This window comes from Meriones unguiculatus, chromosome 6 (genome assembly GCF_030254825.1).
Source record: "Meriones unguiculatus strain TT.TT164.6M chromosome 6, Bangor_MerUng_6.1, whole genome shotgun sequence".
Lineage (NCBI taxonomy): Eukaryota > Metazoa > Chordata > Mammalia > Rodentia > Muridae > Meriones > Meriones unguiculatus.
In genome coordinates this window covers 30436254-30571414 of record NC_083354.1, presented here as the reverse complement: position 1 = coordinate 30571414, position 135161 = coordinate 30436254, and the positions used below count along the sequence as shown (strand labels likewise).

The following is a 135161-nucleotide window of genomic DNA, read 5'->3' as shown; positions in this document are numbered from 1 at the left end:
ACAAGCTGTGAGCATCTGAAGTAACTATTTTGGTAACCATAATGGCAACATATAATTGTTTTAGTAACCATAAGGACACAGGTCATTTTGACCTGTTTTCTGATTGGCTGGTTTGTGAGGCCCTGAAAATTTAAAGTTTTAAATTCCCAGGGCAATATAACTAGGGTCCTGGTAGCAGGTTCATAGGCAAAGAAATAGGCAAAACAAAGCAGACCCACCCAGCCAGCGGCACTTAGTGACCAGACCAGATGGTCAGCATTCCCCTGCCAGGATAACCTCAGGGTGTGACTGGAGTCAGGTAGCCCTGCTCCTAAAAAAAAAAAAAAAAACAGAGGATATGCTAAATCATTCTTCCTCCCTCGATACAGCCTAATCTGCAAGTAACAGGACATTACTCATTATCAGATGCCTCCCAGGTGGCCAGGCCTGACCACTTGCTGTCTTGGCTCCTAAAACAGACTAACCATTTTAAAGGTCAGTTTCCCTAGAGACCCTCTTACCCAATCCTGTAACACCAAGGCTTGTACTTCCCTGCTTGCAGTTTTCCCCTTAAAAACCCTGCTCTCTCAGAGCAAGGGGTTGCTTGCCTCTTTGTTCCAGAAGGTGGCTTGCAGCCCAGGCTCAAGCTTGTAATAAAACCCTCTTGTGTTTTGCAACAGACTTGATTCCTGGTGGTCTTTTGGGGGTCTCGAGAATAGGCCCTTCCCTTAAGAACAAACGCCAAAGACAAGACAAACATTCAAACAGACACTGGCCGAGAAACAGGCTCAATGATTCAGGGGTGCTGGGGCCAAGAATCCCAGGCACGCAGTCACAACGCATTCTGGCGCCAGGGTATGCAATCAGCTTTGACCACCTGGGAAGATTGCTTCCTGAGACCGAGAACCACCCCCCACCTGACCGGTATTAACAGTTAATGTTAAAACCTTGGAATGCCTCAACGACTCACGACTCACGAGATAGCCTCCTGCCCCTCTCCCTCCTATTTTACTTCCTTATTCTTTGAGCATAAAAGTAAAGCTTTGCCCTACAATAAACGGACTTTGACAAGGATACTGCTTGGTCCTTTTCTCTCTCTCGCCCGTTTTTCTTTCAGGCTTGGTTCTCTTCAAGACCCACGAATTACCAGTCCCGCAGGTGGGGCACAGGGGTCCTGGTGGGGGTCTTGGGGATCTCAGATGAGCCCCCAAGATGTTATGCCCAGTCTACAGGGCCCCAAAAGACCACCACCAACACCCGGAGTCAGAAATCGTATGCAAAAGCAAAGAGCATCTATTCGAGGTTAAGCTGGGATTCCCAGAATCAATCAGAGGCTAGGAACCCCAAGCCTGGGGGGAAAAAAACAACTAAGTTTTATAGGGTTTTTACAAGCAGGAGACATTTCCAGACTTGGCAGTTACAGGACTGAGTGACATTCAGCAAGAGCAAGCTTGTTACATAGTGATTGGTTAGAGGCAAGCTGTGACCATCTGGAGTAACTATTTTTGTAACCATAATGATAACATGTAATTGTTTTAGTAACCACAAGGACACCCGTTGTTTTTTGACCTGTTTTCTGATTGGCTGGTTTCAGGGTTGTCACATTATGTGGTCATTCTCAGAATGTGGTTTTCTGCAAGTATAAACATGTTTTTCTGAAGCTGGGGCAAGTTTTAGGTCATGTATAAGATGATGGCCAGTGACAAAATGGAGTCTGTTATGTTCAGGCTCTCCAACAGCTGAGCTCATTGGTCTGGCTATGCAATGTGGCTACATGCTGTGTGTTGGCCTGCATTCCGTGTCCTGCCCTCTGTGTCTGGAGACCAGAAGAACATTATCTGAAAGAGCATTATCTGCCGTTGAGAAGGAAGCTCTTTTCTCCCTGTGTGTGAGTAAAGAGTGAACTGTCTGGCAGCCCTTGTGCAGAAACTGAAGGGCACTAACAGGCCCAAGCATGGCAAACATGACACTGGCCAGTCCTGTCCTCCCTCTTCTCTCTTTCTAGCTAAACTATTAGATTTCCTTTTTCAGGAACTTTCCACATTCCGAAAGCTAGCCGCAAGGCCCCTTATTTGGCCACTTTCTTAAGCCTCATCTTGAGGCTGATCACCAAAGTCATCAATCAAAAATCATGCAGAACACACCACGTTTCCTTAACCAGAGCAACTTTATTGATTTGAACAGAAAACTGACTGGCTAGGGAAGGAGCACAGACTTGGGAGCTGATACCTCCAAGTGTTGCAGTTCTGCTCCAAGGAGAGTGTTACAGCTCCATGAAATCACACCAGATAGGAAACCGCACAGAGGAGAGTGATTAGGAGAGAAGAGACCAGGAGTGGCTGCCTCTGAGAAGAGGCAGCAAATTGAAAAGTAGGCAGGGCATATGAAGGATTTCTTCTGAGCTTGGGAAGCTCAAGGATTGGTGGGTTTTCCTGCTCAGGGATTGGTGTGAGATTTTTTTTCACCCCCTTTTCCCTGGGTCAGGACAGGAAGAGCTTTGCCTGAGGCACCATGAAGCCCCTGGGTAGGATGGAGAGGATGTGCTACCACCTTGACAGCATCTCCCTCAAGGGGCAGAGGTGGAGCCTCTGTTTATTATAATATTTGTTTATTATAATATTATAATAATTGTTTATTATTAGTAAACAACTGGGGGTTAGAAAACAAGGGGTGAAAGGAGGCAGTAAATCATTAGACTGCTTCCTGCTGAATGGAAGAGATAAGGTCCTTGGGGCAAGTTTGATCATCATTGTCAGGGTATAACTGAATACCGCAGGTGTCCAGTTCCATAGCTAGGGGCTATTAATCCTGTAATAGCAATTGATTAAAAGTCTGGTTTGAGGGCTGGGAAGATGGCTCAGTTGTTTGGAGCACTGAGTACACTTCCAGAAGACTGGGGTTCAATTCCCAGAACTTACATGGCAGCAAACAACTGTCTGTAACTCTAAGATCTGACACCCTTACAGACACACATGCAAGAAAAACATCAATGCAGTAGATAAACTTTTAAAAAATTAAAGTCTAGTTAAAAATTTTGTATTTGTTGTTGAAGAAATCTAAGCAAGAAATTTATGAGACAGGGTATGATTAGGAGGATTAAGAAAAGAAGGAGAAGGGTGTTAGGGAGGGTAATATGAGTTCCATCCTGGACTACCAATGACCCATTCGACAGAGGCATCAAGCTGCTTCTTATGTCTTTGGAGATCTGTCTGGAGTTGTCTATTTTGTTTGATACCTATTGGTTAACATAAAGGCACTATTCAACCCCAAGGAAGAGACAAAAACACCTCTCTTGCTGTTAGTAAATCGAATCCTCACCAATTTTGTCGAACTACTGCAGCCAGTCTTTCTGGCCTTGGAGGGTAAGGATGGTCTGAGCTGCCAGATGGAGATCCTGGGTGAAGTGAGAGGAAAACCGATGCTAAGCATCTAGGGAAATAGTCCTGCCACTCCAGTGATGGTGCCAGAGGTTCTTCCCAGGACCGCTAGAAAAGGCACAGCCTGAGTAGCACATTCATAATTCTGTGCCAGACAATTAAGGCATGTGTAAGGCTGGACACAGGGGCTGGGTGGTAGTACGAATGATTAGGGTATTATTACATTCTGTAAACTCCCGTGTGCACAAAGTGTGTTCTGGATGAATTAAAGCAGGCTGTCGGGGGGAGGGTGATAAGAGGTGGTAGAGATATCTGGCCTTGAGCATATAGGGCCAGAAGGACAAATAGAAAAATTAAAGCCAGTTGTGGCTAATATAGCCATGATTTTATGGGGATGCAATTTGTTACAGCAATGGAAAACATATTAACATTTCTCCAATCTCAGAAACAAACTAAAAAAGTACAGACTGTTTCTGAGAAAAATATTAAAAGATATTATCTAGAATAGTCGCAGATTGTATTGTATCCATATAATTCTTAAAAATGCAATGTGAAGTTCTAGTCCTTTTGAAAGCTACTATCATAAACTGTTTAGGATAATTTAGAAATGCCAATAATTAGTCAATCAGATTTGTGGTTTTGTTAGGTACAAGCTTAGTTAAACAGATTTTTTTCTAAGTTAATCAGTCATTCTATAGCTAGAAATAAGTAATTCAGATATACTAGAAATAGATAATGGTCTTCAAAAACCAGATCTATAGAATATGGCATTTAAAGATGTTTTATTAATGTAAGACTTTTTGACAGAGACATATCAGCTTTTGGCAGCACCCCATTCCACTTCAAAGATCAAAGAACCTCCATGTGGGGGTTGCTTCATATGTGGTAAGCTAGTCACTGGACAAGGAATGCCCTTGCTTCAACTGCAGACAGAATAATGGACAAACTGGATGCAGGAAAGTCGACTGCTTAGCATTGCAAGGACAAGGTGGGCAAATCCTTTCATAATACCTGCTTCACAGAAAAGTCAGATATTCTGAGCCAGAAGGCTGAAGACGATGCTCCAACATTATAAAGAAATCTTGTTTGACTGTCCAGGTAGCTAGCTGTCTCTGTCATTTCTATAGCTTTGGAAGCTGCTTGCTCTGTACTTCCTGTTTATTCAGATAATATTAATCCTTCTCAGGTCTCTGATGGGGTTGAAGACTAAATAATTATAATATTACAGTTACAGCTAAGTTCTTTAGGATTTAAGAGTTTCTTTTAGGTTTAAAAAGATGGTTTTTGATTGGGACTGTAAGTTTTGATACGAAGTGATTTAACTGCAGAACCTTGGACTTACCAAGATAGGATAGATAGTAGAATACTTTCTTCAAGGTTGCTAATTACATATGGACTAGACATTGTGAATGTGATTTTTACCAGATAGTATATAGTCTATTGATGTCAGAGAAAAAGTCTTTTATTTATACAAAATGGAGGAAATGTTGCAGGATATTTAACCCATTATGAACCCCCAAATTGTGAACTGTTGTTGTGCCCAATTTTCAAGACCCCAGAAGACCACCACCAGGAGTCCATTGCAAAACACATGAGGATCTTTTTATTACAAGCTACAACTTGGGTTCACATACCCTCACCACTGAAGCGGTGAGAGCCGAGAGAGTGTTCAGGTTAGTTGGCTGATTTAGAGTCCGGTCCCTCCCAGCATGCCCAAAGCAGAGTTCCAGTCTGGCAAGCATCTATTGGTCAAAACACAAAAGGGGATGCTGCATTTTGAACTGATTGGCTACAGGAAGGCCTCCAAACCATTAGTTGTCTAGCTTCCCTTGTTTGGCTGAACTAGGGGGGAGGGGCCAGTTTCCTAGCAACTGTACCTCTAGTGGGCAGGAAAGAATGCAGTAAGGCCAGTTCTTCCCCTCAGGGCTTTAAGGCTGGTTCCTTCCTGCATGTGGCTGGATTTGTCTCCACCTGGCTGGCCTTTGTTCAGGCTTGTGCTTTAAACTTTAAAACAATACCCACTGATTTTTAGTTCTTTGGTCTGTCACTGTAAAACCCTGTTTCTTGTTTGACGTGGTTGATCCCGATCACACACCTCTTTTTTATTATTTATTTGCTATGTATACAATGTATGTTTGCATGTACACCTGCACACCAGAAGAAGGCACCAGATTTCATTTTAGATGGTTGTGAACCACCACATGGTTGCTGGGAATGGAACTCATGACCTGTGGAAGAGCAGCCAGTGCTCTTAACCTCTGAGCCATCTCTCCAGCCCCCCTACCCTGATCACACACTGTCAGGGACCACCTGAGGGAACTCGCCAACTTCAGAGACCACCTGTAGGAGCTCACCAACTTGCCTGTTCCCTTACCTGCAGTAAACATACTGCTTGGAGATGTCAGAGACCACCTGTGGAAACCCATCAACCTGCCTCAACTTGCCCGTTTCCTTACCTGCGGTAAACATACTGCTTGGTAACAGCAGAGATGTGCTCATAGAACCGTGGCTTATCACAAGATGTTTCAGGCCAAGAAGAATTTGTAATTTTTCACCCACCCTACTTCCTCATCCTGAACCCTATATAAAAGCTGATTCTGCTCAGTAAAGTTAGTCCTTGACAAGCACCTGTTTGCTTGGGCTCATTCTTTTCTCTCAGCTCATCTTTTCACAGGTTCGGATTCTCTTCTATCCCCGGCTAATAACAGGTTCCGCTGGCCGGAGCAACATACCTTTAATACAAGAACTTTTTATTCTAAACAGGTGATTATCTTGTCGTTCACCCAGCCCTAGCACACACCTTTAAACCAAGAGCTTTTTGTATACTGGATCTAATAAGGTTAACCCAAGGTCAAGAGGCAGAGCAATAAAACAGCTGACAGGGATTAAAGAGTAGGAGAGACCTTGAGTTTAGGGGCATTTAAGATAGCGTGGAGAAGAAGGAGCTTTAGCTTTAAGCTCTAGCATTAGCTTAGGCTTCAGCTCCTCAGCTCTCTGGCTTTTGGAGCTTTGAACTAGCAAGCCTTCGGCCTTGGGATTTTTTGGCTTTTTCCTCCTGGGATGTCAGTTGTACTGGTGAGCCTTTTGGGGTTTTTTTCTATCCAGATCTGAGCTGAGAAGGAAGGTTAGCTGGCTACCCTTCTCCACCTCTCTGAGATAGCAGGTTTTCACCACAGCATCTGGCTCCTGAGTCTTTATTGATAAAATAGAACAGTTGGGATTTTCATCATTGTTAATAATAACAGTTTGTGGTAACAGAGTGGAGCTTTAATAAAATCTGAGTCTGTGGAGGCAGAGAAAAAGAACCCCACAATGAACTCTGCTGGGGCACGTTTCTACAAGTTCCAAGTGGGAGCTGAGAGACCAAGAAGCCCAGGAGGGCGTGGAGAGGCTGTGGCGTGGAGAAGCTGTGGCAGGGAGAAGCTGTGAGACTTCTTGTACAGAGCTGAGAGATGGGGAGACAAGGCTGCAAAGGCCTGGAGGGGTTTAAGGAAGTTATGTGCCTTAGCAGGTAGCTCCTAGGGGAGGACGAAAAGATGCAGGAGGGTTCCAATGGAGGGAGAGGAGCAAGTATTTCAATAACCAGAAAGATGCCCACGTGGTGGGGCTCTGGAAAGCCTACCCTGAGAATGGCTTGGGGTTGTAGTTGGCTCACAAATCCCTGATCAATCAGCTTTTGAAAGTAAGCATTCATCTTACCTAAGATCAGGGTCCTAGAGTGCCTATTCTTGGATCTCAACAGGTAGAGACCCAAAGATAATTCAGTACATTCAGAGTTTGAATTGAGTCTGTATTAAACCAGTGACTGCCTGGGGGGAAACACCTTCCGTAGAGAAGCCCGGAATGCATTTCACAAGAAAAATGTAAAGGCAAAGAACACAGAAAAACCACATCCTGGTGGCAGTGGCAGGGAAAGTGAAGCAAGCAGTTGTAATGCCAGGTTCACAGGACCCTCAGAGACCAGGAGACAACTCAATGCAATAGCAAGAGAGCTTTATTACGAGAGCGATCAAACTCGGGACACAAGTCTCACTGACACAGCAGTAGAGAAGTGGGACCCCGAGCTCTGAGTGAACAGGAATTTTAAAGGGAAAGTCTGTGATCAAGGGGTTTCCATGGGAGCAAGCAGGGGGGCACAAGTTTCCATAACAGCAAGTGGGGGGGGACTAGGTAAAAGTTAGAGGAGCGGGGTGACCTTCTCTGAATCACAGTTACCTAAGGCATACAATCACAATTGCTATTTTTCTGAACTATATCTGAAACACTGGAGAGAATTTTCCCAACCTGATTCCCAACTGATTCTCATTGATTATTGCCAGTGAGATTGTCTCTATTTTCTATGAAGCATTTATTCTGTATTATTTTCTGGAGGCTGTTGCTAGGAGAGTTAACTTTGTTTTCTGCCAGGTGTACATTCTGTGATATTTCCTGGTACCTGAGTTCAGCTCCCAGTCAAGATGGCTCCTCATTTCAAAATGGAGGTATACCCAGGCTAACTTAAACTCTTCACAGTTTTATTATGGGAGCCCACCAGAGATGACCACTCAGACAGAACTTTTAGCCATTTGAAAGCCTTTATTCTAGCTGTCTGGGACCACACCCAGGTATTAGGGGACCTAGGTGTGACCCAGAGTGTCCAAAGCACTAAAACCACACCCTGGAATCAATGAGCAGCTGCAGGGGGCCTCCGGGGAGCATGCAGTTTAACAGAAGCCAGAAAGAGCAGTTAGCTGTGGGGGTGGGGTTCTGAATAAGTGGGCAGTTTAACAGAAGCTAGGACTGGTTGGATGTGGGGTTCCAAATAAACAAGCCAGGACATTTTGACCTCAGGTTGCTAGACTAGAATTGGGTAATTTTCCACAGGATTCTCAAGGAGACCAAATTCTAGTTAAACCTGAAATGGCCTCAGCAAGACTACAAGATGGAGGAAAATTTGACTGTCTTGCCCTGTCACAGTTTTAGAGAAGCTAAAAACATGCAGTTAGCTGGGGCATTTCTAGCCCAAATTTCTAAGACAGCATTGAATACTTTCCCACAGAACTTTTCATGGCAATGGTAGAAAAGGGGGGGTAAGATCTAGTCCCTGTTGGGTTTTGAGTACCACCACTACCAAGGTGTCAATTTGTCCTTGAATGAGGATGGTTTGAGCCATCTTTTGAAGGTCTTGGGTGAAGTGGGAAGAAAACTGGTGATACATGCCTATCTAACAAATTACAGCAGACCTGGCTTTCAGGATCTCCCAGCATCTCTTAGTCCCTACCTGTTACAGCATATGTGTGGGGATCAGGAACTGCCCCAACCCGCGGGACCTAGTTATTCGTGGGGGTGAGGGGGGTCTCAGCCTGTAAAAGATGAGCAGGAGAAAGAAAGGACTCAAGCAAATGTGCACTTGTCAAGAGTCAAATTTTATTGAACTGAAGTAGGCTTTTAAGGCCAACCTTAGATAGGGGCGGGGTGAGGGAGGAGTGAAGGTAGAAAAGCACAGAACAGAACCTTTTTACTCAGGGAAGGGCAGGGCAGAAAAGCACAGTGTAGAACCTTTTTACTCAGGGAGGGGCAGGGTGGAAGTTACAAAATCTTCTTGGCCCGGGGCCTGGAACACTTTGCGGTTATTTTGAGAAGTCATGGTACAGTTACCACATTTCTGCAACTGTCAAGCAGGATCTTGGTCAACCAGGTGCAGCAGGGTGGGGGGAATGAGAAAAGGTCAGAAGTTTCTCAGGGCTTGTCTCCAACAAAGAAAAGGGGCGCGGAGCAGCGGGGTGAGTGGAAATGAAGCCCTCACAGAATCCCAGGATCAGACTCTGAAGACCAGACTCAAGACGCAGATCTTTATAAGTCAGTGTAAAAGCCTTTAAGTGATTGAAAGGCCAGTCAGCCCATCCCATTCTAATGCCTCAAGCAGCAAAAATAATCAAGCTGGTGCAACTATAAGGAAATGTGGGTGGAGACTTCCACAGAGAAGGGGGAGGCAGTCACAGTCCTCTCCTCAGATCCATTTTGAGACTTCACTAGTGTGCAAGGGGTCCCTAGTGGATCAACGCTGTGTGCAGCGGGTCAGGACCTTTCGAGGATGCTTCACTCTAGCCATTCCCTATGGACCTCCAAAAGGCTGACCTCGACACTCCCCACAGCTTCACCCTGTTTAAATTCCAAGCTTAAAAATCTTTAGTAGGAGCACTTTGGTGCACTGGTATATAATTTTTAAGCTGTGCTAGGGAAAATATGAATAAAACTACAATTTCCATGGCATAAACATATTAACTACTGGTGAGAATGTAGTGGTGGGTTTGGAAGCCACGTCCTGGAAGAAATATCCCATATCAGAGAGGGGACCACAGCTGCTTGGGTGGCACTTAGAGCCCTTGTCTCTTGAAGGTCCGGCATCTGGAGCCCTGGGCTGATGGTCACCATCCTCCCATTCACTCAGGGATAAGTCAAGCAGAGCCATCTGGAGCAGCTCCGTTGTTTCCCTCAGTGAGGGTGTACAGCTTTATGGCTCAACAGGAACCCAAACTATATTCTCTGTTCCTTCTGGAAAAACACATGCAAACCCTTGTCCTGTGTTTGGGGGGGGCAAGACCCTTCCATGTATTGTCCATAGAATCCCACCGGTAGACTAATCCCAGGGGTGATCCTGGGAAATATTAAACCCCAATATTTATGGGGGGGAACATGACACAGACTGTTTTTGTCAAATTTTTTTTAAAAATTAATGCTAAAAAGAGCCTCAGTCAGTTTGTTCTGTAGTTGTATCGCTGATGTCCCCCACCTCTTTTTAGAGAGCTGGGGGCTCTTTTCACTATGGCTTGACCTTGAGAATTGTAAGGAATCCCAAAGGTATGTTATCTTTCATTCAGAGCAAAATATAGCTCTGCTCTATTCCATATAGAAGAGCTAGTATATGCTGGCCTGTTGTCAGTCTTAATTGAATATGGCACACCCATATTAACAGTAGCAATAAACCATCTTGGCATTTTTCTTTAGGCTGAGCCATGGTAAAGAAGAATGAGGAAAAGGTGTCAATAATGACATGTGAGACAGCCTGGCTAAATAAGATGACCAGCTCCATGACAGGCTTCATTTTCTTGCTAGACAGAACAGGCATAAGAGCTACAGGAAAACCACAGAGGTTTGATTGCAAACTTGTAATAGAGAAGCGGGGGGAAGCATATTTGGTCCTAGTAAGCAATGTCCCAAGCCTGATACCATGGTAAGAGTGAGGCCTCCTGATGTATCAGCAGCCCATGAAAGGGAATCAGCGTCATTAGTGGGGATGGGGTTTGCAAAGGAAGCAATACCCTCATAAAAGGGAGGTGTGGGGGAAAAGCAAATCCAGCACTCTTGATATTCGGGTAGGCTGGTATTATGAATAGCTTCAAGGGAAGCATTAATCAAGGAGATAAGATCAGCGGATGAGGGAGGGCCATCAGGGATGGTAGGTTGAAATGGAGCAATTAATGAAGGCATGGTAATAGTGGGCAGAATGATGGGCTTATTCTTTTGGGCAGGCTTAGCAGGCTGGTGTAATATTTTATTAGGCCCGATGGCTGCAGAGCCTCTATTTGGAATATTTTTAGTTAAGCTTATCTTAAACGTCAGACCAATATCTTTTCCATACATGTATACTCTAAGTCCCCATTGATATCCTCGGCCTGTCCAATCTTTTTGTTTTCCTGGATTAGTAAATTGGATCAGGAGGGGATTATTACACCATCCTTTTGTAGCTGCATTAGCAGCATTACATTGTTGTTTTAGTTGGTTTGGGATATGATTAGGGGTCGCACCGGGGTAGCTAGCGACTTTTTCTTTTAACAGTAATGTAATCCCAGGATGAGGAGAGTTTTAAATAATCATCTCCTGTAGTCTCACAACCCCAGGATGCACAAAAATAGGCATCCTCAGCCCAGCCGCTTTTATGATTGAGTCTCTTGTCTCTATGGTTTCCTGGGCAGACATAGATTGCCAACTGGCCATGTAGGTCGGCTCTTTCAACATCATTGTGGCAGCCGGGAACTGTAGGACGGCGTGCCTGTAACTGAGGAGCGGATAATCCTGGACGGTAAAGGACTTCTGCCGTTCCCCAATTGGGGTGTGCTCCAAGGGTAAGGGCCTGATAGATTTTGTTATTAATATTAAAGGCTACAATCCCAGAAGAGGAGCCATCAGTAAAGGCCAATACAGTCCCAGCAATGGGGGATGTCTTGGTCCGCTTGGGGAAAACAATGGGCTGTTTATACAAAAATTGGACCAGACCAGCTTATCAGCAGGGTAGTGATTGTCTATTTTTCCTTGAAAGGAAATACAATTAACGGTCCACTCATCGGAAAGCTATAAAAGCCACTGAACTTCAGAGGCAGTATAAGGAACACAAATAGTGTTAGGATCTTTCCCAAATAATTTAAAAGAATATTCTCGACCCAATTTTAAAATCTGTGCCACTAAAGACGGGTATGTAGGCAAAACTTTAGAAGGGGAGGCAGGTAAATGAACTCAAAATAATGGTCCCTTCTGCCCCAGGAGGCCGGTAGGGGAAAAGGTTGTAGGGAAAATAAGTAGCCACAAGGGGGAAGCAGGAGAGTAATATTTAATATTTTGATCTTGAATTGCTCTTTCAACAATTTGTAAAGAAAGCTTAGCCTCTGGGGTAAGATCCCTTGGAGAGGAGGGGTCGGTGTCCCCCTTTAATATATCAAATAGAGGTTTTAATTCTCCAGTGGTTAGCTTTAAATATGGTCGCAGGCAATTAATGTCTCCCAAAAGTCGTTGAAAGTCATTAAGCGTTTTTAGGGAATCTTTTCTCAGCTGAATTTTTTTGTGTTAGGACTTTGTTAGGAAATAATTCAAAACCCAAAAATAAATGAGGGGGCTGGATCTGTATCTTTTTGGGGGCTATTTGAAGTCCATAATCTTGGAGTCCACTAATGAAACTTTGGCTAACATTTAGTAATTGTTCCATATTGGGCCCTGCAAGCAAAATATCATCCATGTAATGAATGATATAAAGATCTGAGTGAAGGAGTCGAAACGGATCTATAGCTTGTGCTATGTATTTTTGACACAAGGTGGGGCTATTAGCCATTCCCTATGGTAGAACCTTCCATTGGAAAGTTGCCTGCTCTCTAGCATACCTTCCAGGATCTTAAACCAATTCTCTTTACATTGAGTCTGAGAGTGGTCCACCCACCCACATTGATTAAGCGGATCCCTGATGTTCCTATTCAGGTGCGAGTTGTAGGGTTCAGGAACTGGAAAAGGGGGGGTGGTGAACAGTGACAGAGCCACACGGAAGCCCAGGATCAGACTCTGGAGCCCGGACTCAAGGTGCAGATCTAACTTTATTGTCCAGTGGACAGCCTTTACTTGATTTAAAGGCCAATCAGACCATCATGGTAGTGCCAAGCACCAGTAACAGTCATTCAGGCTGGTGCAACCATAGAACATGTGGGTGGGGCAAGGTCACCGTAGGAGGCTTCCATAAAGGAGGAGGAAGCAGTCACTGCCCTAGCCTTGCGTCACTTTGAGACTTCTAGTGGGTCAACGGATTGGGATCTTTCCAGGAGTCATAGGAGGCACTGACTCTTCATCGACATTCCCTACGGACTTCCAAATAGCTTATCTTGACACTCTCCACAGGTACGGCTGGCACACCTCGCACTGTGTGCTGAGCCTTCCAGTCCAGGGACTGGGCTGCCTTCCCTCAGAGGCTCTTCCCTATATAATGCAAACGTTTTTGTTTCCTGGTCCTTGTTTTCCTTTGCATCTTTGGCCTCCTGGCTGCTATACTTGGCGCCTCTCTCTCCCTTCCCTTCCTCTTTTCCATGTGCAGTCCAGGGTCATGATATGTCTGCCTCTGGTTATCCTCTCCCACATAGCTGCAATAAGCTTTCTTCTCCACTCTATCTAGGAGCAGTCATCTTCTTTCTTTTTTACTCCTGTTTTCACTCAATACGTAGAGAGGTGGTCAGTCCCCAGGCCCTGGAGGTGGCACCTGCAATCATTCCTGTGAGGGCCAGAGGGGCAGGACTTGAACTGCCCTTTTTTATGCCCGGCAGATGCTGAGTCTGCAGCTCAAATTGGTTGGACTCCTTTCTGTGTACGACCCCAGCTTGGGGACAAGAAATGCTAGTGAGCAAACTACTGGCCATTTGGCAGGTAGGCAATGGTAGGCTTGAGTATCGAATGGGCACTGGAGGCGTTAGGGCATTGAGTCTGAAAAGAGGTGTCAAGGGTTAGCATTTGGTTGCAATCTAAGCAATTTAATGCCGCCTAGAAAATGTGTATCCTAGATGCCTTAAAGCATATCACCGCACCAATGACTGCAATATGAACTAGGTAGGGGGCGGTGGCCACACTGGACTTGGGGCAGTTGGTGGATGGTAAGGGGCAGCTGTTCGGGAAGGTTATAGGAGGGCTGTAAGCGGCAGCTGTGAGCTAGCCCCAGAGGGGGAGGTCAGGGTATGACACATAGCCAGCAATCCAAAAGTGGCCAGTTTGGGCAACATTAAGAAGCTGGTAGGCCAACATCAAAGTCTAAAACAGGAGACAGAAGATCTGTATTATTTAGAAAAGGGAAAGTTAAAGAGGCTACAGCCTTGGGAGAATGCTAAATCACTTCCTCTGTCTCTTCTATCTCCAGGGGTTGTGTAATCAAGATATATATTTTCTTTGATGCCTGGAGCTAAAGAAAAGGTGGATCTTACCAATAACACCTTTTCCCTACCTGGGACCCTGGGATTTGGGGCCTCATCTTTTTGGTAGAGGAGAGAATCAGAGTAAGGATACCCATATAACTCATGGTGTTGGCAAGATCAGTATGGAAAGCCTCCTTACATGTGTGGCCATTCTTTACAATCGCCTCTGTCTGGTCACAGAGGAAGTCGGCAAAACTCATGGAACCCAGAAGACAGTATGAATACAGGGTGGTGGGAGTTCTGATGAGCTCCTGACAGCCCGCTATGGCACAGATCCAAAACCTCTTTGGAAGGACTGTTACAATGGCACATTCTAGACCTGCTGACTGAAGAATGAAGACTCAGAGACTTAGTATTTATAAAAGCTTAGGCACCGTACCTGGCCAGATTCTCAGCTGTTCTAACACAACAAATCCTGGCCTACATCCCTCCACGCCCTTACCTCTGTCTCATTCAGTCCCAGCACCTGTTTTTCTCCATGTCAAGCTGTGAATCCTACCACCTCTGATTCTTCTCCCAGAGCCCCTCTCTCTGCCTGGAAGTCCCACCTTTCCTCTCCTGCCTAGCTATTTGCTACCAACAGTGAGAACCAATAAACAAATGAGAGAGGGAAAGAGTTTGAAAGATATGAGGCAGGAGATGATCCAGAAGCATGACAGTACCAAAGTCTGGGCAATACCAGCTCTCTGGTGGTTTAGTAATCAAGATTGAATAGACAGAGATATGCTTCACACAGTACACAAAAAGGTCACCCCAACATACTGTTTGCTAGAAGTGGGAGTTTCTTGAACCTTGAATCTCCACTCTAAGAGTTTCCCTGGACAGAAGTGGACAAAAGAAAAAAGGAGAAAAATCTATCCAATCCAGTAGAGTGGAGCACAGCAGCAACTTAAGGGAGCAGGGTCCTGTCGATATGTATGAAGGGAAGTTATCTTGAGTTGGGGGAGTAAAGGCCCGAGGTGGAATAGGAGAACCCAGTATGGGAGGCCCTCAAGCCTAGCAGCTGTGTAAGTAAGAATTACCTTGATGGGGCCCTTGCATTTAGGGATGTTGGTCCAAGGGAAGAGAAAGATCAGATGCCCAGTGTTGATTGAGGGTAGGCAGCGTTGGTGTATGGCCAGGGGAAGTGGCAGTCAGTAACCTCCCATAGGAGGGAGCAGAGATGAGAGAGTAAAGGGGTGAGAAGGTGGCCAGGGAGAGAAAAGGGTTTGGGTGAAAGACTAGGGGTCAGAACAGCCATCGGTACCTAAGCTCAAACAGTGAGATGGAAAGAGGTTCCTGGAGGAGAGCCTGTGGCCTAAGAAAAGCCAGAAGTAGGTGCTTTACCCCGTCGAGGTGAAGTTCCTGTGACAGTGTGACAAGAGTGTTTTTAAGGAGTTTGTTCTATCTTTCCCAAGGACTGGGGAGAGTATGAAATATGGAAATGCAAAAGAATGCTGAAGGCTTTGGATACGGTTTGGGATATCTGAGACATAAATTCAGGGCCATTGTCCTACTGGAGGGAGGCAATTTCCAAAATGGGAAATGATCTGAGGTCTGAGAGTTTTGAACCTTTTTGTTGTTGGTTGGGAATGCTTCCACCAACCCAGAAAAGGTATCCACCAAGACCATGAGGTATTTAATACACTTAGGCACATGGATAAAGTAAGGTTGCTAGTGGGTTCTGGGGAGAGAGCCTCTGGCCTGTTGTGTAGAAAAAGATGGATGCAGTAACTGGAGTTGGGGTCTGACATTTGACAGATTTTACCAGAGGCAACAATAGACCTTAAGAAACACAAATTCTCAGGAGTGGACTACAGGTGGGTTTTAACAAAGTGGGGCAAGGTTTGGCTATTAGGATAAAGAGCTGGTGTGGATAGAGCAGAATTTGTCCAGTGTTGGGGATGGGTGGAGGTGATGGTGAAGATGTGGGTTGTAATTCGAGGACATTCTGCAGGGGGTGAGATGGACCCAGGCCTCCGAGGGCTGCAGCTCTAGCCACCTCATCTGTTCAGTGCCTGGCATGAAATGCCTGGTGTTTGCTGGGACCCACAACAGAAATCCCTACAGCTACAGTGAGAGGGGAGCCGTGGTTTGGTCTCAGTTGTTTTTTGATCCTCCTTTTGTTGTAAGTAGTCCCTGCTCTTTCTGGATGGCAAGTTGGGAAAGAAAGATGTGGGAAAACATTTGGAGTCTGTGTAGACATCTAGAGATTGTCCTTCTTCCCTGCCAATTGAAAGTCACAGCCTGCTGATGAATGGTGTAGGTAGGGAGAGTCTATGCCTCAACCACCTCAGTGTCTGAGACTATGGCATAGTCCACTTTTTGGGCCTCCCAAGAAGCTGCCATCTGTGTTCCAGATATAGGAGACCTAAGGCAATGTACCCTCCTTTATGTTCAAGGGATGGGGCAGTAGTTCCTCTAAGGTTTCAATGCAAGTATAAGATGAGGAATGGTCTGTAACCATATCTTCTCTGAGATATATATACAGGCAGATGTAAAAAAGGCATGGACACTTCTTATATTTATTATAAGCTTTTGGCACAGACTCTCAGCTATTCTAACTTGACTGTACTGGCCTGGCCCATGTGCCACCACATAGGCCATTATCTGTCATTTCAGTCTCTTTCTGGTATCTGCTTCTTCATCCATGGCCCAATGCCAACTCTCTCTCTGGTTCTTATTTCAGACTCCCTCTCTGGGCCTGGAAGTCCTGCCTTAACTTTCCAGCCCAGCCTTTGGCCATTCAGCTCTTTATTTGACCAATTAGGTGATAGAAAACAATGTTTACAAAATGCTAAGGCAGGAGATACTATCTGATAATTACAATACCAAAGTCTGGTCAGTAATCAGAACTCTGCTAGAACAGATATCAGTTATTGAACAATACAAGGACAGTCTTCATACAGTGCACAAAAAGATTGTCCCTACACTGGTTTGAAGAAGATTTGAGATGTTGGTGGTGGGCATGGTTGGAAAGTAAGCATGGCATTTTCTATTAGTGCTATCTAGAGAGAGAGAATCCAGAAGGGAAGTGGAGTTTGTAGGTCTTTATATGTTAGGAGGTGAGACAGGTGGTAGGAGAAGATAGTAGTAGATGACCTGAAAGGTTTTGGGGGAGTTCACGAAACAAGCTTGGCAGCAGCTAAAACACATATACAGGGTACTCATCCCTGGGTGGTAAGTGTAGGTGCCCGCTGGAAAAATCAAACAGTACCTGAATGGGGAGTGAGGATTGGAAGAAATAAAGCAAGACAGAAAAGGGATCAGCTCAAGAGGGCTGTCAGTAAGACTGTTGATGAGAGTTTATTCTACAATTCCTTTTCATAAGCAAAGCAAAACAAGTCACATCAGTACAAGAAAGAGGTTCATGGAACTGCCAAACTTGTTTTCTTAAACCAATTGCCTGTAGCAAAGATGGTCCAAGGTCACACAAACAAGTTTAAGGAAATTGGCAAAACATCCTGCTTATCTCTGTCTCAAGATGAAGGCCAGGGTGAAAACATTTTGTTTGTTTTTTTGTTTTTGTTTTTTGTTTTTGTTTTTGTTTTTATTTTGCTGAATACTCAATAACAAGCAGCTCTCCAAAGGTAAGGCACAATTTTTTGGACAGGTATGCCACAGGTGCAAAGGAAGGTCCCAGTTGGTGGTCTAGGAACCTAAGGGCATAACTTCTTCTGTTATTTAAAGGGAGAAGGGACAGGTTAGGTATAACCTAGGTATAGGTCCAGGGCCTGAAGGATGGCCTATTGAAGCTTCTGAAAGAGCTTGGTAATGGGTTTGAGGATGGGGTTCATGCGAGGGGCCAAGGGCTAGCTCGTATAGAGGGCAAGCAAGGATGGAGAAGGGGGGATCCGGGAGCATAAGAAGCCAGCTATTCCTAGGAATGATAACATCTCTTTGGTAGAAGGGACCACACAGGATTGAACTAGGTGTTTCCTATCCAAGGTAATGGCTTTCTGGGTTGGGGTAATGGCTAATCCCAGGTAGTGGCCTGAGAGGCAGACAGCTGAACATTAGGCAATGAGAATCTATAGCTCTGTCTGGACAAGAAATTTAAAAGAGCAAAGGTGCCAGTTGGGCTACTTTGTAAAGACAACTACAATGGGGAAGGTTATCTACATATTAGTTAAGATTTGAAGAGAGACAACGAGAATAGAATAGAGGCTAGGGCCTGGACAATAAGTATGGGCTGTCCCAGAACCCTTGGGGTAGGAGTTGTGTAGAGAGGATCAGTCTAGGAAAAAGGAAAAAATATTTGTGACTGGGTATTGAGGGAGATAGAGAAGGAATCCTTGAGACCAGAGTTGAATCCAGGATTGAGACCTGGGAGATCCCTGGGAGACAGTAGAAAGGAGTGTGAAAGGGTTAGCTTTGACAAGTAGAGGGGGACCATTGCAGAACTGAGGAGCTGGAGATCTTGGACCAGGCAGTAGGTCCCATTGGGCTTCTTAACTGCAATATTCAGGTGTCAAATGGGGAAGTGTGGGACAAAGTAGTGTTTTGTTTTTTTTATGAGGTCAGAGATGACAAGTTTAAGTCCCCTTTGCTCTGGAGAGAGAGTGGGTCCTGGACTTGGTTGATGTATCAAGTTGGGTCCTATAATTGGATGATGAGGGGGCAATGATGTTTGGCAACAGAGGGGTTTGGGGAATCCCAGACTTGGGGTTCCACCTGGGAGACTGACAAAGGAAATGGCATATTGGAAACAGTGAATTAGGTGGCTAGGAGGAGGAGGGGGGCTGCTGACTGCTGACGAGATTGGGGTCAGGCATACGGGAGGAGTGAAAGTCATAGAGGCTCCCACTTTGGCTAGAAGATCCTTCCCAATAAGGGGACAGGACAGGTTGGCACCACCAGAAAGGAATTAATGAGAGGAACACCCCTGAAAATGTGACTGAGTGGTAGGGTCTGTCCCTGTACCCTGACCATAGAGAAATGAGAAGAGGTGGGTCCCTAGAACTCTGTCAGGACCGAGTAAGTGGTCCCAGTGTCCTGATCCTGTAATGACTACCCAGGACTCTCTGTCAGAGATGACAGTCAGGTCAAGGGAGCTTGAGCCCCTTAAGCTGTCCATAGCCAGGCAGAGAGGTTGGCTGGTGGGCAATCTGGGTCGGATATCCCCATGCCTTAAGGGGCACAGGGGTAATCAACAGCCCAATTGTCTCTCAATGGCTTTTTGGACATGGCCAGGGGGTTAGGGCAAGCCCAGTGACCCTTCTGACTACATTTAAAGCAGAGACCTGGTGGTCCTTGGGCCTTAGGAGCCAAAGAAGCCTAGGCAGTCACCTCAGCTGGCTGGATGGCCTTGGACAACGTTTGGTATTTTTGTTTATGGGTGTTTCCATCTCTCCCATGGTACACCTTAAAGGCCAGTCTTTTCACAGCCAGCAGTGGTGATACCCACCATTAATCCCAGTACTCAGGAGGCAGAGGCAGGAGGATCTCTGATCTTTCAGTCAGCCAGAGCTACACAGAGAAACCCTGTCTCAAAAAAAAAAAAAAAAAAAAAAAGAGGGAAGGTGGAGAGAGAGAAAGACAGTCAGAGACAAAAGGCTGGGGGGGGGGGAGAGGCATTCACTTACTAAGAAGACATGAACCCCTGACCAGGCCATTTACTCCAGAGACCTCCCACAAAGAAAAACCTGGGGCTGGGTTAGGTCTGGTAGGGAGAGGGGGGTCCCATGGTATAGCAAGAATGAGTAGTGGAGCGGGAGCTGAAGGTCAATATTTTTAGAGCCCTTCAGTTAGGGTTTCAGGTGTAGAGGCTGGAGGTTTTCTAAGGGGCACCCCAAGGGGGGCTGAGAGGGTACGAAAGAAAGATGCTTTTCCCGCGGATGAGAGAGAAGGAAAATGTCACCACAGCCTGTATTCACGGGCATCCCCAGGACTCAGGGAAGAGAATAAGGACAAAGTCATTCAGTGGGTTGTCACCGTCCTCAAGGGGGAGGGCCATGTCAGGGGAGACATGCACCTGGTACCAGCACTTTCACAGAGGCCAGAAGGTGAGCTCTAGTGGTAGGGTCATCCACAGGAAATGGCTGGAGAATGGAGTTGCAAAGGCCATTAGGGCCTAAAAGAGCTGTGAGGTTTACAGGCAACTCCAAAGGGAAGGTAGGAGAAGAGGGCAGGAAGAGGCACAAAAGCCCAGTAGGGCCTAAGGAAACTGCAGGGTTGCAGCACTGAGGGTGGTGGGGTGGAGACACGGCGGCCAACTTTAGCCTTAAAGACCGTGGCTGGGACTACCTCTGCCTCCAGGAGTACCAGAGGAGTGTTGTGCGTTGTGTCCTGTGGTATTTCTTGGCTCCTGAATGGCAGAATACCTTTTCCAGCAGAGCTTTAACATTGCATTGGGGAAACCGTCCCCGTGTTGGAGCATAGCTGTAACAATAATTAGGAACTGGGTTCTAACTGCGTAGCACGAGATCAGGTCCGGCTCCTGGCTGTCAAGTCTGATTGTTGAAAAGTATGGCTTTTGGTTTGGGCCCTTCAGTGTCAATAGTGAGCTGACTGGAATCTGAATGGCTTTAAGTTCAGCAGGACACCCACTTGTACCCGAGATGCGCCCTGGAGAAGACCCTGGCTTCCAAGCTTCTTGCTCACCTCGGTAACCAAGACGTCCGGAATCCCTGAGATACAGGAAGTGACGCTCTCGCGCTTCCGGTCCCGCCATCGTTATTCCTTGTTCGCGGGACGCGGAGCCGTCACGCGTGCTGGTGCGGCAGGGAGGGAGGCGCGGCCGGCACTCGGGGCGCGGCGCCAGCAGGTGCCGGGGTGGCTGGCCGGGCAGAGGCGCCTCGTCCCGTGCCGGGGCCGCTTGGCTCGGGTTGGCGCCCGTGTGCCTGCGCTGCACCCGGCGGACGCGGCCAGGTGAGCGGCGCCCACGCGAGCTCGCACAGCGCGGTGCAGCGACGTCGCTGCTGAGCGTTCGGGACCGTAAGGACGGCAGGAAAGCGCCCTGGGCTTCACGCGTGTGCTCTTAGCTCACAGATGGGTCCGTTTGTCTTTTAAGATAACCAGGCTCAGAGGAAAGCGTCTGACCCTCAGGGCTCCAGGGCTCCTCAGGCCCGATACCAGGAACCACATACACATCCTAGTTGCTCTGAGAAGCTGTTTTCAGATGGCCTGCATAAGCCGGAAAACTTCTTTTTTCTCAACTTCGTCAGCTAAGTTAGCTGCATCTCTGCCCCTGTGTAACACATACGCATGCGTGCATGAGCCCGGTCCTGCCTTTTTAGTCTGTCCAGAAAAATGGAGCCACATCTTGTAAACTGCAAACAATTGCACTAAGAAAAATGATACTTGAGATCTCTGAAGCAATAACGGCTGGTGAGCAGGAGCGATCAGAAGGGCTCTGAGCTAAGTAGAAAGCCTCCAGAGTTTGTTCTAACTAGTACCTCGCTGTGGCCCTCCAGCAGCTTGGAGGCCTGTTGGATGCATAAAGCAGTTAACGCACACTTACAGTAAGAAGTACAGCAAGGGAAGCCGGCTGCCTTACCCCTGCGACAACAGAGAAAAACCTCTTTCAAGAGAAATGGTTTTTATTCTGGGTCTCGAGTAAGAGTTTGTCGGAAATAAAATGGGATAAAGTGCGGGTTTTCCCTGTATTTGTAGAGTGTTAGTCCCAAATGTGTATACATATTTACCAGCTGAAGAGATTAGAGCCTCCACTTTCAGCATAAGTTTATTCCAGAAGTAAAGCTATATACTGTTTGAATTTTAGGGCTTACTATAGGACATGTTAACAGTTAAATAATCTAGAAATTTCTTTAGCAACCTGTTTTGTTGAATACCCTACATTGGAGGCCATTGCTATCCTTTTAATTTGGGTTCTTCGGGAGAATGGTTGGAGAGGTGTGAAAGGCTATGAATGCTAAGCGCGACATTCAGTTAGGTTTTATCCTGTCAGTGACTAGAGCCATTACAAGTTTGAGAAGGGAAGTCACTTGGAGTGATTGCCCTATCTGTACTCTTCTTTTCCCCCTGAAGCTTTGCTTTTAGCTCCAGAATCTCACCAAGGAAGAACTGAGTACCCCGGGACTCTGATTGTTCTCTGTTTCTGTAGGTGTCACTTTCCTCCCTTTCTTGACTCTGCAGTTTGAAGCAGAGACTCGTTTTCAGTGTGCCTGCTGCAGCTGGAACCAGCTTCCCTTTGGGATCCCAGTGACCATGGAAGGCAGGGGACTGTTAGGTTTCACCCCGAGAACTGTGTGTCAGAGGCACCGGGAGAGCTTGGTGGTGAAGCCAGAGCCAGGAAGCCAGAGCTGGGAACAGGGCTGCAGCTTCCAGAAGACCTGCCCTTCTGTCTGTGAAATCTTCCGGCTGTACTTCAGGCAGCTGTGTTACCATGAAATGTCTGGGCCTCGGGAGGCTCTGAGCCGGCTCAGGGAGCTGTGCCACTGGTGGCTGATGCCGGATGTTCACACCAAAGAGCAGATCCTGGAGCTGCTGGTGCTGGAGCAGTTCCTGAGCATCCTGCCCGGGGAGCTGCAGAGCTGGGTGCAGCTCCACCACCCTGAGACTGGTGAAGAGGCCGTGGCTGTGGTGGAGGATTTCCAAAGACACCTTAGTGAGTCGGGGGAGGTAAGCAGTGGAGCCTGCCCTAGCATGTAGAACTACTCTCCCACTGGGACTAGCCTGGGATAAGTATTCTCCATTCCCACCCTTCAGGTCTGCCCTTAGGATCCCTGAACCTTTTCCCCTGATACATGGACAGCAGCTTTGTGCTGCAAGCCATAAGCAAAACTACAAATACAAATCCTATTTAATTGTGGGCTTGCTTACAGTTTCAGAGGTTAGTCCATTATCATGGCAGGGAACATGGTAGCACACAGGTATACATACATGGTGCTGAAGAAGTCGCAGTGAGCTCTGTATCCTGACCCAGAGAGAGAGAGAGAGAAACTGAGAAATGTCAAAGCCCACCATCACTGGCATTTTCCCTAACAAGGCCACACCTTCAATCCTTTTAAATAGTGCCACTCCTTGGTGACTAAGCATTCAAATCTGTGAGCCTGTGGGGGCCATTCTTCATCAAACAACCACACATGCCAAACTCTGAAGCAGGACTATGTATGTGTGTTTATGTGTGGGGAGGTGCAAGTGTAGCCGTGTGTTTATGTGGAGGAGAGATGCATGTGCAAGTGTAGCCGTGTGTTTATGTGGAGGAGAGATGCATGTGCAAGTGTAGCCGTGTGTTCATATGGAGGAGAGATGCATGTGCAAGTGTAGCCGTGTGTTCATATGGAGGAGAGATGCATGTGCAAGTGTAGACATGTGTGTTCATATGGAGGAGAGATGCATGTGCGAGTGTAGCCGTGTGTTCATATGGAGGAGAGATGCATGTGCGAGTGTAGCCGTGTGTTCATATGGAGGAGAGATGCATGTGCAGTGGCGTGTGCGTGCGCATGCACTAGACTACAACCTAAGTGTTGTTCCGTAGGTGTGGCCGCATTTTGATTTTTGAGACAAGATCTCCCTGACCTGGGAATTGGTGTTGAAGCTAGGTTCCTGGCCTAGGAGCCCTAGGGAGTCTGACTATGTGGGTGTCTCCAGGGTGGGAATTACCAGCATGTGCTGTGATGTCTGACTTTTATGTTAGTTCTGGGAATCTCCACATAGGGTGTCGTGACTGCATGTAAAGCACTGTATTGACTGAACCTTCTCTGCAGTCCTGGTTGGCTCCTGGAAGTGCACACAAAAGCTCTTTAGTATGGGCAGAAGATAAAGTTCCATATCATAACCTAACCTGGTTTCTCTCCTTCATCCAGTACGTAGCCACCCACAGGCAGTAAGCCTCATTAGAGACAATGCCTCCACGGCCTCTGCTTCCTGCTTGAACATGGCTGTGTGCAGCCAGCTTGGTTTTTGAGACAGGCTCTCCCTAACCCCAGAATTGGTGCTTAAACCAGGTTTCTGGCCTAGGAGCCCCAGGGTTCTGAAGCAGACGAAGTGGTCTTAGGAGGCCACTTATTCTGTGATTCTTAGAAGGCAGGTTTTTCAAAGTGTCATAATTCTTACACATGATCCCTCTATGTACACATTCAGACAGAGTGGGTGGTGCCTGAGCAAGAAAGACACCTGAAAGCATCCCCTAGCTACTACACACGTGTGCGCATGTACCTGCACACACATGTGCATACTCACATTTACACACACAAAGAACTATTCAGTAGACAACGTGGGAACTGATCTTCACTCCAGTCCTCAGGCCTAGCAGTGTTGACCATCTGAGCTGTGTTGATAATTCACATGGTTTTTCTTAAGAAAATGTGTGCCCAAAGCCCTGACACAGTTGAACTGGCTAGAATCTGTTCTTCAAGCTCATACAAGGAGAGTTCAGAGAGGGATGGTGGGGAAGACTGTAAGCTTGGCAGTTAGCCAGTAGACTTTCTCTGGGTGGTGCTGGAAAGATAGGCTGGTCCTTCATTTCTGTGGCTCTTTTCTGAATGGGCTGTCTTAGAGGTGGGGCTCTACCCTCACGAATGCACTTTTGAACCCAGTTCTGTTTTTTTGTTTTTTATCTCTAGCTTCCACCTCCAGTGCAAGAGCAGGATGTGCATTTAAAGAAGATGATAGCTCCAAGTGCAACAGAGCAATCTCCTACCTCAGTTTCCAGTCAGGGTCCAGCCCCTGAGGCCCTCTTGGGTCCTCCCTATGACCCAAGAGCATACCACCTCCCCAGTGGACACTTTGGTACTTGTCTCCCAGTTCTGTCCTCAAGTCATTTTTCCATCTGCCCTCTAGAGTCACTTCTTTTGATCAGCCTAACTTGCACCTCACTGAAATCCTACACTTCCCTTAGCTGGCCTCCGTCCTTAGTGACTGGGTTGGCCCCTTTTATCTATTCTCTAATTGTGCATGTATGTGCTAAGTTTCCCTCAAGCATATGTCATTGGAAACACTCTGGAGACTGGAGACATACAGTAACTGTGATTATCTTTAAGAGTTCTTACCTAGGTGCATGTATGTACTGTTTCCCTCAAGCATGTGTCATTGGAAACCCGCTGGAGACTGGAGACATACAGTAACTGTGATTATCTTTAAGAGTTCTTACCTAGGTGGCAGGGGGTCAGTGATAGACATAAGAAGCAACCTCGTAAGACACATTTGGGTGGATCATACCTGTCATTCCAGCACTTGGAAAGCCTAGTTCAGAGTATTTCTGATTGCTTAAGGCCAGCCTGGACTACTTTGTAAGTGTTGAGCTAGCCTGTGCTTCAGATTAATATCCTGTGTCAAACAAAGCCTCCCAAAACAGCTACCACAAACAAACGATGCATACAGACGGTACTATCCCAGGCATGATGCTGGCGCTGTGAAGGGCGTTATGGTGAGGCAGGGACGGTATGGGGTTCTGGAGGAGCTAGCAAGAGCTTTAACCCTTTAAAAAGGAGAGAATGGAGGCTGGGTGCAGTGCTGCCTGCTTTTAATCCTAGCTCTTGGGAGGCCAGAGCAGACAGATCTCTGAATTTGCGGTCAGCCTGATTTCCATAGCAAGCTCCAGGCTGACCAGGGCTACATAGTGAGGCACTATCTTAAAAAAACAAGAAAGAAAGGAAAGAAACTGCAGTTGCAGTGTGAGGAACACTGTCCAGTACACAGCTCTGTGACAGGTCTGAGAGCAGCAAGCACTGGGAAGTGTAGGCCATGAAAGTAGAAGCAGTCACTGAAGGAGGGGAAGGAGGCACGGCTGGCTCCAACAGCTCCACATGGCAGGAGGCTGCTGCCGAGATGAGGGCCTGGCTGCTCTCCCAGGGTCAGTTGCCAGCACTACAGGGTGGTTCCCTCACCATCTAGAACTCCAGTTCCATGGGATCCAATGCCACCTTCTGGTCTCCACACCAGGTATATACAGACACAAATGCAGATAAAACACCCACACCCATAGAATAAATGAGGGGTGTGTGAATGTTGTTACTGTTTTAAGGCAGGAGAGTAGTAAATCAGTCTTAGAAGTGGTAAGGAAAAGAAAGCAGAGAGAATGTAGTCATAAATAGAGCTTAAGTCAGATTGGAGAGGGTCCTGAAAGGAACCCCAGTTTTCAGATTGTCAAATGCTGTCTGTTGTGCCCTCTGAAGAACATTCTTGGCACACTTAGGATTAGGTCTCTAGGAAGCTAAAAGTCAGTGTATCTGGAGCTTCCTGGATGCTTGAAGATCTGACTTTCTTAGGCACATGGACCGTAGGGAGCTGAGAGCAGGGAGGGCTCAACCCACTGAGTTCATATTCACCCCTAGGCCCTGCTTTTCCCAAAGTGGGGGACTCCAGCGTACAGGCAGCAGCCTCAGTGCTGAGGATGTTCAGGCCTCAGGTGAGTATGGCTCTGTTTCTTGAGTCAGCGTCTGGGTGTAGTGGGGGTGGGAGTGGCTGGGACTCACCTCCAGACTGTCCATCTCAGGAGGCTCCTGCCCAGGGCTTCCTTTGCAGCTAGGTCCCTGCTCTTGGTTTTAAAGGGTTCCACTCAGCCCAGCTTTGTCTTTTTGGTGTGTTGACCCAGCTCTTTCCCACCACCCCTTTGTTCTCTGTGACTTGAACTCTGCTCTCCTGGTTTCTGAAAAATCGAAGCTTGTCATTCCAGGAGCCTGCAGTGAATAAGGACTGTAAGCAGGAAAAGTGGAAAAGCCTGACACTCAGTCACAGTGTCCTGTACGAGAACGTGATGGTGAAAAATGAGCACAGCACGGCCTCACTGGGTAATGACCCTCATCCCCGGGACCAGCAGTCTGTCCTCTACACATCAGATTCACTATTCTTTTGACTTGTTTTAACTGTATTGTGACTGTTTGCAAACGCAGAGGTGTGTAATGAACTCTCTACCTCCATCGCCCAGTTTAACAGCTTAATTTCCTTATTTAATAACTGATCTCAACACTAGAGAACTAATTTGGGTTTTCTTGGCTATAAAAGAGTCCTTTGGGTTTTGGAAGTAAAGATCTCCTGTTTGAGCAATTAATTACAAGAATAAAGCAGTCAGATTGGGCAGTGGCAGTCTGGGAGACACGGCAGTGCAGCCTGTGAGTTTTATGACAGATGCAGCTGATACACATTTCTGTATTCTGCACCCTTGGCCCTGTCCTTGCTTCTTCTCAGCTCCGTTTTCAGTTCTCTCGTCTCTCCGTGGCTTCGCCTGGCCCCGTGCTCATTCTGCTTCACATCTTCTATGCTTGGGGTCAGGATTCCTGAAGAGAGGACTCTGACCAAGGCAGTGCCTAGTTTCCTCTGTGTTCTGAATTCACTGGCCACAACAGATGCTGGTGACAAAGTATATATAAGCTAGACTTGTCTTTCTGGAACCTGGCCAGGTCTAACCAGCTGGCACCTGGAGTCATGTTCAGTTGTGGGAGACTCTCAGCAAGGCCTGAGACCCATTCTGATCAGCAAACTTAGGACAGTAGCCAAACAACAGAAGGTGGACATAAAAGTTACTAACCTAAGTATTTTTGTTTAATTTGCTTGCTGGCCATAGCTCATTGCAGCATGATTTAAAGGAACGAACATTTTGGTATTTGTTAATAACCATTTATGAGGGGGCTGGAGAGATAGCTCAGAGGTTAAGAGTACTGGCTGTTCATCTAAAGGTCCTGAGTTCAATTCCCAGCAAGCACATGGTGGCTCACAACCACCTATAATGAGACCTAGTGCCCTCCTGTGGCGTGCAGGTGTGCAGACAGAACATTGTCTACATAATAAATAAATATGTATAAAAAGATAACCATTTATGACTACTGCACCTTTCCCCAGATTCTGTATCATAGTCTCCAAAACTGTGGACCAGTGTTTAACTAGTTAATTTCTTTATTATTATAAAGGCAAGCTCGCAATGGCATGCTTTAACTTATATTTCAAATCACTGATGCTTCTTTAATTTTTATAGGTCTCTAGACCTTCCTTTGCCCAGTCTGGTGTTCCAGCCCTCCAGGTCCCCTTCAGCACTGATCTGAGCCAGTACACATATCCCCACTGACATGTCACGCAGAGCAAAGTGTGTTCCATGCTACCACAGTGGAAATCCTTACCAGCTCACGGCCATCTTTGCCTGCCGTCTTTCTTGCTAACCTTCCCTCCTGTCAACCAGCTTCTCCCACTCTCTTCACAGGTCTCACTGTGTAGCTCTGTCTAGCCTGGAGCTGTGTAGGCCAGGCTGGCCTAGATCTCATGAGATCTGCCTGCCTCTGCCTCCCAAGAGCTGAGGTTAAAAGCAGCGCCACGCATGGCCCAACATCCTTTTGGAGACATGTGGAACTGTGCCATGTGACGGCGAAGAGGAACTTAATTATCATTCACTGAGGAGACAGTATCACCGGGACCCTGGAGGATGCTACAGCACTGTGCTACACAATCTAGCTGTTCCTTTTAGTCTTTCTCCTACCTAGGTTGTGCTAGCCTAAGTTTCCTCTGTCGCTGCCTTTCCTTTCCTTCTCCTCTGTGGAGCATTGTCCCTCTGTGTTTTACTAGCCCCGAAGAAAAGAGGGATATTTTCTATATTCTCTATTTTTCAAATGTCTCATTTCTTTACTGTAAAAGGACTTTTTTTTTTTTTTTAGCTACAAAGCAATATATATATATATATTCCTTTTTTTTTCTTTTGGCAACAGGTAAGAACAGGATAAGAAGTTCTGCGTACACGGCAAAGCAGGATGTTTCTAAAGGACCAGACTCATTTGACACAGCCTCAGAGGGAGTCCTTGCAGTAGCCCTGCTAGAGCCGGAGTCTGGAGATATCTGTGAAGGTCTTTTAGAACAGGTAGAAGGACAACCCTCAGATGAAGATGAGAGTGAACTAGAAAGTGATCTATTGGAAAAGAAAGAGAAGAAAAACCCAGAAGAAGACAGAAATGAGGAGTGTAAAGATGAAGGGCAGCATCTAGATCTGCCCTCCATTCCTGTTGAGCGTCAGGGAGAAGCCCAGAGACAGAAGTTCTATCAGTGTGGGGAATTTGGGCACCAGAGAGTCCACACCGGAGACAAACCCTATAGATGTAACGAGTGTGAGAAGACCTTCTGGCAGATGTCTCAGCGCATTGCTCACCTCAGAGCACACTCGGTGGGAAAGCCGTGTGAACGTAGTGACTGTGAGAAGACTAATGGCCGCAGCTGCCATCTTGCTCAGTCCCAGAGCCTCCCTAATGGGGAGAAGCCGAGTAAGTGTGCTGGATGTGCAGAAGCTTTCATCCAGAGGTTCCAGCTCATTGATCACAAGAGGACCCATGCTGGGGACAAATCCGAGTGCACCGAGTGTGGGGAGGCGTGCATGCAGAGGAAACGTCTTATTCTTCACAGCAATAAGCTCTATGAGTGTGAGGAGTGTGGGAAAGCCTGTTCCAACGGAAATCTTACTGACCACCAGAGAATCCACACTGGGGAGAAGCCTTATGAATGTATTGAGTGTGGCAAGGCCTTTAGTCGGAGTAAGTGTCTTCTTCGACATCAGAGTCTCCACACGGGGGGAAAACCATACAAATGTAGTAAATGCGGGAAAGCCTTCAGTCAGAACTCTCAGCTCATTGACCATGAACGAATTCATTCTGGGGAGAAGCCTTTTGAATGCAGAGAGTGTGGGAAGAAGTTCAGCTTAAGTAAGTGCCTCATTCGGCACCAGAGACTCCACACAGGAGAAAAGCCCTATAAATGCAGCCAGTGTGGAAAATGCTTTAATCAGAACTCTCACCTGATGATACACCAGAGAGTTCACACTGGTGAGAAGCCTTACGAATGTCATGAGTGTGGGAAGGTCTTCAGTTACAGTTCTAGCCTTATGATCCATCAAAGAACGCACACTGGTGAGAAGCCCTACAAGTGTAAAGATTGCGTGAAAGCCTTTAGTGACAGTTCGCAGCTCAGTGTGCACCGGAGAGTGCACACTGGTGAGAAGCCATATGAGTGTCGTGAGTGCGGGAAAGCCTTCAGCCAGCGCTCCGCCTTTACCCACCATCAGCGAGCTCACAGGGTGGAGAAGCCCGCGAGTCTGCTTCAGACCATGTCTTAGGGATTTCCTTAGATGCACTTAGAGCTCTCTTACTTCACCCCTTACACTTTTGTTTTGTGTGTATGGGTGTTTTTGCCTGTATGTATGCATAACACTTAGGTGCCTGGTGCCTACATAAGTCGGAAGAGGTAATGAGGCAGTTGCTGGCCATTGTGTGGATGGTGGGGATCCCACCTGAGTCTTCGGGCAGAGCAGCCAGTGCTCTTAACCACTGAGCCTTCTCTCCAGCCTTCACGTTTGTTTTTTAAAATTAGCCCACTATATAGCTTCTTATCACTTAAGTTCCCTCCCTGGAAAAATATGCCCCCTGTTAATTTGTGTTTCTTTATGACCTTGAAGATTCGTCCAATTTAAGGACTTTAACTTTTCACTTATTTTCAAATTATGTATATTTGTGTATGTTTGTACATTTGAGTGCAGTGCTTTTAGAGGACAGAAGGGCATTGGATGCCCTCGAACTGGTGATCCTGAGGTTCCTGACCTGGTGCTGGGACTTGAACTTGGGCGCTCTGCAAGAACAGTACATATTCTTAGCTACTGAGCCATCACCCCAGCCCCAGGACTTTTTCTTTCCATTCTTTTCCTTTCAAACCTCTTGATCTGATCTCAATGCTTTTAGTTGGTGCTATATGATACAACTGTTAGATTCTCTTGTAAGGATTTATATACTTCAACACCAACATGTAGGCTCACTGTGAGCATATATTTTCATATATTGTCAATTATATTATTTGCTAAATAAATACGTTTTTAAATCTCCACTCAAATAATCCTTAAATTATGGACACGCTCCGCTCCCCCAAGCTTTTAAGGTTGGAAGTGCATCTGCAGTGTCACAGTCCAGCCATTAATGTCTTCTGGAGCTACTGCAAGTTGTAACTGTCTGTTCATTGTCCTTAAAAAGCTAATTGCATGTGTAAGAGAGTGAAAAACAGAGACAGCACATTTTCCTAACTCTTCAGTTGTGCAGTCACGTCCCTCTTAAGGGTTCATCGTACTCACAGACTTGTTAACCACTGGCTCTTCAGTGAGCAGGTTCAGACCATAGTCAGAATTTACGTCACAGGTGTGTTGACATCATGGCTGCACTGAGTTACATAGACCACCATGCACTTCTGTCCACATGCTGGAGAGCTGAACTCTGGTCCTCACGCTTAGATGTAAGCTCTCTGCCTACTGAGCCATCTCTCCAGGCCCGCTGTGCCACAGTTTTGGAAAATATTCTTGACGAAAATGTGGAATAACGTTCTAGGCTAACATAGTTATTGAGGAATCCATGGTGTAGAAAAAGGTCTTAATCTGGGTACACACCTTGAGAGGCAGAAACAGATTTTAATTAGTCCAGGGTCAGCTTGGACTACAGAGCAAGTTTCAGGCCAGCTATGTCTTCACTGTCTGCAAAGGAAGTGTGTGGGTGTGGGTGTGAATAAACAAGGTGACAACTTCCACTTGGGGGTTTTCAAAATTGACATGTCACATACGTGTGCATGTCCCCATGGAGGTCACAGGGTGGCTTATGGGAGTTGATTCTCTCCAAGAAGCTCTCATTGGTCAAAGTCAGAAGTCTGTCAGGTTTGGCAACAAGTGCCTTTACCTGCCAAGTTCTTTCACTGCCCCTCAGTTTAATTTTTAAAAACTACCCACCTCCCCCACTACCCCCTCGTGTGTTTCTCTCTGTGTGTGACAGCATGTGTATGGAGATTAGATAACTTGTTGGGGCTGGTTCTCTCCTTCCACCTTGGGTGAGTTCCAGGGACTGTACTCAGGTCACCAGGCTTGCTCAGAAAGCACCTTTAGCCACCGAGCTATCTTGTTAGCCTCTGTGTTTGTTACTTCTCTGTTGCTGTGATTAAAAAAAATCATGACCAAAAGCACCTCAGAGGAGAAAAGGGCTTACTATGGTTTATAGTTCAAGAGGGATAAAATCTATCAAGACGGAAGACACAAAAAGAGGTAGGCAGCAGTGGTGGTGCACACCTTTAATCCCAGCACTCAGGAGCCAGAGGCAGGGGGATCTCTGTGAGTGTAATGACAGCCAGAGCTACACAAAGAAATTCTGTCTTAGGGGGGAAAAAAGAGGTATTGTGGCTCCAGCAGGAAGCTGATGATCACATTTTACACACACAAAGCAGGGAAAGCACGTGAAATGTAGTGTCTCAAATAAGGCCCCACCTCGTAAAGGTTCGTCAACCTTCCCAAGTAGCACTGCCAACTGAGGATGCAGTGTCCAGATACATGAGCCGAAAGGCAACATCTGTAACCACCAGTCTCCAGTCTACTCTAAATCAGAATTCAAACCCGGGAAGTAGTTCTGGAGGTCCAGCACAAAGGAGCTGGAGATACACACTGAACCACTTGCCTCATACATGAAACCAACATACACTGCAACTATGTTCCGCAACTAGTAGGTGTTGTATTTTGGTGTTATTAATATTTATATTGATGTATCTTTTAGTAAAGCCGCAGTTAATCCTAAACAGCTGTATAACAAAATCACACAGAGACTAGGATTTATTTAGTTAACCTAGAACACAATGCTGGGCAATAGTTACTCCATCCTAAACCTCCAAGTCCACACAGTTTCCTCCCATTCAGATTTCACCCATTATACTTGCTTTTAGTGATAACTTAGGTCCAGTCCATTTCTTCACGTCGTTCCAAGACCTCTCCTCCAGCTTCTGCACTCCCAGCTTCTCTCCTCTTCTCCCTCCTACCTCTTCCTCCCCTCCGGATCCTCCCCTCCATTGCTGAACACTGTGTCTGGTTGTTTTATTTTGGCATGTTTACACAAATTTGAGACAGGTGATGCTTATAATGAGTATCACAATGCAATGTCCAGATTGAAACCAGAGAGTGGGGGGAGAAATCAGCATTTGCATGAACAAGGGTAAGGTGTATACATTTCAGAAGAACATCATACCAACAAGTAGGGAAAATCACGTAGTTATATTTATTTTCTGTTTGTATGGCTGTTTGGCTTGAGTGTATGTCTGTGCACTACATGTGTGCCTGGTTCCTGCAGAGGCCAGAGGAGGGCAGCAGATCTAGAACAGGAGTAACAGATGGTTAGGAGCCACTATGTGTGTATTTGGGGTTGAACCCAAGACTCCTAAAAGAGCGGCCAGTGCTCCTAACTGCTAAGACATTTTTCCTGTCCCAGGTATTTTGTTTGGTTTGGTTTCAGGGTTTTTGTTTTTGTTTTCTTTTTTTTTGGGGGGGGGTTGTTTGTTCTGTTTTGAAACTGGGTCTCACTTTTAGCTCTGGCTACTCTAGAACTCACACTATATACCAGACTGACCTTGAATTCACAGAGATCCACCTGCCTCTGTCTCCCAAGTGCTGGGGATCAAAGGTGTGTGACACCAAGCTTGATATGTAAGACCTTGGGTCTCACAGCTCAGGAGTTCAAGATCGCGCCCTTCCCAGAAACTCCCCCAGACCAAGACTCGTTGTAAAAGCAAGAGGTTTATTAACCGTTGCACAATGGGGTCACCCCTGCCGGTCAGCAAAGAGTGGCACCCGGAGACAAAGGCCTTTAGATTTTTAAAAGAAAAATTGCGGGAGATTTGAAGTTGCAGTTTTGGCAATTTAGGATTGGATGAGGAAGCTATAAAGTAAGATAATTGGTTAGTCTTAGGTGCTCAAGCTTGGCCAGTCCTGCCAAATGTGAATGCAGCTGCAAGTTAAGGTGGGGGTGGTTAGCTCCTCCTTGAAGACTGGGGCTGTGGACTTTTGGCTGGAGGTCAAAAGCTACTCAGAAAAAGTCTGGGTTCGTTGCTAAGAAATGCTATCTCAAAGACAAGGGTCTGGTCCCTTTTTTTTGCTGAGTGAAGGTCACTGCTTGCTTGCCTTTTTTTATATCTGTCCTCACAGATAGGGCCACATTCCTCCATTCTCTGGAAAGGTACTAAGAGGCTTTAGCTTAACCTGAACCTAAAACTCAAAGCTATAGGCTTTAGAAGACATACAGGTTACAAAGTTAGTCTAACCCTTTCAGACACAAGTCATGAGTTTTTAAATTCTGACATGGTGTGGGGGAATGGAGAAGTGGCTCAGTGGTTTGGAGCCTGTATTTCTTGTAGGCTTAGATTTTTCAAATACCTGCTTTACTTAAATGTTCTTAAATGCCTCTGCCTTCCTCTCCACGCCCTGACCTTAGTTAAATTAGTAGGAAAAGGGGCTGTGGACCGCTTTTATCTACTTCCTTCTGATCAGGGTCATTAGGTTTTTTGGATACACCAATCGCAGTCATCAGGATACCAGCAGTCCAGTCAAACAGTAAAGCAGCAAACCAGCTGAACCGCTCAGCAGAGGTGGAGAGACCCCCAGGAGTCAGCCGCAGGAGTTGGCAAAGAGGCAAAGCATTCCGAATGGTTGCAAAGTTTAGAAATGCAGAAAGCATTCACTGTCTGTGGGCTTCTATTTTTGCCTTCTCAGAGTCTACATAAGCATGTTTTCCAGCTCACAAAATCCATGTAGTTTTCAGCTGACCAACATCACTCACCTTTTCACGGGGGCTGTTTTCCACGAGGCTGTTTTTCAAGGGGCCTTTTTTCCACAAGGGAGGAAAACATTCCCACATGCCACACTTGGGACCCAAACAAAAACTTATTCACAGGACACAACTGAGTTTCCAAAGAAACCAGAAACTTCCGATTACTGTGACGGACCCAAGTACAGTTCCCAGCACCCACAATATGGGTGGCTTACAACCCAACTTCTTGTGACTCAAGCTCTAGATCTAATGCCCTACTCTAAGCTACTGAGCTCACATCACTCAGCTACACACGGACATACATATATACACATAATTAAAAATAAAATTCTGACCTATTTTGGAAGATGGCTTTTGTCTAGAAAAGCTGGGTGTGGTAGTGCATGCCTTTAATCCTAGCACTTGGGAAGCAGAGGTAGTCAGATCTCTGTGAGTTTGAGGTTAGCCTAGTCTACATAGTGAGATTCTAGGACATTCTAGGACAATGTAGTGAGGCTCTGTCTCAGAAACAAACCAAAATAAAATAAAATAAGTCTTAACTTCTTTCTAAAGTTTCAGAAAGGCTGTGTTCATGAAAACTTCTGATTAGAAATAAATTTGCTATCATTGTCACACAGTGGCTCTTCTATCACCTCATGCTCTGTCCTGACGGAGCCCTATGGAAGCATTTACCCCGAATGGTAAAGGTAGGGTGTGTTATGATGCCAACTGGCTCCAAAATGTACCGTGTAGTTTAAGCACTCAATTCATGAAGAAGCACTGTAGATTTAGTCTTCACTGGACCAAACCAGTCCTCCCACAACCCCCACAGCCTCCCCACGACCCCCGTGGCCCCCCACAATCCTCCCAACAACCCCCCACAATCCTCCCACAACCCCCCACAGCCCCCACAATCCTCCCACAACCCCCCACAGCCTCCCCACGACCCCCGTGGCCCCCCACAGCCCCCACAATCCTCCCACAACCCCCCACAGCCCCCACAGTCCTCCCAACAACCCCCCACAGCCCCCACAATCCTCCCACAACCCCCCACAGCCCCCACAATCCTCCCACAACCCCCCACAGCCCCCACAATCCTCCCAACAACCCCCTACAGCCCCCACAATCCTCCCAACAACCCCCCACAGCCCCCACAATCCTCCCACAACCCCCCACAGCCCCCACAGTCCTCCCAACAACCCCCCACAGCCCCCACAATCCTCCCAACAACCCCCCACAATCCTCCCACAGCCCCCACAATCCTCCCAACAACCCCCACAGCCCCCACAATCCTCCCACGACCCCCCACAGCCCCCACAATCCTCCCAACAACCCCCACAGCCCCCACAATCCTCCCACGACCCCCCACAGCCCCCACAATCCTCCCACGACCCCCCCCACAATCCTCCCACAACCCCCCACAGCCCCCACAATCCTCCCAACCAGCAGATGTACTGAGCGACTTTACCGGGTGCCCAGCCGAGCAAGGGGCAGATTATCTTTTAAGGCATACAAACATTTTGCTTCAAAACACAGTAGATTTTATTATGTATGCAGTATTCTGCCTGCACGTTCACCCGCACACCAGAAGTGGGCACCAGATCTCATTATAGAGAGTTGTGGTTGCTGGGAATTGAACTCAGGACTCTGGAAGAACAGACAGTTCTCTTAACCTCTGAGCCATCTCTCCAGCCCACCCCTCCCCCAGTCCATTCCTTTTTCTTGGTGGTAAATATTCCTGAAATAATGCCTGATTGGGATTGCTAACTGATCAAAACTACAGTGTTTCCTCCTTGGTAACCAATTCCACACACTTAAAAAGGTTTTAGGAATGCGTGTATAGCTGGTATCCCATTGCCAAGCCAATAAAGTTCTTTCCCAAATTCCTTCTAGTTTCATTTTCTTCTGTTACAGATATTGCATTCGTTCAGCTTCCCAACACGGTGAACAGATAACAGATAGTTTTCCAAGAACTAGCAATCACACAAGGAATGGGTAAAAGCAGGTCATAGACAAAGCAATCCCAGGACAAAACAGTTACCACAGGCTGAATAAAAGGTGGTGACAGAGCTGAATGGGAAGCATTCGGGCTATGGGACAAGTGTCTGTCTATGTATCCAGCCACAAGATTGAATGCGTTGAGTCCGTTTCCACTTTTAGAGATTGGAAAATGCTATATCCCTTGAGGATGTACACACGGCCCTAGAGCAGAGGATGCCAGAACCATTGCAGTGACAGCATACCGGTGGCAGCCTGGGAACAAATCAGAGCATGTCCTGATGTCAGGAAGAAGACAGTGAAACTGTGTCAGCATTACGCTGCCTCTGCAATGAGCAAAAACAAAAGAAAACAACAAAACACATGCTGCCCAGTTTCTTCCTAGGGAGTCGCATAAGGCTGTCCTCCAGTTGTCTAGCTAATTCCTCCGAATGGATACATTTCCATAGAGGAAGTGGGGAAGCTGTGAACACTGGGAAAGTTAACCTCAGAAGGCTCAGGAAGTAAACAAAACTTACAAGGTGTTGCTGGAGACATCATTAGCAGTGACAAACCCTTGCAGGGTGCCCAAACTAGGTTCTCAGCACTGACATTGAGAGGTTCACAAACACCTGTAACTCCAGTTCCAGAGATTCATGGGCCTCTGTGGCACCAACATGTATGTGTACATGTAAACACACACAGACACACATTTTTTTTAATGCTCACAAGGCTCAGGAAGACCCTGAAACCTAGAAAAGTCATAAAGCACCTTCCCAAGTTTATAAAAGTAGTAAGAATATCTGGAGAAAAGAGACTCTCTGACCAGTCAAGATACAAATTGTGCAGCGCTCTAGAGATGCACTATTCGCGGATACCCACCCACGCTAGAGGAGTTTCCAGCAAAGCAGCCGCCCTGAGTCCTCCATGTTCTTAAGGAACCTCCCACGCACGTATGTGGCTGTAATTCTTTTATCTGTTGGTGGTGTATACTATCTGGAGGGAACAGGAACTGTTTACATTTCCCCTGGAAAAATTACACAACTAGCATAAGAACAGGAATGCACGGAAACAAAGGTGTAATAAGTTTTTAAATACAGGAGCCTCTGAGAGACATTTCAGATTTGAAGAACAGGGACCAACATACAAGTGGTTAGTAAATCACTCTGGCCATTCCTTCAAAATAAGTGTCGTCCCATCCTTACCAGCTACTTCGCTTTTAAATGCAATACCTTCTTAGAAAATCTGTGTTCGTTCCTGACTCTCTCCCAGCCTGCTCTCCGAAGGGCAGTACCGACTTCAAAGGGCGAAGTCCAAGAGCTAAGCTTGCCTGCGCACGAGGTCGCTTTAGAACGCCTCCAAACACAGAATGTATAGGAACAGGTTTCTTGGCTTATTTCATATCTCACGGGCAACGAATATTGGAATATGTGACAGAAAACAAAACGAACAGCAACGAAAGAAAGCTCACGCCTGTCCTCGAACCCACGTTCCTACCAGCAGACTTCCTGCCCTGGCAGAGCAGGCCAGGCCTTCGCCAAGCCTGCAGCACCCTGACCGGTAGCACCTAACACCCGGCTCAAGACTGTGCTCCTAACGTCCTGTCAGGAACACGTGTTGGCTAGGGGTCTACATGTTTCCTGAACTTGCGTCGTCTATGCACGCCTACCACCTCTCCCTCCCACCGCCCTCCCAGATTTTTATTTTTTTTTAACCTCCTTTTACCTGAAGGCAGCACAGTATATGTTTCCAGCTGCTGCAATACTGTGGGCTGGGCTGGCTCTGGTGGTTCTGAGGAGGAGGCCTCAGGTTTCTCTTCCCGCGCTGCCTGAGGCCTTGCCCAGCACCACAGGCTCTCTCGTCGTTGGTTGAACTCTCCCACGCTGTCCTCCGTCTAATAGTGATGCCTGGGGGCATCTGCGGGTCTGGAACGAGCCTGGACAGCCGCTCTGGACACAGAGATGCCGAGACCTCCGGCGGCCTAGAAGGGCCCCGGGGACGGAGGGCGGGCCTGCTGGACGAGGGGGCCCGGGGTACAGAGATGCAGAGACCTCCCGGTGCCTAGAAGGGCCGCGGGCGCGAGGAAGGGCAGCGAGCCTGTGCTGCCGTCGCCGGCTTTGTTCTGTGTCTTCGGCGAGGGACGCACGGCCGCCGTCCGCGCCTCGGCTCCGGGAGCGGAGGGCCCCCGCCGTGGCGCCGTCCTGCGTCCCGGGAGGGCTGCCTTTGTCCAGCGTCTCCTCTGCCTGCTGTGGGGTACGACAGGAGCCGCCGAGGCGGTCGGGGTCCAGGCTCTCCCAGGACTACCCAACCGCGGACTGTTGGGCTGCCTTTGCCGGTCCGAGACCGGCTGCGTGACCAGTGAAGACACTGGGGTTGGAAGGAGTGGGTAGGTTTGCCCAAGAATATTCGCTCATTTGTGCGCTCCACAACCACCCATCTCTGGGCGCTGGGGATGTAGTGTATGCAAGGCAGATGCTCTGAAAGGGAGATACGGAACACGCTTACAGGCTGACCCTGCGCGCAGGGGAAACAGCATTTACGAGGCCTGACAAAATTTTTAAGAAATGAGTAATCAGAAAAACATTGAGCATCCATTAAAGGCTTTACGTTTCATATTTATTGTTGTTGTTACTGTTATTATTACTACTGTTAGACTTTGACGTAGGATCTCACTATGTAATCCCCGCTGACTTGAAACTTGCTCAGTAGACCAGGTTGGCCTTGAACCCACAGAGTATCTGCCTGCCCTGGCCTCTGGAGTGCCACGATTAAATGCATATTCAGCCACCGTGCTATTTAGTTCAGTTAACAATAGATGGGACGGTATCCTGAGGTTAAGGCTCTCATTTACATGTGTTTACAGTGACTCAAGGAACTCGTGCGCTGAGCCCACAGAGGCAAAATCTCTGGTGGGCAGGTTGTTTGGAGTGAGGCTGCCCACGGTGCCTGGGAATGAGGGTGAGTTTCTCTCTCACAGCCACAGCCAGCCAGCCTGGGAAGTTTTCTGGAGACTGGCCTTCAACTCCTTGATCCTCCTGGCTCCACCTCCCGGCTGCTGGGGTTTCATGCCACTCTGTCTGGCAGAAGGGGGATTGTCAGGTAAGAGAAAACACAGAAAGGAGAGGTGGGCAGAGCTCTGGGCCTCCTGGGAGAGAACCTGGGGTGAAGGAGCTCAGACTGGGAGTCATGACGCTTTGAACCCTGTGCTCCTGTGAGGTCTCGCTCGCTGACCGTTTGGATGCAAGACCTGGAGCTGGGTATGGCAGTCCCACCCCATGAAGTGTGGGGCAATTTCCAGCACTTAAGATGCTGCGAGTTCGAGATCAGCCTGGGCTACCTAGTGAGACCCTCCCTGTCTGAAAACAAAGTGTGTGCTGTGCCGCTGTCCAGTATCTTACAGTCTGTAGAGAGTGAGACTGGCCAGTTTCTAAGGAGTGTAGACTCTTGGATGCTTATATATATAGTTGCTAGGACTACAGATACATTGTCATTTTTATTTAGAATATGGAGTCTTTTTTTAAAGAAAAATGTTGCAGCCTGGCACAGAGTTGCATGCTTCAGTCCATGCCTTGGAAGGCAGAGGCGGATGTATATTGTACACACACATTTTATTTTATGTGTATGGCCGTTTCACCTGCATGCATGTCTGTACCATGTACATGCCTGGTACCCATCAAAAGAGGGTGTCTGAGCTCCTAGAACTAGAGTTACACGTGGTTGTGATCTGCTGTGTGGGTGCTGGGAATTGAACCCAGGTCCTCTGGAAGAGAGTGTTAACTGCTGACCCATCTCCCCAGCTCCTAGAATGTGGAGTCTTAAAAGAATGATGATGGTTGTGATGTGCAGTGGGCTCCCCGTGCGCCATCTCCAGGTGCACCTATGTTAGAGAAAATCATGGTCAGCTTAACACTGCAGACGACATTTGTTAGGTCCTAGTAACAGGCCTGTCGCAGGCAGGTGCAATGGTCCTGCTTCCTAGGGCCTTCAAGCCTAAGGTTGTGTGTGGAGGAGGAGACACGCACACGCCAGCAGCTTTACTGTGGGGCAATCTCTAGTTTATATCTCACTTTTGTTCTTTTCTTTCAAGCACAGAAAGCTTTATGTAGATAGACATGTAATTTTTTTCTGTTATGGTGTCAGCCTTTGCTATGACTCTCTCTGAGGTCAGGTAGACTCTTGATTTTTTTGTTTATTTCCAGTTCATACATTTCTCTCATTTGTCTCTTGAGCTTTTAATAATTAAGATATTTATTATTCCTAACTGCACTGTAGTTAATGACCAACAACCTTATAACCATTGCTCAGCGAGACCCAAACAAACAGACAACTCTGGTGAGTCAGAATGTAGCATCCTTGGGAAAAGCGCAGCTTTTTCACATTTGCCGATGTTTGCCTGAGCCTGTGCTTGGGGAGTATTTTTCTAGATACTCTTCCTGCCCTACTCACCACACAGCTTAATCTTTCTGTCCTCCGGCTTCTCCAACACTCTCCTCAGACTGCCTGGGGATTCTCCGACGTCTGAGGGAAGCACGGGAGGCAACAGCTGGGTTTCCTTTCAGTCAGATCCTCACAGTAGCCCTTCTTTTTTATTTATTTATGTATTTTACTTTTGAGAGTTTATTATTTGCTCTGTATGCATGAGTGAAGGCCTGAAAATCTGTGCGTTCAATGCCCACATCGGGCAGAAGAGGGGGCCTGTCTTCCGACACTGGAGGGCCCCACTGTCATCTGCTGTCTAGGTGCCACAACCTGAACCCTAGTCCTCTCTGCAAGAGCAACAAGGAGAGACCACTGAACCATCTCTTTGGTTTAGCCCGTCTTCCTCCTGGAGTTCCACAGAGGCACTGTGGTTCCCTTCACAGTGACGGTTATTAAGTGTTAGGGATGCTAGTGAGAGGACAGCTTTCATTTGACAGAAGAATAAGTTCAGGAAAATCGTTGATTATGGTTATAACAGCATGCTGTGTACTTAAATCCCTAAAGGAGTAGATTTTAAAAGCTGTTGCTACATACACATAAGGAAATGGTTACCCTGGCTTCACGTAACACGTGTACACGTGAGAAAACACACCATGAAGACACAGAATTTTTATTTTTAGCTTTTTTTGAGGCAGAGCTCTTTCTACAGTTTTCACTAAATGAGGTTGAGGATGTAGGTGCAAGAGTCCATCTTGTGCATGTTTGAGTGTCCGCAGCCTGAAAGCCAGCACGGTGCGGGGGCTGTGCTCGCGTGTTAGCGTCAGCTGTCACCTGTCTGTGCTCCCATGCTTCAGCTCCTCCAGACTGAGGTTTGCACAGGTTACCTACACATTGCAGAATTGTGTCCAGAGGATTGGAAAATCCCCGGTTATTCCCAGTACATACCTGTATGTCTCAGCCCTTACTGGGCCCTTACGGCCCCTGGTTGCCCCTTCCTCTCTTTGCCATCTTTGGGACTTAACTGTCAGACCATGCACAGTCCTGGCAGAGGTCCTGTTACTCTTAAACCCACTCCCTAAATTTAGCCTTTCAAGTTTACACAATAGATTTCATTTTCAGAATATCTGACATGCTGAAAAACAGACACCTGAAACTAGCAGGAAAAGCTGGCTCTAGCATCAGGTAAGGCCCGGGAGCCATGCTGTGTATGGCTCTGCAGGCTCTAGCCTCAGGTAAGGCCTGGGAGCCATGCTGAGTAGCTTCAGTATTAGAAGGATCCGTATTACAAGGATGGAGTGACCGGCCACTAAGCAGCTTAAATGCAGAGATACGGGCTGAGGCCTGTGCCCAAACCTCCAGAGAAAGACAAAACCTTAGTTGTTCCCTAAAACAATCTTAGTTGTTATTCTGCAGTTCTGAGCGTTTGCTGTATGCCAGCCATTGCTCCACTGTTGCTTAAGGAAATAGTTCAGCAAGACGTAGAAGCCAGACCAGTCTGAACTGTAGGTATTTCCGCCGACTGAACCAAGGACCTTTCGCTGCACGTTTTCCTGGTGCTAGCTTATGCTTGACCCGGCCTCTCAGGTATTTTGCAGAGTGGATTGCACACTGCTCACTGTGTATTCTGAGCCTGGGTCTGCGGGGCTCTTCTTCACATCTGTCTGCCGTTAACTTTTCCCCCTTTGTCTAACTTCACTTTTCTCATCGTTTTGAACAGTGCTCTGCTCTTGAACACTCACCCTTCCACTTGAGATCCTGTGGTCTACTACATCTTGTCTTCCTTGAATAATTCTTACCCCGTTACAGAGGAACTGGGACACGCGCATTTCCTCTTTCTCCTGGCAGATGGTGAAGTGGACTGTCATTCTAAGTCATTCGTGAAAAATCAGAACCACATGCTGCCCTCAAGAGAATTCCACATAAGTGTTGCCAAGGAAATAAAAAATTCTAAAAGACAAGACTAGGAGAGCCACTGGAATACCCCTAGCAGGACAAGATGAGGAGAAAGACGAGAAAGTTCAAACGTACGACGTTTGAAGATGGTAAATCAGCCACAGGAGGGAGTGACCAAGATTGCGAAGATAATGGTAGTCAGTGCTGTGACTCTGCCACAGATGAGCGAGGTCACGGTGAAAAGAGACAGTATGTGTGTGCTGAGTGTGGAAAAGCCTTTAGTCAGAGTGCCAACCTCACCGTGCACGAGCGAATCCACACTGGAGAGAAGCCTTACAAGTGTAAGGAATGCGGGAAAGCCTTCAGTCACAGCTCCAACCTTGTGGTCCATCGGAGAACCCACACGGGCCTGAAGCCCTACACGTGTAGTGCGTGTGGGAAAGCCTTCAGTGGTAAGTCACACCTCATTCGGCACCAGGGCGTCCACAGTGGAGAGAAAGCATTTGGATGTAAAGAGTGTGGGAAAGCTTTCAGTCGGAGCTCAGGGCTTATTTCTCATCACAGGGTTCACACTGGTGAGAAGCCCTACACTTGTGTGGAGTGTGGGAAAGCGTTCAGTAGGAGTTCAAACCTCACTCAGCACCAGAGAATGCACAGAGGAAAAAAGGTTTACAAGTGTAAGGAGTGTGGGAAGACATGTGGATCCAATGCAAAGATTATGGACCATCAGAGAACTCACTCTGGGGAGAAGCCCTACGAGTGTGACGAGTGTGGGAAAGCGTTCACGTTGAGGAAGGCGCTTCACGAGCACCAGAGACTCCACCGCAGAGAGAAACCTTACAAATGTAAGGAGTGCGGGAAAGCTTTCACTTCTAACCGCAACCTTATAGATCATCAGAGAGTTCACACTGGAGAGAAACCTTACAAATGTAACGAGTGCGGGAAAACGTTCAGGCAGACATCTCAAGTCATTCTACACTTGAGAACCCATACCAAAGAGAAGCCGTATAAGTGTGTCGAGTGTGGGAAAGCCTACCGCTACAGCTCACAACTTACTCAGCATCAAAGGAAACATAACGAAGACAAAGAAACCCTATTGTTTATCAGCCAGGTGTGAGGGCACACGCCTTTAGTCCCAGCATTTCGGAGGCACTGACGAGGAGATCTCTGTGAGTTTAAAGCCAGCCTGGTCTACATAATGAGTTCTAGACCAACCAGGGCCAAAGTGAGACCCTGTCTTAGGAACAAAAGAAAAATTGGCAATAATGTTAATTGCTACTTTTCTGAAAATTAGATTTTTAATAACAACAAACTTAATTCTGCTTCTAAGAATCCATACAGGGAAAGTAGTAAGTACCTAGAGTTTAACAAAGTGGCTGTTCATGCGTCGTACCTAACTGGAGGAGGAAACAGACAAAGCCACCAGAACTAGGTGATTACACTAGTTCAGTGCAGCGTGAGGGATTGGCAGGCTGCTCACATCAAGCTTCTGAAGCTCCTGTTCCTAAAGGACTTTCATGTACGCCTGGGAGAAATTTCTGGATAAATGGAAAATGAAAAAATGAACTAGCCAGATAGAATACTTATGCCTAGGAAAAACAAGGAAAGAGCGAGAGGACTAAACCTAAATTTTAACAATGATTATCTCTGGGTGATCGGTTGTAGGTGATTTCTATTTTATTCTGTATACTTTTTTATGATCTCTAGATTTTCTACAATGAAAGCATTCATTACTTTTATATTTAAGAAAAACTATGATCTATTTTAAATGAGTACATGTTCATTTGTATTTAGTGTCGGTAGGAAAAGTACCTGTTAGGTAGTCTGAAAAAACTTGGGATTCTGCCAGACGGTGGTAGCACACGCTTTTAATCCCAGTATTCAGGAGGCAGAGAAAGAGGCGGATGGATCTCTGTGAGTTCGATGCCGGCCTGGTCTACAAACCAAGATCCAGGACAGGACAGCCAGGGCTACATAGAGAAACCCTGTCTCAAAACAAAACAAAACAAAAAAAACCCCAACAACCTTGGGATTCTCCCTAATACTGGCACTCAGGGGAAGTGGAATTATGAGCAAATCCATTTCTTTTTGAATCCAATTTCTATGAATGAAACTGGCCCTGCCTGTGTTCTCAGCAGTTTTAAGATGCATGGACTCTAATCACTGCTAGGTTAGAAGAGCGCAGCAGGGAAAATTAGTGCACACCCTTTTCCTGTGTGAAAAAGAATCCCCACGTGAGCGCCATTCTTCCAGCAGATGTATAGACATGGGGGGGGGGGCGAGTTTTTCTCTTAACGAGCTGGAGAAATTGTAGACTCAAAAACGAGAAAGTGGAGAACTTTGCCTTCATCATGTTAGGTGGGGTGAGTGGATGAAATACAGCTGGTTCAGGAGATCCGGGTCCTGCCCGCTTGCCGAGTGCCAGCCATCCACGTTGGATAAATGACTTCGCTGCTCAGACTGGACTGTTCACCTCAGAGGGTTCCCATGAGCATTAAGTGAGACAATGCCAACCCTGGTACATGGCGGAGACAAACAGCTCTTGGGAAGGTGATCGGAGTCATGTTTCTGAACACTTGAGAACTAAAATAGCTTAAGAGATGTAGCATTTAGGATATTTTCAGGATCCCAGTAATAGCTTACATCTTTAAAATATTCAGGGTTTTTTGTTTTTGTTTTTTTGTTTTTCTTTTTGTGTTTGTTTTTGAGGAGGTAGTGTAGAATTAAGCAATTTGTACTTGTTTTTGTAACTCAGAAGCTCATCAGACTTGCAATAACTCCATAAGTGTTTTATCAAATTGTTTTCATTTTTCATTATCTTGTGGTTGCAAGCCATGGGCCGCAGCTGCATGCTTCTTCATACAACTTCTCCAAAGATCAGGTGCGAGGGATGGAATAAGATTTATTATTATCTATACAGGGTTCTGCCTGCATGTACACCTGCACGCCAGAAGAGGGCACCAGATCTCATTACACATGGTTGTGAGCCACCATGGGGTTGCTGGGATTTGAACTCGGGACCTCTGGAAGAGCAGCCAGTGCTCTTAACCATCTCTCCAGCCGTGGAACAGAACACCTTTATATAGCTTATTACTATTAAAAAACAAACAAACAACATGTTTCCTCAGATGAGGCAGTATGCTGTTACAAATGCAACTGGATTTCCCAGTTTGAATGTGAGACCTGGCTAACCCCTATGCCAATTGCTTGTAAAACCCCATCTTTATTGCAAGCTTAAGGAAGGTTTTAGCCTATCTTCAGTCACTATCAAAACTTTCAATCCCCTAGTTCAAAATCTGCCTAGCTATATTTAGCATCTCTCTATTACTAATTCCTTTTGTAGACAATAAATTCCATAAGTCAATGCTGTTTGTCTCCTGTGCGCAGTCCTTTCAAGTTAGTGAGGAAACGAGATCTCATTTAATTCTGCCTTTAATGTATAGGGCATTTGAGTTTCCGTGTTATTAGATAACTGGCTAGTCAGTGGTTGGAGCCAGGATTTTATCTCAAATCTGTCTTTGAATTTCATTTTTTCTAATTATAACAAAGCACCTTTGCTAACTGGTGATTCCATATGTGAAAGGGAAAACAGAAGTTCTGGGAAGTCACCTCCTCCATCTGGACAGTTATTGGCTAAAGCTTGACAAAGAAAGTGCTCTATTTTCTCTGAGATTCGTGGCCTGTTTTTGATCATCTTAATTTCGTTTTCAGTTTGCAGTGAAGAGATGTGGAGGTTGTATGTTTGTTTAAAAAAAAAAACAAAAAAAAAGGGATTGGTTTTGTTCTCCTTTGATAAGATAGTTTCCATATAATTTTGTGATACAATAGTCTCTGTTTACTTACTCAAAGCAGAGTTTGCAGGTCTGGTGCAGATTGCTGCAGTCAGGAACATGTGTCCCTGAGCAGTTGCTGTGGCCTTCTCTATGTTTGAGCAGATAGCGTCTAATCGCTGCTCATCATTTTCCATCCGTGGCACAAAGTCTGAAGTACCTTTTCAGATAGATGGCTTTCCTAGAAAGATTTTGTGGTTTACTTAAAACTAAATACTTTGTAGAGAGGATTGCATGCCCTGTCATACCTGAAGGTCTGCATCCTGACATCTTTGTGTTTCCTGCTGCAGCGAGCCTGAGGTTGTACTCTCCTGAGGCCCTGCGCAGGCCCGTGCCTGCCTTGGGCTGCAGGAGTGAATGTCGACAGCAGTCCTTGTACCCTGCCAGGAAAATACCCTTCTGTATGCGTTGAACTGGCCGCATTTTCCCTGGAAGGCTTCCCCGCTTGAGCTTGAACACGCAGTGCTGATTACCGTCTTGCCTGTGAACTCAGGACATATTTTCTTTGACTTGTGGAACGGTGTGAATTCTGTAGCAACAGGGATTCCTGCACAGTTCTTCAGCTTCTAGTGTTGATCTTCTTCAACCCATACATCTCTCTTCTATTATTCTCCATTTTCCATTAGAAATGAGTTCTGTTGTGAAACTGTATTATTTAGCTTGGCTTCATCTCTAGCTTCTTGTCTAGCACAGTTTGGGTCCCTAAAGACTATGAAGAGGTAATTTTTTTGTTTTTTTTGGCCCTAAACATCCTGATTGTGTAGACACACTGTGTGGAATAAAAGTGAATATATTTGACTGTCTGTGGTGGCACACTCTACATCCCAGCACTTGGGAAGCAGAAGCAGGCGGATCTGAGTTCAAGGACGGCTAGGGCTACACAGAAAAACCCTGGCGGGATCTCTGAGTTCAAGGACAGCTAGGGCTACACAGAGAAACCCTCTCTCAAAAAAACCAAACAACCTTGTTGAGAGGAAAATGGGTAACAAAATATCATTTAAAAATTGATTTATTGGTTTTCATTTTATGTGAATTGGAGGTTTTGCTTCATGTGTGTCTGTGTGAGGGTGCTGATCTCCCAAGCTGGAGTAACAGTCAGTTGTGAGCTGCCATGTGGGTGCTGGGAATTGAACCTGGGACCTCTGTAAGAACAGCCAAAAAGATACTTTTACAAAGAAAACAAAAAAACAGCCAAGTGTTTTTTTACTGTTGGGCCATCACTCCATCCCCCCAAATACCATTTTATATGGCTTTGATTAAAGGGAAGTCTGTAAGACAAAGCTAGAATGTATTCTCCCTGTGATTAGAGCATTTTTAAAACTAGTGTGTACTGCATTCTAGATGGTGCATATTATACATCTTACTTGGAAGAAATTGAAACCAAAGAGCTGAGTAATTGTATGTAAATCACACAAGACTAACTTTCATTATAGCTCTTTATCCACAGTGACAAACTTAAAGTTATTTTTACAAAACTGTGTTTGTTTCTTAGTTTTTCTCTTAGCCCAGCTATCACACAAATAATTGAGACTCTTTTATGTTTGTTTAATAATAAGCTTCACAACATAATAACGGAGTAGTTAGTACTCTGTTCTTAGCCCTCTAAACTAGTCTGGCTTTCTCGCAGTACATATCCCAGAAATACTTGCACTTTGCACCTTTTCTGCTCCAGCTCCTCTTGATGCCTTTGGTGGCTGAATCTCCTACTTCCTCCTCTGACTCCTCCCCTGGCTGGCAGGAAGTTTATTGAGATATTGGGACAATTGGAGAGCAGTGTTTTAACAACATTGAGACAGAGTGATTTTCAGAACAAGGATTACAACCAGATATGGGGGACCCAGAAATCAGCATTTGCATTACACAATAACCTTGTGCCTACACCAAACCTCCATTCTAAAATGTTCAGTGTAAACATAAAACAGTGCTCACATTGTTGGGTTTGTCAATATTTTTGCTAGAAGTAGTGGTCAGAAGGAAGGAAAAGAAGACCTCCCCTACCAGTGGACTTGGGGAGGGGCATTCGTGGAAAAGGAGGAAGAAGGGAGGAATTGGGTGGGGAGGAGAGAGGGGACTACATGGGGGATACAAAGTAAATAAAGTGTAATAAAAAAAAAAGAATGAACATAAACCAGCTTTAGCCACTTTTAGGAGCTGGCTGTGCTTAGCATGAAGAAGTGATTGATCCAATATTAAGCTCCTTTTCATAAAGACCTAAATTAGAGCTCTTTAGCCACTAGGTAAAGCCATTCCCACTGCGGCCTTTGTACAGGCCTCAAGGCCTGTTTGTGTGACAGGTGTACTTCCGCAGCACTCCCACCTGTGCAGGACCGGCTCCATTGTCCTTACGGCTCCAGAGTGACAATCCACACAAAGAACCGAGAGAGAGAAGAGAGAAGGCTGTTGTCCAGATGGAGTGAGACCCGCCCAGTGTATACCGCATCGGGCAAAACTGTGTTTACCTGAGCTACGTGCTTCTGAAAAAACCCTTGACCTTTAGATTGGAACCTTGGCAATGTTGTCATTTATAAGATTCATGTTTATTATGTGTGTGTCTGTATGAATATGGCCACATGTGGGCCATTGGTCCTCTGAAGATGGAGATGGAGGTAGCCGTGAGCCATCTGAGGTGGGCGCTGGGAAGCAAACTTGGGTCCTCTGGAGGAGCAGGAAGGGTGCCTTACCACTGCGCTTTTTAAAAAGCCAGTCTATGTTTGTTATGCAAAAATATTTCATTATGATAGTCTCATGCATATATAATTTGCATTTTGATCTTTGATTTCTCTCCCTCAGTCTGTAGCTCTGACTTTTATACAGGAAGTTTGAACCATAACTCAGGGATGGCAGCAGTAGCATCATGGAAAGACTTGTTTATTGTATTAGAAGTAAAGAATTATAAAACTTTGTATCTAATCATAACTTATCAATGCACCTTCTTTACAAGCCAAGGAAACTGAGGTAGGAAAGTATTCTTTGCATTGCTCTAGCTCTGATAGCTGAAAGCAAAGACAAATATATAGGCACCCATGACAGTGCGACTCCTCATTTGAGATGTTTTGCTGTGTGGACCAGGCTGGCCTTGAACTCACTATGTACTCTAGTTTGGTCTGAAATTTGTCAAGGTCCTCCTGTCTCGGCCTCCCAAGTGCTAGGGCTGTGAGTCCATGCGTCATGCCCAGCTCCAGTGACACCTGTAGCAAAACAGAAAGGCCTAGGTAAAAGCCTAAGTGGGTAGAAGCTATGTGATTGACCCAAACTTGGTCTGAAGTTAACCCCAAGCCCCTGTTCACTGCCTTCTACTTCCATACCTCCTTAACCCAATCCAAGGTGTAGCATGTGTTCCAGTGGTTCTGCCAGAAACATGGTCCTGGGGATTATGGGAATGTGACCTCTTTGGGTTACCCCTTCACTCCCACGATTCTCACCTGCAGTTCACTGGACTTCTGTTGTATTTCCCAGTCATGACCATTATTATTGTAAATGTAGCTTTTGTTATAAAGAAGAAAATCCCAGTCATTCGCTTTTACCAATAAACTCAGGAGCTAGATATTAGGGTGAAAGCCTGCTAGCTCAGCGAGGCAGAGAAAGCACCCACCTGACCTTCCTGACATCAGCAGATGTCCCAGAAGAAAAAAGCCAAAAGCCCTCCTTCTTTTCCACACTGTCGTAAGCACCCTTCTCTCAATGTTCATCCTTTCTGTATAATCCCTGTCAGCCAGTTTCTTGCTTTGCCTCTTGACCTAGGGTTGATTTAATTAGCTCTTGGATTAAAGGTTTGTGATAGGACTGAGCAATAAGGACTTGTTCACTGTAAAGAGAAAGCTCTTGGGTTAAAGGTATGTGTGTTAGGGCTAAGCCACAACAAACAAGAAACAGGTTTTTACAGTTCATAGTCTCCAGGGTTCACAATGAGATCAAATGTCCTGCAACAAGCATCAGCTTTGGGAAGCAGAATATTAGACAGACAACATTTATTCTCTTTTGATTTTTAAAGTGAATTTGAGATTTTTGTTTGTTTTGTTTTTACTTTTTGAGATAGGGTTTTTCTGTGTAGACCTGGCTGACTTGGAACTCACTCTGTAGACCACCCTAGTCTCAAACTCAAAGATCCTCTGCCTGCTGAGTACTGGGATTAAATGTGTGTACCATCATGCCAGCTCATTGCTGCTGTTTTCACACTGCTCAAGTGTGTATGTGAATTTATAATGCTATTGTAGGTTGGTCTGATGCATGTTACTGGCCCTCAAGATCTCGCTACACCTGTCCTTTTTTATTTTTAATTAAAAAAATTTTTTTTGTAAACCTCTGTAACACATACCTGATTGGTTGATTAAACAGCCTATACCTGGGCAGGACAGAATGGGGTAGGCGTGGTTAAGGTTCCCAGGCTTTTGGGGTTCAAGAGAGGACCATGGGAGAAAAACAGATGGGAAGAGAGGAAGAAGGAGAACTCCAGACAGACAGACAGGAAAAGAGAGGAAGATGGAGGACTGTACCATGGGTTAGCCTGAAGAAGAAACCACATGAACTGAGAAAACGTACTCCAATAATGGTGTGAAAAGGCCCAGATGAAGAATACAAGCAAGTATCTTGGGATTATGAATGGAAGGTAGTCCAAATAGGAAGGATTAGGATGGATGCATTGGATGGGGCTGGGAGATGGATGGGGAGGTGATGCAGACACTGTAGGTAGGAATATCTGCCCAAGGTCAATAAGGCAGTTATCAAATCTAACAGGTGCCTGTGTCTTATTATTTGTGACAGCAGGTTAGACAATACTGCCGTGATAATCTTAGGGATCATAATAAACATTATGTAGCCCAAAACCTTTTTTATTTACTACAACATAAAGTTGACCCTGTGTTTTTCTCTTATTACATTTTGCAAGTATTCTGTATTGCTACCTAATTTGTATGGTAAGGAAATTAGTTATTTCCTTAGTTAAAAAAAAATGTTTGTTATTATTTGGTTTCTTGTTTTATTTTGTTTTGGAATGAGGATGCAAACCTCACCTGGGCCTGGGCTGTTTAGATTCTCTTTCTGGAGAAGGGCAGAAGCTTTAGGAACAAGAGTCTCTATGTAGCCCTTGCTGTCCTAGAACTCCATCTGTAAACCACCCTGCCCTCAGATTCATAGAGTTCCTCCTTCCTGTGCTTCCTGAGTGCTGGGATTAAAAGTGTGCACCACCATACCCAGCTAAAACCTGATTTTTTTTTTTTATATAGTAACTTTGTATCTTGCAACCTTATATCAGAATTACTGCAAAGATACTCATTTGTGTAAGAGGAATTGGATTAGAACTCTAAGAATAGACTAAAAATAAAGCAGGGGTGGGGTCGGGAGGTGGAAGCTGGAGAGAGAGCTTTGTGGTTAGGAGCATTTGCTCCTCTTGCAGAGGACCTGCGTTCGGTTCCCGGCACCCACACTTCAGGTCACGGCGCTGCAGCACCAGCGCCAGACAATCTGGTGCCCTCTCGAAGCCTCTGGGGACACCTACCTGCCTATATGTGGCACACATACACCGACATCATGAGAATATAAAAAGCTTCAAAAGATTCCAAAGTGGGGCTAGAGAGCAGGCTTATCAGTTCGAACCACGCGTGTATGGTGTTTGCAGAGGATCCAGGTTCCATTCCCTGCACCCGTGTAATCTGCACACCTGTCCTGTGGAATCTTAACATGTAATAGCCGGCCTCAGACTCCTGTGACCTTCCAGCCACAGCCGCTCACCTGGGATCACAGCCTCTGGGATCACAGCCAGGAGCCGCCGATCCTTGGATTCACCCACTGAGGAAACAGGCGTGAAGGGTACTGCCTTCAGGTGCGTTTATCCTTTCAAACACGCAAACCAAAAAAGCCACAACTGTAGCATTGTGAAATTCATCTGCAGAGAGCAGAGGGCAATTTTGAAATTCTTGTAGGTTTTGCTGTTGATTTGATTCTTGTTTTTTAGACCAGGTTCTCTGTGTAGCCCTAGCTAACCTGGAACTCACTTTGTAGACCAGGCCGACCTCCAGCGTACACAGATCCACCAGACTGACTCCCGAATGCAGGGATTAACAGTGTGCACCACCACCCTGACGGGTTTGAAATATTTTAAGACAGATGAATACACCTGAACCTGAACAGTTGTTCATTTTTCTTATTGGCAATGATGGTGTTATTTGGAGTATATTACTAAGAGATATATACTGAATACTTGGAAAAAAAGAGTTTTAATGTTTATACTTTCCAAAACTGACTTTAATTGTATATGAGAATTAAGGCAAATAGTGTCCAGATGAAGGATGGAGTGTTCTCTGCATCAGTCCTTCAGTTGTTCTGTACGACATTTTGAAAACAAAAACGCTGTGGGAGTTTTCTGCAATTGTCAGGGGTTTTACACTTGGCCGCGCTGGGTGCGTGTTCGCCTCGGGAGAACGCCCCTGCCGGGTCGGGTGCTGCCTCCGCAGTACCAGGCTCTCGGGAGCGCGGGGAGCGCACGGCCTTCCAGATTCCTAGAGAGGCCGGCGTGCGGCCGGGGAGCCGGAAGCCCGCCGTCGGGCACTTCCTGTCCGGTCATTGTTCGGTGCCGGTGGCTGCCGGGAGGCGCCGCAGCCTCAGTCCGCAGAGCCGGCGCGGGGCCGCCCGCGCGTCCGCGGCCAGAGGAACAGCTCCCTTCCACCGACGTCGCCTCGCGGCCGGGAGGTAGCTCGGCGGGGCGGGCGGGGCTGCTGGCGGGATGGAGTGTGGGGCCTGTGCTCACGGCCTGCTCCGGCGACCGCCCGCGGAGTCTGGCCAGAAGACAATTGAGCGTGTGCACATGGTAGAACGCGGCTCAGAGGCTTGCCTGCCAGGAAGACTGAACCGTCACGCAGAGTGACCCGCCAGAGTTAGGATTTGCTGCAGCGTGAAAAGCACGGCTTTCCCTGAGGATCTCAGTGTGCACAATAAAGTTAACGTTGGGGAATGGAGTGTGGTTACTCCGAAAGCAGCATAAGGGAATTGAGTAAAAAGTTGCACCAATTTCTAGTAACAGAACCAAAGAGAAATAGAAACAAAAAGTTCAATCTCCTTATACCCACTTAAGATTATTTGGCTTATTTAAAATAAAAGACTGTTGTGGGCTTATCGGAGATAAAGAGGTCCTGTTGATTAGTAGTTGTGTACCTGGCTTTATGTGGTGTTTTAGAAAGCAATTCGACAATAAATATGAACCCTTAAGCTAGTGACCTCGCAGTTCATTCTAGGGGAATAATGCAGCAGGACAAAAGAATGATTTGTACAGGAAACAGCTATTATCAAATAGTATCAAAATAAGCAGTAAAGCCCCTGTTCATTAAAGAACGTTGTAAACAGGGTATGGTTAAGAAAAATTAATGAGGTCTATATGTTCTGTATATTCTATGTATTGGAAGACTTCATTTGAGTTAGAAATGGCCGTGGCTGAGCTCCGTGGTGGAGCACTTGTCGGGTATGCATTAGGCCTTTGGCTGTATTCCCAGCGTTGCAACAACAGCAGAGCCCACCAGAGCAGAGTGGGGGACCCTGTGCAAGTGCAGACAAAGGGGCACGCGGGGGCTGTGCTGTCACCTAATCTGGTCACTACTCATTGTGTGTTTGTTTCATGTGAGTGTATGTAGAGAACACACGTGCTCATCCAACCTCCGTGAGACTGAAAGCTACCGATGACTGTGTAACAAAAATAAGATAAACAAGGTCAACATGAATAATTTGTTTTACGACCAATAGTTCTTACAAAATTTGGGAGACGTGGGAGCTATAAAAATCAAACAGACAAAAAGAACCTCAAAAATATTTGTAACTATACTCTCTGAGATAATCCTTCATTTCTCCCTAGTAATAACTCTATAATGTCCCTTTTTAAAGAAATCCGGCCAGCCAGGCAGTGTGGACACACGCCTTTAGCCACAGCACCCGGAGGCAGATGCAATCACTTCTCTGATATGAAGACCAGCTTAATCTACACAGAGAAACTCTGTGTCGAAAAACAAAGAAACAGACAAACAAACAAACAAAAAAAAAAAAACAGTCTAATTCTGAAAACATGTGTCCCTATAGATAAAACAAACTATAAGTAAAATAATGATTATTATCACTGGATTGGAGTTTTTCCTTGATCTTTTTCTGTATTAAAGTTTTTGCAGTTCTTTATTTTTTCCCTTTTTTTGATAGTGCGTCTTACTGTGCAGCCTTGGATGGCCTATGATATAGACCAAGCCTCAGCTTGGATCTGGGATCTAAGAGTGCTAGGAGATCCAAGAGATCTTGGAGTGCTGGGATCAGAGGTGTGTACCACCACACCAGGCAAAACGTTAGTTTTTAATCCTTAATGAAAAATGGTTTAGACATGTTTTGTTATCCTGTATTTAAAGTCAGGGGAAGAGAACAGTAGTGCTCTACTGTGACCTGGCCAAGAACTGGCAATGTCAACAGCTGGGCTTCGTGTTATTCATACAAAGCTGTATTTTGTGCTGAGTGTGCTCTCTGGTTTTGCAGCGAATGGTGCTTATCTTAGCACTGGGAAGAAACTCAAAAGCTTTGGAGACTTGAGGATTAGATGGGGTTGACCGATGTTGGGTGTCCCTCAGCTATTGAAGATCCCCCTTTGAACAGAGAAGATGACTGCAGAATTTAAAGAGACCATGGGCAGACCCTCTTGGGGCCCAGTGAAGGTGAAAAAGGAAGACGATGAGCATGAAAGTGTCGGAAGTCAGGCATCCAGCCAACAAGTGTACCCTAAGAATGTCACTGTCTGTGCTCCAGGGGAAGTGTCAGAAGGGGAGGACAAGGTAATGATGTTGGGGAAAAGAGAAGTGCGGACCTCAGATGGTTTTATAGGCATTCAGCTGCCAAGTCCAGACTTTTCCTGATGAGGGCTCTGACCTTTTTCCTTTGGAATGTAGTAGAATTTCCCTCTGGTTGACATGTTGGTGTTCTGTACTTCTGCAGCTTGCAACCATTGCTCCATAAGAACTCTGAAGCTTTACAGTATCTTGTTGTCCACATTGTACTGTGTTCTAATCAGACCAGATTCTGGGGACTAAGGCCTGCTTTCTGTGTTTTCACAAACACTTCAGGTGACTCCATCCAGTGTCTTACCTTGGTTAATGTCTGCCACTGGGGTCTTGTTAAAGCATAATTTGGGTTTAGGAGATGTTCTACAAATACTACTCATCTATAGGCAAATGGCTCAGGCCTGCTTGAATTCCTGAGCCTCTGCCTTCAGTACCCATGTGCTGTAATTAAGAGCATAAGAGCATGCATTGCTACACTTTGGCTTTCCCTTAATGGTTTCAAACACCACCCAGTTTTGTTCAGAGGTCTTCCCAGAGCTCTCTATGAGAGAATAGTCAGAACCTTGGTGTGATCTTTGGGGCCCAGAAAATTCTGCTGAAAAATCTGCCCCAGTGCTGCCCTCAAACAGTTAACAAGGGATGACCTTAGAAATATGGTCCTCCTGCCTTCGCTTACAGGTCTGTGCCAGCACACCTAATTTCTGTAGTGTGAGGCAAGCGCTTAATGCCATGCCCCCTACTTGTCTAAGCTAGGACTCACTGACACATAAGGATGTGTGCTGTAGAGTTCAGTGAGTTTGAAAGGTGGTGGCCTGGCTTCTCCACCCAGGTCTCCTGGGGGGGTTGGGCAAGACTCCTAGCCAATATTTGTGATCTCCAGGAACGTGTTCTCATCCTCAGAGCTGTAATCACAGCACTTCAGTTGTCAGCCCCTTATAAACACTGTGCGCACTTGTTTCTAGGGCCAGAAAATGTTCTGGGACATGGCAGTGGTCCTAGAAGCAACACAGGAGGCTGCTGCTGCTGCTGCACCCCGTGGGAGCTACGCACTAACAGGGACCCTGGCCAAGAGTGAAGTCCTGGAGCCTCCTGGGAACCCAACCCCACTGGGTAAAGTTCAACTCCCTGACCTCAGTCGCACTAAATGTGTGGGTAGGGGCTGGCCTTTCTTTTTAAATCGCTTAGTATTAAAGTGTTGAATGTATCATCTTTGAGAGCTGCTCATGTGCTGTTCAGTGAGTGACTTATACGAACTAAACAGCAAATAATAAATTCTCAATTCACTTTTTAATCGTAATCATTCCTCAGCACTTTATATCTGTGCACAGGTAAAGCCATGTCTTCCTGTGTTTTATGGTTATTCATAAATTGCACATGAGGGATATTATGCTCTGCATCTTTGTTATTGTGTTCTTTTTTGAGATGGTCTCGTAGCCCAGCCTATAATTGACTTGTAAATGAGAGTTGGGAATGTATTTACATGGGCCAGAAATGTCTTACAGGAGAAAGATTATGCTTCATTTCTCAAGAGTACAAAAAGTAGCTGGAGGGCCGGCTTAATGTAGATTTCAAATCCTGTTTTGTTGCTTAGGGCCCACGGGGAATCAGGATCTCAAGTACTCTAGACTGACCTTGAACCTTCTGCCTCTGTTCCCAGATGGTATCATTATGCCCATCTGAGATCTTTTTGATTAAATTTTGTTTACTGTATGTATATGTGTGTGTGTGTCCACACCACAATGCACATAGAGAGCTCAGAGGACAATTTTGTGGAGTCAGTTTTGCCCCTCCACTTTTACATGGGTTGAGTAGGAAGGACTTGGACCACCTAAAGCCATCATGCAGATCCCAAATCTTTTGAAAAGTGAAAGTTCAAAATGTAGAGCACACGTAACACATATGAACTTTGCTCAATCCTCTGCACCAGGGGAGTGGGGGGCAAAAAGAGTGAAAGGAAGAAAGATAGATATTGATGGGAAAACTTACTGGGTCTCTGGTTGTAGGTTGGCTATAGAGTGTTTGGCATTAGAAGTCCCAAGTCCTTTAGAAGAGAAGCCAGTGTCCCTAACTGCTGGACCTCTCTCCAGCCTTGGTGGGTTTTTTGTTTTTTGGCTTGGTTTGTTTTTTTAGACAGAGTCTCTCTGTTTAATCCTGACTCTCCTGAAACTTGCTGTAGCCCAGGCTGACCACAGACTCACAGCAATCCTCTTTTCTATGCTACCGAATGGCTGCGATTACAGGTGTGTCACCACACCCAGGTTTTATCCTTTTTTTGTGATCTAGCATTCACACACACAAAAGCCTACATTGGGAGGTCTTTTGTTTGTAGGGATTTTCCATAATTAACTGATCAGTTCTGTGCTGATTCACACTAGCAGCTCAAGAACAAAGGCAAGTTGCTGTTATTCTTCAGAATTCACAGTTGTGAGCCCTGTCGAGCATTTGGGCCTGTTGCTCTAGGTAAGTGTCTGGTGGTGTTGACAGGAATAGAGATGGGAATTCTTTTAGTTTACCAGAGGTTTTTTAATAACCAGAGGTTTTTTTAATTCAGAGTAGTTTGTACAGAACATGACGGCAGGATTGTGTGGGAGATCAATCTTCTCAGGAAGAACAAGGCCAGGGCCTCAGGTTTCCAGACCTTCTCCCAGAGCACCACTAGGTAGAGGCAAACATTTAGCAGATGGCCTTACCTGTGACAGTCATACTGGAGCCATAATAGAATCTGAGGAAGACAAGTGTATGGCAGAGCACAGACCCAGCAGAGGCCCTGGCATTCCCCTCACTAATGACGTTAGTTTGGAAGGTGACGTCCTTTAATTTTCTGACTTTGATGAGCCTGTTTTTTTGTTTGTTTGTTTGTTTCTAGGCCTGAGAAACTAACATTTCTATTTTCTGTTTCTTGGTACAGGTACTGAAACCAAGAACCTACAGTTATTGGTTCCTAAAACAGAGATATGTGATGAAGCAGAAATGCCCTCCATGATTTTAGGAAGACTCCAGAAAGGTGACCTTCAAGGACCCGAGCGAGGAGAATCCTGTGAGAAGGGAAACATGTTAAAAAGGCAGAGAATAAAGAGGGGGAAAAGAGATTTCAGAAAAGTGACAGTGAAAGACTGTCTGTTGCCTGAAAGCTTCAAAGAGGAAGACCAGGAATCTAAGAAGGCTAGGGGAAAATACAGCCTTAGTTCTGGTCCTGTTAAGAATCAGAAAATACAGCCTGGGCAAAAGCCTTTTACATGTAGGGAGTGTGGGAAAGGCTTCAGTCAGAGTGCGAACCTTGTTGTGCATCAACGGATCCACACGGGGGAGAAGCCCTTCGAGTGTCATGAATGTGGGAAAGCCTTCATTCAGAGTGCGAACCTTGTTGTGCATCAGCGGATCCACACTGGACAGAAACCCTATGTTTGTGGAAAGTGTGGGAAGGCTTTCACTCAGAGTTCAAATCTGACTGTACATCAAAAAATTCACTCCTTAGAAAAAACTTTCAAGTGTGGTGAATGCGAGAAAGCTTTCAGTTACAGTTCTCAACTTGCTCGGCACCAGAAAGTCCATATAACCGAGAAGTGCTATGAGTGCAATGAATGTGGAAAGACATTTACTCGAAGCTCTAACCTCATTGTCCATCAAAGGATTCACACCGGGGAGAAGCCTTTTGCCTGCAATGATTGTGGCAAAGCCTTTACCCAGAGTGCAAATCTCATTGTGCATCAGCGAAGCCATACTGGTGAGAAGCCATACGAGTGTAAAGATTGTGGGAAAGCCTTTAGTTGTTTTTCTCATCTTATTGTGCACCAGAGAATTCACACTGCAGAGAAACCTTATGACTGCAGCGAATGTGGAAAAGCCTTCAGTCAGCTCTCTTGCCTTATTGTCCACCAGAGAATTCATAGTGGAGACCTCCCTTATGTGTGTAACGAGTGTGGGAAGGCCTTCACTTGTAGCTCCTACCTTCTCATTCATCAAAGAATCCACAATGGGGAAAAGCCTTATACTTGTAACGAATGTGGCAAGGCCTTCAGACAGAGGTCAAGTCTCACTGTCCACCAGCGAACGCACACAGGGGAGAAGCCCTACGAGTGTGCAAAGTGTGGTGCAGCGTTCATTTCTAACTCGCACCTCATGCGACATCACAGAACCCATGTTGTTGAGTAGCAAGAAGAGGACAATTCCCTGCTGTTGGTCGTAACCTACTGCTCCTGTGGTCTACTCTATTCTTCCTTTCTTGAAACAAGGACTGTGCTCTTTAGAGTTATTTTTCTGGAAGATAATGTAAACACATTTCAGAAACTAATTTAAAGACAATAAAACTTAAACACCTAAGAACCAAGGACTTTGGTTTTTTGTTTGTTTCTTGTGTTTTTATTTGAAACAGGGTTTCCATGTGTAGCCTTGGCTGTCTTAGACTCGTTTTGTAGACCAGGCTGGCCTAGAACTCACAGACATCTGCCTTCCTCTTCCTCCCCAAGTGCTGGCATGTGCCACCACATCTGGCCCAAGGACTGTTTTAACTGTGCCCTATGCAGTCATTATTTTCTGAACTGAATGTGGGGTGCTCCCCACCCCCATGTACTGGTCCCAATCCTAAGCTTGAGATGAGATCCTGCATTGTGGGTGGTGTGGGAGTACATGGATTGTGGCTATGTTTTTGTTTTAATCATCCCAGGTGTGGGGATATGAGGCTGCTTCACAGCATCTGACTATTTTTACCTCATGCTCTAGCACAAGCATGGCTTTGGTAGTTTATGTAATTGTGTAATGTTTGGAAATCTGGAGACTTCAGAAGGTATATAAATGCTAGAAGTGTGGTGAGTTGTTGGTGGTTGTTGAATAGTTTGTTAAGTAGTTGTACACACACAAACAAAACAAAACAAACAAACAAACAAAAACAAGGAAATTAGATATCCTGATGGAGAAGAGCAAATTTGCCCCAAGGTACAAGGTACTCAGGGTTAGGAAGTAGTCTCACTGTCTGACCCCTGACTTTATTCAGGGGTCACTTTCCATTCTACTTTATCTTTTTTTCTCTTATCTGGTGTTAGGAGGTTTAAAGGGTGGGGAAAAAAGAGGGTGGAAAAAGGTGGAAGAAAGAACCCACAAAGTAGCAAAAATCAGCTACTTGCAATTTGCAGGTTTTCTTGTATGAATATGGAAGACTGTAAGGTGTATTTTAAAATCTCTTTCATTGAGGTTCTTACACCTCCCTTCCAACCCCCAACACTAGGTAGGAGAGAAAGGTTAGAGGGGAAAGGGGCTGTGCAGCGTGTCTTTGTACTTCCTGCTGTTGAGGGACATAGTTCCTTGGGGAAGGTCCAGTCTTCCTAGTCAGGATACCCAGCAGCCCAAGCCCAGCAATAGCAAACACAGTAGCAGGGCGAACCAGCAGCAGCAGTGGGCAGCAGCAGATGCTCCAGACTGTAGGGAGTTCTGACATTTATACCCTCTTACAAGTTCTCAGAATTTCAACTCTCACAGCTGGCACAAATCACACCGTGCTAGAGCCTGAGACGACCACAGTTAATGGTTGTGGACATTCAGAAACAGCCTCATACCCCACAATTGGGCTTAAAACAAAACACACTGACATAGCGTAACTGGAGTTTTAAAGAGACCAAGACTCTTGCTACAGAAGACATCATGTATTTGCGTTGCTTCACAGGGGCCATACAAATCTCTGTATCATTCCAATTTTAGTACTTGTGCTGCCCAAGTAAGCACTTGCATTTTTTGTTATTGTTGCTAGTTTTTGTTTATTCTTTTTCAAAACGGATTCTCTGTGTAGCTTTAGCTGTCCTGGACTCACTTTGAAGATCAGGCTGGCCTCAAACTCACAGAGATCTGCCTGTCTCTGCCTCCCAGAGTGCTGGGATTACAGACATGTGACACTATCCCCAGCTACCACTTAGTTTTTTGAGACAGTGTGTCACTATGTAACCTAGGCTGCCTTCACTCACTTTGTAGACCAGGTAGACTCTTGCCTTTTTGTTTCTCATGTGCTGGAGTTACAGGCTGCTATACCTGGCCTGGAAAAAACCAGGCTCATAGCCACATCCAAAGCATTGTCCTCTGGGAGTCTCCACCCAGCAATGGTTTGAAACAGATGCCAAGACTCACAGACAAACATTGGGTGACGAATAGGGAGTCTAGAGAAAAAGTTGGGGGGGGGGGGGAGAATAAAAGGACTGGAAGTTGACAAGAGCTCCACAAAAAGACCAACACAGCCAACTAACCAGGGCCCAGAGGGGCTTATAGAGTCTGAAACATGAACCAGATACCATGCATGGCCTGGACCTAGGTCCTCTACATATAGGTGGCTAATACATTGTAATTATATTTAGTTGAACTAGACTTACAGATCATATTAGAATTGCAGTTGCATAGGAGATCTTAGAGCATTGTTTTTAATATTGGGAGTTATCTAACATGACCATTGGATAATGAATGGTTTTATTCTAAACCAACGTTTCCCTTCAAATGGTAAATTCCTACAGGAATTATGAGGAAGACACAACAGGCCATATATTTGAAGCTAGGTCACCAGAGAAGAACTATTTGAAAGTATTAAAAGGATTAGGAGGTGTGGCCTTAATGGAGGAGATGTGTTAATGGGGGTGGGCTTTGAGGTTTCAAAAGCCCACTCTCTCCCTCCCACCCTTTCTCCTCCCTCTTCTCCACCCACTCTCTTTCTGCCTCTCTTGCTATCTCCCTCCCACCCAACCCAGTCCCCCTCTGCTTGTGGATCCTGATGTAGCTCTAAGGTACTTCTCCAGCACCATGCTTCCTGACCCCATGACAATGAACTAAGCTGAAACTGTGAGCAAGCCCCCAATTAAATGCCTTCTTTTATGAGGGTTGCTGTGGTCACGGTATCTCTTCCAGCAATAAGAGCAGTGACTAAGACATCCATCTATTATGGAATTCTCTGTCATCTATTAATGATATTAGATTTTGAAATAAGCAACTTGAGAAAATTCTAGCAATGTAATTCCAAATAAGAAGCAGGACAAAGAACATATATAACAATCTCAGTTGTTTAATAATACAATCTACACCCCCACCCCCACCCCCACCCCCTAGGTGGGAGGTAATAAAATGGCTATATAGTGAATGGCTACCATTTCCAGACAAGGGGGCATTGATGAATGGGTTTTATTTCAGGAATTTTTTTCCAGAATTTTTGAAGTTTTCTGCAATAAACCTGTAGTACTAGTGAAAAATGTTACTTTAAGATATAAGAAAACTAGTATTTTAAAAAACACCTCATTGTTTCAGAGGAAACCAAGTCCATGATGTTTATACTTACTCATTGTCATCATCACTGTCAAAAGAAAGGAGACTACTGTTTTTTATTTGTTTTTGTGAGTTCTTTCTAACTGGATTCTGCTTATTTACATCATCTTCATTTGCTTTCTTCTTTTTGGAGCTTACTGTTAGGCCTGAACACTTTTCATCGGAGGCACGCTTAACTGGTTTTCGATACATGATTCTTCCATCAGCTGGAGGTGGTTCTTCATCTGTGGAAAAAAAAGAGAAATTGAAGAATTTTTCTCATTATTCTGTGGTTAACAAAGAGTCAAATAGCAAGAAAATCTTATACTAGCCTTACTGATGTCCTTGAATGAATTCAGTCTGGTCTTCTCTACTGCTTTTGTTTATAGCCTTCCCAACACATGTCAGGCAATAAAAACTCACTAAGGTTTTCCATAATTATGTTAGCCTCCAACTGATTACAGTAAAGATGAAGAAAGCAATGGCCTGAACTCAGGGACTTATGCATGCTAAGAAGGTGCTCTACCACTGAGCTGTATTTCGAGTTCATCAGGTTGAGTTTGAATTGTGTTTGGAACCACAGTATTTCTCCTTAAAACCATGAAGCAGATGCTCAGGATAACCCAAGAGCACGACAGAACACACTACACTGCAGGCTCTAATTAGTTACACAGATCTTTCCTCACCGGTTGACCTATTTTGTTAGTAGGACACTAAGGTAGGTCTACTTGTCTGTATTTTAGTGAAGGGATACTTGAGGCACAGGTGAAATCACTTGCTGAAGGTTACATCTGGTGCCAGCCAATGCTTGACCCAATGGCCACATTCTTCAAACCATTCTATTCGGGAAAAAAAAAAATCCTACTTTATGCTCTTTAAATCATTCTGGACATACCTGCTTTGGCAGCCTTTATTTCTGCTTTAATTTTCATGACTTCTTCGGCTGTTAGGTCTCCCTTTTTTAAAACCACTACTTGAGGCTGTTCATCTTCTTTGTCACTGTGATTATCATCTTCATCTGGGAGCTGAGGCTGGGTTTTCTACAGAAATGTAAATATGTGTAGGTTTAATCTTTAACCAAACACAAACACTGCCACTGTGAGCAACTGTAATAATTAAAGTGCGGGCTGGACAGATGGCTCAGAGTTTAGGAACACTTGCTGCCCAAAGGTCCCAAGTTCAATTCCCAGCAACCACATGGTGGCCATAACCATCTATAGTAAGATCTGGTGTGCAGGCAGAATGTTGGATAAATAATAAAGAAATCTTTAAATAATAATAATAATAATTAAAGTGAAATGGGCCAGGCAGTGGTGCTGCATGTCTTTAATCCCAGTACTCAGGAGGCAGCGGTAGGCGGATCTCTTGTCTGTTTGAGGGCAGCCTGGTCTACAGAGTGAGTTCCAGGACAGCAAGAGCTATATGGAGAAACCCTGTCTTGAAAACCAAAAAAGTGAAATAGGTAACTATCCATGTAATTTATAGAAATTGAAAATAAAATGAAATTTTAATTAACTCCAAAGTGCTTACCTGAAAACAGGTCTACCTGCCAATCACCCAGGCCACTTGTCCAGTGGAATTTATTTCTATCTGGCCTGCTGAGGGCAATGCCAACCTACCTTGGTTCTTTGTTTCTAATCAACACTTCATTTCTGTCTTGTCTGAATTCGACATAAAGCAACCCCCAAACAACTCCACCTCGCCATCCAAGCCATCAAAGTACAGAAAATAGTTATTTCCCCTGCCTCTGCTCATTTACTATGCTAACAGCTTCAGTTTAGTAGACATCTTTTTTGGGGTGTGTGTTGGGGGAGGGGTTCAAGGTATGGTCTCTCTGTTTAGCCCCGACTGTCCTGGACCACGGATCTGTAGACCAGGCTGGTGTGTTGAGTCAGAGGTCCGCCTGCCTCTGCCTCCTGAGTGCCAGGATTAAAGGTGTGCGCCAAGCAGACATGTCACCAGCTGCTCTGCAGTGCCTTACAAATGGTTTCGTAAAAGATTTTGTACGTAAGCAATACCGTTTAACATATTGTTTAGCACGGGACTTCTCAAACAGAAACCCCGTTTAAGACTCACTGTACGCAAGTAACAAACGTACTTCGTTAGCTAAATCACATTTTCCAAAAGCTAGGCACTATGAAAGTCCTGCTTTTTAGCTAAAAAAATATATATGTTTTGCATAAATACTTTGAGATAAATACAGAATTACCTCATTTTCCAAACTATTATTTTTCAAAATAATTTTGTGCTGTCATCTAATGTGGAATACCCCGCATGAACCGGCTTTAGTCCACTGCCATTCTTTATTCCATACCACTTTTACACCCTCGGGAAGCTAGACTTTCAAGTTTGAGTACCTAACAGTCCACCACGACCACATCCACTCCTCTGCCTTCTGTCCCTCAAACTGTGTCCAGGGCCCCACTGTCCCAGGCCGTCTCTTACTCCGTTTGATAGCCTTCAAGACTAAAGAGCCGCTAGAGTGCTCCTGAAGGTAACTGCACGTCCTCTTGTGTGACATTTGGATAGGCATCAAGAACGACACTGTTCTCAATGTTACCTTTGTTTTTCTTTCCAGACAGGGCTTCTCTGTGTAGTCTTGGCTGTCCTGGACTCGTTTTGTAGACCAGGCTGGCTGGTCTCGAACTCACATGATCTGCCTACCTCTGCCTCCCCGAGTACTGGGGCCACAAGCTCGCGCCACCACGTTCGACTTCGATGTTATCTCTATTACACAAACTACTTCGAGCCGTGCTGTTTCATTTCCCTGTCTTGGGACAAACAGCAGGGATTCTACTAGCCCACGACGGTTTACCCAAAGACTCCGGCGTCTAGTCATTTTATCAAGCGGCCTCATTTTCCTTATCTGAAAGAGGGGACGACGCTGTCAATCACCTTGCTCGCAGGAAGGGAGGTCCGCAAGTGAGAAACGACAGGAAAGCCGTTTTAACTGGCTACTACGCGCTAGGCCATCTTCCAGATCAGCACTCCGCGAGGAAGGACTCCCTGACGCGAGGGGCCAGACCCGGGGTCCCGCCGGTCTGCAGGGAGGACCCGGCAGTTCCACCTGCGCCGAGGAGCGGCGGGGCGAGCAGCCCGAGGGCCGGGCGCGGCGCGACTGCCCGGGCTCACCTTGGTCTCCACGGTGGGCCCCTCCCGGTAGCCGACGCGCTCCTTGAAGCGGGACAGGAAGGCGGGCTCGGCGGGCCGCACGTACGACACCCGGTTCCGCTGGCTCATGGCGGCTCCTGCGAAGGCCGCGCTCCGACCCCCGCTCGCGCTCCGAGCTGCCGTCGCCCGCGCCTGCTTCTGACGTCGCAGCTCGGGACGCCTCCGGAGGCGCGGCTTGTGGGCGGCGCCAAATTTAAATCCGTGGCCATCTTGGCGGGAGGACTCGGGAGGCCGCGGCGGCGCGAATCCGGCCGAGGTCGCCATGGGCCCGGGAAACAGAAGTAAGTCCCGAGCCCGCCCCGCGAGCTCACGGCCCCGGCAGGGGCAGCGCGGCCGGGCGGCGGCCGCAGGGCACCCCGGGGGCGGCGGCGCGGGCGGCGGGGCCTGACAGCGCTGAGCGAGGCCGCGGCCCGGCCGCTTCCGCGCTAGCTGCCCGGCCGAGTGCCGACGGCGGCCCGTGCACCCGCCACCCGCCGCTGCCTTACACAGACCTGACTTTCTGGAAGGAAAGCGATCTGCGTCCCCCCCGGGCGCGTGCCCGCAGAGAGGAGGGAATTAAAGCGAACGGCAACCGTCTCCTTACAATAGTCACCACTCTTCATCCCCCACTTCTTTAATTCCTGGAACCAGAATTTCATCGTTGTACGAAGCCTTACAGCTAACTGTGCTCTGTAAATAAGTATACTAACACATTAGCTAATAATAAAATACCGCAGTTGTGGGAACATACTGTAATAACAGCTACTTGTAAGCGGTCTTTGACGTAGTATCTTATGTACTTCTCTTTCCCTTTGTCATACGAGATGCTACGGTGTCTACTGAGAGAAATGCTATAGGCGATGTGACAGTTCCCAAAACTCACTTGCACACAAGCATTGTGATACAGCCAGTTGTTCTGATAACATGGCTGAAACTGTTAACATTTCTTTTTGTGATTCCTTTTAACTTGAAAACTTGTGCACACGTGAATATTAATATCTGATCCCTTAAGGAGCTCTCCGTTGTGACCCAGCGCTTGCTGTCTTCATGAACTTCTCCAACTTCCCCGCCCCGTCCCCTCGGATTCTAGCTGCGTTACTTTCCCAAACTGAACCGTTTTTTTTTTCTCTCTCTCTCTATTTGGGCTCTCCCAGCCTTTACCGGGCTTGTGATCCGAGGGCTCACCGCCTTTGTTTCCTTCTCTCAGGATCACTTTACTATGCTGTCTCTTGTCCAGCGTCTGAGAAATGGTTGCTTATTTTTGGTCCAGTTTCATAGTTACTAAAGACAGGTAAGTAAATCCTACACCATCATGTCTGACTGATGATTGATGGAAAGCTCCATTATGTTTGTAAGTATAAGAAAAGGCATGACCTTAGATTTCAGGTTTCATGGCATGAATGTCTTCCTTTTGTATCCTGGACCTTCTTGCTTTTTCTTTTTGCTCTATGTACAAAGGTGCTGTTTGTTTATTACCGACGTTGAGAGGACTGAAAAGTGGTTTATGGGGCAGGGGGAGGGGTCGGTCGTCTGTCTGTTTCTTCCTTCACAGGTGTTGATTTGAGGCATGGGTGGAAGTATAACCTCCAGAAATCAAGTTCTGTGATAACATTTTGCTTTGATAGATAAGGTTAAAGAAATTTAATGGATTACAGTTTTCAAAACTTTATGTGTAAGGCTGTTTTGCCTTCATGGATGTGCGGGCACCTGTGTGTGCAGTACCCACGGAGGCCAGAAATAGGTACTAAGTCCCTTGGAACTGTATAGAGAGCTGTCATGTGGGTGTTGGGAACTGAACCCAGATCCTATAGGTGAGCAGCCAGTGCTCTTAACTACTGAACTCTAACCCTGAGCCCCTAATTTAAAAAAAAAAAAAATTAAAGGTTTTATTTGAGAAAATACAGCAAGTGCAAAAGTGTGGCGTGTTTGAGGACTAGGCGCTGGGCAGCTGAGGTGGAGTAAGTGAGCAGCAGTGGGGAATGCATTGGGAGGTTGGTGGCAGAGAAAGGTGATGGCCCTAGACCAAGTCAGATGACTGTAAGGACTTGGCTTCCCACTCAGAATAAGTTGGAATGCCGCTTAAAGCTTGTTCAGTTTGGAACTTTGAGATAGGCTTCTTCTGCGTAGTCTAGGCTGGCCTCAAGTTTTTGATTCTCCTGTCACAATCTTCTGAGTACAAGGCCAGAGGAGAGGCTTTGCTTTGACACCTGTAATTGTTGAAACTTTATATTTTGTTATAATTAAACTTAGAGAAAAACTTCAGAATAACACAAATTCACTGGAGTATAAACTTACTTTTCAGTCTGAATTATTCATCTTAAGGACAAGATCTGAGATGTGAGTTTGGTGTTTGTGATACCTGAAGTTTAAGCCCCTAGTGGATTTACACCATTTGTTCCTTCAGTTTGCTTCCTTAGTCTGGAACCGCTGGGGCAAGAGTGAGCAAGACACTCAGTTTCGACATACTGTGTTCAGGGGGTGATCTGTGGAAGTGGGGAAGTCTGTTCATGTTAACGCTATCTGCTCAGACTTAGCATCACCAGTGGCTAACTAGAGACAAAGTGGAAAACCCTAATATCCCGATTCCTGGGAAGGAAGTCCTCCAGTTGGGAGCCACGGAGAGGAACCCTGAGTTCTTGGATGCTGTAGGGAGTCCTTTCCTCTGACAGCTAGAAGAAAAGGGGGGGAGCAGTCCTTAGTTCAGATGACTCACCTTTCTCACTGAATTTTCAGTCGTCTTGAGTAGATGGTTCTTTCTCTGCCTTCAGAGACATTTCTGGGTGTTGCTCCTCCACCCTGTTTCCTCGGTTTTTCTAAGTTGTGGGTCAGTGAAGTTCATTCCTCACACTGTCAGTCCAGAAGCCAGTCTCTAACTTCTTTATTTTGCCCCTCTTTGACTTCTTTTTCTTTCTTTCTTTTTTTTTTTCTTTTTTACAGAATCATTCTGCCTCCTTAATGTGACAGTTGATGGGGCTAGGGGAGTAAAAGAAGGAGGAGGACCACAGAAGAACAATCGTTTATTCCACGGTGGTGGCAGTAGATTTCAAAGCTAGAGTGAAGGATTTGCTATCAGATTGTATATGAAGAGTGGGAAAAAATGGAGTTGTTTTTAGCGTTAGAGCAGGCCCTGGCAGACCAATGGGCTAAGCTGCCACCGGTCTCTAGTATGCCAATCAAACAGACATGTAGTAGTGAAAAGCTAAGGAAGGAGGTTGTTCAATAGGACCTCATAGGAAAGAGGAGCAAGAGGCCTGATGACTCCCAAGTCCAAGTTTGGAGCCCTGACATTAAGGTTAGGTTTAATTAGACATTAAGATACTTATAACCAAGTCAAGGTCTGGTTCCATCCATCATTATCTGGGCTCCAAGGGTGTTCTGACAGCAGAAGGATTCTGACATCTCTCAGGCATCGGGGCTTCAGATGCTTTTCTTCTTTCCTAGCATGAGACTGTCAGAAAAAAATGTAAGATTTTAGAGGGTGGAGAGGAAGGGGGGGTCCATTGTTTTAATAGTTTGGCAGTAAAAGTGTCTATAGTTACAGAGTGAGAGAGAATTCTGTGGTTTGAGGCCTGAGAAGATAGAAAGATAGAGTTGTTGTTTGCTGAGTTGAAGCAATGTTACTGGGCACTTAGGTCCATAACTTCTGCCTCCGTTTTTCTACCTTCCAAAAGAAATTGCTAAAAGAAGTTGTTACCTTTACAATTTAGCCAAGATAGGTATTATAAAGGAGGAGAACCCAGTTTTCCCCATTGTCTCTTTGGCAGTGTAAAGACCAAGATCACAAGATATGTAGATTCAGCTATGAGACGGTTTTATATGTCCTTTCCTTGTTGAATGGATGGTACCTCCAGCTCCTCCCGTTGTCTGGCTTCCCACTTTGAACACACTTTCTCCGTTCTCACAGTATGACGGGCACAGGTGTCTCTAGGATATAGAACACTTGTGCCCTACAACTGCCATTCTCTCAGTGTGCCATCACGGCGTCACGATCATAGCAGCACATTTGCAGAGAGCTCAAACACATTAAGCCCAAAACAGAGAGAGATAGCGGTTTTATGATAGTTGAAGGGGAAGTTCCGTAGTCTGTGAGCCCTTTGCATTAGCGTCCATGTTGGAGTGGGTAGGCAAGCATCTCACTGTCTCATTAACTAGGGCGTTCTACAATGTAAACCTTTTTCCTGGGGACTGGGGCAATGCTAGTCGTGAGCTGGCTCCACGAGTCTGTGGAAGAGCTGCCAAGTCCAAGAACTTGGGGACTAATTGCTGCAGTGTGGGGTTTTGTTTTTATTTTTGTCCTTTTATCCTTATAGATCTATTTTCTTTTTCCAGCTGAGTTACGGAATGTGACAAATTCTCATTCTAACCAGCCAAGGTAAGAAAAAGTGTTGCTGATGCAGATGGAAAAGTTGAGGATTTAGTAGTGCAAGATCACTGTTTACTATGCTCAGAGATGCTTCCTTCAAAATGTTCGCTTGGCTTCAGCTAGTTGGAAATAGAGGGAAATTGTACGGTTCCACACACCTTCCCGTTCCCAGAAAAGTGTGGCGTGGATGGCATAGTCCTTGTAAAGACTTCTTAGTGCTAGTAAGAGGGAAACGACAGACAGCAGTGCATGGCGCGCCTTGCAGTAACTTCCTTTGATTTGATTTTATTTATCTACCGGGAAATAAATTTGTAAAGGTTTTTGATTTATATAAAAATGTAAACGGGGTAAATTTCAGTAGAGTAGACCCAGGACTTGGACTTATTATAGAAATGGTACAGCGAATTTGAGATTCAGGTCTTTGTACAGTTGCTTTCCCCAGAAAACTTAACCTGTTACTTTTGTTTTGGTCTTTAGCAACGAAGGTGATGCCATCAAGGTTTTTGTGCGAATCCGTCCTCCTGCAGAGGGCGCTAGATCCGCAGACGGAGAGCAGAGCTTGTGCCTCTCCGTGCTCTCCCACACTGCTCTCCGGCTGCACTCCAACCCAGACCCCAAGACCTTCGTGTTTGACTATGTTGCGGGCATGGATACCACTCAGGTAGGAGTCACTGGAAATGTACCCTTTCATTTGGAAAGTGTAACGTTGGGGTTTAATTTCTGGTCACTTTTTAGTTTGGTAGATTTCAGAGACGAAAGCTAAAACATTTCATAAATATTTTCAATCTGATTTTATTAGGCAGTTGTCTTCTTTGTTCTTTAAACTTCATCCCAGAATCACACAGTGTGGTTTATGTCTCTTTCTATGCATACCAGTGAAGATAAAGACTTCAGAACCACTTAAGCAATCACTGGTATAGCTGACTTTCTAGTTTAAGGCGACTATGACTGAGCTGGTGAAGGTGGCTCAGGTCTCCCTAGCTGAGCTCAAGATACAAGACCCACGTGAAGTCTGGAGATAGTGGTGGAAATACTTAATATCTGACCTGTTTCAGCAACCTCCAGCTGCATGGTGATTTAAACTTAATTAAAATGAAATATAGTTTAAATTTTGGTTCCTTGGGTGCATTAGTCATACATGGCTCCTAATCATTTGAAATATGGCTAATGTGTTGGAGAACAAAGTTAAATAGTCACATGCAGTTTATGGCTACTGTATCAGACATCATAGGTCTTTATTTTTTCCTTTGAAATGGGACCTTGTGTATCCCAGCCTCGCCTAGAGTACACTATGTAGCCAAAGATGACCTCAGACTTCAGATCTGCTTGCCCCCAACTCCTGAGTGCTGAGATTACAGGCCTGTACTGTGGTGCCTGGCATAGGTGTGTGCTGCTGAGGATTGCAATGTGTAAGCACATTGCAATGTTTGTTTTGTGAAATATTTAGATCACTTTTCTTTTCAGCAAGAAAATTGCTGGTCAATAGAAATATAAAATGAGCTACACTTATAATTTAAAATATCTTTTTTGTTGTTTGTTTATATGGTTGGTTTTATTTGTTTTGAGACATGGTTTCTCTGTGTGTAGTCCTGGCTGTCCTGGAGCTCTCCCTGTAAGGCAGGCTGACCTTGAACTCAGAGATCTCCTGCCTCTACCTCTCAAGTGCTAGAATTAATGGTGTGTGCTATTACCACCTGGCTGAATCTGGATTCTTTTTCTTTCTTTCTTTCTTTCTTTCTTTCTTTCTTTCTTTCTTTCTTTCTTTCTTTCTTTCTTTCTTTCTTTCTTCCTTCCTTCCTTCCTTCCTTCCTTCCTTCCTCTTTCTTTCTCTTTCTTTCTTTCTTTCTTTCTTTTTTTCTTGTTTTTTGGTTTTTAAGAAAGGGTTTTTCTGTGTAGCCTGGGTGTCCTGGACTTGCTATGTAGAACAGGCTGTAGACCTCAAACTCACAAAGATCCACCTGCCTCTGCCTCCCGAATGCTGGGATTACAGGCACGTGCCACTGAGCTGGAGTTCTTAATGGTTGCTGGAAATGACAATGGCAAATATACTTCAGGTTAAGAGGGATCTAGTGAGCTGTCTCTTCCTTCTACTCTTTTCTGTCAAGACCCTAGCTACATTCAATTGCTCACACACATCCCATTCATCTCGGGAAGACAGGCAAAGTAGCCTCTGTCTGTAAGCCCAGCACTTAGAGGTTGAAGGCAGGAGAATCAAGCACAGCCTCAGCTATATAACCACTTCCAGGGTTACAGGATGCCCTGTTCTAAAGTACCTCAGTAGACACGATGTGGGGAAACAGGAACTGGCAAAATTAACCAGTCGTATATATTATTTAACTCTGTGTGCCCAAAATACCACTTGACTATGTAATTAATGTAAACTGTTATTAAGATATTTTCCATTCTTATTGATTCAGTCTTCAAACTCTCCTCTATAACTTACACCTATACAACATCTCTGCTTAGACTAGTAATCTGTATCAGGCTTTCAATAGCCACATGTAGCTTGTGGACAGTGTAGGTTTAAGAATTATTGCATCGTTGGTAAACTGTATCTACCTATAAGTAAAAATAAAATTATTTTCAGTACAAAATAATGACAAAATAAGTGAAGAAAATATCAAGCTATGGGGGCTGGAGAGATGGCTCCACGGTTTAGAGCACTGTCTGCTCTTCCAGTGGTCCTGAGTTCAATTCCCGACAACCACATGGTGGCTCACAACCCTCTATACTGGGGTCTGAAGTCCTCCGGCATGCAGGTGTATGTGCAGATAGAGCACTCACATACATAAAAAATGTAGAGCTATAAATTTTGTGCTAAGGCAGAATCATATTTGTATGTAATATATAAGATTTTTTCTAAAATTTAGATGCATTTACATTTTTTCTTTTTGATTATTTTTTTTTTTTCCTTCGAGACAGGGTTTCTCTGTATAGCCCTGGGTATCTTGAAACTCTCTTTGTAGACCATGCTGGCTTCCCAACTTCTAGGATTAAATACATGTACCACCATGCCTAGCTAGATTTATTTTGTATGTATTGAGTGTTTTGCCTGCAAGTATGTTTATGTGTGCCATATGCATGGCTTGTGTCGTAGGAGGGCAGAAGAGGATGACACATGCCCTGAAGCTGGAGTTATGGATAATTGTGAACCACCATGTGCATTCTGGGAATTAAATGCAGGACCTATACAAGGGCAATGAGTGCTCTTCATCACTGAGCAAACTCCATGTGTGTTTAAAAAATCAAGTTATTATTTACATGTCTGAGTGTTTTGCCTGCACATATGCCTGCATACCACATATGTGCCTGATGCCTTATAATGCTAGAAGAGGGTGTCAGACCCCTTAGAACTAGAGTTACAGACAGTTATGAACCCATCATGTGGGTGCTGAGCTTTAGACTAGGGTGGAAGAGCAGCCAGTAGTACTTCTCACCACTGAGCTTTTTGTCCGGCCATCTGCATGCAATGTTTTTTTTCCTCTTTTTTTCTAAGGCAGGATCTTACCATGTAACTCTGACTGTCTAGGCTGGTCTTGAACTCCTGCCTGCCTTTGAATGCAGGGCATTAAGGGTATTCACCACTATGCTCTGCTTTTTTCTTTCTTTCTTTCTTTCTTTTTTAAGAGGTATGTGGTTTTGTTTGTTTGTTTTCATTAAAAAAAATTGAAATGATTGGGAATGGTAGAGTCAGTAAAGTGCTAAGAACCCATAAACAAAGTCAGGTTTGGTGGCCCACACTTGTAGTCCCAGCGGAGAGAAGGCAGGGACATGAATCACTGGGACTCACTGGTCTGCCTACCTACTTGCTGAGTGGACTTTGTCTCAAACTCAAAACAATAAAAACCTGCCGGAGAGCGCCTGAGGTGTACTAGGCAAAGTGTCATCTGCACCTCCCGCGTGTGTGTGTGTGTGTGTATGTGTGTGTGTGTGTGTGTGTGTACGCAAGGAATTGAAATAGATTTGTAAATAATATCAACACTAAAAAAAAAAATAGCAAAACTGTTGTATTTTAGAAATTGATGAGGTTAAAACAATACAGTTGACACTATATTAGGTTTTCAGATGATGCCAGGTTTTTGACTTTTCCCTGGTCATGTTCCTCCAAAGCAAGAGATACACACTTGAAATCTTTGATTGTATTGGAGATTACTAGACCTAATGATATTTGGGTTTTACCTTTTCTCATCTTATATGGTTTAGCCATTTTCCTAAAGTGGATGCAATCTTTAAGCTATAGGCCTTGAAGTCTAGCACTCCATTTTTATTATGAGGCATGGGTAAGAAGTATGTTTATTAACGTGCTTGCTGCTTGTATTTGTAGGAGTCTGTGTTCTCAACAGTGGCTAAAAGCATTGTGGAGTCGTGCATGAGCGGTTATAATGGGACCATCTTTGCGTAGTAAGTTGTTGACTATCTCTGTATAAAGATGTGATGTGTTTCTGTTAGGTCCTACTTATTGCTGCTTTAATAAGTCACCCCAAACTTAGTGGCAGAAAATTGATTTTACAGTTCTTTGAGTCAGAAGGTCAACATGGGTCTCACTGAGGTAAGATAGGCTGTTTCTGGGCCTTCATTCTTTCTCAGCTGCTCAGGAAATGTTTCCTTCCTTTTCCAGTTTCTAGAGACCATTCACCTCGCTTAGATCAGAGCCTTTCTCTGTTTTCAAGCTCACAGTTCAGCTTTCGGCCCCTTCTTGTTTTTCACTCCTGACAAAGGTTTTTGGACTTTTAGAGACTCCTGTGACGGGTCAGTCTGACCTGGATAATCAAGGTACAGTGAATTTCATCTCTTGGAGAGAAGAATGATATTTGGAATTTTCTGAAAGAAAGGTTTACCTATTTCTCCATTTGTTTATTTATCCATCTGTTTATATGCTCGACAGTCATGGATATTTATAGCATACTTTGTAATCTCATGCTGTCTTCCTCATCTTGGTCCATCTTTGGTGCGCTGAGACCTGGAATGGCTTCCGTATCATCTACAGATGTGGGTATTATGCTGTTGATGAGCTTACACCGATGTCCAGCAACCACAGGGCTTACTCCAGCCTTTCTTTCGTGTTTAGCTATCTTTGCTGTCGGTGCTAAACTTTTTACTGTCTAGAGGACATGTAAAGCAGTTTCAGAATTAAAATGTATCGCTGTGAGAAAAATACTAACTGTAAAGTACTTACTTACAATTACCTTTTTATGTGCTTTCTACTACCATAAAAACTAGTCTGCAGGGGTGGGCTTTGAAATCATTCCAGCTCAGAGGTCTCTGGACCCTGTTCTGAAGTACATGTGTCCTCACATGGTACCCATCTCTTGGGGGGGGGGCAACCAAGGGCAACAGCCGTAGGCTGTATCTTTAGGGAGTCTCTTGGACAGCCCTGGCCAACAACTCACAACAGGCTGCTTATGTCTGGTAGTGAGGTTTGTTGTTAGATAGTCTTTGCCCAGATGAGAGAAGTTGGTAAAATTTTATACACACACACATATATACATACATGTCGGGTTTGTTTTTTTTTTTTTTTTTTTTTGGGTTTTGGTTTTTTTTTTTAGGTAAATAGGAATTGTATGATTCCTTATGGCTTTTTCAGACATCCTTATTGTTATTTTACTTTCTTCTTTCCTTTTATATTTCCCTCCAGCCTTTTCCCCAAAGAGCTCACCTTTCCCATTTTCTTGATCAGACCACCTGTCCCCTACTGTCTTCGCTGTCTGTGGCTCCCTGTCTTGATACTGGTCCTGTTCTATTTTCCTGGTTTCTGCAGGCCCTGTGCTCACATCTAAAGAATTAGAGCTAGAACCCTTTAAATGTTTTCTTTTAAGGCATGAGATAGAAAACTGTTCTATCATGTCTTTCCAAAGTAGCAAGAATTTTTTCCATAGATTATTTTCAGTGGTGAAATTGAAAATGTTTTTGAAATAGCTACAATTGCCACAGGTTGCATATCTTCAGAACTGTTTTCCGTGAAGACTCTGTAGACATGCTTGCTTATTTATTTATTACCTGTTTTCTTGCATATTTATTTGTTTGTTTATTTGTTTGTTTGTTTAGAGGAAGGTTCTTATTGTGCATCTCTGGCTGTTCTGGAACTTGTCATACAGACCAGGCTGGCCTTAAACTCACAGGACTATGCTTGCCTCTGCCTCCTAAGTGCTGGGATTAAAGGCACAAGCCCCTATGTTCAGCTCTGTAGGAATATTTAATCTAAGGCACATTCATAATACAAATTCCTTTTAATGTTTGTGGGTAGAACTGGAAGATAAATGATTTGTTGGTTGGGAGATCTGCCTTCCTCTGCCTTATGCTAGAATAAAGGCATCTTCTGCCATGTGCAGCCCTTAAAGTTATTTTAAAACAAAGACATCTCAATGTCTTTTCAAGGCAGAGACCTTCAAAATTACTGAATTATTTAGCAAAAATTGGAAACAGAAATCTAATTAACTCTGGTTGAATAAATTATGCTAGAAGATTCTGTATCCATAAACTATTGTTGCTATTTATGAAAAATGAGGCAGGCAGCCAGGTAATGCGGTGCACGCCTTTAACCCCAGCATTTAGGATGCAGAGGCAGGTGGACCCTTGCAAGTTTGAGGCCATGCTGGTGCACAAACTATGAGTTCCAGGACAGCCAGGGCTGTTACACAGAGAAGCCATGTCTCAAAAAGTCAAAAAAAAGTAAAAGGCAGCCGTGTGTTTACTAACTGAGATATCTGAGGTACAGATAGCAGAAAGAGGGTTGCAGAGGCATTTGGAGAGCATCATTTCCCTACATTCTAGTAGACCATGTTACATTAGAAAGGCAGTCTCAATTTTATGTGTGAAAATAACACAATTTTCTTTTTTCAGTGGGCAGACTGGCTCAGGGAAGACATTTACTATGATGGGTAAGTAAAGAGCAGTGCTTGCTGGCCAAGTAGACTTTCTCTACTGACCACTTGGAACATGTTTTGGGGGAAGGCATGTTTTTTTTTTTTGTTTTTGTTTTTTTTTTTTTGTGTGTGTGTGTGTGTTATATTGCTCTCAGAAAAATCAGGATATCTCCCAGGTTCTGAGTCCATCTTCATTATAGCTGCGTTCTGTGGCTCAGTGTTTGGCACCTCCTCCTGGAGGTTGGGAGGTGAGATCCTGAGCATGTGGCCAGTTCTGCTGGTATCCATTCCCTCATTCTGTCTTAAGAATTTTCTAAACATGATTCATTAGCATCATGTAATTTTGAATTTTGAATTTATTGCTCTGAACTGTTCTGGAGCTGCTTCAGGAATCAGGGACACAGGCAAAAATTTTTGAGTGAAGGATAGCCTGGGGTACAAAACTTGTGAGGTTAGAACTATGCAGATATATCAGATATATAAATATCGTTATCACAAGCTTGAAATCGTATTCCTTATAACTCTTATACACCTGTCCTTCCCCAGTTGTAACAATAGGAAAACCACTCTTCATTGCTGTCTGCTAGGAGTCCTGTGAAGATCTATGTGGCTTTTACTGCCCAGTTAAATAGAGCAAATCCTAATTTTTAGCACTTATGTGTGTTTGATGTACAATTATAAGTGCTTTATTTGCAGACTTTCAATTCTTCCCAAAAACTTTCTGGTTATTGACATTATTATTTCCATTTTGTAGCTGAATATTCTGACACTTAAAGTGAGCACACACTGTGGGCCCATGGGTTAGAGAACACATTAGTCTGTGTCTTAGTTCTCTTGTGAAGAGACAACATGACCAGGCAAGTTAAAGAATAAAGAGCTAATCAGGGCTTACCGTTTTAGAAGGCTCCGTTACTAGAATGGCAGGACCGTGGCAGCAGGCAAACAGGTATGGAGCTGTAGCTGAGAGCTTCCATCTGATCCAGAGACCCAGAGGCAGGTAACTGGGAATGATGTGGGCTTCTGAAATCTGGAGCCCACCCCCACTCGCACACCTCTGCCAGGGCCACAGCTAATTGTTTCAAACAGTTCCACTAACTGCAGACCAAGCACTCAAGCATGCAAGCCTGTGGGGGACCACTCTCATTCAAACCACCACATTCTATGGAAACAAAAGTTGAGTGTGTAAACAGTACGATTATGTCAGTACCACACAGCCGAGCGATGTCAGGCTTAGTGTGGGGACTGATTTCTCTGTCAGATCACACCTATTTCTCGATTGAGTTGGTACCTTCTGTGGGCCTTCCCTCAGGCTCTGACGGACAGTTTTAGTACTGTGTCTTTCACAGGTGTAAACTGTAAACTGGGTCTGCTGGAGACAGACCCTGGAAGTTGGTTATACCATATACTGTGTTGCCTTTGATATTGCCACTTTGAAGGATTCTCAGAATAAAAGGTTTTTGTTTCATTCTTTTTCCTCAGGACCATCAGACTCTGATAATTTTTCTCATAATCTGAGAGGAGTAATTCCACGAAGTTTTGAATATTTGTTTTCCTTAATTGATCGTGAAAAAGAAAAGGTAAAGCTTATTGTAAAAATGAAATGTTGGGGGACTGGAGAGATGGCTCGGCTGTAAAGAGCACTGATAGTTCTTCCAGAGGACCTGCACTCACTTCCCAGCACCCACAGGGCAGCTCACAGCTGTCTGCAACTTCAGTCCCAGGGGATCTGATATCTGCCAGCCTTCCAGAACAGCAGACATGCACACGGAACACAGGCACACAAGTAGGCAAAACATCTACACATAAATTAAAAATAGAGCAATAATATAATGAAAAAATAAAATGTTGATAGACTACTTGTCTCACATGCAATAGTCCCCAGCACTGCATAAACTGAGTGTTTTGGCAAACACCTGAAATCTCATCATGCTGGAGGTGGAGGCGGGAGGATCAGAATTTCAAGGTTATCAGAAGTTGAGAGTCATCCTATGGAGAGTTGAAGGCTACCCTGACTGCTAGCATACACAAGAGAGCAGACTGCTTCTGGGGCTCTCAGCCAGTTTTGGGAAAGGAAAGTGTATAGACAATCTCAGCCAAGGAAAATAGACTGCAGTGATTTAAATGAGAAATGGCCACCATAGTCTCAGGCAGTTAAGTCCCCACTTGGTTGCACGTTTTGGAGAGGCTTTTGGAGGTATCATCTTGTTGTAAGGAGGAGGGCTTTGGAGGTGGGATTTGGAGGAAGTCTCAGCATCGTTTCAAGTTCACTCCCTCCTCTTTCTGCTTGTGTTTGAGATTTGAACCCGCAGCTTCTGGGCTCATCCTGTTCCAGTAAGCTGCTTTCTTTCTGCCATCATGGACTCCTATTGCTGTGGAACCATAAGCCCAAACAAATCCTTCCTCTTATGAGTTGTTAGGGTCATGGTGTTTTGTCCCAGCAATGGTAAAGTAACTGGTCCATAGAGATAAATAAAGTCCTCTTTAACGATGGACTGTCCAAGTTTGTCTGCAGAGCTTGCTTGCACCTCCCTGTCATCTACTTCCGTGTGGGTTATGAATCCATCTAAGGACACCATCTTTTCCCTCCCACTGGTTCCTAGGTTGGACCATTCTCAGGATTGCACTCGTTTAGCTTGGTAGATTCTAGAGTTAAGAACCCTTGGTGTTTTGTGCTTTATATACTGTGTATCTTGGAAATTGGTATATAGCATTAGCTTACCATTTACTCCTTGGCAGAAATATCCCAAACATTGTAGTTAGACTTACTGCATGGCAGTGAAATAATTAAGTTTAACACCTTGTATTTCTATGGTTAAATTTTTTAATAATTTATTTATATGAATATTGGGTGTTTTGTCAGCATGTGTGTCTGTTATACTATGGGCAAACCTGGTGCCCAAGGGGGCCAGAAGAGCATGTCAGATCTCCTGGGGTTACAGTTAGAGATGACTGTGGGCCTCTGTGTGCCGAGACTCTAATGAGGGTCCTCTGGGAAAGTAGTCAAAGCTTTGTATCCCCTGAGCCATCTCTCCAGCCTCTGGTTGTTGTTGTTTTTTAAAACAAACAAACAAAAAATCAGGTTTTATTGTTATTTTGAATGTATGGGTGTTTTACCTGCATATTTGTGCTTGAGGAGGGCAGCAGACTGGACCTGCCATCGTTAATAACTCCGTGGGTGCTGGAGACCAAGCCCAGGAGTCCTCTAAGAGCTGCATGTGTTCTGACCCTGAGCTCCAGCCCCAAGTGTATAAGTTCTTAGAGTGAATTATTTTCAGTCTTTTAAAGAACATGAGTCTTGCTTCAAGTAAATCCAGGCTGATGATATGGCTCAGTGGGTAAGTACTCCTGCCACCAAGCCTGAGAACCAAGTTTGATCCCTGGGACCCAGATGGTAGAAGGTGATAACCTCCCAGAAGTTTTCCTCTGATCTACACATGTATTTCGTTCATGAGCATGCGATACACAGAAACTCAAAAAATACATGTCAAAAACGAAACTTTGTTTTTACACTCTGAAGGACAGTGGAAACTCGTTTGGATTGCTCAGTTCCATCTGTATGAGTAGGCTCTGTGGTACCTCTCCAAACTGGATTTCTGGGACTGCCACGATGACGCTTGAGAATGAGATCATGTTTTGTATTTTGTTTTCCAGCTTGTTTTCACTGACTTTTTTGATATTTTACATTCCATTAGAGGGCAGTAGGAAAACATGCCTGCAGTAGCTTATGGAAACTGAGGCGAGTGTGTGACAGTGATGTGCTAATTGACGCTTTCTCTTACAGGCTGGGGCCGGGAAGAGCTTCCTCTGTAAGTGCTCCTTTATTGAGGTCTACAATGAGCAGATCTATGACTTGCTGGACTCAGCATCCGTTGGACTGTACTTAAGGGAGCACATAAAGAAGGGAGTCTTTGTGGTTGGTGCAGTGGAGCAGGTTGTGACCTCAGCTGCTGAAGCCTATCAGGTACCCTGCCATGAGGATGTATTGATGTTTAGACAGCAGGCTTTCCATGAAAGGGCCCTTGTCTCAAAGAATCAAGATTAAGATACTAAAAATGTTTTATAAAGGCATTGCACAAACTTCTTGAAAACTAAAGAACAAAGAATGTGGTAATATTTTCTAGATTTCTCCCTAGTTAAACTCAAATTTTGGGCTGGATGGGGGTTACATACCTGTACTCCTAGGACTTGGGAGGAAGAGGCAGAAAGAATTGTAAGTTCAAGACTAGCCTTGGCTACATGTTAAGACCCTATCTCACAAAAAGGCAGGAGTGCGGGTGATGACTCTGGGCTGTTTGGCTTTTTTGCAATGCTTTGATGGTGTTCATTCTAAAAACAGTCTAAAAGACACTTCGCGGAAGATACCTTCTTAGCACTGTTGCTCTGTGAGCTCCCTGTTGAAGGACCTCGTGAGAACAGTGATCCTTCTGTGTCTGCTTTTTTGTTGTGAGGCGCAGACAAACACAGTGAAGGAGCTTAGAGAACACTGTGCTGACATTTCAAGGACCTGGTGTGGCCGTTTCAAATGTTCTGGCTTTTTCCCTTATTTTCTTTTATGTGTATGGATATTTTGCCTGCAAGTATATCTGTGTACCATGAGTGCACAGTGCCTCCTCCGTTAGATCTTCTGGGACTGGAGCTAAAGAAAGTTGTGAGCTGCCAAGTAGGTGCCTGGAATTGAACTTGGTTCCTCTGGAAGAGCAGCCAATGCTCTTAGCTACTCAGTCATCTCTCCAGCACCATAAATAAACTTTACAATGTAAAATTTAATTCATAAAAATATTGCCACAGGCTCACGTTACTGCATGTGATGTTAACGTGACCTTGCAAGAACCCATCAAACAATTCAGACCATGTATCAGCACCAGGGTAGACGTCTGTCTAACAGGGGTAGCTGTTCCTTTCTGTTACACATCACTAGCTCTTCTCTCAAAATAGTCTTGTGCTGAATGTCATTATTATTTTATCCCATAATCAATTAATTTGGTTGTTTTTGTTTATTTGTTTTTGAGACAGGGATTCTCTGTATAGCTCTGACTGCCCTGGACTCCCAGGAGCCATCTGCTCTGCTTCCTGGGTGTTAGGATTAAGGGCATATATCACTGCACTCAGCTGTACTTGAATTTATTTGTTTGTTTGTTTGTTTGTTTTAGATACTGTCTCATTAAGAAATTTAGGCTTTGTTGAACTTATGCAGCCTAACCAGGCTGGTTCCAAATTTTTAATCCTTTTGCCTCAGGCTCCTAAGTGCCAAGATTTCAAGCTGGCGTCACTATACCCAGCTAACAGCTGAATGTTTCATTCTAATCAGTCACCATATCACTTACCTTTTAAAATCATGAATGCCTTTTAAATTTTGTTATACACTTTTTTTTTTTTTTTTTTTTTTTTTTTTTTTTACTGCCATTAGTTTGATAAAGAACTCTATAGCGTTTTTAGTGTTTTGCGTAGTGGTGGTGTGTTTGGTTGGTTGGTTGGTTTTTTTGTGTCGGGGTTTCTCTGTATAGCCCTGGGTGTACTGAACTTGCTCTGTAGACCAGGCTGGCCTCTAACTCACAGTGATCTGCCTGCTTCTGCCTCCCTAGGCATTGGAATTATAGGGGTGTGCCAATGAGCTCAGCTCTTTTCATAAAATTGTTAAAGATTAACCTCAACCTATCATTTCCCTTTGTCCTATTCTCTTGTCTTACCTGTTTGGGGACTGCATATTTAGAATGATATCTACTTAGAAATTATGGCAGAGCTTGTCCCTCCAATTCTGTGGCCCTCATTCTGGAAGAAGATGTATGTGTGTGTGTGCCAGGAATCAAAGCCAAGACCTCATTCACAGTCAACAGCATTCCACCATAAGCCATTCCCTTTCCCAAGACTTTCCACTATAGGTAAAGGTTCTTTAATAAAGCTATGCAGGCATTTTATTTCTAGTTCAGGTCAATTTTGATAATTTATGTATTCCTAGAAATCAGTTTGAAGTATTTTAAAGTTAGCATACAAAATATTAGTTACCATATATATATATATGTATTTTAAGAATTAAGTATTCAAGCGAATGTGTTTGTTGCTTTTGACCTATGTTTGAGAGACATGTTCTTTTTAGCTATACAAACACATAACTGAACTAATATTAAATATATTTATAACACTATGAAAAGAAGGCATAGAGTACTATTGCAAAACTATAAAAATACAAATAATATCAGTTTAATGGACTTATAGGTCAGTGGTAAAGAGGTTGCCTGTTGTTTAAAAAAAAATCTCAATTGTGTGATTTTATAAATCAAGACTAAGGAGCCAGATGTTTGGGTGAAAACCTACTAGATCAGAGAGAGAAAGCACCCAGCTAATCTTCCTACTCAGCTCCCCAGAAGGAAAAAGCCAAAAGCCCTTTCTTCTCCTCTACACTGTATTAAACACCCCTCAACTCAATGCCCCTCCTTTCTGTTTACTCCCTGTCAGCTGGTTTCTTGCTCCACCTCTTGACCTAGGGTAACTCTTTAATCCTGTTTACAGAAAACACTTGTATTAAAGGTGTGTGCTAGGGCTGAGCCATAGCAAACAAGGTTTTTACAGTTCACAGTCTTGGGGTTGCAGGACAGTAAAGGCTACACAGAGAAACCTTGTCACAAGCCACCCCTAGCCCTCCCCCCATATCCCCACCAAAAAAACCCCACAGCTTTGCCTAATGAGATCAAATATCCTGCATCAGTGGCCTAGTGTTCAAAGGCCCTCTGTTCATCTACAACACTGATAAATAATTTCAGTTTAAACTGTGTCATTAATAGTATGTTAATAGCAGTTACTATATTTTATCTATATATATTTATTAAAATTATTAAATAAATATCTATATATATTTACTTATCATGTTACTTAATTTTTAATGTAGCCTTTGAAGTAACTGTTCTCTCAGTTCTCTGTGTTATCCTTATGCATATTGTGACTGTGTTCTCCAAATTATATTTCTTAGGTCATTAGCATCACCTAAAAGCCTATTGGGAATCTTAGCTTAGGCTAAGTGTGGTAGTACATTCCTTCAGTTCCTGCACCGTGAGGAAGAGGCACTGGGTTCGAGGCCAGCCTGGTCTCAACAGAGAGCTGCAGGGCAATAAAGGCTATACAGAGAAACCTTGTCACAAGCCACCATTAGCCCTGCCCCATAACCCCTCCCCCCAAAAAAAACCCCACAACTTTCCCTTAGTCTCAACATTCTCAGCATCCTCTTATTTCAATCCTCACTAGATGCTGAATAACAATCTAAATTTTAGTACCATCCCAAGGTAGGAACTTAGATATTTTGCTCTGTGAGGTTAGTGTCACTTTCTCTTTTGTTTTGTTGTTTGAAAGACAAGAGTTTCTGTGTAGCTCCAGCTGTCCTGGAACTCAATTTGTAGACCAGGCTTTGACCTGAAAGAGATTTGCCTACCTATGCCTCTGCCTCCTCATGCCAGGATTAAAGCTATACCCTGCTCCACATGCTCACTTTTAAACACAGAAGCAGACTCTTTATATATATATACAGACATACCTTACAAACAGTAGAGTTAGAGTTGGGACTCTGCCTTGCCTGAGAGCCTATGGTCTAAACCTTGATATATTTTCTTGTCTGAACAGAAACAAAAAACCTACTTTGCAGGTGAGAAAGCTGCCAAAATGTTGGACTAAAGGTTCTGTCGAGATCTCTTGTTGGTTTAGAATTTTTGTTATCTAAGCTAAAGGGATGTTCAGCTATAATCACGGTGCGAGGGAAGTGGAAGCAGAAGGATCAAAGCCAGTTTGATCTCTGTAGTGAGTTCCAGGCCAGACTGCCATACCCTGTCTCTCTGTGGCATGAAAAGGGAAAGAAAATAATTCTTTGATGGACAGTAATTTCTCTTGTTCTTTATAGATCTCCCACCATTTTTGGTATCTAAATATTTACTGTTTAGAATGTGTGATAACATAAAATCTCACAAAGCTAGATAACAATAGAAAGGCCATGAGTGTTCCCTTTTCTATATGGAAATTACTCTGCTATGAAGGTAGAGGATTACCTATGTGTTATTTTTGTACGACAGTGATTAATTAGGAGCTTATCTTGTGTTTTGAATTTGTCTTAGGTCCTATCTAGAGGGTGGAGGAACAGGCGTGTGGCATCAACATCCATGAACAGAGAGTCCTCTAGGTCACATGCAGTCTTTACAATTACTATAGAATCAATGGAGAAGAGCAGCGAGACCGTGAACATTCGAACCTCCTTACTCAACCTGGTGGATTTGGCAGGGTCTGAGAGGCAAAAAGATACCCATGCAGAAGGAATGAGGTTGAAGGTAGGAATGAAATGATGTTCTTCTTACTTAGTTGTGAATTCTTACTAAAAATCGGTGAAGACCTCAGAAGAAATAAAAATTGTTCCTACTAGAAAGGAGCAAGGATTTTATGAAGTACAAGTCTGTCAAGAGCAAGAGTAGCGACTTTGGTCACAGGAGAGAGAAAGAATGGAGTGGGGTGGGCTTTAGGGTAGAAATCAAGAAAACAAGTAGCTTTCCAGTAGTAGTTGTCTCCTAGAAACCAGGGTTCAGGAGAGAGGAACAGGGGATACCCGCCCTCAAGGTTTGTTGGGCCTTATAGAGTAACTGCATTGAATATTTCACTGTGCATCAGTTGATCATAGATAGATAGAGCAGGAAAGCCCAGGTCAGTTAGGACCAGGAGGACCAGGCCACGTTTGTGCTCAGCCTTCTAAACCCTGGAAAACATTTAAAAGTTTGGAGCAACTGTGTAGCTTCATGTAGGAAGCCTATTTTATCGACACTTAGATCTGTTAAAAGCCACTGCTGCCAGAAGGAAAGGGGAGCCTAAGGTGGGAAAATCCCTCCCCTAAGCTGTTAGCAGTGGGACAGAAATTCAGTGTGATGTGTCTAAGTACTGACATTAAAATATGTACAAATTATGTAGTTTAGGAATGGGACCTAAGAGAGGAATCAGAAGCAGGAGAGTGATTTGAGCCTGCTAAGCTTGCATCAGCAAAATGCTCGTGTTTCTGTCAAGAAAGGGCCGTGCTTGTACAGGCGCTCCTTGACTGAAGGCGCTGTCACCGCCAGAGAAATGTGGTGAAGTGCAAAGCTCCTAAATCAGAAGTATTCAATAAACATTCCAGCTCGGTAATGTCTCATGCTGTCTGGAGTGCAGCTTGCTGCTGCTGACAGGAATGAGAGAGAACGGAATACCACATTCGATTCGGTGGAAGAAGCAAATATTAAATCCCAAGCATAGTTTGTAGTGGGCATCTGCAGTGACAGTGCACATGAACTGGGAAATGGCCATAGCTGAGCTTATTGTTCTAGCTGAGAACTTGTCTTTTCATTTTGCCCCTCCTCTGCTCTTCCATCCCAGCTTGTGGCCTTGCTCCTTGTTTTTAGTCAGAACAACAGAGTGTCATTGCACCTCACTGTTGCTTTTCCCTTGTTCCTCAGGAAGCAGGTAACATCAACCGGTCACTGAGTTGCCTGGGCCAGGTCATCATGGCACTTGTTGACGTGGGCAATGGGAAACAGAGGCACATCTGCTACAGAGACTCCAAGCTTACCTTCCTCCTTCGGGTAAAGCTGATGACTGGCTCCAGCCACCTTTGCATTGTGGTCACTGGGACTGAGAGTGGGAGAGTTTCTTAGCCTTTATTATTTCCTGGAAAAAAAAAAAATCTTAGGATTTACAATCTAAAAATATCATTGATGTCATCAAACAGGACTCCCTTGGTGGTAATGCCAAAACAGCCATAATTGCAAATGTTCATCCAGGATCCAGGTGTTTTGGGGAAACACTGTCAACACTTAATTTTGCTCAGAGAGCCAAGCTGATAAAAAACAAGGTAAAAATACTGATATAATATCAGATAAATTGGAAACATTTATATATACTGTTGTGATTGCCCCTGTCACCACAAGAGGTTCTGCAGAAGCTCACCTTGATTGTACAAGGTGCTGTTTCTTCTTCCCTCTGCCCTCGCTTTCCTAATTTCTTTTTTGCTTTCTTTGAACGCAGGGCCTCACAAATGTGCCTTACTATTAAGCCACACCTCTAGCCTAGTGTTTTATGTCTATCTATTTTTTTTAAATTTAAGTTCTGGCTGTATATCTGGCTGTATATAATCTTGAAGTAGGCAAACTTCCTGCCTCAGCCTCCTGAGTATTGGGACTAAAGGCATGTACCACCATTCCCTGTTCATTATTTGCAGCCTGTGCATGTAATTTGAAACCCAAGTTTTGTCTTGTGGTTTTGCTGGGTTTGTTTTTTTTTTTTTTTTTAAGGCAGTTTTCCTTTTGTTGTTGGGGGAGAGTAATAAGCCTCAGTGATGCTGGCAGTTGGTGTGTGTTTTGTACATGTGCATTGTTTTATGTTCATGTGCCTGTCCTGTGCTCATATGTGATGTATTGGTAGCAAAGAGTAATACCATGAAAGTTACTTGATAGTAATGAAATTTGCCTCTTAAGGTATATACGTATCTGCACATTCCTCGTCTTATTTCATGTACAGGAAGCTTCTTTAATAGTGGTATACGCCTCAGGTCTGGAAGCTTTTCTTGTGACGTACTAGTTGATAAACTTTAATGCTTCCTGCACCGTATGTCCATTTCACCTACTCAGCTCTGCCTTTGCAAGAAAGCAGCCACGGACAGCATGTAAACAGAGTTTGCTGTGTCCACGCTGGGCATAAAGCGTGTGTGGACAGCACTTCGCCAACATCTAGTACACACTGTCAGAAGAACAAGGTTCCTAGTTATTTTGGAGAAATGAACAATCCTTTGGTTTCAGACAAAACAACTGTGCCATGAATTGGTAGATTAATGCCTTCCTTTTTCAAGAGGAAAAGTGGGCATCTTCTCCCCAGTTCATCTGGCAGAGTGAAGTAGAGTGTTGTTCCTCTCCCTGGCTAAGTGAGAACATAGGTCTCTTCCTTTCCTGATTTCCGTGGTGTCATCCATGTTTACATGAATGTTAGCAGTATGGAGAAGAAACTTCAGTAGAACTTCCTGACTTTGTCTTGGCTTATGAGAGCCCTTTCAAGGGTAGAACCATGTTAATGATTGCAGTTATGATGTCACTGAATGATAGTGACCTCAAAATGCCTCATAATGAGGCTGGCCATGTGTATCAGAAGCAATTGGAAATCACCTTTAAACATCTGAACACCAGCAGCTTTACCACTCCCAATGGTGAGTCCTCGTCGTCCAACCTTGCTCTTCATCCTGGCAACCATCAGTGGAAAGAGCTAAGGTGTCTGGACTTGGCTAACGATGAACCGTTTAAATCTTTCTAGGTGGGCAGGCTGAACCTAAGACAAGAACACCAGGCACTTGGGCTGCCATAGGGGGTTTTCCTTGCTGAAATAGTTGAGTATTTCATAGCTGCGCCTCTGGTCTGTCTGGTGGTTACCTGTTGGCATTTATTACCCTTCTGTTCTATGCGTCTTTTATAAAATTATCTAATTTATCTTTTTTTTTTTTTTTTTGAGACAGGGTTTTTCTGTGTAGCCTTTGTTGTCCTTGGAGCTGTGGGGCTCTCTCTGTAGTCCAGGCTGGCCTTGAACTCACAGAGATCCACCTGTCTCTGCCTCTGAGTGCTGGGATTAAAGGCATTCACCACCTCTTCTCAGAAATAAATTTTACTTTTGAAGCAGCTTCAGATTTATGGCAAAACTGAACATAAAGTTCAGAGTGATTCCACAGAAGTCCCTGTGTCCACACAGTTGGCGTCTCTACCACTGCCATCCTTCACTGCAGCGATGTGTTTAGTGGTGGCTTTTGTTAAAGCTTTTTTAAAGTTTTTTCAAACAGGTCATTTTTAAGAAATTGAAGACACCATTTAGTCACTACAGTGATGACATTTGTTTGTAACCATTTTTTACTTTTTTGAGGCCATTTAAATAAGAACATGACTGTCAGAAAGTGAAAATAGCATTTGGTATGGTGGGAGAGCAGAAATGGACTCTAGTCAATCGGTGGTTCCAGGCCAGCTTTACAAACATCAGTGCCTTTCACTGGAGAACGTGGTTTCTGCTAAGCCTAATCCTTTTGGCCCTTGTAGGCCAGATTTCTTTATCAAAGGTTGCTGGACAGAGGGGTCTTGCTGAGGTATTTGAAAGGGAAAGCATGGTTCTTTTGGTGGGGGGAATGTGGAAAGGGAGGTTCCAAGATAGGATTTCTCTGTGTACGCTTGGGTAGCCTGGCTGTCCTCGAATCACAGAGATCCTCCTGCCTCTGTCTCCCGGAGTGCTGGAATTAAAGGCGTGTGCCACCACACCCAGCTAAGGCATGGTTCCTAATGGCACACTCAAATCTGAAGTCCTAGGCATAAGATAGCCTAGGACAAATGAGATGGACAGGGTCAGTGAGGAGGGCTTGGCCAGAGGAAGAGGGACCAGCTGTGCTACTTGTGCTCTCCTTGCTGGTCAGGCACAGGAAGCCGGGGCTTACTGCCATTAGTGAGACAGAGGTGCAGTTTCTTTTGGTCTTCCACATTCCCACTCACACCAAACAAATGAAAAGCAGGATTGAAAAACTTGAAAAGCAGTCTCTCAGTGCTTTATTAATTCTTGTCCAGGCTGTGGTGAATGAAGACACCCAAGGAAATGTCAGCCAGCTGCAAGCTGAAGTGAAGAGGCTCAAAGAACAACTGTCTCAACTTACTTCTGGGCACATAACCGAAAGCTTACTGGCCAAAGGTAGGATGAACTCATTGCCCTTCATCCTTGGAAAGGCTTATGGCAACGTTAGCTCGAGAACTCCTGATACTGGATAGATAGATGGTCAAAATATGGTGAGATTTCCAGAACTTCTCTCACACTCTCTCCTTATTTTACCTGTGTAGGAGGATAGTTCTTCGTTTGAATCAGATGTTCTATGAGGTGCAGTGAGAGGGAGAATCACAGTGATTTTGAGTGATTCCCCCCAAGAAGTTCTAGAAAGAAAGAAATTTCCTCAGATCACTCCCAAGATTCGACCGTAGCATATGTAATCTGCATATGTTTGTGAGATAGGACAGGAAATGTGTCTTCAAAAAATAGCTAGTAGAATTAATTTGCAAGCCATAAAACTTAACAAAACAAAATAAAACTGGAGCTAGGAATGTGTCTTGATAGTAGAACACTGCCTGGCATAGGTGAGGCCCTAGGTTTGATTTCCAGTACTGTGTGAAGTCAACTCGACAAGGAAAACAAAAGTATGCATTTTACTAAGCGTAGTCTGTATACTTCCTCTCAGAACTCAGAAAGCTGAGTCAGGATTGTGAGATTGAGAATAGCCTGGGCTACAGAACGAGTTCTAGGCCAGCCTGTCCTCAGTGGAACAGACTGAGACAATCAGTCCGTGAGCGTTTCTGTTAGAGCTCAAACCCACAGGTCTCCTCCAGCTTCCTTACAGACTCTCTAGGCTAGCTCTGGTGGCTCACGCCTAGCCTAGCATTTGAGAGGCATGGGCAGAATGGCTGTGAGTTTGAGGCCAACCTAGGCTAGAGGTTTTTTTAAACAATCTATTTCTGTTTCTTTCACAAATATATTTGTGCTAAGTAAATCCAGAGAAACTTCTTGTTTTCTTCATAGAATAGCCAGTTTGCTGAGCTAATATGAAACTGGCAACCAGTCATGAGGGTCTGTTCCTTTAGATCAGTGGGCGGCAATAAAAACTTTTAGTTTTGAGAAATGAACATATTTCTCCCTTTCTCCTTTTAGACAAAGAGAAGACTGATTACGCAGAACATTTCCTGGAAGCAATGTTATTCTTTAAGAAATCTGAACAGGAAAAGAAGGTAGGAAATTGAATTAGGAAAAGGGATTCAGGAAATCTTGACTTTAATGTTGTGGTTGGTTTCATCTCTTCCGTGAGTGAAATAAATAGTGCCAGATGTTTAAGGAAAAGGCTTCAAATGTCTCGCCTGTGAGTTTAGACTTAGTGCTCTCTGCTGGGTTTATGAGAATTAGGGAAACTGGGTCATTTCATGTTTAACTGAATCATGAATTTCTTAAAAGTCTCTGGTAGAAAAAATTACCCAACTAGAAGACCTCACCCTCAAAAAGGAAAAATTTATTCAGTCTAATAAAATGATTGTGAAGTTCCGAGAGGACCAAATAATGCGTCTAGAGAGGCTCCAGAAGGAGGCACGAGGAAGCTTCCTGCCCGAGGAGCAGGACCGTCTGCTGTCAGAACTGAGGGACGAGATTCAGACTCTTCGAGAACACGTGAGTGCGGCACACGTCTGTACCCCAGGAAGGAGCTCCAAAGTGCGATCAGAGCGCGCAGCAGGGACTTGTCCTCCAGCACAGGGAAAGCGCGTCAAGTGAACTTGCCTAGCAGTGAGCTGTGTAGCATCCTCCCCTTCTCCAGGTGTCGAGCTGAAGACAGGCGGCCCAGTGATCTGTGCTCTGCATCAGCTGTGGCTACCCCAGGCTCTGCAGACCTGAGCCTTTTGAAGTTCTCATGTTCTCTTTCCCTAGAGAGAATGAGCAGAGGCACCCAGTTTGAAAACCAAAATAACATTTGTGTGTGTGTCCAGTATGTTTAAGACATGTCCAATCAGTAGGCCTTCCTTTTATTTTGTATACTTTTCTCATTTTGCTAGTTCATGTATTTTGGGGACACAGTCTTAATAGATAGAATTTTTTTTATTCTCCTCCCTCTTTTTAAAGATTCATTTACTTGTATTTTATGTGGATGCGTGTATGTATATCTGTGCAGTATATGCATACCTGGTGCCTAAGGAAGCTGGCAGAGAGCCTTGGATCTCCTGGGACTGGGGTTACAGCTATGTGGTGCTAGGAGTTAGACCCAGGTCCTTTGAAAAGGCAGTCAGTGTTGTTAGCTGCTGAGCTACCGCTCCATCCCCTTATTTTAGTTATTTCATTTTTCTGTGCTGAGGATCAAACCCAGAACCTTTTGCATGCTGAGCTCTTGCTGTGTCACTGAGCTTACATCCTCAAGTATGTTAACTTAGCCCTTCCTTGTGTGAAGGTTCTCTTACTGGACACTTTTAGCTGGGAGCCGCAAATATTTCGATATGCCCACTGTTTCCAAGTCTCTTTCTGTGGAAGCTGTAGCAGAGTACCTCCAGGACTGTATGTTCTGGAATTGCTCAGTTGCTTTTAGAGAGATCAGTTCACTTTGGAAATTTTGTAAATACATGAAGCATGTAATTTCTCATTGTTGCAGGTGGAGCATCACCCCAGACTTGCAAAATATGCTATGGAAAATCACTCCCTCAGGGAAGAGAATAGAAGACTAAAATTACTAGAGCCTGTGAAAAGAGCCCACGAAATAGATGCCCAGTCTATTGCAAGACTAGAAAAGGCTTTCTCTGAAATGTCTATCGCAGAGAAAAATGACAAAGGTAAGAAATGAGTGTTATGAGAAGGGGAGTATGGAGCTTATGCTCTTCCAGAGGGCCCCAGTGCCAACTCCAGCACCCTGTGAGAGCTCACAACAGTCTGCAACTCCATCCTAATGGATACCTGCCGTGCTCTTCTGGAGTCTGTGAGCACCAGGCATACATGTGTGGTGCAAGACATGTATGCACATGCATGTGGTGCACAGACATACGTCCAGAATAGCCACACACACAGGCTAAGAATAAATAAATCCAAGGAAAGCATCGACCTCTAGGACTAAAAAGATAATGTCAGTAGTGTGCTTGCCTACACAACATGAGGACCTGAGTTCCGAGAACTTGTGCTTGTAACCCCAATGCTGGGGAGGCTGAGGCAGGCTGATCCATTGGGAAAACTCTAAGCCACTTAGAGACACACACACCTCTTAAAAAAGAGAACAGGGGTGGGACCCAAAGGAGACAGCTCCTGAGGAAAACTCCGAAGACTGATTGCTGGTCCGCACGTAACTCACACACACACTCACACACACACAGAGAAAGAGGAAAGGACATTTATAGCAAAGTGTGTATGTGACACACACCTGAAACCCAAGCCTCAGGCTGGGGCATACCCTAGGCCAACCACTGAGACCAAGCCCCCCTCAGAAAACAAGCCAAGAAGAAAGCAAAGGATTCAAGGCTGGCGAGGTAGCTTGCTGAAGAGCTGTGTTCTCTTCAGAAGATCTGGGTCCCAGCACATGTTAGGCAGCTCACAATCTCTTGTAACTCCAGCTTCAGAAGATCTAACATTTCTGGCCTTTTCAGGCACCTGCACTCACATGCACACACACACACACACATACACACACACACACACACACACACACACAAACACAAGCATACACATGTACATATAATTTTAAAAATTGGAAAAAAAAACTTTTTAAAAATCCAAAGGTACAACAGAAAACAAAACAACAATCTGACTGAAGCTCAGCCTCTGCTTTGTAGTGATAACAAAAAAAAACTTTTGTGGTATCTTGTGGTTAGACTTTTCGCTCATTCTTCTCAAACCTGATGGGTTAATTTATTGCAAATACATGTACTTCTTTATAGTTTAAAAACAATTTGCAAAGTTTTCTTTTCCTACATAATAAATTAGACTAATAGCTATCCCAACGGTAAAATTGGTTCTTTTTTGTTTTTTCTCTTTTGTTATTGTTTGATAAAAGCTTTACTCAGATACTTATTTTTATATATGACCTTAGTCAAAAGGTAGAAAGTGATAGGAATATTCAGTGATTTAGCTTTCCATTGCTGTGACAGAATATCTGGAAAAAAATATGTATATATCAGTCAACTTAAAGGTTGACTTATTTGGTTTGAGGTTTCAGAGGATTCAGCCCACACTTGGCCAGCTCCATGTCTGTGGTAGGTAGAACTTCATGGCAGGGAACACCATAGCTACTCAGCTCGTGAATCAGCAAGCAGGGAGAGGAGGGGAAAACACACCGTCAGAGCCCACGCCCCGCAGCCATGAACTTGCTTCTTCCACTGCCCAGCAGCCATGAACCTATGGCTTCATCAAGGGTTTGAGCCATGTGCAGGCCGGAGCCCTAGGACCACCCATGAGCATAGTTCCCCTGTGGGGCAAAGATTTAACACACAAGCTGAGGGACATTTGAAATCCAAATCATAATGGGAATTTTAGTGCTTAAAGTATAGGAAATTGTAAATTTTGGACTATTCAAATATAAATAAGTAGTGGAAATGTTTGTCAGTTTGGCTAATGTCTGTACAATGTGAGAGCTGCCCGGGGTCAAATGCAAGTTCCCCAGTGGTTGGTTCTAGTGTTGTAGCTACAATGTACATACTCTGTGGTGATAAATTATCTTCATAATTATTATATGGAAAGTGGCTTAGTTGGTACTAAGTCTAACTTATGGGTGTAGCAGTTAGTGCTGTGAATTTATTGGCATTTGATAACAAATTCTGTTTGCCCCATTCTCAACGGCTGTCTGTTTTTGGTTTTTTTTTGGTTGTTTTTTTGTTTTTTGGTTTTTGTTTGTTTGTTTGTTTTTTGTTCTTTTTTGTTTTTTGTTTGAGACAAGGTTTTTTTTGTGCCCTGGCTATCCTGGAACTCACTCTGTAGACCAGGCTAGCCTCAAACTCACAGAGATCCACCTGCCTCTGCCTCCGAAGTGCTGGAGTAAAAGGCATGCACTACCATGACCAGCCCTGTTTCTTTTTAAGTTAAGAAAATTCTCTTTGTTCTGACTTGTGTGCCTCTTTGCTTTTCTGTTTATGGTTCTGGGGATCAGTCTCAGATGAGGTTGAGTCTCAGATGCCAAGCATCCACTCTGCCACTGAGCTCTGCTCCCAGTCCCTTCTCTTGCTTTTTATTTCATGTCTGTCTGTCTGTCTGTCTATCACTCTATCTATCTATCTATCTATCTATCTATCTATCTATCTATCTATCTATCTATCTAACTATCTTATCTATCTATCTGTTCTTTGTTTTTTCAAGACAGGGTTTCTCTGTATAGCCGTGGCTCTCTCAGAAGTCTCTCTGTAGATCAGGCTAGCCTTGAACTCAAGAGATCTACCTTCCTCTGCCTCTGAGTGCTGTGAGCCACCACTTTGAAATGTCTTTGTTTTGATTTGATTTGGTTTGATTTTTTTTTTTTTTGTCTTGCTTTTTACATTTCTCTTTTCTAAGCCTTTTATTATTTTACTTCTGACTTAGTAATAGAAGATTTGCAGTATTTGGGTATGGGAAACTCAAGATTTTATATGCAAAGTTAGGATTATCCTTGTTATCAATGTGCTCTTCTAAATAATTCATTGTTCACAAGGGACACTAGCACCAATTTTTAAAAAAGATTTATTTTTATGTGCATTGGTGTTTTGCCTGGCTTTATGCTTGTGTGAGGGTGCCAGGTCCCTTGGAACTGGACTGACAGACAGTTGCTAAACTGCCATATGGGTGCTGGGAATTGAACGTAGGTCCTCTGGGACATTAGCCAGTGCTCTTCACCAGTGATGCATCTCTCCAGCTTCCTAGCACCAATCTGTACAAGTTAGTTGTGCAAGGGCTTCTCTGTCTAGCACCATGCATGTTGCTTATGAGTCACTATTAGTTCTTCATCCTGGGTAACAGCGTGATGCCTCAACTACACTCTATCCTGTGGTCTCTGCTCCTTGAGCACACCGCATGGGCACACTCCTCATCCTTGAGCACACCGCATGGGCACACTCCTCATCCTTGAGCACACCGCATGGGCACACTCCTCATCCTTGAGCACACCGCATGGGCACACTCCTCATCCTTGAGCACACCTCATGGGCACACTCCTCATCCTGTGATCACACCTCATGGGCACACTCCTCATCCTTGATCACACCGCATGGGCACACTCCTCATCCTTGAGCACACCGCATGGGCACACTCCTCATCCTTGAGCACACCGCATGGGCACACTCCTCATCCTTGAGCACACCGCATGGGCACACTCCTCATCCTTGAGCACACCACATGGGCACACTCCTCATCCTTGAGCACACTGCATGGGCACACTCCTCATCCTGTGCTCACACCGCATGGGCACACTCCTCATCCTTGAGCACACCACATGGGCACACTCCTCATCCTTGAGCACACCGCATGGGCACACTCCTCATCCTTGAGCACACCGCTTGAGCACACTCATCCTTGAGCACACCGCATGGGTACACTCCTCATCCTTGAGCACACCTCATGGGCACACTCCTCATCCTGTGATCACACCTCATGGGCACACTCCTCATCCTTGAGCACACCGCATGGGCACACTCCTCATCCTTGAGCACACCGCATGGGCACACTCCTCATCCTTGAGCACACCTCATGGGCATACTCCTCATCCTTGATCACACCTCATGGGCACACTCCTCATCCTTGATCACACCGCATGGGCACACTCCTCATCCTTGAGCACACCGCATGGGCACACTCCTCATCCTTGATCACACTGCATGGGCACACTCCTCATCCTTGAGCACACCTCATGGGCACACTCCTCATCCTGTGATCACACCTCATGTGCACACTCCTCATCCTGTGCTCACACCGCATGGGCACACTCCTCATCCTTGAGCACACCTCATGGGCACACTCCTCATCCTTGAGCACACCGCATGGGCACACTCCTCATCCTTGATCACACTGCATGGGCACACTCCTCATCCTTGAGCACACCTCATGGGCACACTCCTCATCCTGTGATCACACCTCATGTGCACACTCCTCATCCTGTGCTCACACCGCATGGGCACACTCCTCATCCTTGAGCACACCTCATGGGCACACTCCTCATCCTGTGATCACACCTCATGTGCACACTCCTCATCCTGTGCTCACACCGCATGGGCACACTCCTCATTCTTGAGCACACCGCATGGGCACACTCCTCATCGTTGAGCACACCGCTTGAGCACACTCATCCTTGATCACACCACATGGGCACACTCCTCATCCTTGAGCACACCTCATGGGCACACTCCTCATCCTGTGAGCACACTGCATGGGCACACTCCTCATCCTTGATCATACCGCATGGGCACACTCCTCATCCTGTGATCACACCTCATGGGCACACTCCTCATCCTTGAGCACACCGCATGGGCACACTCCTCATCCTTGAGCACACCGCATGGGCACACTCCTCATCCTTGAGCACACCGCATGGGCACACTCCTCATCCTTGAGCACACCGCATGGGCACACTCCTCATCCTTGAGCACACCGCATGGGCACACTCCTCATCCTTGAGCACACCTCATGGGCACACTCCTCATCCTGTGATCACACCTCATGGGCACACTCCTCATCCTTGATCACACCGCATGGGCACACTCCTCATCCTTGAGCACACCGCATGGGCACACTCCTCATCCTTGAGCACACCGCATGGGCACACTCCTCATCCTTGAGCACACCGCATGGGCACACTCCTCATCCTTGAGCACACCGCATGGGCACACTCCTCATCCTGTGATCACACCTCATGGGCACACTCCTCATCCTTGAGCACACCGCATGGGCACACTCCTCATCCTGTGCTCACACCGCATGGGCACACTCCTCATCCTGTGATCACACCTCATGGGCACACTCCTCATCCTTGAGCACACCGCATGGGCACACTCCTCATCCTTGAGCACACCGCATGGGCACACTCCTCATCCTTGAGCACACCGCATGGGCACACTCCTCATCCTTGAGCACACTGCATGGGCACACTCCTCATCCTGTGATCACACCGCATGGGCACACTCCTCATCCTTGAGCACACCGCATGGGCACACTCCTCATCCTTGAGCACACTGCATGGGCACACTCCTCATCCTGTGATCACACCGCATGGGCACACTCCTCATCCTTGAGCACACCGCATGGGCACACTCCTCATCCTTGAGCACACCGCATGGGCACACTCCTCATCCTTGAGCACACTGCATGGGCACACTCCTCATCCTGTGTCCCCTGTTGACATCTGCTCTCACACTTCTAGGACTCAGCCTCCAGCTCTTACTTGTGCTTGTGCCTCAGATCACACCCATGCTGTTCCAAGACTGAAATGGTTTCTTTCTTACCAGGTCTGCAAGGATTTTCTCCTACAGCACTGGAAGAATCAAGTTTCTTCATGAACAGTGAGAAATTAAAAGCACAACTCTTGCAGATCCAAACAGAGCTGAATAACTCAAAGCAAGAATACGAAGAGTTCAAAGCACTAACTCGGTGAGGTGCAGGTGCACACACTTGCTTGTTCCCTGACACTTTAGTGTCGGAGGAGGGTAGTTGCCGTATTACTTCAAATGTGAGCCTTTCAAGCAACTACAGAAACAGCGCTTTTTCTTGCATCTCTTTGCTGCGTATTTGGTAGCAGATCATACAAATATTTTAAGCAGTGCTCACCTGTTGAATGTCAATTGAATTTGCAGAATAACTTCATCTCATTACCAAATTTAAATCACAGTTACAAACTAAATCAAAATATTTTTAGAAATTAAAGATTTGTTAATCCTGGATGCTTAATGTGTAAAATGATAAACTACATTGATAATCTCTGAGCCCTGATTACACACCTGGACAATGAAGGTTTAGCTTGGGCAAGTATTTTTACTCAAAAGCCAGTTTATATGAGAGTATAAATTGTAGTATACCTATAAATGCTTATCATTACTTGTTACCTGAAGGTACTAAGTCTTAATATCTATTAGGAAAAAGCAGCTAGAATTAGAATCAGAGCTTCAGTCTTTGCGAAAAGCAAACCTCAATCTTGAAAATCTTTTGGAAGCAACAAAAGCCTGCAAACGCCAGGAAGTTTCTCAGCTGAATAAAATACATGCTGAAACACTTAAGGTGGGTATCTGGAGCTTCTACTTAAATTGGAGTGGTCTCTTTTATTAATAAAAGCTATTTCCAAACAGAGATGGTAGAACACCCCTGTGGCAAGGTCAGGGGGTTAGGAATAAAACATTTGGGATCAAATTCTACTTGGTTATTAACTTCAGACTCTGTTTCCTAACCCAACCCGTTCCTTTTTCTTCCCACTTTGTTCTTTTCTTTGAGACAGGGCCTCATGATAGCCAAAGCTGTCCTCAAACTCACTCTGTATCCTAGGCTGCTCTTGACCTCTTGATTCTCCTGTTTTCACCCCACTGAGTATATATCCAGCTTTGCAGTATGCTTTTGTAACATTGAAAGATAGATCTTAAGCCAGGTCTGTGGTGCACTTCTTTAGTCCTAGTACTCAGGAGGCTGAGACAGTCCGATTAACTTGAGTTCGAGGCCAGCCTGCTCTACAAAGCAAGTTCTAGGACATCCAGGGCTGCACAGAGAAACTCAAAAAACAAAAAACAAACAAACAAAGCCAGAGGTGGGTTCTAGGTCTTTGTATATTAACTGGATTCTGGTCATTCTTACTTCCTTCGGGCAGCACGAGGATTGCACCCAGGGCCTCATACATGCTAGGAATGCCCTGAGCTACATCCTCAACCTGGCTTTTGGGTTTTGGATGACTCAGTGGCTTCTATAGTTGCCAGGTTCCCGAGCGCCCTGATGGGAGTCTGTTGGAGACATACTTGTGTAGGTGCTCACTCTAGGGGGTCAGCACTGAGCTGCAGAGGGGCACTGAGCTGCTAGCACACTCCACGGCAGGCACCCTGAATTGCTTAGGATTTTTGTTTTGTTTTAAATTCTATTTATTCCTTTTATGTATGTGTATCTTGCCTGCATGTATTGCTGTGCACCGCACACATGCAGTGCTCACGGAGTACAGAAGAGGCCTTGGATCTCTCGCCAGCCCCCACCCTGGACTCTTTAATGTTTGCCAATCTGATGGGTGAAAAATGGGCTCTTTTTAAGGCTCTAATTGTCATTCCTAGTGAGACAGGATATCATTATATATTTTCATGTCCATTTGTATAGTATTTGTCATGAGTTCTTTTGGTTTCTATAGGTTACTTTTACAATTTATAGTTTTTATGTGTTACTTTTTCTTTAGTATATATATTCTGCCATTGCATTATTTGTCTTTCATTTTACCTGAGATGCTTTTTTATTTGTTTGTTTTGTTTTTTAAGACAGGGTTTCTCTGTGTAATGGTGGCTGCCCTGGAACTCAGTCTGTAGACCAGACTGTCCTTGAACTCAGAGATCCGCCTGCCTCTGCCTCCTGAGTGCTGGCATTAAAGAACCTGGACCACCACCCTCGTAACGTTTTTATTATAGAGAAGTTTCCAGTTTTCTTATAGGCAAGTGTATCTTTTGGTGGGGTGTGTGTGTGTGTGTGTGTGTGTGTGTATCTTTAGTTTTATTTGTATATTGAATCAGTTGTACATTTGCCATTTTGTTTATTAATAGTAAAAGATTTAAGTTCTTAAAATCTGTTCCACTAATTTGAAATTTCTACAAATAAATTACTTTTTCAAGATTTTGTATTTTTCCCAGTGTTCTATTTGATGGTATATATGCTAATCACTATTTTACTAATTGTTCCCTATTTGTAATGCAATTTATATTGGAGAGAGACATCTTTATTTAAATTTAGATAACAAGTTTTCAAGTCTTCATTGAGACAAGATCTCACTATAGCTCAGGCTGGCCTTGAATCTAAGGTGGCCTATGGCCTCAGCAGCATAAATCCTACTTCAAGTTCCATTTGTTTGTTTGCTTGCTTGCTTGCTTGCTTGCTTGCTTTTCAAGACAGGCTTTCTTTGTATAGCCCTGGCTGTCCAGGAACTTGCCTGTAGACCAGGTTGGCCTTGAAGTCAGAGATTTGCCTGCCTTTGACTCAACTTTTGGGATTAAAGGTGTGCACCACCACTGCCTGGCTTCCAGTTCCATTTTAAAACCATATTAGAACTTTGCATGCAACTGTATTGAACTGATGGGTGCACAGATGTAGTAATTGATGGGCCTTTTCTATTCACCTGCTCTAGCTCCCACATGCTGAGACAAGAGACCTGTTGACTTAGTCAGCAAGCTAAAGCACTATAGCCAGGCAAGATGTTCGCCTATCCTATCCCTCTGTGCTAGTCTAGCTACCTCACAGCATACGCCCAAAGTACTTGCCACATGGTCCTGCCTGGGCTCTTCTCCACCAGCTCAGTCCTCGTGGCCACCTGGCTTTCTCTGCCTCTTCCTGTTCTCCCTTACCTTGTGGTCCCTTCTTGAGATCCCTTAGCTAGAATGGAAGTTCCACTGTTCTCCTCTCTTGCCTTTATTAGCCAGTCAGATAATTGGAGAGCAATGTTTACACAACGTGGTCAGTGATTACGACAATGCTTGTCCAGACTGCAGCCAGGATTTGGGGCACGGATATCAGCATTTGAGTACATAGACCAACCCCCAACAGATGGGCTTATTTCCACTTGGTCCCATGCTTCAAGAACACATCCTCTTTTGACAAATTAATAAATAAAATTTTAATTTTTTCTGTTCATAAAATCTCTACATATTTTTTATTTTATATTAATGTTTCTTTCCACACTATTCTTCTGCAGATAATTACAACTCCGACCAAGACTTATCAACTCTGTCCTAGACTGGTACCAAAATCAAGCCCTGAGTTGGGAAGCTTTGGCTTTCTGCACACACAGAGGTCTAGCATGTTAGATAATGACATATTAAATGAGCCAGTGCCACCTGAAATGAGTGAGCAAGCATTGGAGGCCGTTTCTGAAGAGCTTCGAACTGTGCAGGTAATGCTTGAGTTTTAGGAAAAAGAAATAATTGAATGTTCATTTAAGTAAAATCTGAGTCATAGTTTAACTCTGTAATTTTTATGTTTATTTATAAAATGATAGGTCATCTCCACTGATGAAATAAGTCAATACAAGTCAGAGTAAAAGAATAAAAAAGGGCAGGTTTATTTGGGAACTGTGACTCCTGGCCTTGTTCACCAGCCTCATGGGACAAGCCTAGAGGAAGTTGCACCCAGACTCTGGTGGGCAGGGTTTTTAAGAATTGTAGGCAAAGAAAAATGATATGCCCGCCACAAGTGGGACTTGTGCCCAGATACACGGCCATCTGCGGCAGAAGGCTTGGGAACCTGTGACTTCGGGTGAGGGGGTTTGGGACAGCCTTCAGGAATTCGGAACTAGTCCTTGGAGGGAGGGGGCAGGTTTGTAGAGAGGGAATAGGAGTTAGCCGATCACATAGGAAGTTGGCCACCAGAGGTTCCTACAGAACATAAAGGGTTCTGTCGTGTGGTTTTCAGCTCATTCTTTATTGAGCACATCACACTCCTCTCTCTATGGCATTAGACTCATGTTAATGACCAGTTTTCCACTAGTTTCACCTGTCAGAACTAGTTTAAATGGCATAGACATAGAATTGTGTTGGCTAAAGAAAATTATGGCATCTGACAGAATTTTGTTTTACAGATTAAATTTTAGGAAAGTTAATGTATTTGAAATAGCTTAAGATTTGGCTATATTGGTATCTTACTAGTTTATTAATTAAATTTTACCCCTTTGTTCAGTAAAACTTGGAATCTCAATTTCGAGTTTTGGAATGGATACCCCAAATTTCAGTTATTTTCTTGTTCTAGGCCAGAGAGACCTTTGTGATAAAATAACCTCATGCAGCACTGAGGAAGCTTCTTAAGGGCCTCTACAGGACTCAGTGGTTAAATCTGACATTTAAAAAACTGTCTCTAGAGGGCTTTGTAATTTATTTCATAAATATATATATAAAATAAAAATTCTCATATATATATATATATATATATGATGTACCTTCTTACCCAAGTACCATCTTTCCAGCTCCTGTGTCCATCCCTTTAATTTTGTTTATTTATTTTTATATTTTTGTTTTTCAAGACAGGGTTTCCCTATATAGACCAAGCTGGCCTAGACCTCAGAGATCTGACTGTTGCTGCTTCCCTAGTGCTGTGATTATATGCATGTGCCCCTCAAGACTAACGCTCTGTAATTTAATTCAGGCTTGAATTTTAACCACTTTTTTTCTTTGTGTTTGAATTTACCCATCTTGACTAGATACAGTGTAATTGTGAAACAGGAGTGATCAGTGTGACCTTCTCAAGATGTCTGCCCCAGCAGTCTTCTGCTGTTTGCTCCTGTAGGGGTTTGAGCTTATTTTACTTTGGTTTCTTGTCTCCTAAATCAAAAAGAAATAGGGCAGGGAAGTTCAGCAGCTGGTCTGCTTTTCGAGGGGACCCAGGCTCAGTTCCCAGCACCCACCTGGTAGCGTACAACTTTCTGTAGTGCCAGTTGCGGTGACCCAGCAGCCCTGCTGGCCCCGTGGGCACTCGCGTGCAAAGCTGCACACGAAATAAAAGTGATGACTTTTCTAAAAACTGGAGGCGTTTGGATGACTACAGTGTATCTAATACAGGAGCAACTGAGTGTTCTTCAAGTCAAGCTGGATGAAGAAGAACGTAAAAACCTGAAACTTCAACAGAACGTTGACAGACTAGAGCACCATTCTACACAAATGCAGGAGGTAAGGGTCAGAGCCGAGACTCAGGAAAACACCCACCAAGTAAAACGCTGTGAGGTGAGGATGTTCCTTCCTTGGAGCTCCTCCTGCTCATGAAGTTCTTCTTATTTTCCTTGATTGTTTATTTATGCTATTTAGATAATTGGTCTTAAAATTTCATGGTAAATGTATAATAAATAAATGGGTTATAAAACATAATTTTCTTCTCTGACTCCTTTTGAGCCCCCCAAAACATTATCAGATGGAGTTTCCTTACCAAGCCCCAACAATTATTTGTACTTCTGTGATAGTGAGACAGAAATCCATTGTCTGAGTTCTGAACCATTAGTAAGTGTGCAAGTGCACTTACTAATGGTTTAGAAGAAATCGAAAGGCCTTGTCCACATTTTTATGCTGATCTTGGATTGTGTTAGTCATCTTCATTATAGCTCGTAAACGACCAGTCTTGTCATCTTGACCACCACTAGACAGTGAACGCAGAAATGAAGGGTTTCCTTGTGTCCTGGCAACATTGTCAGTGTTCCTTCTTCCCCAAGCTTTTCTCATCAGAGAGAAGTGACTGGGCCACACAGCAGCGAGAGCGCCTCGCGCAGTCGCGGGATCTGGAAAAGCAGCTTCAGGACGCTCAGACCCAGAATGATTGTAAGTTTGGACAGCTGGGGACCCTGGAGCTCAGTGTCTTTTTGATCATTTAAACGAATGTTTTTGTTTGTTTATTTATTTTAAGGGCTGGCTTGCTTTGTTGTTAGATAATTGGTCTTAAAATTTCATGGTAAAGGTATAATAAATAAATGGGTTATGAGACCTTTTCTTCAAGATTGCTCACAAATAAAAGTTACAAGCTTAATTAAATGTTGAAGTTTAAGAGCTGTGGAGATGGTTCTGTTACCTTACAAATTTGAGGATCTGAACTCAGAACCTGGAACATACATAAAAAGCTAAGTATGGTCACACACACACACACACATGCACACGTTGCTATCCTAGTGAGGTCAAGACAGAAGGCAGAGAAGAACAGATCCCAGTCCACCGTAATCTAATCCACCCGTGAAAGGCTTTGTCTCAAACAGTGGAAGGCGCCTGAGCAATTACACCCAAGTTTATGCTCCAGCCTACACACATGCATACATGAGCAAACATACCTGAGTTCACGCACACGCACAAGTTTATGCTCTGACCTGCTCACATGCATATGTGAGCAAGCATACCTGGGAACACGCACACACATACATGTTCATGCTCCGACCTGAGTTGCATTAATATTGACAAAGTAAAGCATAAATTATTAATATAATAATTAATGTGGGGAATCTTTCCTACTTTTTTCTTCATCAGAGCATTTTCAGGTAAGCCAGGTAATTCAGCAATTAGGTGAAGTTAGGGGTTCAGAAGATCAAAGTCCTGGCTACACAGCAGGTCTAAAATATTTTCAGTAGTTTGTAGTAAAACTAGAAAGTCACTTAATCTAGTTTTCAGCTGGAATTTCCTTTTGAGACTGGAAGTGTTTGGCCCATGTTGAGAAGCTCCAGTATATTATTGAAGCATTTCAACAGCTAAGAGTACACTCCTAAGCCGGGGGGAGGGGGTGCCTTTAGTCCCTGCATTCAGGAGGCAGAGGCAGATGATCTCTGTGACTTCGAGGCCAGCCTGCTCTACAGAATGATTCCAGGGAAGCAGGACTACACAAAGAGAGCCTGTCTCAAAAACAAAACAAAACAAAAAAAAAAAAAAACAAAAAATGAGTACACTGCTTTCAATATGTTAAACCTTACAGCTTTTCCTGTAATTAATTTCCTGTTGTGTGTTCTACAGGGAAAAAAATACCTTAAAACATTAAGTGACCTAAAAAGGAGGAACAGATGTTAACTCTTCCTGTTTCAGCAGAAATGTTGGAACAGCTGGGTATGGTAGCATGTCAATAATCCCAGCACTCAGGAAGTGAAAGCAGGAAGGGGAGGAGTTCAGGGCTAGCCTTCTACATGGAAAAGATAAGGCTAGGCTGGAGCAAAAGAAATGTATTTGCAACCATTACCTAAGGAGAGGAAGAAGGGACTGAAGAGATGGCTCAGCGGTTAAGAGCACTGGCTATTCTTCCAAAGGACCTTGGTTCAATTCCCAGCACCCACATGGCAGCTCACAACTGTCTGTAACTCCAATTCCACAGCCTCTGACACTCTCACACAGACATATATTCAGGCAGAACACCAATGTACATAAAATAAAAATAAATAAAAAATTATTGGGAAAAAAAGGAAAGGAAGAAAATAGAAAACTTAGTGTTCAGTGCTTAGTTGTTGATTTTTGTCCTTGCAGTGGTTGTATTTATTTGCTTGCTATAAATTGTATGGTCTCGTTTATTTGCCTCCTTTATACAGAAGGTCTCTGTAAAGAGACCTTTTAAGACCCTGGTTTCTTTGTTTTCCAGTTTTGAAATGTGAGGTGCATGACCTTCGAATTGTTCTTAATTCTGCTGACAAAGAACTTTCTTTGGTGAAACTGGAGTACAGCACATTCAAAGAGAATCAAGAGAAAGAACTAAGCCAGCTTTCTGAGAAATATGTGCAGGTGCAGCTTCAGCTGGACAATGCCAGGTAGAGTTGTCCTGTTGGTTCAAGGCGCATGCTTGAAGTATTATAATCCCAGTTCACACTGCATAAGCCAATAAGTGCACTCTGTTTTCTTATACCAATTTGCTTCAGTACAAGCTGGTTATTTTTTTCTATTTTAAGTCTATTGATTTGTTGTTGTTTGTTTTTGTTTTTCTGAGACAGGGTTTCATTATGTAGCCAAAGGGCTGGCCTGGAATTCACCCTGCTGGTATTGAAGGCATGTGTCAGCATACCTTACCTGATCTCATTGAATCTTAATTTCCTTTGTTTATTAGTGAGACTAAAACTAGATCAAAAGCATAAACAATCTACTGAGCTATGTATTTAATTGCTATCTTAAAAGCAATGACTATCCTATTTAAAATATATTGGTCAAAATGTAGTTATTCTTCGTGTCTCTGTGTTACAGTAAGGTGCTTCCTGGCTTCTTGCTCTCCAGCACTCATGGCTGTTCATGCTTCTGAATGGGGGAGCACAGCACTGCCATTTGTTTCTCAGTAGTTTCTGCCTACTTGTCCTCTTCTTCACACCATGAATACATTTACATGTTCCCTCTCGCTCATCCTTATCAGCTGCTTCATTGTCCCTTGTGATTTGCTGCTTCTTACCTCCTTCAGTTTGCACAGCATATGGTTCTGCATCTGGTTAGCTATGTATAAGCCAAGATGTCTGTTCTGCATAATTTAGAGATGAGATTGTTGGCTATTTTTCTGGATGACCACTAGGTACTGCAATGTGTTGGAAAAGGAGCAAGAAGATGTAACTGAACAAGCTGAGGTTATATTCTCTCTTGGTTAGAAGTAAGCTGTATATTCTATCCTAAACTTCTTCCTTTGAGCTAGACTTGTCATAAATGGCTGGAAATTAATGAGTAGCTAGTTGCTAGCTAGTAACACTTAAATGAGCCTCATCGCCAATTACCAGTTAGCTAATAAATTGCTAATCAGTTAACCACATGAGCAAGGATGTGGAAGAGATGCTTCAGGCTAACACTCCCTTTTCATGTGTATCCTCTGGTTTAGTGGTTCTCACATGGGTCCCAAGGGCATTCCACACAAGCGCATGACAGCTCTCTGACAATGCAAACACTTTGTGATTGAATCAGAAAATCTGACTCATAGAAAAAAATGTTTATACTCTCCATTTCAAACCATTTTCCTGTAAAGATTAGAAAATGAAAAGCTTCTTGAGAGCCAAGCCTGCCTACAGGATTCCTACGATAACTTACAAGAAGTGATGAAATTTGAAACTGACCAACTTTCCAAAAGCCTCCAAAACTCCAAACAAGAGAATGAAACTTTGAAGTCTGACCTGCACGTAAGTGATGAACAGGGTCGTAACTGTGGATGGATCGTGGATCTGGGCTTCCTGTCCTGTGTTCTCTGACTTCCTATACCAACCATGGAGCTTGATAGTTTTTTTTTAACTGCCTGATACTTCCAACTGTCAAACCTAATATACGGTTGTCTTATAGAATTTGGTGGAGCTTTTTGAGGCAGAAAAAGAGCGCAACAGCAAATTATCGTTGCAGTTTGAAGAAGATAAAGAAAAGTGAGTGTTGTTAATTCTTCCTATTAGAATAACCTGCAGTCCTCCTGCCTGAGTCTTCCATGTGCTGGAAATATAGGCATGTACTACCTTTTTTTAAGATTTATTCATTATTTATATAGCATCCTGCCTGCAGATCAGAAGAGGGCACCAGATCTCATTATAGATGGCTATGAGCCGCCATGTGGTTGTTAGGAATTGAACTCAGCACCTTTGGAAGAACAGCCAGTGCTCTTAACCTCTGAGCCATCTCTCCAGCTCTGTGCACAGCTTTTAACTTGTGCTTTTCTTATTAACATCCTGTGAGGAGTTATTTTCTGTTGGGCTGTAGCTCAGTGATTAGCATACTTGCCTATTATGTTTGAGGCTTAAATCCCAGCAACACAAAATTAAAAAAAAAAAAAAAAAAAAGATTTGTTTTCCTTTAAAGCATTGCAGCAGATTTTATGTGTCTGTGAAGAAAGCAACTTCAGTTGGTAGTGAGCTTAGCAGCTAAGTAGCCCTGACCCTAGCACACATAGCCATAATGAGCAAGCGCCTCCGTAGTCACAGTGTGTGGACAGTGCCACTGATTAGTCTTTGCTTCTGTCGCCGTTGTTGGGGTTTGGTTTGGTTTCATTGCTTGGTGGCTTTTAGAGACAGAGTCGCACTTTGTAGTCCTGCTGCCCTGAGACTCCGAGATCTCCCTGCCTCTGCTTCCTGAGCACTGGGGTTAGTGTGCATACCAGACCACACAGGGTTAGTGTGTGTGCACACCAGACCACACAGGGTTAGTGTGTGTGCACACCAGACCACACAGGGTTAGTGTGTGTGCACACCAGACCACACAGGGTTAGTGTGTGCACACCAGACCACACAGGGTTAGTGTGTGCACACCAGACCACACAGGGTTAGTGTGTGCACACCAGACCAGACCACACAGGGTTAGTGTGTGCACACCAGACCACACCAGACCACACAGGGTTAGTGTGTGTGCATCAGACCACACAGGGTTAGTGTGTGCACACCAGACCACACAGGGTTAGTGTGTGCACACCAGACCACACAGGGTTAGTGTGTGCACACCAGACCAGACCACACAGGGTTAGTGTGTGCACACCAGACCACACAGGGTTAGTGTGTGCACACCAGACCAGACCACACAGGGTTAGTGTGTGCACACCAGACCACACAGGGTTAGTGTGTGCACACCAGACCACACAGGGTTAGTGTGTGTGCACCAGACCACACAGGGTTAGTGTGTGTGCACACCAGACCAGACCACACAGGGTTAGTGTGTGCACACCAGACCAGACCACACAGGGTTAGTGTGTGCACACCAGACCACACAGGGTTAGTGTGTGCACACCAGACCAGACCACACAGGGTTAGTGTGTGTGCACACCAGACCACACCAGACCACACAGGGTTAGTGTGTGCACACCAGACCACACAGGGTTAGTGTGTGCACACCAGACCACACAGGGTTAGTGTGTGCACACCAGACCACACCAGACCACACAGGGTTAGTGTGTGCACACCAGACCACACCAGACCACACAGGGTTAGTGTGTGCACACCAGACCACACAGGGTTAGTGTGTGTGCATCAGACCACACCAGACCACACAGGGTTAGTGTGTGCACACCAGACCACACAGGGTTAGTGTGTGTGCATCAGACCACACAGGGTTAGTGTGTGCACACCAGACCACACAGGGTTAGTGCATGCACACCAGACCACACCAGACCACACAGGGTTAGTGTGTGCACACCAGACCACACCAGACCACACAGGGTTAGTGTGTGCACACCAGACCACACCAGACCACACAGGGTTAGTGTGTGCACACCAGACCACACCAGACCACACAGGGTTAGTGTGTGTGCACACCAGACCACACCAGACCACACAGGGTTAGTGTGTGTGTGCACCAGACCACACAGGGTTAGTGTGTGTGTACACCAGACCACACCAGACCACACAGGGTTAGTGTGTGCACACCAGACCAGACCACACAGGGTTAGTGTGTGCACACCAGACCAGACCACACAGGGTTAGTGTGTGCACACCAGACCAGACCACACAGGGTTAGTGTGTGCACACCAGACCACACAGGGTTAGTGTGTGTGCACACCAGACCACACAGGGTTAGTGTGTGTGCACCAGACCACACAGGGTTAGTGTGTGCACACCACACCAGACCACACAGGGTTAGTGTGTGCACACCAGACCAGACCACACAGGGTTAGTGTGTGCACACCAGACCACACAGGGTTAGTGTGTGCACACCACACCAGACCACACAGGGTTAGTGTGTGCACACCAGACCACAGGGATCCTCTTACTGGAGTACACAGCTGACTGTCATTTCTGTTCCACATTCTTTTTCTGTCTCAGTGAGTCTCTGTCAGAATCTCAGGGTCACACTCGGGAGAATCTCTGTCTCCGGGTCATTCTTTACAACATTCAAGGACTGTCCTTGGCCCGGGCACACTGTTGAAGGTACAGCGTGCCTCTGCCTGAGACATAAAGAGCTAACACTTGTCATGCCCTGTGAGGCAGGCGTGTGCTGTGGGTGCCGGGACACACAGTGAGACGGTGAGTGAGACGTCCTGGTAGTCGTGGACTTCACGTTCCATCTCTGACAGTGGGTAATTAACATCAACCTGGAAAAAATAAGAGTCGGTCAAAAATGAGTCCTCACTAAGCTCGTTTGCACAGGAGCGTGCTCTCCAGCCCCGGACTAGCCCAATGGACTTGGCTTGAGTGGCATTCAACTTCTCCTGGGTGTGCACACTGAGCTCATGCTTTCATTAATTCTTTTCCAGAGAAATCGTAAAGGTTCTTGAGGCTGTGAGTCAAGAGAAACAGAAGGAGATGGCCAAGTGTGAGCAGCAGGTCAGCCTCTCAGTCAATCACAGAATTCGAAATTTGTAGCTTTATTCCCAAAGTCCAGCAAAGAAAGCATTAAACCCTCAGTGTTAGAAATCACTAATTAAAACGCTGAAATTTCCCCTGAGTTTACTCTTTTTCTTGTTGTTGTTGCTGCTGCTGGGGTTCAAACTTAGGCCACTGAAGTCCATCCCAGCCTAGGCCTGGTTTGTTTGGTTTTTGCTTCTGAGATAGGCCTATCTGTGTGATTCTGCCTGGCCTGGAGCTTGCCATGTAGCCCAACTGATCAACAGGTCACTGGCTGTGGGATTAAGGCGTGTGCCACCACACCTGGCCACCTTTGGCTTATTCATTCATTCATTCATTCATTCTGATGCAGTCACACACCATAGCTACCCTGAAATTTACTCTGTAGCTCAAGCTTACTCTGAACTTAAGAGCATCCCGTTCTTGCCTTCCACATGCCAGGGTTGTCGTGGCATCAGACTAGTTCTGTTGTATTTTGAATTTTTTATTCTTTTTTTTGGTGGTGGTGGTGGTGCTGGTGCGGGTGTTTTTTCGGGGGTTTTTTGTTTTTGTGTTTTTTTTTGTTTTTTTTTTTTTGGTTGGTTGGTTTTGGTTTGGGGGAGGGGAAAGGAGTTTCCAGGCTGGGTTTCTCTGTGTAGCCCTGGCTGTCCTGGAACAAGCCACTCTTTAGACCAGGATGGCCTTGAACTCAGAAATCTGCCTGCTTCTACCTCCCAGGTGTTGGGATTAAAAGTATGCACCATCACTATTTGGCTTGAATTTTCTTTTTTTTTTTTTTGTACCTTTCTCTCCCTCCCTCTGTGTCTGTCTGGTGTGTGTGTGTGTGTGTGTGTGTGTGTGTGTGTGTGTAGATTAGAGAACAGCTTTGTGGAATGAGTTTTCTTCCTTGACTTTTATGTGGGTTTAGAATGAAACTCAAGTTGCTGGGTAATCTATTTTACCTCCTGAGCCCTCACCAGTCCTGGTTCTATTATTTTTTTTAACTCTTTTATAAGCTCCCTGGTGGCCATGATAGGTGCGGTGCTCACTTGGCAGACACCGCGAAACCACTGTCCTTCCGACATTGTCTCTAGACTCAGATGTGCAGAGCAGTTGTCAGCTTCTTTTTGCTGTTTCTAAATGTATATGATTTGTTTGTTTTCACCATAGATGGCAAAAGTACAGAAACTAGAAGAAAGCTTGCTTGCTACTGAAAATGTTATCAGTTCTCTGGAAAAGTCTAGAGCTTCTGACAAGGTATATAAAGTTTGGCTTTCATGACTCTATTTTTTGTTTATTTTTGTTGTAGTGTTGTCTATTTAAAATTAGAGACAGAGTTTTTTTCTACGTAGCCTGAGCTGGCTTTGAAATCGCAATCCTTTTAGTTACGCTTCTGGGAAACAGATATGTATCACTGTCCTGCTTTACATTTCTCTATAAATGCCGCTTAGACATTCCTGTCTCTTACACCATCCCACACCTCCAGCATGACTTAAAAAACTGTCTGCTTCATGTACATTTAGGCCCTTTAAGGGTGCTGGAGAACAGAAAATTCAGTTAGGTAATTTGTAAAATAACCTCAACTACAAACTACTCTTGTTTCTTTTTGTTGTTTGTTTGTTTGAGACATGGTTTCAATGTGTAATCCTGAATGGCTTGGAACTTACTAAGTAGACCAGGCTGGCCTTAAACTCACCAAGCATTGCATGTCTTTGCCTCTCTAGCACTGAGATGAAACGTCCAGGTTCCTCTGTTCCTTTAGATAGCTTATTGTAACACACCTTGTCCTTTCAACTGGAATGCTGACATTACTCTGACCCTTTTCACTGACTCTAAGTTCATGATACAGACTCTCAAATCCTTGGTGTTGACTTTGCCAGAATAATAAAAGTGACTTTGTTTGTTGAAATATAAAAATGAGCATAATGGTCTTGCCTACCATACCAGCAACTAGGAGACTGAGGCAAGAAGCAGTTAAGAGGCCAGCCTGAGATACATAGAGTTATGAAAGCTAGCCTGAGCTACATAGTGAAATCCTATCTCAAGGGGGGGGGCACTGTAAAAGGTAGAATGTCACTTAATACTTTGCTAAAGTAAATTGACTTTATTTGTTGCTATTAGGAAACCAGTACTTCGTGTTGGTGCTTTATTTACTAATGTGACCAAATACCCTCAAGGAGTTTATAGCAGGAAAGATTTCTTCTCCTCATGAGGGGCAAGGCATAGCTCTGTGTTCATAAGGAGCTCTTTGTAGCTGCTTATTGAGTAGCACTTAGGAGGCACTGAGAGCCTGGTGGGAGTCGGTGCTGCCTGTCACCCTAGTGCCCACTTCCTCCAACAAGGCCTTGGCGCCCACATCATCTACATGCCCTCAAAACAGCACTGGGAATCAGTGTTCAAACAAGACTGTGAGGAAAATTTTATTCAAACTGCAACAGTTCATCTTTTAAAATTATCTCCATCATGTCACTGGTTTTAAAGATAATGTCTTTATCCTTGTCAGGAACTTGTCACCAACCTCATGAACCAAATCCAAGAGTTAAGAACATCAGCTGGTGAAAAAGCAGAAACCATAGATACCCTGAAACAAGAGCTACAAGACATAAATGTAAGTTTGTCACAGGGTACTGAGTTTGAGCACAGCATGATTCACAGGCTCTTCAGGGGGCCAGAAGGTAAAAAGATTGTATAGCGGAGCAAGTTCTTGTAGAAGTTCCCAGCCAGGGCACTTTTGAGCTGCAGTATGCACACTTCTGGACAGCAGTGTTCCTGTGCCCGGTCTTTGACCTGGAATGGAGTTCTCTGCACCATTTTACTGGTTAGAAACAAACTAGGTGTTGCCAGGAACAGTTAAGGCTAAAGTGGGCTCAAGAAAAAAAGAATTGCGTGTTTTAGTTAAATTTGCAGCTATTTTGGAATTATGTCCCTGATCTGAAACCTAGTACCATGTCCTGAAGTGTCTGTTTCTTAAGTACAGTGTTGATTCTTCGCCCTGTGCTTGGGCCAAGGTAAAGATTTTTACCTGCATCTGTTCTGTTCCAAAGGAGCATGCTCAGTCTACGTTCAGCTTCACAAGCAGACTAAGCTGACAGGCCACGTGGTTTCCACACCTTGGTTTCTTTTGCCATTTGCACTAGCTCTTCCTCCTTCATTAACAAGGCTTTGCTGAGCTGCAGAGGTGGCTTAGTGGTAAGAGCAATTGCCGCTCTTCCAGAGGGCCTGGACGCTGCCGCACTGGGCATCACACGGCACCTGTCACTCCAGCTGCATGGGATTTGATGCCCTCTCTTGTCTCTGTGGGTACCTGCACATTTCTGGCTGCAAGTGTATGTGTGCACAGATACACACATAAAAAATAATAAAACTCACACCTTTAATCCCAGCATCCAGGGAGGCAGAGGCAGGCGGACATCTGTGAGTTCGAGGACAGCCAGGGCTACACAGAGAAACCCTGTCTCGAAAAACCAATAAATAAGTAATAAAAATAAAATTGAAACCAACAACAGCCACAGGGGTTGCTGAATTAGCTTGTTAACGTGGCCCTCACTTTGGAACTAAGGTCTTTGAAGTTGCTTTGGTGTACAGGTAAGCAGAATTCCAACAGAAAGCTCTTGTCTAGCAACTTTGTTTTCTGCAGTGCAAATACAATGCTGCTGTGGCTGACAAAGACGAGAGCAAAGAACTGATCAGCAGACAGGAAGCGGATATCCTGAAGCTGAAAGAGACTCTCAGACTGAGAATCCTCTCAGAGGACATCGAGGTGGGTGTTATTACCAAGGTTCTCTCTCTCTCTCCTTTTTGAGACAGGATCTCACTGTCAATCAGGCTGACCTTGAACTCACAGAATTTCACCTTCCTCTGCCTCCCAAGAATTAGGCTTGGCATTTCCATTTTCTTTTGTGCCTTATTACTTGGCAATGTTTATTTCTGTAGGGGTGTTTTTAATGAATAAATAGACTCTTCTAAAGAAAAAAAAAAAGAATAATTGACAATTAGGAGCTGACAAACTGACTCATAAGGTAAAGTTACTTCCCACTGAATTTGACCACCATATTTTCATTCCCAAAACCCACATGATGGAAGGAAGGAGTGGACTGTTTCATTGTTGAAAACTCAGCAGTAAAAACTGTTGGGTCCTATTTACAAAAATAAAATGTATCAGGATCTGTTTGTTGTTGTTTTCCAGACAGGGGCCATCTGTGTAGCCTTTGCTGTCCTAGACTTGCTTTGTAGATGAGGCTAGCCTCAAAACTCACAGAGATCCGCCTGCCTCTGCCTCCCAGTGAGTGCTGAGATCACAGGTGTGTCCACCACTCCCAGCTGTGTATCAGACTCTTAAGGAGAAAGTTTAACAAGTGATTCCAAGGGATGTGAAGGAAAACTTGAAAAGGAAAGTACAGAATTATTGTAGACACAGAAATAGAATTCCAATTCAAATCCCAATTTTTAAAAATTAGTGAGAGCTGGGCATGGAGGCTCTGCCTTTCATCTCTCTGTTTGGGAAACAAAAACAGGACTACATAGGAAGTTCAGTCAGTCAGGGTTACCCAGTGAGACCTTGTCTTGAAAGGAGAAGAGGAAGAATCCAGGTCTGAGTAGAAACTACATACACTAAAAAACTCATGTCAAATAAAATATTTTGTTGTGTGTTGAGTTGTAATGTATCCAAAGGTAAACAATTCACCTGAAAAAAGAGTGAATACAAGGTAGAATGTGGCATAGCAAGTTTCTGTGTGTGTCTATCCCTGAGGCCAGAGATCATGGTTTCATATTTTAGGCACCATCAATCCTGTTTTTTTGAAATAAATTCTTACTGTGACTTGGAAGATTTGCCAAGGCTATCCAGCCCGTGAACTCCAGGCATCCTCCTGTCTCTACCTCTCCAGTGCTAAGATCAGAGCCCTGCCATTACACCCTTTTATGGGAGTGTTACGGACTGAGCTCAGTCTTCACGATTGCACTAGTTTCCTTTCTGTTGCTGTGATAGAACACTGCTTGAAAACAGCTTGGAAGAAAACAAGTAACAGGACAGGAGCCTACTACAGAGAGCCTGTGAAAGACTCTACCTAGCAGTGTAGCAAAGCAGATGCTGAGACTCATAACCAAACCTTCGGTAGAGTGCAGGGAATCATATGAAAGAAGGGGGAGTTAGTAAGACGTGGAGAGGACAGGAGCTCCGCAAGGACCAAATATATAAGGGCACAGGGGTCTTTTATGAGACTGTTTCTCCAACCAAGCACCATGTATGGATATAACCTAGAACCCCTGCTTGGATGTAGCCCATGGTAGCTCAGTATCCAAGTGGGTACTCTAGTAAGGGGAACAGGGACTATTTCTGACATGAACTCAATGGCTGGCTCTTTGACCCTGCCTCCCTGAGGGAGGGAGGAGCAGCCTTGCTAGACCACAGAAGAGGACATTGCAGCCAGTCCCGAAGACACTTGATAAGCTAGGGTCAGATGGAAGGGGAGGAGGTCCTCCCCTATCAGTGGACTTGGAAAGGGGGAAGGATGGTGGGATGGGGGGGGGATAAGGAAGGGGGCTACAGCTTAAAAAAATAAAAATTATAATATATAAAAAAAAACTGGCAAGAAAGAAAAGAAAGAGAGAGAGAGAAAAAGAAAGAAAGAAAGAAAGAAAGAAAAGAAAGAAAAAGAAAGAAGAGGAAAGAAAGAAAGAAGAAAAGAAAGAGAAAACAGCTTGGAAAGTTTTTATTTGTCTTACACTTCAATCACAATTCATCCTTGATGGAAGTCAGGGCAGATCCCTAAGCAGAAACCATGGAGGACCACTGCTTGATAGCTGACTCCCAGGCTCATGGTGACCATAGGAGGGTGCTTTCCACAGCCAGCTTTCCTGAAGACACGCCCACAGGCCAATCAAATCTGGGCTGTTTATTTACTTTTCAGCCATGGGTTTGGTGATTTGTTTTGTCAGTTGTGTTGGGGGGGGGCGGTGCTGTACTCCTGCAGGCCAGAAGAGGGCTTTGGATCTCCTGGAGCTGGATTTAAGTTAGTCATGGGATGCCCAATGTGGATGCTGGGAACTGAACTTCAGTCCTATGCAACAACAGCTTGTTAATAAGAGCTGGTCATATTTTCAGACCATCTTTAAAGTCTGTGTGCACCTGTGGATGTGGGAAGGAAGGATGAGCGCTGTTCTGTGGTTCCCAGAGATTCATAGTTTACATCCATAGGAAGTACATATGCAGCCATTAGGAACTCTGCCAGAGGTTTCAGTAGCCTGTGTCACTTCTCTATCTAGGCTATTTACCTTCTAGGATATAAAACCAAGAGTCAGATTAAGGATATAGCTATGTAGATAAAGTGCTTGCTACGTAAGCATAAAGACCCATGTTTGAATCCTCAGTCAATGTAAAAGCTGGGCTCAGCAGACCAAATCTGTAACTATAGTTTAGCACTGGAGGGCACAGGCAGGCAGATCTAGGGTGCTTGCTGGCCAGCTAGTTTAGCTAAAAAGGTTTACTCCAGGTTCAGTGAAAATTCTTGCCTTACACAAAATAAGGTGGACAATAATAAAAATGCCCAACATGGCTTCTGACATCCATATGTATTATGTAGGCATGTACATGCATACATATGTCTGCAAAATATACACATACAATCCCATAAAACTCTATTAGTGAGACATTAAGTAAGCTCTGTATCTTGGGTGTTCTCCGTGAAAAGATCAGCTCTAAAATCCTGTTTGGGAAGAGAGTACTATCTAGCTTTAAATAGACTGAATCTACTGGAACCATACCTAGGCCTAACATATATATCATCTGGTTGGGGTGTCTTGGAGCAGTTTAGCACATAAGCCAAAGGAAAGAAAAATAAGATTTTATTTATAACTTTCCTAACTTTAAAATTTGTAGTGGTATAATAATGATTTGTGAACTGAATGACGCAGTTAAGAACTATTTCCTGTGGGACATTGTTCCCTAACAGAGGGATATGCTTTGTGAAGATTTGGCCCATGCCACTGAGCAGCTGAACATGCTCACAGAGGCCTCAAAAAAGCACTCTGGACTCCTGCAGTGTGCCCAAGAAGAGCTAACCAAGAAGGAGGCCCTGATCCAGGAGCTTCAGTACAAGGTGAGTGTCACCAGCAAGGTGAGGGGCCTGGCTTCCCCCCTTGGCTAAGTTCTCTATATACAGAAACGGAGCAATTAGAGACTTGGGGCACTTACCCATGGACTGTGAACTTGGGTTTCCTCATGGGAGTCTTGCTTAGCTACTTCCTTCCTTGCCCTAGGTCTTTGACACTTGACAGCAATGTCTCCGATGAGATTGTGGCTGAAATGTAAGATAGTAAAACAAAACTATAGCATTCTTCTAAATAATATATTGTACAGACACACATATATAACATTTAGTAAACATCTTTTTTTGCTGTTGTTTGAGATAGGTCTCACTATTTATGCCAGGTCAGCTTTGAGCTCATGATTCTCTTGCCTCCACCTCCCAAAGTGCTGAGAGTGCAGATACAAGGCACTATACCCAGAATAAAACAGCTTTTCTACACTGACAAATAATTAGATACACTTATGAGGCTCATACCAATAGGTTTTGCTGGAGTCAGTTGAAATAATCTTGCTATGTAGCCCTGGCTTGCCCGGTACTCAGTCAGTAGCCCAGACTTGGCTGGTACTCTGTAACTCAGGCTGCCCTCAAACTCATGGTAATCCTCCTGTCAGCCTCCTGAATTCTGGGATTACAGGCCTGGGGCTCATCACCTGCCACAATGTGTCACTACAATGTGTGTACGTTATATAATGATTAATCAAGTTGGTTAATATATCCATCATCTCACAAACAATTTTGTTTGTGATACAGTTTTAAATCTACTGCCTTTCCTATTTTGAACTATACTTTATACATTATTTTTAGCTATGTTCAAATTATATTGCATAAGATCTTAAAAACTTGCCTCTGAACACCTGTGTGTCAGAACACTTCTGTCCTAACACCTCCCACTCAGGGCTCTTCAACTCCCCAGTCTTCAGTAACCACTGTTCTGCTCAGCACCCCTGAGTCAGGCTGTTTTGGATTCCCCACTTGGCTTCTGTCAATTACAGGACATCTTGTAGGTTCATTCATTTTCCTGCAGAAGACAGTCTGCCTTGCCTTCTAGGTTGGCTAGTGTTCTTCTGTATCTCAGCACTTGTTTTGGTTTGTTTTCATCTGCTGTGTATACTGAGGTTTCCTATGGACTTAGCTATTGTGAACGAGGCTGTGGGTATCGTATCACAAACTGGGGAGCTGTTTCAGTGGATGGAGCAGCTGCCAGGCAAGCACAAGTCCTAGAGTTTGGACTGCAGAGCTTATGTAGTAAGAGCCAGGAAGGCATGGTGGCCCACTTGTAAGCCCAGCGTGCAGGAGGCAGAAGTGGAGAATCTCCTGATCACACTAGCTCAGGCAGTAAGCAGAGAAACTGCCTCAGTGGCAGCTGGCTTCCACAGACATTCGTGTGCACTTGCTCCCACACATAGGTGAACCTGCAAACGTGTGAACATTCCTACATGTATGCACGAATACTATGCGCACGTGCACGCACACACACACAATTAATTTCATTTCCTTCAAATATACACTAGAACTGAAGTTTCTAGCCATATTAGAGTTCTAGTTTGTTTTAGGGGTACCCTTCCCCACTTTTCATGAGTTTGTACTGATTGGCATATTATTAGCAGTGTAATCTCTCTCCATGTCTTCACTAGTACATCACTTTCATCTTACAGGGATTTAACACTATAATTTTGATTTTTTTTCTGATGGTTGGCAGTGAGGAAGCTTATCATTTCTAATTGGACTTTGTGGTCTCATTATTTTCTAAACTATAACCTGTTATCTGTGCAATTTGCCCAGTTAAACCAAAAGAAAGAGGAGGTGGAGCAGAAGAAGAATGAATATAACCTTAAAATGAGGCAGCTGGAGCATGTGATGGACTCTGCTAAGGAGTATCCTCAGGTACTTTCCCAAAGAGAAAACATGTACATAGTTAATGCTATTTCTTGGTCATTTTAAAGAAAAAGCTCTTGTTAACACCTCCTGCCTGCTTTCTATTTGGTAGTCTTTTGTGTGCTTGGATAGGAATTAAAATAATGAGCTGAATGGTCTATCACCATGCACTGTACTAGGGGCCTGGCATATACAAGAAAATGCACATTTTATCTGTTAGTGGTATAGAATGAAAATGAAATCTTAATAGTATCATGTAATCAAGCATTTGGATGAAGTGTGGTTTTGTTTCAGAGTCCCAAAACACCGCCCCATTTTCAACCTCATTTGGCAAAACTCCTGGAAACACAAGAACAAGAGATAGAAGACGGAAAGGCCTCGAAGACTTCTTTGCAACACCTTGTAACGAAGCTAGATGAAGACAGAGAGGTCAAAAATGCTGAAATCCTCAGACTGAAGGTACATGCCCTTTGTTTTTCAGTGAACTTTATTTTGACGTCAGCAGCTTCCTTCTAGCTGCTGCTGGTCCAACTTCAAAAGGCCAGAACTGTATCATAGATAGAGAAGTCTTCCTCCCACCCCGAGCTGCAGTCTACTTTGTTGTCCCTGGGAGTTCCCAGTTTCTTTTCTTTCCTTTTAAAAGCTTTTCAGTGCATACTTTATCCATTCTAAGCCCCCTTTCTTGGCCTTGTGGGGGCTTATACAGCGCTTATATGGTTTCCACAAACCACATTGGTATAGGCAGTGAGGAAAAGGCCTGATTCCTTGAACTTCACCTCATAGTGCTGTCTTAATCTTTGCCAGCCTAAAAGATACAGTGTATTACCTCAACACAGTTTTAAATGTGTGCACGTGTGTGTTAGGTGCAGGTTCATACTTTTGTGGAGGCCAGAGGTCAGCATCACACCTATTTCTCTATCACTTTCTACCTGATTTGTAGGGAGGGTCTCAGAGCAGGCACTGTACTGTCGGAGCCGTCTTCCTTGCGCCCTTAGTGTGGTTTTAGATCTAACTTTTGTTCTTTTCTTTCCTCCTCCTCTTTTCTGACCTTTCCCTCGCCTTTTGCGAATGTGACTGTCAGTATATGATGTAGAGTGTGTTCATTGTGTGCATGGGGCACATATAGCACAGAATGTGTGTGGAAGTTAAAGGACGGCCGCAGGTGTCAGCCTTCACCTTCTACGTGTTTGCTGCTGGGTGTGTGGATCAGAGATTGGCTGATCCACAAACTTGCAAGGATTTCATTCTCCACCACCACTGTAAGAGCATTACAGACATGTGCTACTCTACCAGGTTTAAGTGTGTTCTGGGGATTCCAGCCCCAGTCCTCACATGTGCATGGGGTAAGTGTTTTACCCACTGAGCCATCTCCCCAACTGCCTTTCACCTAGGAGATAGGGCCTCACTCTATAGTTATAGAGACCAGGTTGACCTTTAACCCATGGTGGTCCTTTCCTCAGCCTCCTGAGTGCTGGGCTGACAGGAATATGCCACCCTACCTGGCTATGAAGTGTGGCCTCAGTTTTCAATATACTTAGGTTAATTGGCACCTATCATTTTTCCTGCTAGCAGGCCTTTGCTGCATACACTGTTGAAGACACTGAGCATGTTCATGAGTCAGTTCTAAGACTCTAAGAGCTTGTCAAAGACTATGTGCAACCCAGTAACCCAGTGCTGTAAGAGGAACTCAAAAAGGAATGCCTGTCTTGGTCACAACCTTTTCTTTAGGGGAGTCAGGGCTGACACTGGGTCACACTTCAGAGCCCTTGGCTGTCCTGGAACTCCCTATGTAGTCCAGGCTGGCCTCAAACTCACAGCTTTGCTTGCCTCTTCCTAAGTGCTGGGACCACAGGTGTGCGCCACTTCAGCCAGCTTCAGTCACAGCCTTGAGAAGCAAAATAACACCCACTCTAATGTGTCTTCTGGGGGAAAAAGTTATTTGGTGTATTCTCAGGATCAGTTGTGTGAAATGGAAAATCTGCGCCTGGAATCTCAGCAATTAAGAGAGAAAAACTGGCTCCTGCAAAGTCAGCTGGATGATGTTAAAAGTCAGAAGGATAGTGGGTGAGTAAGGGCCAGGCATCCCCAGCTGGACTTGTCTGCCTGAATGTCCTTCAGGGAACAGGTTGAAGTGGGCTTTACCAGCATAGGACGTTCCACTGACCGGGGAAGTGCTTGGTTGGGTTTGAATTGAGTGTCATAGGGATGTGAGCTTTTTCCAGCATTGGAGGGTAAGATTACCACCCAGCAGCTAGGTGAACTAAACATTTGGAATATGTGAAATACTTGAACCAAACTACTTCATTTTAAAGTTTGTTTTCTTTTTTGTTTATTTCTTTTTTGTATTTTGTTTGGTTTGGTTTTTTAATAATTTTATTTTATTTTATGTGCATTGGTGTGAGGATGTCAAATCACCTGGAACTGGAATTAGAGACAGTTGTGAGCTGCCGTGGGTGCTAGGATTTGAACGTAGGCCCTTTGGAAGAGCAAACAGTGCTCTTAATCACTGTTTGCTCTTAACCAGCCCTGTTTGTTTTGTCTTTTGAGACAGTGTCTCACTATGTAGCTGGCTGTCCTGGAACTCACTTTGTAGAAAAGAAAATGCTGGCATTGAATTCACAGAGATCCCCAAGTGCTGAGACTAAATGCATGCCCAACTATACCCTGGTTTTTGTTTGTTTTGATTTTGGTTTTGGTTTTTTTGAGACAGGGTTTCTCTGTGTAGCTTTGGCTGTCCTGGGATTCGCTCTATAGACCAGGCTGGCCTCTAACTCATAGAGATCTGCCTGCCTCTACCTCCTGAGTGCTGGGATTAAAGGTGTATGCCACCACTGCCCAGCCAGTTTTGGTTTTTAAGTATGTAAATAAGACTCAAGAAGTCCTGCAGAAAAAGGGAGAGTTTCTTACCAGTTGGCGCTCTACTTGTCAGTATGGTTTAGGGAAAGCAATCTAGGCAGGCCATGTCCTGGACTCAATATCCAACACCACAAACAAAGCAAAACAAAAACCTCAAACCGTGCTGGTGAGTATATCTTTCACTATCTAGTTAAGTATGCAGTGTAGAATTTTAGTGTTGCCTATTAACTTTAAGAGGATTAACAACAGGAGAGACTGTTTATTAACCTGGTGTAATGATATATGCCTACCTGTAGCCCTACTCAAGATGTAATGGAAATAAATCAATATTTCAAGGTCATCTTCAGCTACATATTAAATTGAAGGCTAGCCTGGGCTATATAAGACTGTCTCCAACAGCAACAACAACAAAAATCAGGACCAGAAAGAACTCTGGGATGGGGCCCTTACTGAATTTCACCCCCCAAATTGGGTCCACACTTTTCAAGAGAAACTTGTCAGCTGCCTGGATATGTTCAGAAGCTGTCTTGAGACTGTCTAAAATATGAGATAAACAAACATTTGAACGTGTTAAAGGAAGCTCTGATTAACCTAGAGCAAAATGCTTGGCAATAGTTACTCCATCCTAAACCTCCAAGCCCACAGAGTTTCCTCCCATTCAGATTTCACCCATTATACTTGCTTTTAGTCATATCTTAGGTCCGGTTCATTTCTCCTCGTGGTTCAAAGCCTCCTCCTGCGGATCTCTCTCTCCTATCTCACTTGCTTCCTTCTCCTCCCCTCCAGATAAGGATGCCCCACCCTGTCCTGTCCTCCATTGCACAGCATTGGCTGGTTGTTTAATTGACAATTTAGAGAACAAATGGTGGCATGTTTGCACAAACTTGAGACAGGTGATGATAAGCATCACAAGGCAATGTCTAGATTGAAACCAGATAGTGGGAGAGAGAAATCAACATTTAAATGAACAAGGGTAAATTGTATACATTCCACAAGAACATTATACCAACACAGCATCTTAGTAAGCATCTTAGTGGGACCAGAGTAAGTCATTTGTAATAAGCAGTTCTCAGCCTGTGGGTCGTGACCCCCTTGAGGATTGCATATTAGATGTAACAGTAGCAAAATTAAAGTTATGAAGTAGTCATGAAATAATTTTATGGTTAGGTGTTGTGGTAAATTTTAAAAAGTATTGGACTATATATTGTTTATTATTATTTGCCCTATGATTATTACCATGGTATTATCTAACCTGCTGTCACAAATAATAAGACACAGGCACCTGTTAGATTTGATAACTGCCTTATTGACCTTGGGCAGATATTCCTACCTACAGTGTCTGCATCACCTCCCCATCCATCTCCCAGCCCGCATCCAATGCCATCCTTTTTAACCATCCATAATCTTATGAATATTTGCTTTTATTCATCTGGGCCTTTTCACACCATTATTGGAGTCTTTCCTCTCTTCTGCACGAGGTTTCTTCTCCATGCTAACCCATGGTGGTGTTCTCTTTCCTCTCTTCCTGTCTGCTTTTCTCCTGTGATTCTCCTGACCTGGAAGCCGGGGAACCTTAGCCATGCTTACCCCCTTCTGTTCTGCCCATGTATAGGCCATTTAATTAACTAATATTATATATATATATATATATATATATATATATATATATATATATATATCAATAAATATATATTTGTATATACAGATATGCAAATATATAGAGATATATTGTATATCTGTAACAATTGCCTAATGCCTGGAGCAGCTAGAAGATGGTGTTAGGTTCCCTGGAAATGGAGTTACAAGTGGTTGGGTGCCACCATGGAACTCAAACCCCAGTCCTCTGGAAGATCAGCAAGTGCTTTGAGCTGCTGAGCCATCTCTCCAGTACCACTGTCTGTATTTTAACCAAAAATAAAAATAAATCTTAACCTTGGATCATTGCACAAATAGCACATCTTTCGTTGACCTTGGGTGACTTTGCCATTGAGTCTGTTACCAGTTTTGACTAGGCTATGGTTGTGAAAGAAGGAAAGAATCCCTACTACACTAAGTTTTTCTTAGTTGTCTCCTGTTCACCTCCGAGATTCCTTGCAAAGCCCACGTCACTGGCCGATTCTCCAGGGAAGGCTTGCTGGCCACTGAAGTACATTTACTTTCTCAACCCAGGCCAACTTGCAGAGATGCACATGCCATCCAGGCACATCCCCTAGATTCGTTGATGGATAATTATTTTCTGTGCAGAGAGCCATATTGTATGTTCAGGAAGTCTCTGCTGTCTGTGTGCATGTGAAGCCAGAGAGGAACCGTTGGCTAACTGGAAAACCCAGGAAAGGGAAGACTCAGGCTCCAGGAGGCCAGTCCGCCCTTTTAGTCACGCTGTCTTCATGCTGCCACTCTGAGCTAAGCTGCTGCACTAACTTTCTGCGTTCTGTTCACCTTGCGTTTCAGTGTCAGAGTCAGCCCTGACGTCTGGGATGGCCCTGTTTATCCTGTGTGGGTCACAGTGATTAACTGTACCAATCCCCAGAGTTAGCTTTACCGTAGCTGCATCTAATAAATGTTCAATTAGTTCTTGGCTACACTTGACAGTGTTTCCCTTCCCACCCCTCATCTGTGCAGAAATGAGAGTCAACAGCTGAAGAACGCACGCGAAGAGGAGCTTGTCAAAGAGAGACTCGCTAAAGTAAGTGCACAGGTCTCCTCTGCGAGAGCTGCTTTTCTAACTAATATTTGTGGGTATTGATTTTAGAAACCATTTTGCTATTGAAATTATTGTGCTGCATTGTATGTCTCTATTCCCATTTATTAGCATGCTATTTACCATCAATATTAATATATAATTGAGAAGTAAAGGTGTATCTTCTGTCAGCCAGGCGTGGTGCCGCACACCTGTGATTCCAGTACTTGGGAGACTGGCACAGAGCAGTTGCCATAGGTCTGTTGCCCTGGCCACAGACAGCAACAACAAAAGGAAGTAGGACTGTGCTTCTGTAGGAAACACTGCATTTCTCACGTGCAGCTTGTCGACCTAGCACCAAGTGCTGCATCTTCCAGGTCCCATGCACTTGGGAGTGTGCAAATGGACATTGATTGGATTTGATTCACTTTTTTTTTTTTTAGTAAAGGTAGTAAAGAACCTAACCATGTTTTTTTAATTATAGAATAAACTCACTGAAGAAATGCTGAAAATGAAAACAGAGTAAGTGTGCTATTTTATAGTTCAAATCCATTTAAAAATATTTTTAGTGACTAAAGTGTAATTAATAAAATAAAATAAAATTTAAAAAAGTATTTTTAAACTTTATTATGGGGAGAGTGTGTGCGTGCCAAGTGTGTGGCAGTGTAAGCACAAACATGGGGTTGGTTCTCCTCTTCCACCGTGGGTTGTAGGTATCACACGGAGGCTATCAGGCTCGTGCAGCAAGTGTGGTACCTCCTGAGTCACCCTGCCAGGCCTGCTTCTTCTTTTTCTTTTTTTTTTTTTAATTAAATGTGTATGGGTGTTTTGCTCTGCCTGCATGTATGTTTGTGCACATATGTGTGCCTGATACCTACAGAGGCCAGAACCCCTGGAATTGGAGTTACAGAGTTATGAACTGTCCTGTAGGTGTAATTCTCTTCTAAAGGGAAATACACTCGTAACTGTTTTCCTTCTGTGGTATATGTGACTATAATTGATGTTTATTAAAGTCTTTTTTAAGATTTTTAAATTTTTATTTATGTTCATATGTATATATGAGCATGTATAGTGAGAATTTTGGAATTTTGGTTTCTTTAAAAACACAAAAATATTATAAGAATATATTTTCATTTTAATCCCAGGTGTGGGAATGTGGGGCTTTTTTGCAGCAACTGGCTGTGATTTGCCTTGTGCTCTGGCAGGGCATGATTTTGCCAGTTGCAGATAGTTTCTGCAATTGTATAACATTTGGAATTCTGGGGACATCTCAGAGAGTATATAAATGCCTGGTGGGAGTCAGTCATTGTTGGCTGGTTGGTGGCTATTGTTCGTGTTTTGTTAAATAGTCATGAACAAAGAAATAAGAAGAAATCAGACATCCTGTTGGCACAGATCAACTTACCCCAAGGAACTCTACATCCCTAATCAGCAGGGAGTAGTCTAATAATGACATCGCTCCCTCTCTGACCCCTGACTTTATTCAGGGGTCGCTTTCCTTCCCTCTTTCCTTTTTTTCTATATCTAGTGTTGGGTGGAGAGGGGTGGAAGAAAGAAGGACCAAGGAAGCAGAAAGTGCCAGTTACAGGTATGCACATGCATGCTAGTTCCTGTGTGACCTGCCCTTTGTGGGTGCTTGGAACTGAACTGCTGAGCCATTTCTCTAGCACCAAAAATATTTTTTCTTGATGCTATTTGCTCAACAGAGTTTTCAAGTAAATCCACTTTTAGCAAAACAAAAGAAACACAATAACGCATTGGCAATCTTTAGTTTTCTTAAGTTGCTATGAGGTTTTCTTCTCATGGACAATGAAGGCAGTTTAACAGGCTTCCAGCTAGCAGTGGTTAAGCTGAGATACAGGATGGTGAACTACCCAGCTAATTTGTAGAAGTGCAGCTAATTTAGATGTATCTTTTGAGACCTTATAGCTGTCTTCTGGCATGGTGTTTCTTGTTGTAACAGAAAACCTCAGTGATATGTGGTCCTTAAAGCACGCAGAACTCACATTGCACTGTGTACACACACACACACATTTTCTTACATGTTGCAGTAGCATAGGCAAAAAACATTTAATTTCATGTGCTAGGGGACTTGTGATACCATCAGGAACTGAGATGTCCCCATTATTCTGCTTTTGGGACTCTTGGCTACATTTGCCTACTGTAGCTCTAACATTGTGCCTTCATAGGTGGGGGCAGCTGCTACTTTGTTTTCTTCCAAGGTCTTATTGTGTAGCTCTAGAGTCCTGGCTGGCCTAGAATTCGTCATGTAGACCAGACAGCGGCAAGAAGCTAGCGCTCCTTGCATGTGCTCGGTACAGGCCAAGCGTCTGACACTGCTGAGATGTTGGTGCACTAGTGTGCCTTTCTTCCCACAGAATATCAAGTTCTTAAACAAGAAGCCGAGGTCTTCATTTCCTTCCCAGTGCCTTGATACAGTACTGGCAAAAGAAGGAATAAAGGTTTATTTTCATTTGCAATTCCGGGGGGATATAGCTCATCATGGTGGGGAATGGCATGGTTCAAGAGTAGGAGTAAGGAGGAAGCAGGAAGTATGGAAGCTGGGTATCATTGCATTTATATAGTCAGGAATTGGGAAGGAAACGGGAAGTACAGTTGGGCATTAAAAATTAATGGTACTCACCTCTAATCCCAGCACTCGGAAGGCAGAGGCAGGTGGTTCTCTTCAGTTCAAGGCCATCCTGGTTTACATAGTAAGTTCCAGGGTAGCCAGGGCTACATATACAGACCCTGTCTCAAACAAAACAAAAAAGCCCAAGCCTGGGCCCCAGAGTGAAACACTTCCTCCAACAAGTCTCCATTTCCTAAAGGTTCTGCAGCCTTCCAAAATACTGCCAATTAGCTGGGAACTAAGTGTTAAAATACAGGAGCCCAAGAGAACTTTCCCCATTCAAGCCGCATCCCCTGACTGACAATAAGGTAGGCAGGGCCAGCATCTGAGCTTCTATCCCAGCAAAGCAGTAGGAAGCTCCCCGACGTTACCTCCCTGGGTGCGCGTGAGCAGGATCAAGAAACACCTCGCTGAGGCCGTGCTGGCCTGTGGGCGGGCGCAGATCTGAGTGTCACCTCATGCCGGCAGTCTGTTATAGTCCGTGTGCGTTGTGTTTCCAGTGGGAAACCTGTAAGACTGAAGCAGTTCTCTGAGGTGGGTGGAACACTGCACTGTTAACTGGGTTAGAGAACGTGGGTAAGCTGAAGCACACACTCTGAGGGGACTGATGCTCCATTGTCTGAGTACTAGCTTTCCAGGCAGAAGTGATTTTATGTGCTTGGACACACTTAATTAAATCCTACACACTAAAGATACCTTCCATCTCCACTTGGGCAAGCAAAGTTTCATACTGAATTTTTATTATTTAGAAAAAATGGAAAACAGTTTGAAGCCAGTCCTGGTGGAAGACGCCTATAATCTCAGCACTGGGTAAGGGAAGTGAAGTCATCCTCGGCTGCACAGGAGCCTGGCTCCAAGTAAATAAGTCAAACGCTTTGAAGTGCTTTTCTCAGGACAGAAGTCATGACTTCTGACGTTCACCTCTCTCTCTAACCAGACTGAGGATGGAGCTCAGAGCCTGGGCCATCTTAGGAAGTGCTCTCCCACCCAGGTCCACCCCAGTTCTAGCTCACCCTCCTTTGCCAACGATACAGGATCCTGGAGATTAGTGATGCTTTCAAGTAGAAATCCTGAACTTAGAAATCTACCTAAAGGCCTGTTTTCTATCTCTTTGAAATACCATAAAGCGATGCTTATTCTTCCAGGCTAGAAGAAGTCCAAAGTGCACTTCACAGCAAGGAGAAGATCTGCCACAGGATGAGCGAGGAAGTTGAGCGAACCAGAAAATTGGAGTCTAGAGCATTTCAGGAAAAGGAACAAATGCGGTCAAAATTGGAAGAAATGTATGAAGAGAGAGAAAGAACCCTCCAGGTATGTTGGGTTTCCATGCTATGTAGATACATGAATAAGCAGAATTAGCAAAAACCACATTTGTGGTTCAGTTTCTCCAGTGTTCGGGGATGCGTGCCCACAGGAGTTTGACCACCTCTCGATGTATAATTGTGATCTTCCCATCCTTGGATTGACAGGAAATGGAAATGTTGAGAAAGCAACTAGAGTATCTTGCTGAGGAAAATGGAAAATTGATCGGTCATCAAAACCTCCACCAGAAGATTCAATACGTAGTCCGGCTGAAGAAGGAAAATATCAGGCTTACTGAGGTAAACTGAAACTACCCTAAATAAACGGTGGTTTTAAAGTGACTATTTCAGTAAAATAAATTGGTCATTGCTATATTATTGTTGGGTTTTTTGAGACAGGGTTACACTCTGAAATCCAGTCTGAAACAGAACTCACAGAAGTCCTCCTGTCTCACCCTTCTTGGTGCTGGGACTAAATTCTCATAGATGCCAATTTTTATTTAATATTAATTTACAGATTTTAACATTGTAGCTTTAATTTGAATATATACTTCTGAATTAAGTCAAGAAAATAGCTTCTCCTATAACAATTAAAAACTTAATTTTTCTTTCTTGTAAATTATAGGAGACAGAAAAGTTGCGCGCTGAAAATGTATTTTTGAAAGAGAAGAAAAAGAATGAATGCTAAAGATCCCAGCCTGATGGGGTGATCTTTTTGTGTACTATGTAAAGGTTGCCTTTGTATTATTCACATGCTGATTTCTGAACCAGCAGAGAGCTGGTTACAGATCAGACTTTGGATTGTTATTTTTTGGCTGTATCATATTTTGTAAACACTCCCTCTGGCACCTTCTGGTCGGTTTATTAAAAACCTGAATGGCCAATAGCTGAGGCAAGACAGGGAGGCAGGACTTCGGGGCAGAGATAGGAACTCTGGAAGAGAGTCAGGCTTGGGGTGCCAGAACTAAGAGAGGAGCCACGCGGCAGAACAGAGGTTACTGTAACCAGGTTACATTAAGAGCTAGTTGGGAACAAGTTTATATTAATAAAAAGTCTCTGTCATTATTTGGGAACTGCCATACCAAAAAAAAAAAAAAAAAAAGTCCCATTTTACCAGCCACAGCTCCTTACACATCACCTTGCTAGATTGGTTCTTTCAAGGTTGCTGCGTTTGCCCTCGTTGTAGTGCCAAACTACAAGGCCTCAGCACTGACCATGGTGTGTAGTAATCCTAAGTGCTGTGATGGATATTTTACATGCAAACACTGTTAAGTGGGAAGCAACGCATTTCAAGTCACTTGTGAATTCTGGAAGACCACAGTTGTGGTCCCCGTGAATGCTGGTCCATAGATTGTCCTTTGATAAACTTGATTGTGAATTTGATGGCTGATTTTGTAGCAAACTTGTTCATACAGGTTTATTTATAACTATTGTCATGAGTATTTTCTACATGTCCAGTTTTTCAAATAAAATCTTTTAAAAGCCAATTTTAAATGATGTGTATAAATATTTTGCTTGCATGTATCTTCACGCACTAAGTTTCAGTTACCTCATCTGTGAAATGGAATAGTTTATACCACATGGGGCTGGCTGGATGATCTATGCTTTTTATTTAGGAATTTATGTATTAGCGTAGCTGTGTTCAGGTGTAAGTACATGCATGCAGGGGCCTGCACAGGCCAGAAAAAAATATTGGATTTCCTGGAGCTTTGAGGTTGTGGGGAGCTGTGAGAGGCTGTGAGCTGCCTCAGTTGGTAGTTGGGACCCAAAGTCTGGTCCTCTGAAACAGCGGTTAGTGCTCTTAACTGCTAAGCAATCTCTCCAGCCTCAGTCACCTTTCCTGTCAGCCACGAAACCTCCTGCACGAGAAGCAGGGTGGCATGCGGGAATGTGAAGAAAGTGTTCCATCCAAGTCCCATACACACAAAATACACATTTGTACAGGTCTCGCTGTGTAGTCCTGGCTGGTCTGGGGCTAGGTAGGTCGGGCTGCTCTCCACTCAAGAGGCCCGCTCACCTCTGCCTCGAGGTGCGCCACCACTACACACTGTACACACTTGTAAAGCACTTTGTTTTTTATTTTCTTACAGGAAATGTACCAACACACAGCCACGGGTTCAACTCATGTATTGGGGAAGCACTAAGCTTATCCTTGAAAAATCTTTGCGCTAGTCTCAAGTCCTTGGCTAGCACAGTCCTTGCTATGTTGTCCAGGCTGGCCCCAGCCTCTGGATCACAGGCGTGCGCCTCCTGGCCTAGCTGCAGCCCTCCGTAAACTGCCGAGGATGACGTTAACCTGCAGTCTTCCCGCCTCTGCGTCCTGACGCTCTTTACACTCTTGATTACTTTACATGAACGTAGAAGTGATTGTGGTTCTCGAGGTCACGGACAGTGATTAACAAAGGAGATTTCTTTTCTCTTAGCACTCTTCCCAAGCAATTTTCAGTATCAAGCTGCCGGTCTCCTGATCCGCCACCAAGAGGGAGCAAGAAAGGCGGCCGGAGCTCGGCTTCCCGATTGCGAGGCCAGGGATCGGCGCCCATTCACGCAGACGGCAAGTGCGTCGCCCGCGCGGAAGGCAGGCCCGGCCGCCTTCCCCAGCCAGTTGGCCTTGGCCCGCCGCAGGGTTCCCGCAGGCGCACGGTCCGCTCCGCCCGGCCGCGGCGGGATCGGCGGCAGCAGATTCGCCACGGCCGCGGGCCTCCGGCTCCGCCCTCCCGGGCGCATGGCGAGCGGCACGCCGGGCCGGGCACCGAGGCCTCATGGCGGCCGGGCCGCCGTCCGCGCGGGGCCCCGTGTCCGCGGCCGCCTACCCTGACCGCCCGGTGGAGCTGCCCGCTCGCCTGCAGGCCGGCGCGATGCGGCGCCGCTTCTGGGGCGTGCTCAACTGCCTGTGCGCCGGCGCGTTCGGGGCCCTGGCCGCCGCCGCCGCCAAGCTGGCCTTCGGCAGCCAGGTGCGGCGGGCGAGGGAAGGGGGATAAGGCGGGCGGGCGGGCGGGGACCCGGTCGGCCTGCGCCCCTGCGGGACTGCGGGCCTTAGGCACTGCCCTGGGGAGGGGGCCGCACTACACCGCTCCATTTAAGCCCTTCTGCGCTAGGGTGGGATAACTGGCTGCCCGCCTCCTCCCATAGCTGGCTGCCCATCTCTTCCCGTCCTTGGCTAGAGCTCCTACTGAGCGCCTGCAGAGCACTCTCTCGCTCTGTCTCCTCTCTCTCTCTCCTCTCTTCTTTCTCTCCTCTCTCTTCTGTCTCCAGTCTTGTCACCCTCGGCTTCACAGTCGTCTGCAGCCGAGAGCTCGACCCTGACCCCTGACCGTGAGTTCCTTTCACTCTGGACCGTGAAAGTTTTTCTCAGTCTTTTCCAGTAGTGGTCAGGCTTTCCTTCTCCACTATGTAAGCAGGCTGCCCGTGGCCCTTACGAGGTTCTTCTGTAAAGCCATCCCTTTCCAAAAGACTACTCGGGTGTACATGGAAGAAAACCCTACCCGTTCCTACGGGCAAGCTGCTCTCTGCCAGTCAAGGTCTGCATATCCTTTGTAGGAGACTTGTAAAGCCCCACAGGCTGTGCTCTGTAGCTGCAGTGACACTTTCTCCTGCAGGTGAACATTGCCTTCTGTGTCTTAGGCATTGTTGCCATGGCAGGCACCAATTCTCTGATGTGGACCTTCTTTAGCCGGGGCCTCAGTTTCTCTATGTCTTCAGCCATTGCATCTGTCACAGTGACTTTTTCAAACATACTCAGCTCGGTGAGTAGCCTGGCGACCTTCTGCTTAGGGTTCTGAGTGAGTTGTCCCTGGTTTTCCAGGCTCTGGAAAGGACAGGAAGTAAAACAGGTTGGATTGGCTCCAGTCAAAGAGCAGCTAAACATGGAACACTCGGGAGTGAACCCTGAGTGTCACTCTGGGCTGACCTCATCTGAAGTCCCTTGGCCACTCAGAGCTCCCAGAACCCTAACATTAGCTATGGGGTTGGGGGTGGGGCAGCTGGTGAAGGTTCTTTGTGGAAATCCAAGGTCAACAAGGTGGAGGGAATCCAGTCAGTCCTGAAATGGAAGGGAGGCGGCCTCGCTTGGGTTTACGATCAGTTTATGGTCAGTACTGGCTGTGTGCTGGCCTCTGCTGGGCCTCAGTGGTTAAGTGCGGTAGCCCCTGGCTTCCACAGAGGAGACAGAAAGAAGCACATGGATTGATCCGATGAAGGTGGGAACTGCTTGGGAAGCACCAGACTGTGGCCCCTTCAGAAAGAAGTCAGCCACCAAGGAATGGTGGAGCTGACCAGGGTAGGCCAAGTGCCTTACGGCTTTCTCTCCCACAGGCTGTCTTGGGCTACGTGCTGTATGGGGAGTGCCAGGAGGTCCTGTGGTGGGGAGGCGTGTTCCTCATCCTCTGCGGGCTCGCCCTTATCCACAGGACGCTGCCACCCACCTGGAAGGCAGGCAAGCAGCAGTGACACCAGCTGGCAGGACAGACTACTCTAAAGATGCCTATGGCGACCACAGGCAGATGCCAGACAGCCGCTGGCCTCTGACCACCTCACACCTGGACGAGGGAAGCATTAGCTCCTATAGGAGGCAGATAACCACCACAGTCTGAAGACCAAGTCCTTGTTTGAGTCTTGTGTGCCAGGGCCACCTCAGTGAGTCCTGGAAGACTCTGATCTAAGGGATGCTCAGCAATGTGGCAAGTACTGAAAACATCCTGTGATTTTAGTCCCACTACCTGACCAGGCCCTTCACATACCCTGGAATCGGCAGCTGGCAGGGCAATGTGTCAGTCTGTCCTGCCTATGAATCCACAACAGAAGAAAACTTGGGCTAATAAACGCTTATTTAAAGCTACTGTGTATGGAATCTCAATTCTTTCCAACCTGGGGGTAAGGGCCTGCAGCCAGGTAGCTGAGTTCTCAGAATGGGGTAGTGGAGAAGGGGATTGTGTGCCCTGTCTCTGTCAGCCCAGTCTGCCTGTCTCTAAGCCTCATTCTTAATCCTCAGACCTCTTGCCCCTCACATCAGCAAGTCAAGCCCAGAGAGATGAGTGGTAAAGAAACTGTTCCGCACTCTAACAAGTCTCGAAACGCCCTTGTCTATGAAGGCTTCATGTCCCATGTGACGGTCTGTTCTGAGCCCTTCATTCTACAGTGAGGAAGAAAGCATTCAGGCCCCAGGAGGGTGTGTCTTGTGAGGGCCGGGCACCCATCAAGACCAAGCAGGAGGAGCTGGCGAGATGGCTCGGCAGTTAAAACACTTGCTATTTTTGCAGAGGACCCGGGTTCTCTTTCTCCCCCCCACATGGTGGCTCAGACCTCCGTAACGCCAGTCCTAGCACACGTGACACCCTCGTCTGACCTCTCCTAGCACCAGGCACACGTGGCACTCGTGTGTGCAGACGGTTACACACATAAAATAAATTAAAAAAACTTAAAAGCGTGGAAGGTTGCTGAGAGCCACTGGTAGGCCTCTCCAGGAAAGCCACCATGCACTCAGAAGTACGTCCTGTCCTCAGGGACTCTGCCTCCATCTGGATGCCTGCTGAAGCCTTCAGACATGGAAGAACCCAGGATCAGGATATTTCTCTACAGGGAGCATGAATCCTTTTCTGAAAAGCAGGAAAGTCTGCCTCTGGGGTCACCCGAGAAGACTGGGAGAGTTCATATCTTTGTAGCAGAGAGTAGTTCTTTCAAAAAAGAATAAACTGCAAGACAATGTTTGTCTTTCTGATGTCCATCCCAGATTATGGCCTGAGTTTTATTTTGTTTGCTTCGGAGCTGGAGATTTGACATCAGGTTCTATAGCCTGTGGCCCTAATAGGGAAGTTACCATTTTCTGTTCTTGCCTTTTATTTACTTATATTTTAAAGGGTCCAACTCAGCAGCTTTTAGTATATCCACAAGGTTTTCAACCATCACCAATTCCAGAACATCTCTGACTACTCAGTCATACCCATCAGCAGTTACTCTCTGTCTCACCCCCACTTCATACCTTGCTATCACAGATGTTTGTTTCTATGAATTTACTTATTCTAGACATTTTATATGATGGGGATTTTTATGGTTATTAGTATCTGACATTTTTTCCACTTAAAATGCTGTTAATAAGGCGTGATTCTAATGTAGCACATTTTAACGCTCCATTCCTATCCGTGGCTTAGTCTATTCTACCTTGCAGGAAGGCCGTTTTGTCTATGCATTGAGATCATGTGTTGGACAGAGGTTTTTTCCTACTTTGGGGCTATTATGATTTGGGTACAAATATTAGTATTCAAGGTGTTTTCTGGAAACACGATTTCAACCCTATGAGTATAGACCTAGAAA

At 44.8% G+C, this 135161-nt stretch overlaps 5 protein-coding genes and 1 long non-coding RNA gene across 10 annotated transcripts; 4 read left to right on the top strand and 2 right to left on the bottom strand.

Annotated features, from left to right (window-relative positions):
- The first annotated feature begins 20771 nt into the window (after positions 1–20771).
- On the top strand, positions 20772–51571 carry Zkscan7 (zinc finger with KRAB and SCAN domains 7). The gene is made up of 7 exons (XM_060386119.1): positions 20772–22612; positions 24559–24724; positions 26269–26342; positions 26610–26724; positions 28627–30016; positions 38370–38721; positions 42875–51571. Exons 1-7 carry the CDS (start codon positions 22199–22201, stop codon positions 43895–43897), a joined length of 3534 nt encoding a protein of 1177 aa, XP_060242102.1. The 5' UTR covers positions 20772–22198; the 3' UTR covers positions 43898–51571.
- On the bottom strand, positions 36010–38329 carry LOC132654615 (uncharacterized). The gene is made up of 3 exons (XR_009592259.1): positions 38194–38329; positions 37351–37495; positions 36010–36744 (listed from the first exon to the last, which is right to left on the bottom strand). It is a non-coding gene; the product is annotated as an uncharacterized LOC132654615 (long non-coding RNA).
- On the top strand, positions 38718–59732 carry Znf35 (zinc finger protein 35). 3 transcript variants are annotated; one of them, XM_060385005.1, is made up of 5 exons: positions 38718–38854; positions 39332–39426; positions 55107–55399; positions 56368–56515; positions 58314–59732. In XM_060385005.1, exons 3-5 carry the CDS (start codon positions 55229–55231, stop codon positions 59555–59557), a joined length of 1563 nt encoding a protein of 520 aa, XP_060240988.1. In that variant the 5' UTR covers positions 38718–38854; positions 39332–39426; positions 55107–55228; the 3' UTR covers positions 59558–59732. The 3 variants fall into 3 exon arrangements, with proteins under 3 accessions (XP_060240988.1, XP_021510159.2, XP_021510158.2); XM_021654484.2 differs by lacking the exons at positions 38718–38854; positions 39332–39426 and adding an exon at positions 51941–52428; XM_021654483.2 differs by lacking the exons at positions 38718–38854; positions 39332–39426 and adding an exon at positions 53136–53294.
- A 2683-nt stretch (positions 59733–62415) lies between these two features.
- Kiaa1143 (KIAA1143 ortholog) lies at positions 62416–65990 on the bottom strand. The gene is made up of 3 exons (XM_021654481.2): positions 65804–65990; positions 63567–63711; positions 62416–62916 (listed from the first exon to the last, which is right to left on the bottom strand). Exons 1-3 carry the CDS (start codon positions 65909–65911, stop codon positions 62702–62704), a joined length of 468 nt encoding a protein of 155 aa, XP_021510156.2. The 5' UTR covers positions 65912–65990; the 3' UTR covers positions 62416–62701.
- Position 65991: 1 nt separating this feature from the next.
- On the top strand, positions 65992–130339 carry Kif15 (kinesin family member 15). Of its 3 annotated transcripts, XM_060385004.1 has the most exons (36): positions 65992–66123; positions 67029–67112; positions 70151–70193; positions 70662–70845; positions 74509–74585; positions 77025–77062; positions 78527–78624; positions 80829–81008; positions 85141–85350; positions 86497–86622; positions 86769–86891; positions 89623–89743; positions 90749–90825; positions 91046–91255; positions 92223–92400; positions 98014–98155; positions 98638–98779; positions 101424–101621; positions 103279–103386; positions 103920–104025; positions 105809–105974; positions 107159–107309; positions 107467–107543; positions 110351–110420; positions 111591–111677; positions 112924–113028; positions 114058–114180; positions 117371–117517; positions 119291–119392; positions 119678–119842; positions 121338–121447; positions 124862–124925; positions 125404–125441; positions 128697–128862; positions 129021–129152; positions 129478–130339. In XM_060385004.1, the coding sequence occupies exons 4-36, from the start codon at positions 70831–70833 to the stop codon at positions 129538–129540; spliced, it is 3915 nt and encodes a 1304-aa protein (XP_060240987.1). In that variant the 5' UTR covers positions 65992–66123; positions 67029–67112; positions 70151–70193; positions 70662–70830; the 3' UTR covers positions 129541–130339. The 3 variants fall into 3 exon arrangements, with proteins under 3 accessions (XP_060240987.1, XP_060240985.1, XP_060240986.1); XM_060385002.1 differs by lacking the exon at positions 67029–67112; XM_060385003.1 differs by lacking the exon at positions 65992–66123 and having other exon boundaries at positions 66289–67112.
- Positions 130340–131457: 1118 nt separating this feature from the next.
- Tmem42 (transmembrane protein 42) lies at positions 131458–133689 on the top strand. Its single transcript, XM_021661194.2, has 3 exons — positions 131458–131806; positions 132452–132598; positions 133167–133689. The coding sequence occupies exons 1-3, from the start codon at positions 131615–131617 to the stop codon at positions 133299–133301; spliced, it is 474 nt and encodes a 157-aa protein (XP_021516869.1). The 5' UTR covers positions 131458–131614; the 3' UTR covers positions 133302–133689.
- The last annotated feature ends 1472 nt before the right edge of the window (positions 133690–135161 follow it).

What these genes read in the sequence shown, in the direction of transcription:
- Kif15 (XM_060385002.1), top strand. An exon ending in TTTGAAGAAGATAAAGAAAA is followed by an intron (nt 107,544 to 110,350) that starts GTGAGTGTTGTT and finishes ATTCTTTTCCAG; the next exon opens with AGAAATCGTAAAGGTTCTTG. An exon ending in AAAATATCAGGCTTACTGAG is followed by an intron (nt 129,153 to 129,477) that starts GTAAACTGAAAC and finishes TGTAAATTATAG; the next exon opens with GAGACAGAAAAGTTGCGCGC.
- Kiaa1143 (XM_021654481.2), bottom strand. Translation starts at nt 65,911, where the DNA reads ATGAGCCAGCGGAACCGGGTGTCGTACGTGCGGCCCGCCGAGCCCGCC. An exon ending in GGCCCACCGTGGAGACCAAG is followed by an intron (nt 63,712 to 65,803) that starts GTGAGCCCGGGC and finishes ACATTTCTGTAG; the next exon opens with AAAACCCAGCCTCAGCTCCC. An exon ending in AATAAAGGCTGCCAAAGCAG is followed by an intron (nt 62,917 to 63,566) that starts GTATGTCCAGAA and finishes TTTTTTCCACAG; the next exon opens with ATGAAGAACCACCTCCAGCT.
- Znf35 (XM_060385005.1), top strand. Translation starts at nt 55,229, where the DNA reads ATGACTGCAGAATTTAAAGAGACCATGGGCAGACCCTCTTGGGGCCCA. An exon ending in TGTCAGAAGGGGAGGACAAG is followed by an intron (nt 55,400 to 56,367) that starts GTAATGATGTTG and finishes ACTTGTTTCTAG; the next exon opens with GGCCAGAAAATGTTCTGGGA. An exon ending in TGGGAACCCAACCCCACTGG is followed by an intron (nt 56,516 to 58,313) that starts GTAAAGTTCAAC and finishes TTCTTGGTACAG; the next exon opens with GTACTGAAACCAAGAACCTA.
- Tmem42 (XM_021661194.2), top strand. Translation starts at nt 131,615, where the DNA reads ATGGCGGCCGGGCCGCCGTCCGCGCGGGGCCCCGTGTCCGCGGCCGCC. An exon ending in AGCTGGCCTTCGGCAGCCAG is followed by an intron (nt 131,807 to 132,451) that starts GTGCGGCGGGCG and finishes TTTCTCCTGCAG; the next exon opens with GTGAACATTGCCTTCTGTGT. An exon ending in TTTCAAACATACTCAGCTCG is followed by an intron (nt 132,599 to 133,166) that starts GTGAGTAGCCTG and finishes TCTCTCCCACAG; the next exon opens with GCTGTCTTGGGCTACGTGCT.
- Zkscan7 (XM_060386119.1), top strand. Translation starts at nt 22,199, where the DNA reads ATGGAAGGCAGGGGACTGTTAGGTTTCACCCCGAGAACTGTGTGTCAG. An exon ending in CTGCTTCAGACCATGTCTTA is followed by an intron (nt 30,017 to 38,369) that starts GGGATTTCCTTA and finishes TCCGTCTAATAG; the next exon opens with TGATGCCTGGGGGCATCTGC. An exon ending in TCTCCTCTGCCTGCTGTGGG is followed by an intron (nt 38,722 to 42,874) that starts GTACGACAGGAG and finishes GAATACCCCTAG; the next exon opens with CAGGACAAGATGAGGAGAAA.